Source organism: Drosophila kikkawai, chromosome 2R, assembly GCF_030179895.1.
Source record: "Drosophila kikkawai strain 14028-0561.14 chromosome 2R, DkikHiC1v2, whole genome shotgun sequence".
NCBI classification, from domain to species: domain Eukaryota; kingdom Metazoa; phylum Arthropoda; class Insecta; order Diptera; family Drosophilidae; genus Drosophila; species Drosophila kikkawai.
The window spans coordinates 22,047,111-22,183,891 of NC_091729.1; the positions used below are offsets into that span (position 1 = coordinate 22,047,111).

General features: G+C 44.0%; 18 protein-coding genes across 32 annotated transcripts in view; 8 read left to right on the top strand and 10 right to left on the bottom strand.

Annotated features, from left to right (window-relative positions):
- The first annotated feature begins 1,607 nt into the window (after positions 1–1,607).
- On the top strand, positions 1,608–9,103 carry Nox (NADPH oxidase). 6 transcript variants are annotated; one of them, XM_017169249.2, is made up of 14 exons: positions 1,611–2,708; positions 3,828–3,922; positions 4,748–4,862; positions 4,929–5,147; positions 5,208–5,358; positions 5,419–5,629; positions 5,691–5,920; positions 6,000–7,227; positions 7,281–7,620; positions 7,693–7,872; positions 7,965–8,281; positions 8,338–8,434; positions 8,499–8,679; positions 9,014–9,103. In XM_017169249.2, exons 1-14 carry the CDS (start codon positions 2,064–2,066, stop codon positions 9,034–9,036), a joined length of 4,032 nt encoding a protein of 1,343 aa, XP_017024738.1. In that variant the 5' UTR covers positions 1,611–2,063; the 3' UTR covers positions 9,037–9,103. The 6 variants fall into 6 exon arrangements, with proteins under 6 accessions (XP_070139987.1, XP_070139986.1, XP_070139988.1 ...); XM_070283885.1 differs by having other exon boundaries at positions 1,610–2,708; positions 5,208–5,629; XM_017169250.3 differs by lacking the exon at positions 9,014–9,103 and having other exon boundaries at positions 1,612–2,708; positions 8,499–8,696.
- On the bottom strand, positions 8,796–13,350 carry LOC108076410 (inhibitor of Bruton tyrosine kinase). Of its 2 annotated transcripts, XM_041776921.2 has the most exons (9): positions 12,970–13,350; positions 12,638–12,906; positions 11,998–12,571; positions 11,818–11,945; positions 11,618–11,761; positions 10,959–11,560; positions 10,088–10,896; positions 9,115–10,032; positions 8,796–9,056 (listed from the first exon to the last, which is right to left on the bottom strand). In XM_041776921.2, the coding sequence occupies exons 1-8, from the start codon at positions 13,135–13,137 to the stop codon at positions 9,157–9,159; spliced, it is 3,570 nt and encodes a 1,189-aa protein (XP_041632855.1). In that variant the 5' UTR covers positions 13,138–13,350; the 3' UTR covers positions 8,796–9,056; positions 9,115–9,156. The 2 variants fall into 2 exon arrangements, with proteins under 2 accessions (XP_041632855.1, XP_017024740.1); XM_017169251.3 differs by lacking the exon at positions 8,796–9,056 and having other exon boundaries at positions 9,069–10,032.
- Positions 13,351–13,548: 198 nt separating this feature from the next.
- On the bottom strand, positions 13,549–14,756 carry LOC108076233 (uncharacterized). Its single transcript, XM_017168977.3, has 3 exons — positions 14,598–14,756; positions 14,251–14,527; positions 13,549–14,190 (listed from the first exon to the last, which is right to left on the bottom strand). Exons 2-3 carry the CDS (start codon positions 14,479–14,481, stop codon positions 13,759–13,761), a joined length of 663 nt encoding a protein of 220 aa, XP_017024466.1. The 5' UTR covers positions 14,482–14,527; positions 14,598–14,756; the 3' UTR covers positions 13,549–13,758.
- Positions 14,757–14,814: 58 nt separating this feature from the next.
- LOC108076384 (transcription factor grauzone) lies at positions 14,815–17,357 on the top strand. The gene is made up of 4 exons (XM_017169207.2): positions 14,815–14,952; positions 15,052–16,420; positions 16,478–16,868; positions 16,930–17,357. The coding sequence occupies exons 1-4, from the start codon at positions 14,949–14,951 to the stop codon at positions 17,137–17,139; spliced, it is 1,974 nt and encodes a 657-aa protein (XP_017024696.1). The 5' UTR covers positions 14,815–14,948; the 3' UTR covers positions 17,140–17,357.
- A 493-nt stretch (positions 17,358–17,850) lies between these two features.
- On the bottom strand, positions 17,851–29,084 carry LOC108076385 (V-type proton ATPase subunit Vha44). Of its 2 annotated transcripts, none has more exons than XM_017169208.3 (9): positions 28,928–29,084; positions 25,649–25,791; positions 25,438–25,591; positions 19,352–19,538; positions 19,186–19,284; positions 18,866–19,121; positions 18,702–18,799; positions 18,498–18,636; positions 17,851–18,423 (listed from the first exon to the last, which is right to left on the bottom strand). In XM_017169208.3, the coding sequence occupies exons 2-9, from the start codon at positions 25,781–25,783 to the stop codon at positions 18,325–18,327; spliced, it is 1,167 nt and encodes a 388-aa protein (XP_017024697.1). In that variant the 5' UTR covers positions 25,784–25,791; positions 28,928–29,084; the 3' UTR covers positions 17,851–18,324. The 2 variants fall into 2 exon arrangements, with proteins under 2 accessions (XP_017024697.1, XP_070140081.1); XM_070283980.1 differs by lacking the exon at positions 28,928–29,084 and adding an exon at positions 26,141–26,280.
- Positions 19,545–23,087, bottom strand: LOC121502868 (V-type proton ATPase subunit C-like). 2 transcript variants are annotated; one of them, XM_070283981.1, is made up of 2 exons: positions 21,736–23,087; positions 19,545–20,978 (listed from the first exon to the last, which is right to left on the bottom strand). In XM_070283981.1, exons 1-2 carry the CDS (start codon positions 22,713–22,715, stop codon positions 20,876–20,878), a joined length of 1,083 nt encoding a protein of 360 aa, XP_070140082.1. In that variant the 5' UTR covers positions 22,716–23,087; the 3' UTR covers positions 19,545–20,875. The 2 variants fall into 2 exon arrangements, with proteins under 2 accessions (XP_070140082.1, XP_041632763.1); XM_041776829.2 differs by having other exon boundaries at positions 19,545–21,041.
- Positions 29,085–29,197: 113 nt separating the features above from the next.
- Positions 29,198–34,297, top strand: Hmgs (hydroxymethylglutaryl-CoA synthase). Of its 4 annotated transcripts, none has more exons than XM_017169262.2 (2): positions 29,198–29,351; positions 32,476–34,297. In XM_017169262.2, exon 2 carries the CDS (start codon positions 32,511–32,513, stop codon positions 33,903–33,905), a length of 1,395 nt encoding a protein of 464 aa, XP_017024751.1. In that variant the 5' UTR covers positions 29,198–29,351; positions 32,476–32,510; the 3' UTR covers positions 33,906–34,297. The 4 variants fall into 4 exon arrangements, with proteins under 4 accessions (XP_017024751.1, XP_017024754.1, XP_017024753.1 ...); XM_017169265.3 differs by lacking the exon at positions 29,198–29,351 and adding an exon at positions 29,499–29,651; XM_017169264.3 differs by lacking the exon at positions 29,198–29,351 and adding an exon at positions 30,985–31,161.
- LOC108076422 (alpha-N-acetylgalactosaminidase) lies at positions 34,289–36,248 on the bottom strand. The gene is made up of 7 exons (XM_017169268.3): positions 36,113–36,248; positions 36,014–36,043; positions 35,778–35,825; positions 35,544–35,721; positions 34,919–35,490; positions 34,559–34,857; positions 34,289–34,479 (listed from the first exon to the last, which is right to left on the bottom strand). The coding sequence occupies exons 1-7, from the start codon at positions 36,202–36,204 to the stop codon at positions 34,448–34,450; spliced, it is 1,251 nt and encodes a 416-aa protein (XP_017024757.1). The 5' UTR covers positions 36,205–36,248; the 3' UTR covers positions 34,289–34,447.
- Positions 36,249–37,608: 1,360 nt separating this feature from the next.
- Nup62 (Nucleoporin 62kD) lies at positions 37,609–38,957 on the top strand. The gene has a single exon (XM_017169362.3). It carries the CDS (start codon positions 37,712–37,714, stop codon positions 38,894–38,896), a length of 1,185 nt encoding a protein of 394 aa, XP_017024851.1. The 5' UTR covers positions 37,609–37,711; the 3' UTR covers positions 38,897–38,957.
- A 5-nt stretch (positions 38,958–38,962) lies between these two features.
- wcd (U3 small nucleolar RNA-associated protein 18 homolog wicked) lies at positions 38,963–40,651 on the bottom strand. Its single transcript, XM_017169363.2, has one exon. It carries the CDS (start codon positions 40,561–40,563, stop codon positions 39,046–39,048), a length of 1,518 nt encoding a protein of 505 aa, XP_017024852.1. The 5' UTR covers positions 40,564–40,651; the 3' UTR covers positions 38,963–39,045.
- Positions 40,652–40,793: 142 nt separating this feature from the next.
- On the bottom strand, positions 40,794–43,263 carry LOC108076252 (translation initiation factor IF-2). The gene is made up of 2 exons (XM_017169001.3): positions 43,234–43,263; positions 40,794–41,949 (listed from the first exon to the last, which is right to left on the bottom strand). The coding sequence occupies exon 2, from the start codon at positions 41,826–41,828 to the stop codon at positions 40,893–40,895; it is 936 nt and encodes a 311-aa protein (XP_017024490.1). The 5' UTR covers positions 41,829–41,949; positions 43,234–43,263; the 3' UTR covers positions 40,794–40,892.
- A 9,110-nt stretch (positions 43,264–52,373) lies between these two features.
- On the top strand, positions 52,374–56,978 carry LOC108076520 (uncharacterized). The gene is made up of 4 exons (XM_017169429.3): positions 52,374–52,533; positions 52,585–52,768; positions 52,964–54,247; positions 54,423–56,978. Exons 1-4 carry the CDS (start codon positions 52,478–52,480, stop codon positions 56,859–56,861), a joined length of 3,963 nt encoding a protein of 1,320 aa, XP_017024918.1. The 5' UTR covers positions 52,374–52,477; the 3' UTR covers positions 56,862–56,978.
- Positions 56,979–74,292: 17,314 nt separating this feature from the next.
- On the top strand, positions 74,293–78,845 carry LOC108076234 (uncharacterized). Of its 2 annotated transcripts, XR_011444546.1 has the most exons (5): positions 74,293–74,512; positions 74,572–74,710; positions 74,770–74,902; positions 77,980–78,269; positions 78,321–78,845. XR_011444546.1 is itself a non-coding variant. In XM_017168979.2 (4 exons), exons 1-3 carry the CDS (start codon positions 74,321–74,323, stop codon positions 74,853–74,855), a joined length of 417 nt encoding a protein of 138 aa, XP_017024468.1. In that variant the 5' UTR covers positions 74,293–74,320; the 3' UTR covers positions 74,856–74,902; positions 77,980–78,845. The 2 variants fall into 2 exon arrangements, 1 of the variants encoding a protein (XP_017024468.1); XM_017168979.2 differs by having other exon boundaries at positions 77,980–78,845.
- A 4,730-nt stretch (positions 78,846–83,575) lies between these two features.
- Positions 83,576–132,233, top strand: Sema2b (Semaphorin 2b). 3 transcript variants are annotated; one of them, XR_001770778.3, is made up of 16 exons: positions 83,576–83,856; positions 97,477–98,070; positions 120,902–120,989; positions 122,169–122,220; positions 123,190–123,258; positions 123,529–123,639; positions 124,124–124,261; positions 124,719–124,851; positions 124,978–125,334; positions 126,699–126,927; positions 127,428–127,931; positions 128,458–128,610; positions 128,948–129,056; positions 129,232–129,331; positions 129,759–129,896; positions 130,039–132,233. XR_001770778.3 is itself a non-coding variant. In XM_017169235.3 (15 exons), exons 2-14 carry the CDS (start codon positions 97,878–97,880, stop codon positions 129,322–129,324), a joined length of 2,229 nt encoding a protein of 742 aa, XP_017024724.1. In that variant the 5' UTR covers positions 83,577–83,856; positions 97,477–97,877; the 3' UTR covers positions 129,325–129,331; positions 130,039–132,232. The 3 variants fall into 3 exon arrangements, 2 of the variants coding, with proteins under 2 accessions (XP_017024724.1, XP_070140378.1); XM_017169235.3 differs by lacking the exon at positions 129,759–129,896 and having other exon boundaries at positions 83,577–83,856; positions 130,039–132,232; XM_070284277.1 differs by lacking the exon at positions 129,759–129,896 and having other exon boundaries at positions 83,577–83,856; positions 123,532–123,639; positions 130,039–132,232.
- Positions 115,341–117,705, bottom strand: Menl-2 (Malic enzyme like-2). Its single transcript, XM_017169238.3, has 4 exons — positions 117,541–117,705; positions 116,188–117,384; positions 115,836–116,130; positions 115,341–115,777 (listed from the first exon to the last, which is right to left on the bottom strand). The coding sequence occupies exons 1-4, from the start codon at positions 117,703–117,705 to the stop codon at positions 115,626–115,628; spliced, it is 1,809 nt and encodes a 602-aa protein (XP_017024727.1). The 3' UTR covers positions 115,341–115,625.
- Menl-1 (Malic enzyme like-1) lies at positions 117,703–119,938 on the bottom strand. The gene is made up of 4 exons (XM_017169237.3): positions 119,667–119,938; positions 118,415–119,614; positions 118,069–118,363; positions 117,703–118,014 (listed from the first exon to the last, which is right to left on the bottom strand). The coding sequence occupies exons 1-4, from the start codon at positions 119,835–119,837 to the stop codon at positions 117,845–117,847; spliced, it is 1,836 nt and encodes a 611-aa protein (XP_017024726.1). The 5' UTR covers positions 119,838–119,938; the 3' UTR covers positions 117,703–117,844.
- A 485-nt stretch (positions 132,234–132,718) lies between the features above and the next one.
- jtb (jetboil) overlaps positions 132,719–136,781 on the top strand; it is a 13,634-nt gene continuing 9,571 nt past the window's right edge. The window contains exons 1-6 of the mRNA XM_041776845.2: positions 132,719–133,430; positions 133,649–133,753; positions 135,265–135,388; positions 135,499–135,843; positions 135,926–136,074; positions 136,155–136,538. Of these exons, the coding sequence (XP_041632779.1) occupies positions 132,810–133,430; positions 133,649–133,753; positions 135,265–135,388; positions 135,499–135,843; positions 135,926–136,074; positions 136,155–136,538 (1,728 nt within the window). The 5' untranslated portion in view covers positions 132,719–132,809. The remainder of the gene's footprint in view (positions 133,431–133,648; positions 133,754–135,264; positions 135,389–135,498; positions 135,844–135,925; positions 136,075–136,154; positions 136,539–136,781) is intronic.
- Positions 134,982–136,781, bottom strand: part of LOC108076490 (NADP-dependent malic enzyme) — a 2,045-nt gene continuing 245 nt past the window's right edge. Inside the window, exon 1 of the mRNA XM_017169381.3 lies at positions 134,982–136,781. This exon is cut by the window's right edge and continues 245 nt beyond it. Coding sequence (XP_017024870.1) covers positions 135,027–136,781 — 1,755 coding nt within the window. The 3' untranslated portion in view covers positions 134,982–135,026.

Sequence of the window (136,781 nt, forward strand, 5' to 3'; positions counted from 1 at the left end):
CGATTCCGTGCGGGCCAGTGACCTGTAAACAAAAGCCAAAGGCCGCTGTCGAACATTAATCAGCAGATCACCCCGCTCTTTGCACAGAGAAAAAAAGAGGTGAGCATAATTAGTCATAACTTTTGGGTTGTTTTTCATATAAAAGAAAAGGATTTACTATTTACTCCTAATTGCATATCTAACATTTTATTAGAGTTCAGTTTTAAAGGTATCAAGTTTTTATTATCCTAAAACAGGGTTTATTTACATACACTGGATATAAAATTCTAAATAAAATTGATAACCAGATATTTTTCTTTAAAAAATTAATAATTTTTTTACTTTTTTGATTAGAAATAGATTAGAAAAGGCACAAAAGATACCCCTAAACAGAAGGTATCCGCAAATATACATATATTTAAGATATCAACCTAAAGCTTTGTAAGTTTTCTTTTTAACAAAGAGTAGAAGAAATAGTAAACCATTACAAAGTAATTTCTGAAAAATTCAACAGCTAGGCACTTTAGGAAGCCTATTTTCAAGCCAATTTCTTTTTGTGTATCATAAAAATAGCGGCATTTAGGAAAACAAGACACGAGTCACACTGCTCTGTTGATCTACAAAGTATCCGTCAGATTGCCCTTTGGCGGAGCGACTTCACAGCTTCAGCACCAACTTCAACTTCAACTTCAATTTCGATTTCAAGGCGCTGCAATCGCTTGACTTGGGGCCTGGGAGGATGGGAGGTGGCGGTGGTTCAACGACTCGATAACAATACATTGTTGAAAGTAACTAAAGTATCCGCAGATCCAGCAGAGTGTTGGGCTCGACCTTGAGCGGGATTGACCGCTTAGAGCTCTTGAACACTCATTGAATTGGCTACGCCGCTCCAATCACGCACTCACTCTACTCACTCACTTCCTGGCCAATCCGCCGGGGCTTGACCCATTACGCGATGATGAGTTGCTGCCAAAACTCGAAGCAGCAATTCCGATTGCAGTCCGAAACAAAAGCGGATCGGCTGGTATGTGCCGTGCACTGCGACTCCGGGAATTCGGAAATAGACACGTTCCACGGCAGCGGCACATAAACACAAGTTTGATTGGTTACGAAACACGGGCGTTGAAATTAAAAAATGAAGACGTCGCCACCGCGCCACCTGAATTATTTGCAGCCCTTATCGAATAAGTACACAGAAGCTCGAATGAGTCGCGAAAACCAAATTAGAATATCACGGAGCAGCGGCAGCAGCCATTTTATGAGTCGGATGCAGATACAGATACAAAGATACGCGACGCACTCGCACAAACACACAGGTATCTGTGTATCTGCTGGAACGTCGTCCAGTTGCACGTCCATTCTAAAACTCGCTCGCTTGGCAGAAGCCTGAAATAAATATATATTGAACCGATATATTGGGCAAACGCGTTTTTTTTTTTTTTTGTAAAGCGTCGAGCGCCATTTCGGTCTCGGTCTCGGTCTCCCGCTCACCCATACGCATGCACGCCACCTGCGCAGCTATAGCACTCCGATCCGATACGATCCGAGGCCCTCACCTCACCTGGCTCGTGCGTCCGCCTGGCTTTCGCTTTCAGTTGCTGCTCGCCGCTGCCGCCGATTGGTGTTGCTTCTTGCTTGGATCGCGTCGTGTTGCTCCCGTTACGCTGTCGTGTTGCTCTCGTAACGCCGTCGTTAAGCCTTAGCCCCCGACGCGAGGATAATTTAGCTCCTTGCAGAGCAGTTAAAGGAGATTTGAAGATTTTAAGTGAAGATTTATTATTACTTCTGGCAGAAATTGCCAAGTGTTGCTGCTGTGTGTTGCTCCTGTAATATCTGTAACTCAAGGATAACTCCTTGGGAAAATGTGGTGAACTTTAAAGTCGCTATTAAATATAGCTTCTTAAGTAAAGCTTTGCAAAGTGTTGCTCCAGTACATCCTTAGCCTTAGGTTCCTGCCGTCGCTATTTTGCTCTCGTAACCCCGTCGTGTATACGTCAAGGATAATCCGCTCTTCTCAAACCTCGGGCATGAGTCCCAGCCAAGTGTAGAGTGCCTCTTGTGATTCCTCCAACCCCTTAACGAACATGGACACCGAACAGGATTCGAGTAACCACCGCGGTTCGGTGTCCTCTAGCCGTTCCCTCGAGATACCCGCCACACCGTCGCGTTCCCCCAAAAAAGTGTCCTTCTCGGATGAGCTGCCGCAATCCCAGACACCAGCCCAGCAGCCCATCCAGCCGCCAGCGACCACTGGTGTGAGTCACGTGCTCCAGCAGGCTGCACAGTATCTGGAGCGATTGCATGGAGCACGCGATTCTCCCCCCGTGGAGGAGGAGGTAGTGCAACCAAATAGTGATAGCGAGGAGAGCGAAGCGGCCGTTCTCGACTTGAATGATGTAGTAGATGCTGCCAGTGCAGATGAACCGGCGGCATCTATGGCCAAATCGCCCAGCATTCTAGTTGCCAGCGTTGGCAAGCAGGAAGCGATTGCCAGAGCGACTGCATCTACGAATGGAAATGGCAGTGGAAATGGAAATCCGAATCAGCGGCAATCAAATTTGTACATGGAACGATACAACCTCAATTTAGATAAGAACTGCAGCTCCATGGAGCTGGAGGCGCGCCGGGAGAAGCAGCGCTGGCTGCTCATATCCGAGTGCAGTGCTCTGTTCGACGAGGGCGAGGGCAAGCATACCAGGGAAGCCTTCCGCAAGCTCTTCCTGGATGAGGTGAGTGTTAAGTGGGGAGTTCCTAAGGGAAGAATATGAATAATATTTAAATCTTTTTGAAATTGTTAAAGATGGAAAACAATAAAGTTAAATTTGTAATATTATTAAAAGTAAAGTGAGTTCCTCCAAAAGTGAAAGAATATCCCAAATTTAAAAATAAAATCAAAGCCTGTAACAGAAGGTGTAAATGTACCCCGTGAAATCCCCTATCTAGATCCCATAAAGTATCAATAAAAAATCATGTATTAATAAGAAAACGAAGGCACTTGGGGAACACGATACCCACTCAACTCCGATCCCTCGATACAGATTTAAAAGCGATATATTGAGTTCTGTGAGTTATTAATTACATCAGTGCCAATGCAAAATGAGAATGCGAATGGGGAATGGTAATGGATATGGGTCTCCAACTCCGATCAATCCAGACTACTAAGGTGACCTTGTGCCACTTATTCTGTGGTCCTTTACCCGGTCAGCGAGCTGGCCGACCGATCGATCGTAAAACCCGTTTTTTGATGGGCTCAGCTTGTATTTACTTTGTTGCGGCTTTGGTTTCGGCCGCAAGTATTTTGTTTTTATGGGCTCCCCGAAAGCTGCCTAACCAGTCAGGGCTCATCCGTTAAATATGCACATTTTTCATCATCGGGAGATCTCCATCGCCATCGGCATCGGCATCGGCTGGCCAACTGTGACCAAATGCAAAAGATGCTGCCTGCCGCCGATGCGCTTTGAGTTTGCAGACAATGTGATGGGCTCCCATGATCGTGAGATCGAATGTCATTAAAATATTAATAAGCGGGTAATTTATGCCAGGCATTTGTCTCAATCACTGCCGCATAGTTAAGATTTGAATTGGATTCGATGGGGGATCGTGGGACCAGAACACCTCTGCCCCTTAATTATGCTCATTACGTGGTGATCTCCGCGAACCGCGAGCAGTGTAAACACTCTTTCGTGTATATAAATCTCCAGAGTGTGGGGTATAAACAAATGCTTCTCCAAACAATGCAAACACAGATGAGAGATAAATTAATTAACACTTTCACAGAAACGGAGACGCATAAATTCAGATCTTTACAACTTGTTTTTTTTTTTTTTTACCAACTTGCTTACTTACAGGAATTCCAGCAGAAGCTCTTCCAGCTGTTCGATCTCGAGCGGAATGGCTATCTCCTGCAAGATCGCTGGATCGAGCACCTCAAGGGTCGTCTGACGTAAGTTTGGGTTTCACTACCATCAGCTCCTCTAGCTATATAAGCTCCTCTAGCCCTGTAAGCTCCTCCTCCTCCTCTGAGATCGCTGCTGCGACGGTGCCAAAACAATTAGCTCGCCTTGGAAAAAATAGCTATCCGATCCAGTCCGCTCCACTTGGATCCACACACGCACCTAGTTAAGAGCTGGAGAGCTGGCTGGCGTGCTCCAGGCATTCCAGCTGCGCCGACCAGAAGCCGCCGCGAATGCCTCTCGCCACCGATCCCAGATGCCAGCCTCGTTCCCAGACGCTGTCCGTTTGCCCATGGCGATGCTATCTGCGCCGTGTGTTAACATATACAACAGCTAACATAGTCCGCGTGCCTCGACAGCGGCTCTATGTTAGAGTTGGGTCTGGGACCGGGGACTTGGACTGGGATGGCGACTGCAGCCACAAACTGTCATTGCCTGCCTGTCGTAATGAAGTCATTCAAATACAAATATAGTGCGAGCAGCAGCAGCAGCAGCGACATCGGAGGCATCACAGGGTGCAGACGCAGATGCGGGGGAGAGCACGACCTGGTGTTGGGTGCACAGAAAAGAAAATGGTTGGTTAAATGAAGATGGAAATAAGTTACTTAACGGGAGTCAGTAAAAGATAATGAAGAAGTCTAAATAATAGCAATTTGATTCCTTCATAAAGTTGAGACTTCATTAAATTTGAATTTAACGAATTAAGGATAAAAAACCATCTCATTTCTTTCTGTACCTTAATAATTGAGGAAGTGGAAGAGTGCCTACACTTATTGGAGTACTTCAGTTTGAGTAAATCGTATGCATTCTTTTAGAGACGACCGCCAGATGGATTTTGCCGAACAGATCGAGTCGGTGGCCTATGTAATTTGCGGTGAAAATAGTCGCGTTAGCTTCAAAAACTTCCGCGACATCTGGCACACAAGAGGAGTGAGTGAATAACAATCCTTGTCAGATATTAGACTAACTCGAATCCTATCTAATCCCATGTATTAGATCTTGGATAAACTCTACCGGCTGATAGAGGTGGATGGCAGCAATCTAGTGTCCACCAACCAGGTGATGGAGTTCATCTCCCATTTGACCAACTCCCGTCCAAGGACGGGCTTTGACAAGAGTTCGCTGGCCAGGTTGGAGCAGCTCTTTCGCACCACAGTGGGTAACGAGCAGGAGATACGAAGGGAGGAGTTTCAGAAGATTGTGACCTCCAAGAATGTGAGTAACAATTTAAATATTTTTTTTTAAATCCTATATAATTCTCATAACTCTCTTTAGCCCTTCTTCACGGAGCGTGTCTTCCAAATCTTTGATAAGGACAACTCGGGCTCGATATCTCTGCAGGAGTTCATCGATGCCATACACCAATTCTCGGGACAGTCGGCGGATGACAAGATCCGGTTTCTGTTCAAGGTCTACGACATAGACGGTGAGTTTACATATGCGACTTTTGGGATCTATCAGTGTTTACCTTTTCTTAACTCACCAGGCGATGGTCTCATCCAGCACAAGGAGCTACACGACGTCATCAGGCATTGCATCAAGGAGAACGGCATGGAGTTCTCCGAGGACCAGATCGAGGACCTCACCAGCGCCATGTTCGAAGACGCTGATCCCCACAACAGCGGGGAGATCACCTACGAGGCGCTGAAGAACCAACTCAACAAGCATGGAGGCCTCTTGGAAAACCTTAGCATAACGTAGGATCTGGGGAAGAATTGAAATTTAAATTATTTTTAATAATTTAATTATGATTTGTAGGATCGACCGCTGGCTGGTGCCCATTGCCGAGGACCGGCAGGCAGGTGGAGCAGCCAGGAGCGGATTCTGGAGCTCACTGCCCCACCAATTGTCGCTGGCTTACATGAAGAACAACCAGGTCTTTGTCACATACTTGTTCTTCTACATAGCCGTCAATCTGTGCCTCTTCATTTCCCGCGCCATTCAGTACCGTGCCAGCAATGGGTTCGTCATCATAGCCAGAGCTTGTGGTGAGTCCTGCTTCACGCCGGAAGCCTCATAAAAACAGGAACTGAAAACCTAAACTAGGATCTTAATTCTCTGTTTCAGGACAATGCCTTAACTTCAACTGCGCCTGGGTCCTGGTGCTAATGCTGCGACACTCACTGACCTATCTGAGGGGTCGTGGTCTATCCTCATACCTCCCGTTGGACCATCATGTCTATCTGCACAAGCTAACGGGCATCACGATATCCGTGCTGAGCTTAGTCCACACAATAATGCATCTGTTCAACTTTTCGATCATCGTGATCAACGATCCGAACATCAATGCGGGACACTACACCATCGGAGAGTGGTTGCTCACGGATCGGCCGGGACTCTTTGGCCTCATTCCGGGCTGTGCGAATCCCACGGGAGTGGCTCTGCTCGCCATCCTGATGGTGATGTTCGTTTGCTCCCAGCCCTTTGTCCGGCGGAAGGGCAGCTTTGAGGTCTTCTACTGGACCCATCTGCTATACGTGCCCTTCTGGGTGCTGTGCCTCTTCCACGGACCGAACTTCTGGAAGTGGTTCATGCTGCCGGGATTGGTGTACATTGTGGAGCGGGCGCTGCGCTTTATTTGGATGAAGGGTGAGCACGGAAAGACCTACATCAGTTCTGGCCTGCTACTACCCTCTAAGGTTGTACACTTGGTCATCAAGCGGCCGCTGCACTTTAACTTCCGGCCCGGGGACTATGTCTTTGTGAACATCCCAGCCATTGCCAACTACGAATGGCATCCGTTTACTATTAGCTCCGCGCCGGAGCAGGAGGACTACATGTGGCTGCACATACGCACCGTGGGCGAGTGGACAAATCGCCTGTATCGTTACTTTGAGAGGGAGCAGCAGAAACTGCAGCAGGGCGGCTGCTCCCAAGAGGTGAACCAGCACATGCACGCCATTCCCACGCCCAGTTTCATGCTCCTGAACGAGGCCCGTAATCCGGCTATGGCTAGCGAAAGATCCTCTACTCCGCAAACGGATTTCCTGGCCAAGAATCTGGCTGTACAGGCGGTGCCGCCAGTGCGACCTCCTCGCCAGAACCGCAAGCCCGTGGCAGGAACTGCTCCTGATCCGCCAGCCACAGGGGTGAACCGCATTCGGAGCATCAAGAAGAGTCTGCAGCGTACTTTCTCCAGGAAGGAGACGGCTGAGCCCAAAAAGGGCACGCCCAACGGGGCTTTCCTAGCCGACAGCGAGCGCGAGGACTCCAGCCTAAAGCAAAGACCCCTGGAGAAGAGCATCTCCCTGCCGGACATCAGTGTGAAGAGCAAGAAGCGCAGTCGTCTCAAGGCGTAAGTATTTATTCAGGTAAAGCTTTCGCCAGATACTCACAATTAATCCATAGACTTCGTGCTCTGGGCCGTTCCGAATCCGAGTCCGCCTTCGATGAAAAGCGGGTACGACGGGCCCGGAACAACAGCGTGGGATTGGCCTACCTCAGCCCGCAAAACAAGTCGCTGGCGCAGAGTTTCCGCTACATGCGCACAAAGCCCACCATAATCGCCTTCAAGACGCCCAGCATGGAGGAGCGGGAGAACCAGCTGGCAACGGGAGAGGTCATCGGTGGAAGCCCAGCCAGCAGGGCAGAGCAGGGTATTCCTGTGGGTGCCAGGATGGACTCAGGTGATAAGTTGCAAATGGCCAGGCTCAGTCTGGCCGCCGAGGTGGCCTCCAAGCCACTGGAGGTAAGTGATTGGTAGCTGAGACCCTCTTGAAAACTAACCCATCTGAAACCACTAATGCATATTCAACAAAAGGATCAAGTACAGACGGCAGGATCGGGCAGCAGAAAGTCCATTCTGCGGCGTCCCACTTTCCTGCGCACCCTATCCACCTCCATAAATAACAGATCAGGCGGAGGCGGCGGTGGAGGATCGACTGGTAGCTCCACAAATAACAGCGGTGGCAAGGTCACACTCGATGCGGGCGTCATGGAGGTGCGGGTTTACACCAAACATACATACACTTGGCCACCTAGGGCTAACCCACTAACCCTTTGCTAATGTTCATTGCGTTAACCTCCTCGCAGATCTTCATCGATGGTCCGTATGGGGCACCCTCAAGTCACATCTTTGGGGCCCAGCACGCGGTGCTCATTGGCACGGGCATCGGAGTCACACCGTTCGCATCCATCCTTCAGTCCATCATGCATCGGTACTGGAAGGCGCGCCACAGCTGTCCGCGGTGCCAGTTCGAGTGGGCCAGCGAGATACCCAAGTCTGTGATGAACCTGCGCAAGGTGGACTTTTTCTGGATCAATCGGGACCAGCGCTCCTTTGAGTGGTTTGTCAACCTGCTGTCGCAGCTGGAGATCGAGCAGGCGGAGCTTGGAGGAGCCATGGAGCGGTGAGTACGCCGAGGAAGTATATCTTAAGCTTATTTGACTTGTGGACTATTTATAGCTTCCTGGACATGCACATGTATATCACGAGTGCCTTGCAGAGAACAGATATGAAGGCAGTGGGCCTGCAACTAGCTTTGGATCTGCTGCACGAGAAGGTAACCTCCGGGAAATCTACATGGACTGGCATTCTAAAAAGCTCTTGTTCTCTATCCCTTCCAGGGAAAGCGGGATCTAATTACGGGCTTGAAGACCCGCACCAACGCCGGCCGCCCCAACTGGGACAAGGTCTTCAAACAACTGCAGGCCCAGCAGAAGGGCAAGGTCACCGTCTTCTACTGCGGCCCACCTCAGTTGGCCAAAACGCTGAGATACAAGTGCGACCAGTACGGATTCGCCTTTCGTAAGGAGTGCTTCTGAACAAGCCACATTTCTCGTTCCAAGTCCACCTCTTCTTCCCTCATCTCTGTATCCCTCCTTCATTGTGTTCTCATTTGCATAAGCAACGGGTTTATTTTCGGGTTTCGGTTCGGTTTAGCTTAGCTTAGATGGCTATTTATTCGTCACTTGTCTCTTGTTGCCTCCTCATTGTCGAGCGTGTCCCCGTCCCCAACATGTAAATATCTATATCTATATGTATTATCTATGCAATAAAGTTTGTTACCCAATATGTGTGCCGTCCCAGCTCCCGATTGCATCAGGATCAGCAGGAGAGTACATTGTCAGCATCTTTGCAGGCGGCTCCGAGTTCTACATTTGATGTCCACCTCCCCCCGTTCGCTTGAAAAACCATTTTACAATTCGGAAAGTCTAATAAATAAAACAAGAACAAACATACATAGCTGAGCTACCTTGAGAGGTAGAGCGTTTACACGGCGATTCACTGCTTCAGCCAGGTGCTAAAGTTGATGTCACTGGGCCTGGAGACGCGAGCAATGGTAATGGTCTCGTCGTCAATGTTGTCCACGTTATAGAACTCCCTGAGCTCGGCTATGGCCGTCTCCTCAATCTGCGTATGAACTAGAGATTTGTTGCGCATCCGTTCGTATGATTCCCTTTGCTTTCGCTCCTCGGCCAGGATGCGCGAGAAACTCTGGCCCTTCTCTGTGGGCGTTGTGGCAGCAGCAGCTTGCTGACCCCTCATCATGTTGGCAAACGAGGTGGGATCCGTGCTGCTGCCAGTGGTCGGGGAAACGAAGGCATCGTTAAGCGAACTCGACGGCGTGGCAGTGACACCCCAGGCATTCGGAATGGCCACTGGAGTGGAGGACTGCTCAACTAGTGGTGGATTATTGGAACGCCAACTCTTTGATTCGGAGGAGAGACGCTTTCGCTGCTTCTGGGACAACTTCTGCGACTGGGGAGTGAAGTAACTTAAATCGAGATTGTAGCTCTTGCTAAGGGGTGTGCCGGGTTCCGTGCCAGGAGACAAGGGAGGTGGTGTTTGCTCCTTCACGGGCGTCCTCTCCATGGCCACTAGTGCAGGCGCCGGTGGCTCCTCCTGCTTGAGAGTGTTGTTAACTTTCAAAGCCGTCTCGGCCTGCTTGCGTTTCTGTTCTTTTTTGTCCACCACCCGTGACCAGTTTTTAGCCTCATTGTAAGCAGTTTCCTTGGGAGATGCAGGCACCTCTGCAGCCTCACTGATACTTATGGATCTCATCATGCTGGATATGGCCTGCTGTTCGTAATGATGGCGGGCATCCTGCTTGCGCAAGTCCTTCTGCTTATGCTTAGCAGCCTGCCTGAGTTTTGACTCCTGAAAAAAAAAAACATTAGAAAAACGAAAAGCCAAGCTCCGGTCAGCCACAAACCGCATCCATTCGATACTCCAGATCCACCTCGCAATCGTCCACGAAGCTGAGCAGCAGCTCATCTTCTATGGCCTCCGAGAAGGGCGTGATCTGCCGGTAGTCGAAGACCCTGCTGAACATCTTTCGGTAGTGCTCGTTCAGGCACTTCAAAGTCTCACCATCGCACTGCTCTATGCTGCGGTAGCAGAGCACCCTGGCCAGGTTCTGGCAGATGAAATCCATGCATCCCCTTTGCAGCAGCTTGCAGTTGTACATGGCTGCAAACTCCAGCATCTCGCCGCACTTGCGTATGCTAATCTTGTCCAGAATTAACAGCTCGCACACATTCTGCAGCGACTCGATAAAGTACTGATCGCAGATGGTGGTCATGTTGTAGAGGAACGTCTCCAGGTAGCCCTGCTTGCAAAAGGTCTCGGTTTCCAGGCTGTAGAGATAGTCCAGCACAGGCTCCATATACTCCGAGGGCACTCCCTCCATGGTCACCGAGGAGCGCTCCGCCCACATGTGCATGAACATCATCTCAAAGTACTCCAGCCGGGCCACCAGCATGCACTTGTGGGCTTCCAGTACCTTGCCGTCCTCGCACACAATCCGCACATCGTAGAGCTCTGGGAAGTCGGAGCGATGCAAGCGACTGAAACGCTGCCGGGCATTGGGCAGTGGGAATTGATGATCAAGCACATAGCTCTGCACATACTTGGCCAATTCCACCATTTGGAACTTTTCCAAATGTGGCAGGAACATCTCGCAGGCGCGTCTTCGGTCCTGGGGATTCGCCGGGCCCAAACTCTGCTGAATGCAGTCGATATCTAGACGGGGAAGATGTGAATACTAAATAGATTCTTTAGAGGACTTGTAAGCCTCAACTCACCATCCTCGGTGGGCCAGTAGCTAGAGTAGATATGCTTGAGGACCAGTTCAAACATCTTTCCCGTTAAATGCTCCAGGTTGAGGTAGATATCCTTGTCCAGATAGCAGCGTATTAGCTCCCTGAGCCCCGGAGCCCTGCTGTAAATGATGAACTTGTGGGCGGGAAACTTATCGCCGTCCACATGGAACACCACATCGTGGACGGCATCGCAGTCGCTGGTGTCGTGCAGCAGCTTTTTGAAGCTGTGCTCCCTGCGTGGCAGTTGGGGCTTTCGGAAGTACTTGCTGTGCGACTCCTGGAGTACAGCAAACGAGGAAAAGCCCTCGTCGCAGTATATATCCTTGGCTCGGTCTATGTTGGGCACACGCTGCAGTTCGATGCGGATAACATGCTCCCGGGAGATTTCCGTCTTATTCTGATCATTGTTTTGCCAGATGTCCAGGTTGGGCCTGGACCGCTCCTCCTGCAGCGCGGAGGCGGGCAGAGCGATCTGATTGCACTTGCCGCGATAAACACAGCCATTGTCGGAGAGAACCAACACCTGATTGCATTTGTAGAGGATTTTCTTAATCTCTGGGAGCCGGATGGGCGAGAAATCGCACCTGCAAAGGAAAGTAACGTAAAGACCCTAAGGATTTCAAGTTATTTCAGGGACTTGCCTATAAAATTGCTGTGTATTCTCGTACCAGAGATACACCACATTGGTTTCAGTGAGCATCAGGAGCTTCAGAGCTGCCGCCGAGCCCTTGGCGGAGTTTTTCAAATGGCCGCCCATCACCGATATGCTCTTGAGATCCTCGTAGCTGAAGTTGGAAATATATTTCCATTAAGTTTCTTGGAAACCGCTAGGGAAGCTTACTTGGGCGTCTTAATGTATCTAGTCTTATCGGCGTAGAAGAGCGTTATCATCTTCTCTTCGCTGTAAATTACCGTGGCTGCATTGTTAGCCTCTACAAAGCGAATGGTGGTCCTAGCTGGCAGCTTGATCTGCGCGAGAAAAAAGATTAGTTTTATCTACATAGAAGCGAGTACAACTCACCATTGTGGGAACCATAATGCTCGGCGTGTTAGCACTGATGCCAAACTGACCCTGATTGGCCCCCCAGACGTAGACACACCTGCTGCCGTAGGCTATGGAGTGCTGATCGCAGGCAATCACGCGCATGAGGTCGCTGGCACCCTTGTCACGCAAGGCGACCACTTCTTTGAACTGGGCGAGGTGCTCCGGTGCGTCACGCACGCCCAGCTGATGGTCGCTGTTGAGGCCGCAGGCGAAAACCAGCGAGCGGTGCGTGAGCACCAACGAGTGTTGGCGGGAGACACTGATGCAGCGTATGGAGTCATCGCCCAGCTTGGAGGAGACCTTCACGCGCTTGGGTGCTGGCAGGCTGTTCTCCACTCCGATGCCCAGGCGACCACCCTTGCCGTGCCCCACGGCGTACAGGTGCCCCTTCTTGTCGCAAAACAGACTGTGATAGGGGCCCAGGGCAACCTGTTCCAAGTAAATGCTGGACTTGCGGAAGAAATCCACGACTTGCGGCGCATTGGTGTTCTGCTCGCTGCCTACGCCGAGATTGTAGTTCTTGTTGGAGCCCCAGACCAAGACGTCGTTTCTGGGGAGAGATTAGATAGCTGGTTAGATTGAAACCCTATCAATCAATACATCTCCCCGAACTCACTGCGAATCTGTGGCCAAACCATCGTCGTCGTCGCACTTCCGGCAAATGGCCTGCAGGGGACACCTTGTGTCCTCGTCCAAAAGTTCCATGCTGGCGCCATACCGCAGCAGCAGCACGGCACAGTCCAGGGAGCCGTAGTACAGGGCTCGGTGAAGTGGACTACTGCCAGACTCGTAGTCCTGGCCGTTGATGTAGGCACCGTGGTTAAGCAGCCACTCCAGGATCTCGTACCGCCCCGTCGAGGCGGACATGTGTACCGCCGAGCGGCCCTGCGGCAAGGAGGAAGAGGAGGATTGGCGTTGGACAGCTGTCGCCCTATTTCACCACCTTACCAGGTCATCGAGAATATTGGCGAAATTGCCGCAAGTCTTGAAAATGAAAGCCGCCAGCTTCTGGTTGTCGATTGAACGCTTCGTTAGCGCCGCTGTGATGCTGTTGCCATGCTGGCGGTGTCTGCACTTTGTGGTGCAGTCATATTCCTGGCTCCTAGCTGCTGACATCCGGATAATTATAAATAATCGCCGTCGAATTGAACCTTTTTACGTGGATTGTTGTTTTGCTTGCGGGGCAAGTGTGACCAGGTGGGTTATACTTTTCCGGTTAGACACTGAAATTTTGTTTCCTCCTTCGGTACGAATTTTGTATACCCTTTTAGTCCACATTGGAACATTAAGAATCAATCCATTTTGATGAAAAGAAAATAAAAACCTAATAGAATAGTGAGAAAAGTCAGAAGACTACTTGCTAAGTTTCATTCATTCACTCCTTTGCAATCTCCTGACCTAAATTATAACACCCTGCAAGGGTATAATAAAGATTTCTCACCTTTAAAATGGATACACAATTTAAAAATGTATGAAATAATAAATATAGGCATATAAAATTAACATTTTTTTTAATAGTTATTGGCATATTCCGTAATATACAACCGTTTTCAAGGTATATATACTTTTTAAGGGTCAGTTTCCCAATATGGAAATACATGTTATAGAATCGAAATAAAAACTATACTAGATAGTAAGCCTTTTCGATAATTTAAGGTGACGAATAACCTTAACCGAATGTTCCTTTAGCCTAAAACTAATGATGGTTCAATGTTTGCTTAAATAAACTCATAATTTTCAGCTTTTCCTTAGCGCTGGAAGGCGCAAGGATCGCTTTTTGATTATGACGTTTTCCTTAGTTTCTTGTTTCTCCTTAATGACTAAACCGCCGGCGATTGAGATGGATTCATCCTTCCGAATTATGGAGTAAACACAGACTTCGTCCGATGCAGCTCTGGATGGCGTGTCGAAGTTGCGAACTCGCGGCACCGATTTGGGCTTAGGCTTACAAATGCCCGACAATTTAATATCTTCGAATTTCTGCTTGATGGGACTGGTAAAGTTGCGAACCCAAACTTTTTTCTGTGGCTGCAGGATCTTGTCTGGCCGGTTCTTTGGCGCGGGCGGGGGCAGAGCCGCAGGCGCTGGATCCGAAGCAGGCAGAGGGACTTGATCGGGTGACGGGGAGGCCTGCCTTCCTACACGAGGATCATAGGGAGGAATTTTACCCTATAATAGAAAATCGAAGTCTTTATACTGATACTGATTAATCGTTGAGACTTTATCTACCATGCAAATATGAAGTTTTTGGGCTTTTGATCCGTCATGAATGAGCAAACCGCATTGACATTCCTCGTAGCCGAAAATCCTGTAGACAGGACCCGGTCGCCTGATGCTGAAGCACTTTTTGGCATGGCTGAAGGGCTTTTTCAGCGAGGACATATCTATTCCACAGGCGGGACACTCGGATTGCTTGACAATGTCTTCAGGTGTGTAGCGAATGATCTCCCGGGGTTCCATTTCGATTTTACTTTACTTAGTTTCCAATTGAAAATAGTAGAAACGGCTAAAAGGAAGAAAATAAATATGTAAACAAATGTTCTCAAGTCGCTGGTCACCATATTATAGCAGCTTACCACTAGGAGAAGTGCTTTTCGGATAGCAGGATAATTTCTTATAGCTGATATAGCACGGGAACTGAATATTTATTTGATTAATGCTATATATTCATTGTAAATCGTTAATAATAATAAAATATCAACCGAATTATAGTCTAGAGAGACCAGATTCGATTGCTTTGGAAATACACACACTTAATCGGTATCATATTGTTATCGCCTATCGGTAATCGATGCTATTGTGACTGAAAACAGCTGGCGTCCTGAGTGCAACTGCGGCTTTAAACAAATTAGTAAATAAAAAAGTGCATTTTATACAAAAATTCTTAGATGGCTAGCAAGCCCACTTAACCCGGACCACGCTTCACAATGGGTAAGACCTTTGGGAGCCGAGAGGCAGCCCGCGAAGCCAAGAGGAGTGCTCCTCCCAGCCTATGATGCCACAATTTGACATTTAACTATTTAACAATAGATTCCTCTTCCTGCTGCTTACTCTGCATGTGCGAGTATCCGGCGATGATGGGCGACTACATAGACGTGCAGTCCGCCAGGGCGTTGCAACTGGATGTGGCCAGGATTGTCAACCAGCACTTCCCCTTCCAGATCTCCCAGGAGAGTCGCGAAAGGATCTGCGGACGCTGCTGGAAAACCGTGTCCGACTTTCACACACTGCACGAATTCGTGAGCCAGGCACAGAACTCTTTGCAAGAGACGAAGGTACTGCTAATGGAGGATGATCCGCTCACCCAAGGCACTTCCTCCTTTCTGGCTGAAGCCGCCAAAGTGGCCACCAGTGAAGAGCAGCCTTTGCAGGAGGCGTCGGAACTTGGCGGACGCAACTTCTTTTACCCGGAGGTGAAAATAGAAGAGCACGAACTGGATCACTTGCCGAGAATAGAAATTTTGGAGAGCACGGCCAACTCACAGACCACCCCAGACCAGCTGGAAGCCCCGCCCAGACGCCTGAGGAAGCGCTTGAAGGCCGAGGAGGACTCCTTACCAGATCCTGAGGTAATAGAGGAGCCTGTTGAGCCCACGCCGCCCAAAAAGCGTCGTGGACGTCCCCGCAAAGCAGATTCCGCCACAGCAATTCCCCAGAAACCAAAAGAAGACATTGAACTCAATCTAAAGTCCGAAGAAGTCGACGAGTTTGCCGACGAGGACCCGGACTTCTCCTGCAACCTGGACGACGGCCTGGTGCCCAGCGATAATTCATCTGAGGACGACAACTACGGAGGCAGTGGAGGAGGCTTCGACTCCGATTCGGACTTCGAGCTGGACAAAGAGGGGAAGCAGGAGTTCGCTGTGCTGCCCAAGCGAACGGTGGTGCGTCCGAAAAAGTACAAGAAGCGCACGAAACCGGCGGAGCCGAAGGTGCGCATGTCCCGCGAGCTGCTGGAGCAGCGCAAGAAGCAGCAGGAGGAGTACGACACCATCATTGCCAAGTTCTTTACCAGCGTGCTGCCGTGTCCGCTCTGCAACCTGATGGTGCACAACTTCACGGAGATGCAGCGCCACCACCGACTGACTCACCAGGTGGATCCCGGTTACATGATGTGCTGCGGCCGAAAGTTCACGCAGCGCAAAGTGCTGGCCGAGCACGTGCAAGTGCACTGGAATCCAGATCACTTCAAGTGCAGCGTATGCGAGAAGTCGTTCCAGAACTCGCGGCACCTGGAGTCGCACCAGCAGGTGCACCTGGATCCGGCCATCAAGCTAACCTTCAGCTGCGACCTGTGCTCGAAGACCTTCCTTAGCAAGACGGCCATTGACTATCACAAGCTGAACAAGCATGTGCCCAAGTCTGAGTTCAAGTTCACCTGTTCCGAGTGCAATAAAAAGTAGGTCTAATCTCGGCTCCTTAAGACTCTTGACTAACCTCAAGCCATTCCAAACAGATTCCTTACCGAACGCAAGCTGAAGAACCACATGAGCTCCATGCATGACCCGGAGAGCACCATTATCTGCGACAAGTGCGGCAAGCAGATGCGCACAAAGATCATCCTAAAGAAGCACCAGGAGCTGATGCACTCGGACAAGCCGCGCCCGGAGCCGGAGCTGAAGCAATGCCAGATCTGCGGAGCCTGGCTGAAGGGCATGACGGGACTGAAGCAGCACATGAAGAGCATCCATGTGGAGAGCGTGGGTGAGCATCGTTGTCACATCTGCGCCAAGGTGTCGCCGAATGCTAGGGCCCTGAGGCGTCACATCTATCACAACCACGAGTGCGAGCGAAAGTTCAAGTGCACCATGTGCGAGAAGGCCTTCAAGCGGCCGCAAGAACTGAAGGTAGTTACAGGAAACCCACTTTTTGTGTAATTTAAGATCGTAACCTCTTGTTTCCCTGCAGGAACACACTTCCACCCACACGGGCGAGGTACTCTACACCTGTCCCAACTGCCCGATGACCTTCTTCTGCAGCGCCAACATGTACAAGCATCGCCAGCGGCTGCATCGCGCCCAATACGAGGCGGACAAAAACCAGCCGAAGCCACCGAATATCCTAAAGATTTCCCGTAACGCCTCCGCGCACACGAAAATCTCCAAGCAGGAGATGTAGCCCCCCAACGACGGTTCTCCCTCGCACGGAATTTGATCTTATACAAACATTTGTAATTGTCCCCTTATACAGCCTAACTTATTACTTTAATTATTTTTGTTCTAATTATAGATTTAGTTTAATGTTTAAGACGATCAAAGTCCGTGCAAACCCACACATTTGGTAATTTAAATGTAAGATTAAGAGATAAATAAAAGCGACAACAAAACAACAAGTTGGGAATGTCTTTCTTTCTTTATAATTATTTACAAGGATGGCTTAATTGCACCTTATATAGAACGCAATGACATTTACATGGTTTCTTTCGTTTCATTCGTTTTTACACATAGTATGAATAACTTTAAAATATTTTTATATATATATAGGTAGATACTGTATCTCTCTCACAAACTGAAAAAACTTTACATACGAGTAGAATATTATTGTTCACTTCTCCATCGCCATCTCTCGCAAGCTAGCAGAACCATAAAACGCTCGATAGGTTCTCCTCAGCGCACATGGGATTATCAGCGGTTAGTATGCAAAGACAGCGAGAGCGGGTTTCAACATTTATAAATACAATACTTGCGTTAATTAATTGTGTTTGTCTTTACTCGAAACGTTTTGCGACACCATCTTAAGCTTATTTTGGACATGTTTCTTTTAGTATATCGCTGGTGGTTAGTCACGGATACGAATACAGGATTCCAAGCACGAAACGAGACGAAAGTGTTCATTTTAAAACGAAGTGTAACTCAAATGTTTATTTGTATAGCTACCAAAAAACAAACAAAAATGGAGAATCAAAGCCGAGGCGGCTTCAGCGACAAGACAATGTGTGTGTGTGTGTTTAAAATGTGTGTAAATTTGGCTACGGGTTAAACATTCTGTTCATCATTCATCGAAAGCCATTAAGAACAAACATAAAATACTGTTTAGCAAACTGAAGAGGGACAAAGCACAATCGGGGAATAATTGCAAACGTTTTTTCATGACTTGGTACGGTTGACAGAATTTAACGGCAACGCGCAACAAAAATAACAACAATAATTAGATAACAATGACTAAAATTATTTAAAGTATTCTATTAATTTTGTTTCATTTGATGTCTGCGAATGGTTCAGCTGATTTTAAGTTGGTTTCTCTGTAGAGTAAAGTATATTTTGTGTGGCTGGATGCTAGGATGCTTATGCAATGTTGGGGGCTTTAGATCTTGGCCTGCTCCACCATGTCGATATTGACCTTGTAGAACACATAGGGATAGTATTCGGACTGACCGAAGCCCAGGCCGGGGATATCCACGTTCTGTTTGAAATAAATTCAAGAAAATTTATTAATTTAAGAAGGATTTTGGGGTCAAATTCAAAAGGTAAACTTACATCAGCACTGCTGACTTGACCGCCGGCGGAGGCGCCATCCAAATGGCCGTAGAGCTGGTTGAGCACATCACGCAGACGCTTCACACTCTTCTTGTTGGGCTCGATCAAGATGGCCTGGAAGTTAACGGGCAGGCCGTATCTGTGTGTAAACACAAATTTATTAGTAACTATAAAATCTCTTGGAAATGGAAACCTAAAGCTTACCTTAGCACAGATTCCACGAAAACGCGCAGAGCCTTCACGTGGATCAAGGCGCAGAAGGCCTCACTGAAGTTCACCTTCAGCCAGCGCACCAGGGGACCCTGTATATTAAATATTAATTAGAATTTCTCCCTCTGAGAAGAACTCCTGCCGAGTGATCTACTCACAAACTGCTTCTTCTTGTCCGTCATCAGCTTGGTCATCTCGTTCTTGCCGGCGGCCAGCTCCTCCTCGTTGTAGACAAAGTCGCGTACAATGAACTTGCGCTCACGGGCATGGAGCTTGAATTCCTCAGCCACCTTCTTGAAGAGCGTCACATTGAACAGACAGTAGTCGCTGTCCTCCTGGATGAGCTGCGTGGAGCGGGGCACGATCATGTCCGTGATCTTCTCGTAGTTGGTCAGCCAGTCGTTGGCCATAACCCTTTTTGAGGGACAAGAAAGGCAATTAAATATTTAAGAAAATAAAAAATCAAACCGAAACTCACTTGGGCACGATGACCAGCAGAGTGGTCAGGTACTCAGAGTCCAGGATGAAGTGCTCCTTCTTGACCAAATCAGCCAGATTCCTGGTCAGCAAGCTGCCACTGTTGTGGGGGAAATAAATTAGGTAAATTAAGTAAATATTATGGTAAACCATTCCCTTCCACTTACGTCTTCTTCTTTTCCAGGTTCTGCAGATTTCCCTTTAGGTTATTGTAGGCCTGCGACTTGGTCTTCAGATCTCCATCGATCTGGCCAATCTGCTTGGAGATGATGTCGGCGATGTTGCGCAACGACTGCTTGATCGGGTACTTGGCCATGTCCCATTGGAAGCGGGTCAAGTACTGCGGCAGTTCGGCTATATTAAATCGAAGGAGATATTGTTAGTGAGGTCCGTAAGGCACAAGGCTTCGTTCGAGATAGTTGACTTAGTTGGCTAGCAGGAACACAAACAGGTTGTGGTTCCCATTAATGTTTAAGTAAGTACAAAACGAAATCAAAAAGAATACATAGTAATTGATCTAAAAGTTGTATAGAATTAGTTGGAAGAAAACTATAGGCTCGGAAGCTGATATAAATTAGAGTCGTACAAAAAAACTATAAAGGTAACTGAAAAAAATGCTGGTTAGTTGTTCACATAACATTACAAATATATATATATATATATAAGGGAATACTCAGACACACACACGCTTACACACAGGATATATAAATATTAGGTTTTTAAGATTAAAAAGTAACAAATTCGGGATGCAAATACATAGGCTACGGGGTTTAGGGGGATTGGGACTACGCATATTAGTCGCAATTGGAAATACCTTTCGTGTCACACGGCAAAACACTTTAGCTGGACTTTGAAAACATAATGCTGTGTGTGGTAATTATAGATACTCTATATAGACACTCAAAGGTAAAATAAAAATGCGAACAAAGCAAACACAGTAACTCATTTGGCGCTGGGCAAAGCGGCTTTTATTTTATTTTTATTGGTGATTGGTTGGGTGAGATATATAGCAGATATAGCTTAATGGAAATCGGCGTTAATCGTGGCTGTAATGATGTGGAGCGCAGAACAACATTTGGTTGGTGATTTTGGTGGTGAGCGTACACTGAAAGAACAACATAATCGCTTTTACACTTTTACACTGGTACAAATAATCAACGGATCCGTGGTGTGTGTCTTTTTTTTATACAAATATCATAGAATCATATCGAAATATCGCCAGAAAGCAAAACGAAGCGCAAACAAAAGGTGTTTGCAAATATATATATCGAATATACATATAGTATATATATGGTACAGAGAGAAAAAGGAGAGTGAAAGGCAAATCAAAAGTGGCGAAAGTAGGAGAACTTCAAAACGATCACTTGGCTAAATAGTTGCTTCAACAAAAAGATAGAACAGAAAGAGTCCTCTGCAATTCACTTCCGAGAGTGGACGACGTCAAAGAAAGTGAGTGGAGAGAGAGGCGGTGGTGGTTGGTGGGTGGTAACACATCAAGTTGCTCGGGAAAACAATAATTGGAAAATCAGAAAGAAAAACGAAATGAAACGAAACGAAACGGAAGGAACGGAGGAGAGCAACGGCAACATCAACATGTACATACACTTATAGTAGGTATATGTCAACGTCGATCACGATCCGTAGGATCGCGATCTGCAAAGAGTGTCGGGTCGTGGACCAACCCAGGCATGCTAACCTGGACTCAGCGGAAATTCGGGCGGCTCGGCGGGATCCGTGTCCGGACTGGATCGCCCCTGGCTACTACTGCCACAACAACTACTCACTGGAGACGATCTATGTGTTGGTGTTAAATTAAATCCATTGTTTATATTTAATTGACTCGGTGTAGAACGTTTGCTATAAATTTGATCGGCAAGAGAATTGAAGAAAGAGCGATAACTAGAGCGCGGTGTGGTCGATGCTTGATGCCAAAATGTCATTGCTTTGGATAGGTGTTGTTGTGGTGTCTGTTGGAATAGTGGTGTCTGTGTTGTCTGTTGGTGTATCGTCGTTGGCTGTTGCTGTGCTGTCTGTTGGTGTCCTTGTGGAGTCTCTTGTTGTTGTGACTGTGGTGTTTCTGTATTGCGTTGTGCACTGTCGTTGTGGATTGGTGAATTTGCGCATTGGTGTATTGGTGAGCGGGTGGCAAATGTGCGATTGTCGATGGAGTGGGAGTGATTTAAAAAAGAAATACATTATTATTGCATTTGACTCGGTTTTCGGTTCTTAATCAACTCAAACATTTATGGACTTTCAGGACTTTCGTTTTACTGGTATGTGTGTGAGTGTAATTTTGGATGAGAGCAGGCAAAGCGGGTGCACCATTGTTTTAGTGTTATTTGTGTGGTGTTGTTGTATCTTGTGTTTTTACAGCAGTGTTTAGTGTTGTGTTTTTTTTTTTGTTTGGTTTTGTTGGCTAGCTTAGCGGGATGACAGCGGGTGACTGGCTTTTATATATTTATTTTTTTCTGTTTTTCGTTTATTTTTGTTTATCTGGGGTGCTGGCGATTTGGCAACGTTCTACAAAGTAGGTAATGCGATGATAAGGTACCTGCTCTTTTTAGAGTTACGCTTGGGCTTATTGAACCACCAGTCGAAGGTGTCCGACAGATCGGACTGCACACTGTTCGGACTCTTGGGATCCTCGCCGTCCGTCTCCCCATCATCGGGAGCCGCCGCATCGCCCTCGTCCTCCGATACGGACTTTTGCGTGGGCGATTGCAACGGATTTGGCTGGGAGTGATGATGCCCTGGAGGCAGCGGATGATGCAGCTGATGATGCGACTGATGCTGCTGATGCGTGGGCAGGTGCAGCTGGCTCACGTGGCTGCCGCTGCGGAAGCTGAGCTTGTTATTGTTGATGCTGCAAGTGTTGTTATTCAGCCGCTTGCTGTTAGATCGCGACATGCTGCTGTGCACCGAACTGCTGGTCGTTGGCGCCGACGTGGAGAAGTAGGCCGAGGAGCAGGCGGAGGAGGAGGCCACGCCACCAGTTGAGGCTGCCGCTGCCGCGGCACTGGTACTGGGTCCGCTGCCCAAACCACTGCCCGTGGCTATCGCTGCCACCGTGGACAGGGCACAGCGGGTAGCACTCAGCATGGAGGAGGCGGTCTGTGAGTAGCACTCGTCCGCCAGGAGCGTGCTGGCCGTGGCGCTGGTGCTGGGCGGGGCGCAGGCGAAGCACTCATCGCACGGACAGGCATCAAACTCCGGCTCCGGGTCGTGGCTCGACGATAGGTTAGTCAGGCTGCCGCCAGATACGGATCCGTGTCCGTGTCCGGGAGCTAGGGCATCGGCGGAAATACAGGCACAGGCAGGCGTTGGCGGCGGAAGATTAGGGGGCGGAGGAGTGGCGGGGGAACAGGCAACGCCCTGTGACGCTGGCGCGGATTTACCCTTGAGATCCTGGGGCAGCTGGTGATGGTGGTGGTGATGGTAGTGTTGGGGTTTGTTTTGGTGGTGCGTGTGCTGGTGTTTTCGCTGGTGTCGCAGGCTGAGATGCTTGATGCGCTGGTGGTGGCGACACGGCATGCTGTCGTCGGGTGGCCCAGGACCTGCATCGGCACCAGGTTCGTTTCACGATTCATTTCAGTTGGAGGTTCAGGTTCAGGTTCAGGCGGGCACGGGGTTCGATTTAAGATGGAGTTGGAATTGGAGTTACGAGTTTCCGGTACAGACAATACAACACAAGGCATTTAGATTCGGTGGCAGGACTTAGTCTACGTTCGTTTTCAGTTCGATTTTCGCGGCTCCGGAGGTTCTCAGGGATTCAAAATAAATTAAAAGTAAAACTATATAGCATACATATAGGGGCTAATCCTGACCGCTTTACCTAGACAGAACTCTAAAACCGAACTGCTCATCATCATCCTGATCAATCATCGTTGTCAACAAAAGCGAAACCAAAAGTTACTCATCTTTTTTTTTATAAATATTTTAAAAACAAAAGAACGAAAATCATATGTGGGGAAAAATGTAAGAAATTTGATACTCATGTGTGCGGGTTTATATTGCTTTTCTGGATCTGGATCTGGTTTTGGTTTTGGCTTTTTGGAATGTGTGTGAGTGCGATTGGGAATATCTGAATCAAGGAGAACTGAATGGCATCCCATGAACAACAGTGGAACAAAATATATAGTATGCATAATCGAGAGGGAACTCTATGATTCCATGGCTGATATAGATAGATAGATGTTGCGTCTCATTTTGTGCTTTCATTTGGATATTTTCGGTAGTTTTTCTTAGTTGCAGTGTAAAAGCGTTTCGTTGTTGTTGCTGTTGTTGTTTATCCATACGTTTTTCCAATTAGCTCTAATTGCAATGTATCTCCCCATCTTACCCAATTAGCGAAATGCGATGGTTTTTTGTGTGAAAAGCGCATGAGAACAGGTGCACATACACAGACACACTCCCACTCATTTCCACCCAACCACAAGCCCACACTCACAGGCAGGCTTTTCCGGGGAAAACCAACTCCGGGAAAATGCATCTCCCAGCCTGGCGACCGTGTGGGTGTGCTTGTGAGTGAGTGAGTTTTGCTGGAGAAAAATGTAACAGAAATAAGCGTTTTTCCAAGCGGATCGATGCAGGTGAGAGTATAAAATGAGACAACACAGATACGCACGCACACACACAATCAGGCACACACACAATATGTAGTTACAACAGTCTATATATATAGAGAGAGAGAGGATACATATGTATGTACAGTACATATTGTTATATTTATACAAATAATAGTTACATGTAAACTCGAAATAAAAATTAAAAGATAAGTAAGTATGAGGGAAGAACGACGGCACTCGCGCAAAAAGTCATAGTCAAGAGTATATATATATATATATATGTTTATATAGTACGAGTATATGCAATTTATGGGTCTCTATATCTTTACACATTAGCTTTCCTCCGTTCGCAATTTCGTCTCATTTTTTTGATTTTTTTTTCGTTCTCGTTCTATTTTTTGCGGTGAATGATTTAAAAACTAATGGGCTTTCAAATGACGGAAAACCACAAATAACTTGTCCAACTCAATCGTATCCAACAAACCGAAAAGAAACGTACAACAATATATGTAAAATATACAAAGTGTTCACTGTACTCCTCCTCTCCAGCTTGTGTGTGTGTGTGTCTGTTAGAGTATCTCTTAGTTTCTTTTGTATCTTTTGTTTTGTTTGGGGCGACCTTAGACCGAACACGGAGTAATTGACCGGGGATTCGGGGGCGCCCTTGGCTGGGGCCAAAAATATATAGTGTGTGTGTGTATCTGTGTCTGTATTTCTGTAGATCTTTGAGATCTTTATAGCGTGTGAGAGGTCGGTGCGTATTAAAATGTACAACAAACGCAACACAAAATAAACAACGCAAATTGCCATTCCGGCTATTTCCATAATTTCTTTTTCCTTTTCATTGTTTTAATTGCAATTTCGTTCCCGCTGAATTTATAGCTTTATAGTTTGCCGTAAACTTTAATTCCATTGTTGTTGCAGTATACATATCTTTCAGACCATTTCGAACTACATAGATTCCCAAGGGGAATATCCTTCAATATCCCTCATTTCTGTGGTGATGATTGTGCGCATGAGTTCAGAACAGAAAATCAAAAAGGAACCTCAACTCAAGAGATAGTAAATAATAAAATGAAGAGAAAATAACTAAAAAGGTTTTCAAAATTCGAAAGGAATAAATAATGTAAAGCCTGAGAGGGTTTCGGCTGAAAATCGATTAGTTTTTAAATCTGTTTCTCGCTTCGCAAAGTACTTTTGGAACTACTGAAAACGTAATTATCGTAAATATATAGGGAATGTGACGGGATTCGTGTTAGTTGTAGGTCGGGCGCATCTCAGAGGGAGAGGACATAGATATAGTAGATCGAAAACATTCCACAGAGTAACTGAGTTCTGAGGAAAAAGGGAACCCGGTTCCAGGTAATCTCTCATTGGTTTCTTTTTCTTATTATTGGTTTTTTTTTTTTTTGTTAGTTAGTACAGAACAGTCGTGGGTAAACAATAGTAGATGTGGGCAATACACATGGTACGATTATATCAGAGCAGCATTCCGATTCAACAGTGTCTACGGTCAGAAGAACTGCTTAGAAATATGTATATATAGTAACTAAAGAACTGAAACGATATAGATTCGTGACTCGGAACAGGCATCACCTAACCAAACTAAACTAAACTAAACGGAACTAAGCTAAGCTAGACTATAAGCTAAACTAGTACAACTTATTAGTGGCAGGCAGACGACTTACTGTTGTTGGCCATCAGGTTCTCGTGGAGCTTATCCCGCTGATCCTCCAGCACCTCGCCCAAATAGTTGGCCACCTTGCGGGTGATCTGCTCCACATAAGTGTCCAGCTTGCCCAGATCATCGGACAGGCCCACCAGTTGGTCCAGGGTGCCGACCTAAGACAATAGTTTATGATTAGCCAGGGGGTTTAGGGGTTAAAGGCCACCACTCACCTTTAGGTCTGGTATATGGAACTTGTAGTTATTGCACAGATTGTGTTGCTTGCTGGTCAGGTTGTTCATGGTGTCGTACGTCTGCTGGCAGGTCTTGTCGCCCGGCGCCGAGATAATCCAGTATTCGGACATCATCTTGATGGCTATTATGTGGGCAAACAGATAGATAATGGGTGGGTGAGTGAAGCAGTTTGACTGTGACCTTGGCTAATCGATTTCCGGCCCCCCCTTGTAAATTATGTAAGTATCTTCCCCATTGCATGTCTTGAATGTTTCAGGCGATGAAAATTTAATTGCCACTGGCCTTCGGTCAATATTGAGCTTTTTTTTTGCGATCGACCACTGGAAATTTGCCATTTTCACGGACAAAGGAGAGTGTACCCAATGTCAGCCATTACAGCCCCGAACTCTGGCGCCAGACTGTCCAGCGCCAGAGTGTCTCTATGCTTCTATATACACTTGCACACACGTATTTATCCTTGGCGTGCTTACACAAACACTTGATCCTAGCACTCCTTGCGTCTCAACAGAATGGTCAGGAACTTTTCCACCGGGTTTTTTGGCATTTTTTCACCCCTTCACCGCCGTTACTGGGGTATTCCTCTACTCCGTTTGTGTTTTCTCTATTCGTACTCAGGGTGCCGCCACATTTCCGTGGTTCTCGGTCGGTGTTTCGAATTGAAATGAGTGCTGGCATAACGACCAGATGCCATGAAAGTCGGATACTCGGAAAGTCGGCAAGCCGAGGAGCCGAAGTGTCCGCGATCCGACCGTACCCGAAAAAAAAAACACTTGATGACGAAGCAACGAAAGGCGCCAGGGCCAAAACCAAAACGAGTGCTCAATTTGGGTAAGTGTCGCTGACTCCTGGGCTGCTTCGCCTCCTTCTGTCCCTGCTTTGTTTGCTCCTGCCACAGGGCGTATGAGTAATCACACAGCAAACGCCACGAGATATAAATCTAACTTTACCCAATTCGGGCCTATGTTAGGCTGTTATTACATAACCTCCACGACGATGGCCTTCAGAAAGAGACACGAAAACATAACACGAGCTCAAGGAGTGACAACAGGCCAGCTTTGGAGTTGTACCCTCCTCCCTTCAAAGCCGATCTCCGCCCCTTAAAAGTCAAGGCAGTGCATTGTCCTCGCCCAGGAAGCGTCAGGAGCAACAACGATTATCAGAAAGAAGGGGCAACAATCCTGGCAACAGCCAACGAGGCAATGGTAAATGGGAAACGGAAACACGCACAGAAAAAATGATATTAACAAAATTGGTTGGCGTAAACCTACATATAAATGATATCATATCATAGAGAAAGAGAGAGAGAGAGAGAGAAAGGAGGTTGCATAATTATGGCATATAATCATTATCAGTAATATTGGGAATATTTCAGTCTTGTTGAATCTGTTCCAATGACTGAGAACTTGACATTTACAAATATGCAAATCATCATTTATTATCTCATAAAGATATACCAGCCATACGTCACTTTTCATTATCTTTACATTACATTACATTATTTGATAAGGATATATGCATGACTTTTTTACAATCTATAGGACTATCTTTATTTGTGAGTTATGTAAATTCTTTAATCTATTACAAAGCAATTTCTTTGTATTATTATACAATTTGGGAGGTAGAGAAATTTATAACAGCAGAATTAGAAGATTATTTTCATATATCTTTAAAACTTTAGATTTTTTAAAGCCATTTATAAGCTGATGTTAAGAGTTTTGATTATAAAAACTAATAGATATTTTTATAGTTTTCAAATGATAATAAAAAAAGGCTTTTGGAACCTTATAATGTGGCACCTAACATTTCAAAAATAATCCAAAAAGAACGCATATTAAATGTCAACTAATACAATAGAGTTTTCTTTCAGTGCAAACACTACGTATGTTTATTTTTAGCAACGAAAGCTAAATTGCTTCGGGGGAATCGAAAGGGCGGTGAAAGTGAAACAGAGACAGGAGGAGGAGCACCACCAGGAGGAGGAGTAACTGTTATGCTGCCATGCTGGAATGGTGACGTGGATTGGCCCCGTCGAATCGAAAAAAAGGCAACGAAAGCCCGAGGACTGAGAGGCGCGGAGCGGAGGGCTCCAGCCAAGGCGTCGCCAAACAAGTGGAGACAGTCTGACTGGCCAACGGCTGTCGCTAATGGTATGGGCCCCGCCGTTGTCCTGATCCCGATTCCTAGTCCCGAGTTGGGGTAGTCCGGAGCCAATACAGGAAATTGCAATGAGGAAAACAGAGAGAAAGAAAAACAATAAAAGGGACACAAAGGAAAGCCAGGGGGGAAGCAGAAAGATGGCCACAGTGGGTGTGCGCCCAAATTAATTAATAATAATGTGCCTTCCGGGGGTCGGGGCAGCGGCAGCAGCAGCAGCAGCAGGAGCACGCCAGCAGGAGGAGACCCACAGATAAGCACGCGCTGGAATTCCAGCAGCTGTTCGGGGTTCTTGGCCATTTGAGTGAGCTCTCGCCGCATGTATTGGCCATGTTTGACTTTCGCCTCTAAATAAATATGTGGTCAGCTTTCACCAAGGTCCTTGTTGCACGCAATACAACTATTTATTACGAGTCCTTGTGCCGCCGCCGCTCTAAACAAATGTGGAAACGTTGTGTTTGCTTGTTTGCACAACATTAACCATTCATCATCGCTGCATGTCCGGGACGTGCTTTGTTTCCACTTGGCCGAAAATGTTTAAATTTTTAAGCAAGAATTTTTCACTTATTTATTTTGTTTACCCAGAGAGGAACACAGTAAGTGCGAGCGAGAGGGGTAGCTGTGGAGAGCCAGAGAGAGACGGCTCTCTGGCAGTGGAGAGTTTCGCTCGGCCTGTCAGCTGTTCGGTGACAGTCACATGACAGTTTTCGATCGATAATTTTCTGCTCACGGGTTTTCAGCACGAAAACCAAAACACTTTTCACATATTTTCCAAGCCCGTCGCTTCCCCCCCACTATCCCACCACCTGGATATTTCCAGATATATCCGCATCCTCACGGGATGCTTTCCACCGCCAGATGCAGCACTTGGGGCCCCGCAGGGGGGGCTCCGAGTCCGCAGAACTCAATTTTCAGGGTCACTAATATAACGTAGACACATTGCAGAACGCATTTTCTCACACTTTTGGGCTCATTATAAAACATTGATTGCACGGTCGCTGGGTCAGCAGACCTACTGCGATGCAGTTATGGGGGTTTTTTCCGACTTTTCACTTTTCCCGGGGCGACGTGGAAAGACTGCCGATTCCCTGGCGGACACTTACGTTTTAGCGGCTCTGGTTGGTTGGAACGACACAAGTGTGCTTTTTGTGCTATTTAAAAACAGCGAGCTGTCTTTTCTGTGCTAAAAATCAGCAAAACGACCGCCACCCACAGAATTCACGTGATAATAAGTGTGGCCAGGCGACACTAAGGCGGATAGCCTTAATGTGTCAAATGCAACGAATCGGTTATGTAAAACGGGGTCAAATTGCCACTTGGTACGTAAAATGGTGTAAAAATCCCAGAAAAGGTGTGTAAATATCCGCTTTCGCGGCGTCTGGGCAACTCGATTCCGCGAACAGCTGTTGGGGTGGCGGGCGCTTACCAACACTGCCCGGCTGAGGTGCCGCAGTTTCTTTGCCCAATTATTTTGGAATTAGTTTAGTTTAAAGCATATCGCCCGCCCTGGACCACTAATATTAGCAAGTGAGTGGAGTGTTCTGCATGCAAACGTGTCCCCGTGGAGTGCGACGGCTGGCGCAAGCGGCCAACAGATTGGCCGCTGATGTAACCAGAAGTCGGCTGATTGGGGAATAGAATTGCCGTGGCATTGGGATATGTCATGGCAATTAAGGAATAATTTACTTGTCCAGCTGTGACTATCTCCCCCTGAAAGATAACGGCTTTCAGTCACGGCATCTGCATCTGTGTCCAGTTTTTCCAGCCGGGTTTCGTAATCTATGCTCTTGAAATTCAGCTAATCGCACCGGTTCCCGTACTACACGTGTGAGTCTTTCGGGAGCCCCGACCTTTGGCCTCCCATCGCCTCCCCCTCCTCCGATTCCTCCTCTTCGGTTCGCCCATCGATTCCCCGAAAAAGGCAATGAGTCAAGAGCAAACAATTAGCCAAGTGCGCAACAGCTCCAGTACGCTGTGTGTTTACTCAAATATTTCCCAATTCCGAAGTGCTAAAAATAAGCGCCCAAAACCACAACCCCTCCTCCGGCTTCCCGATTCCCGCTTTTGTTCCCTTCCGCATAAACAGTGCATCCATTTCCATACCTTAACCCAGGGTCTAATTAGGAGCAGCGGGGTTAGGCTTAACTTTACATGAGGACACGTAGAGGAAATAGATTAAAATATCATAAAAGGTTCTGGATATGGTGAAATAGAAAAGATATTTCGAAAAGAGGCCAAGATATTGCAGTTATTTATTCCATATTACTCATAATTGCTTCAATATAAAGATCATACAATCGTGGTTTTATATTTTAGCTCTGGAATAGTTTCTAAAATTGTAATTTTCTGATTTCTTAGTTAGTATAAAAGCCAAAATATTGCAGTTATTCATTTCAAAATACTCATAATTTCTTTAATGTAAATGTTTACAATTCAATTTTAATGCAGTTGCTTAAAATGAACGCTAAATATTACGTGCTTTTATAAAACACCTTGTATACTTTAATTTTATTCATTTTTTATAATTATATTAGCATTTTTATAGCTTATTTAAAACGAATGTTACCCAGTTTTCTTTTATTTTGTTTCAAATTCCGTATAAATAATGGTATTGTATTTTTTAAAAACTAAATGGTTGTAATCACCGTATTAACAACTTCAATGACATTTCCTTTTTAATTTTTGTCTGTTACTCATTTAAATTTAAAATTTGTTATTAATAATTAATAAGCTTCCCATTTCTCCAAGTGCATTTTCAAGAAATCGGCCATATATCCTATCTTTTCGGTAGTATTTTCTGCAGTAAAAAACTCTTTGTTCCGTCGAAGCTTATCAGTTAGCAGCCTTTGATCTTTAGCCCATCGCAACAGCAGCTACAGCAACAGGGGCTATCTATAACTATATAGTGATATACGATCAGTTGAACCGACTTAGCCCCAAACGTAGACGTTCGTTGGCTCGTGCTCGGTGGCCGTATCTAAGCGATAAATATTTCCCGTAATTATGCACGATCGCTATTTGTTCGCAGCGCGCTTTCAGCAATTGGCATTGACTTACAGCGCCTCCATTGGCGCTTCTGTTTGCCGTTCGCGGCTTCTCCGCTGGCACTGCCAATTCCCCACCGTCATGGTCATATTCATATGCCAGTGCAGCGCCTTGATGGCCGTCAGTCCGCAGAGTGATTCGATCGTGTGAGCTTCGCGCTTGGCGCTTCGTAGAAACCCGCGATACCCGAAACCCAGTAACCAATACTCGCCGCGGCACAATAAGGCCAAAAAGTGAAAACCAAAAAGCTAATAGGCCTTCTTCGTGGTCGTCGCAGGTGCTAACAGTAACGGTAAACATGTCAATCGCTTTTTTGGGTTTGGATTTGGGTTTGGGTGCCGCCGCACTCTTATCAGAGTTATACAATATATAGACGACGCGTGTTCATTCCCCCTCGCTGGAGCGAGCAAAATATGCTCCCAGTAATACGGGGGCATTGGCGTAGCGAGAGTGGTTTGTGGGTATGACCTACATCTGGGTGAAGAAGAGACGCTCCCAACCTGTCCCACAATAATGCACAGAACGAAATTTAAAGGGGTTTTAATGGGAAATAAAATTGGATTATAAAAACACTGCTTTTTAAGCTTTAAAACTTCCGAAAACCTGCTTTATTTTATAGAAAACTAAAAGTGTTCTTAAGTTTTCAAGTTTTTATAGAACATTTTAACAATTTGTATTCTATATATTCAGAAATGCTTTTAGAATCGTTCTCGTTTCTTTTTTATTTCACAAATCAAATGATATATAAACCCAAAATCAGTGCAAAATATATAAAATTAACACTTTTCATTGGCTTAATTCATACAAAAACTTGAATAATTAGCATCTCTCATTAGTATTACGTTTTAATTTCTTGTTGTGTAGCTGTCTCAGCTTCCACGCCGCTGCCCGTTCCCCCAGTTTTCTGGGCTTGTCTCTGACTTGGCTTACATTTATTGTGATGATGCGTGTGTTTTGGTTTACTTTGCCCGGGCTCTCGCTTTGCTTTGGTTTGATTTTGGGTTCTCCTTTGTGAGCTTCGGCAGAGCGGTAAACTTTCTCCGCTATTACACCGATCTCTCTCTCTCTCTCTCGTTGGCCAGGGTCTCATCGCGGCGGGGAAATCACTTGGCCCCCTTCTTCTCAAGGCGGCGCCTCTGCCTGGCGCGACTTTGATGACTTCTTCAGACCAACTCAAAGTCACTGGCTTACCACACGTCCAACGCAGCTCGAGCGTGCAACAGGTTGTCTTCTGCCCTCGTCCAATTTGTAAGCAGACAAAATACGCAGTGATTGCGCGGGGAGAAAGTTAGCCCAATGCCAATCGTCAGTGGAATTCGGGCCACAATTTTGAGAACGCGATCGTACAAAGTGGATACTAACTTAGGACTGACTAAAGAACCATTACGAAAAGTGCTGCCACTTAGTTAGTAATCTTTACCGCATAAATCTCCATGAAATCTTGGTCATTACTTGGGGGGAAAAACTGAAAACATTTAGTGAAAAATTAGCTAGCACTTAACTTAAACTGTTTTTTTATGGTTTCCGTTTACTCGCGTGATAAATCAACCTAATATATAGCTAGAAAAATAGTTACTTATACTTAATTTTTATTTTGATTTTGCAGCGCTCAGGATTAATAGATTAAACCAATAAACAATCATGGCATCCCAGTGGCCCCAGAACGTTGGAATACGCGCCATAGAGGTGCTCTTCCCCTCCCAGTACGTGGACCAGACGGAGCTGGAGACCTTTGATGGCGCCTCCGCTGGCAAGTACACAATTGGTTTGGGCCAGGCCAAGATGGGATTCTGCTCGGACCGCGAGGATGTCAACTCGCTCTGCCTGACGGTTGTGAGCCGACTGCTGGAGCGGCACCACATAAAGCACTCGGAGATCGGGCGACTGGAGGTCGGTACCGAGACCATTGTGGACAAGTCCAAGTCGGTCAAGTCGGTGCTGATGCAGCTGTTCGCCGAAAGCGGAAACACGGACATTGAGGGCATCGATACCACAAATGCCTGCTATGGCGGCACGGCGTCTCTCTTCAACGCCGTCAATTGGGTGGAGTCCTCCAGCTGGGATGGCCGCCTGGCCCTGGCCGTGTGTGCTGATATTGCGGTGTACGCCAAGGGCGCGGCGCGTCCCACTGGCGGAGCGGGAGCCATTGCCATGCTGGTGGGCCCCGATGCGCCGCTGGTCTTCGATCGCGGCCTGCGCGCCACGCATATGGAGCACGCCTACGACTTTTACAAGCCGGACCTCAGCTCCGAGTATCCCACGGTGGACGGCAAGCTGTCCATTCAGTGTTATCTCTCCGCCTTGGACACCTGCTACCGACTGTACCGGAAGAAGTTCGGCCAGCAGAAGGAGAATGCCAATAAGAAGTGGAGTCTGGACAACTTTGATGCCATCCTGTTCCACACGCCCTTCTGCAAGCTGGTGCAGAAGTCCGTCGGCCGCCTGAGCTTCAACGACTACCTGCTGAGCAGCGAGGAGGAGCGGACCAAGCAATTCCCTGGTCTGGAGCGGTTTAATAGCTCCACGCTGGAGAGCACCTACTTCGACCGGGACGTGGAGAAGGCCTTCCTCACGCAGTCGTCGGAGATCTTTGCCAGCAAGACCAAGAAGTCGCTGCTTTTGGCCAACCAGGTGGGCAATATGTACACGCCATCGGTGTACTCCGGCCTGGTGTCCCTGTTGATTGGTGAGCCGGCCAAAGATTTGGTGGGCAAGCGCATTGGTGTGTTCTCCTACGGATCCGGACTGGCGGCCTCCATGTACTCGATAAGTGTCACTCAGGATGCGGCGGCCTTTGAGCAGTTCGTTTCGAAGCTGGACTACGTGCAGCCACTGCTCAACTCGCGCGAGAAGGTGGCTCCAGAGCAGTTCTCGTCGCTGATGGAGGTGCGGGAGAAGAACAACCATGCAGCACCGTACACTCCAACGGGCAGCATCTCCGCCTTGTTCCCCGGCACCTATTACCTGAAGGATGTGGATGCGCTGCACCGGCGCACCTACGAGCGAACGCCGACCATCAGCAATGGAGTGCACTAACCTTAGGTTAAATGGGGTCCTTGGTTCGGTTCTGGTTTCGCCTTCCAACTTGACAATAACTTTAATTTCCCCTTTCTCTCTCTCGACCAAACCCATGTAGACGGTATTTATAGCTGGTATGATGATCACGACCCCAGGGGTCGCTTTCCCTTCTCTTTCTTCTTATTCTACGGGTCCTAATCGCATATATAGTAGACTAAACCCATTGTTATTATTTATACAAGCTTGCGAATCAATATTTTCATCCAGTCAGACCTTATTTATACCATGGAACAAGTCTTAACTAGTGTAGTAGGTACACTGCAATTTATGCCTATAAATGTACAATACTTATACCTGTGCGTCAATCAATTGATTTACGAACAATAAAAATCAACAAAAAGTCAAAGTAAGACCGAGCTCTTCAGTCATTTATTTACCTGTCTTTATCAGTAGTTACTTAGCTCATCCCAAAGAGGGGGGAGGAGATAATCCATGGTGGAATGACGTATAAAAGAGGCTTATTCGATTTGATGGCAAAGACTGATTTGCATTTTCACAGATCAGAGCGCTGTAAACTTGTAGAAAGTTACGCCTAGGGCAGATGGTGAAAAGAGGAAAATAAAATAGATTAAAACGTTGGGCTTGGGCATCATCTCACAAGCGACATTTACCATTTGGATTGACGCGTGTGAAGAATTGGGCGTCCGTTTGGTAGACACCCAGCTTGCGGTTGGCGTACAGATCCTGCACCTGATAGCCATTGGGATTGTTCAGGCCCAGATCCTTGACGGTGAATGGGATCCTGTAGGGAGCACCATCGTCCCGACGACTCACAAAGGCCACGGCATACGAGTGTTGGCCACTCTTGGTGACTGGGGTAATAGGACGCTGCCAGACCTCTATTAAGTTGCGGGTCAAAATTCGACGTCCCTGGATGCCCAGTTCATCCTGATCCACAGCAATTACAGCTCTGAGCACAATATTACAAATATTAAATAAAGTCATTGTTGATTTTCAATATCTCTACGCACCGATTCTGCAAAATAGCCTTGATCTCTGGACGCACTGCAGCCAAGTCATTGGACATAATAAGAGGTGCGGCCATAATGGCCCAAATCGCCATCTGCAACTTGCTTTGATCGTAGCTGAGACCGTAGTTGCCCAGCAGCAGCATATCCGGATCATTCCAGTGTCCTGGTCCGCCATGCGGCTGAATTCTGTCCTGATTCTTTCCAAAATAATCTATGATCTGCATCAGAGACTCCAGGGAGTCTTCGATATCGTCCCAGTTGCGCCACAGATTGCAGTGTTTCTTAAGAGACTCATAGTCGGGTATTTCGCCCGCATCCTCTTGGTAGGCAGGCCAGCTGCAGGAATAGACCATGGGACGACCAGTTTCATTTAGGAGGCGTCCAAACTCGGGATAACCTTCCACCATGTCGGTTAGATTGGCATAGCACCCATCTAGCTTTACATAGTCCACATCCCAGTCGGCAAAGGTCTGAGCATCCAGCTGCATGTGTTTAATGACGCCAGGATAGCCGGCGCAGGTATTGGTGCCGAAATCCTGGTACAAACCAAACTTGAGCCCTTTGTCATGGATCTGTTAAAAAGGGTATTATAGGAGGTTTACAAAGTTGGAAAAAGATAAGTTACATGATCAGCTAGGGTATTTAGGCCATTGGGAAAGCGTTTCCTGTCTGGCACTAGTTTCTGGGTCCTGTTATCTCGATCCTTCTCTAGCCAACAGTCATCGATGATGACGTATTCGTAGCCAACATCAGCATAGCCCTCGGATACTAAAAGATCAGCATGCCGGCGGAAGAGGTTTTCACTGAGAAATTAACTAGTGAGTAAATGTTTGGGTTGATTATAAGTGTAAAGCTTTACCTGATGCATTCGTCGGGATATAATTTGCAGTCTGTTATGCAGCGGAAGCTAATAGAATATAATAAAAATAATACATAAGAAAATAGAGCTTGAACTTGTATGAGATTGTCAAGAAGACACCTTGGAAATTCCTTATTTGTTTGAAAATATTATTTCCTTTAAGATATTTATGACAAAAAACTATAAAAGTACATAAACTGTTTAATAAATCCAAACTTTAAACTATAAACACTCACCGCTCCCAAGACATCCAGCCCATAGGTGGTCTGTAATCGAGAGGAGGAGTTTCAATTAGAAAAAACAATCTGTTAATAATTAAAAAAATCTCTACTCACTTCAGCGCCAGACCATTGTCGAGGCCCACGGCCACCTGCAGCAGCAGGAGGAGGCAAAGGCCGCCCAGAAAGATTCTCCTCGTTCCGTACATCGCGAGCCACAAGCACAGACTGAATCCTGGCCTGTGAGAAGCCAGGGAATTTATATGCTCTTGAAGCGGCACTCCAGATAAGTTTGTTTGCCACGAGGAGGTGGAACCTGAAGAACGCCAAGAGTGGGAGGAGCTGTAGACCCGGCAGAAGGTTAGTGGCTAATTGCTATTGCAGTGGAGCACACCCATCGACTGATTTGGTGTTTGCCGGGTGGAACAAACAGCAGGCTTTCGATTACAGGAGGAGAGCCCCAGTCCCTCTTATCACGCCAAGTTCACCGCGATCACAGGGAGCAAGTAGCTCAGAGCGGCGGGCGTCGAGTGGAGCAAAGAACAGCGGCTTTCTGATATGCTTTTGTTGTTCAATTGCGGCGCAGGTTGCCGGTTAAACTAGCCTACAAAATGGGGGAACGAGAAAATGTACATATTCAGTGGATGAATCCTAAAACAGCTGTATTTACTGTTATAAGCAAGCTGTCTGTTCAAGTTCTAAAAATAGGTTTTAAATTATAATTATGTTTAATTAATGTATTAATCGATATGCAAGGCAAAATAGCAGCGAAAATACACTCAAATTTAAAATAATAAACTTATTTTATTTATTTAAATATTGACTTGAGAGTTTTTTAAGCAATTCGTTATGACAGGCGTACCTTTAACCCAATTCTGCAACACTTGGGCCGCCTTTTTACCTTACCTAAATTAAGACAAATGTTACTTTTTCCATTACTGCACTCAAATTGTACACTTGTCTGTATGTTTAACGTAATACTACCCGTAATGTATGTATGAACTATTTTGCTGAGTTAGCAAATGCAATTAGTGAACCCAAGTGTCGTTGCACTTCTGGCTGGGTAATTAAATTCTTGACCCAAATGTAGTCTTATCACAGTTTTCACTTACAGATAGCGAAAGGTGACAAATTAACACTGGGGTTGGGTTTGTTATTGATTTTAATCGGACACCTTTAATTAAGTGTTTTTGTTTTGATTGAATTGATTTCAAGCTCCGCGGATTCTAACTGTGAAATCCAATCTGAGGCTAAAAAATACCAGGAACCCAGTGTTGATGGTCGCATAGCCAAAATAAATAATTGATTACCATAATTTTAAAATTACATAAATTTGTATTAAATTAAATTTTAAATTCATGATATTTTGACTTAGTTATGTTGCCTTAGTCACCTGTATATTTAGTTTATATGCCCAGTGTGTGCTCTGTAAGCCACACTACCCATTACGAACTTGCAGTCACATATAAAGCAATCAGAAAATACAAATTAAAATATGGAAATATAAAAAGTTCCTAATAAACTAAGAAATCGACCCTCTTGTATAGATTCAAATTAACGCGCCCCCAATTCATATTTCAGCTAGAAAGTGGCTAACGTAGCAAGGCCGCTTTCCAACACTGACAGCTGACGAATAATAAGCGAACGGGGTCACACTGACAGATTTGGCGTGTGCTTCGTTTAATTTTTAATTTAATTTTCTGCAAAACCCGAGCCATGGCATTCCAGTTGCCCACCACCACATCTGCTCCAGCGGCAGGTGCGCCCTCGTTCTCCTTCGGCCTCAACACCGGATCGGCCGCACCAGCGCCAGCGCCTGCAGCAGCCGGCGCCGTTCCCGCCACAACCGCATCGTTCTCGTTCGGAGCGCCAGCAGCGGCTGCCAACATTGGTGGAGGGGATGCCGACACCGCCAAGGCACAGGCGCCGCCACCATTCAGCGGCTTTGGACTGGCGGGAGCCACTTCCACGCCCCTGAGCCTGGGGGGCAGCCAGCCAGCAGCCAATCCAGTTTCCACAGCTGCGGCAACGATTGGGACCACAGCAGCAGCGGCTCCACCTGCCTTTGGCGGCTTCATGGCTCAGCCGGCGGCGGCAGCGGTACCATCTGTTGCTACCAGCACGGCCAGTGCTGCTCCCGTAACAGGAATACTGGGCGGCATTGGATTGGGAGCCGCCAAGAGCACAGCCGCTGCTCCAACCACTCTGACAGCAGCTCCAGCAGCCAAAGCGCCGCTGGCGGGAACCGGAGCTCCCCTATCTTTAGGCACCGGTGGAGCCTTCGCTAACCTGACCACCGAAACCAAGACTACTGATTCGGCGGCCGTCTCCACAGCTTCCCAGCTGTCGTACAATCAGCTGGAGGAGCACATCAACAAGTGGACGCTGGAGTTTGAGGAGCAGGAGAAGGTCTTCACCGAGCAGGCCACGCAGATCAACGCCTGGGACAAGCTGCTCATCAGTAACAATCAGAAAATCGTCGAGCTGAACGATGCCGTGAAGAAGGTGAAGACCGACCAGCAGGTGCTGGACCAGGAGCTCGAGTTCATAGCCACGCAGCACAAAGAGCTCGAAGAGAGCCTGGCACCGCTGGAGAAGGAGTTCATAAATCTTCCAAGAGTTGATATGGAGCGCAGTCAGACCTATTTGATGGTGGAGAACCTGGACACGCAGCTGAAGCAGATGTCAGAGGACCTGAAGGAGATCATCGACAACCTAAACGAGACCAACAAGGGACAGGACACCACCGATCCTATCATCCAGATCGGAAAGATTGTCAACGCCCACATGAGCTCGCTGCAGTGGATCGAGTCGCAGTCGTCGAACATCACCAAGAAGCTCGACGAGATTGGCAAGATCCACGACTCCCAGAAGCGGGATGTCTACCGCCCTCAGTTCTAGCGATAAGTTTCCAAAAACCTTGTTAATTTGCAATTAAAATAAAATATCTTTGTAAACCTTCGTCTGTTCTGTTTCTTTATGTTTATATAACAGTTGCATGTTTTTATTATCGGAAATGCGTATAAAAATCGAACAATCTTCGATTAAAGCTAATAATTCTTGTAGTACTTAAGCCTATAGAGCGGCACCCGCTTGCCCTTGGTGGCGAAGGCCACGAAGCTGCTGTGCGGCGAGAAGGCCATCGAGGTCACAAAGCCCACATTATCCGTTTGCATGGGGAAGTTGGAGTAGATGGTGGCGCTGGGAAAATGTGCCAGCTTCATGGCATTTGGCGCTTCCTTCGAGCTCATGGCCAGCAGCTCCGAAGAGTGATTGAATTGCAGATCCGAAATGGCCGTCCTCAGGTTCATGAAGCGCTTCTCCGGCTGCGGCATGGCCGAGGCAAACACTGTGTCGTAGTCGTAGATATTCACCACACCCTCGTTGCTGCCGGTGGCCAAAAGGCGTTGATTGGGGGCCAGCTGAATGCACTGCCCGTTGATGCAGCCATCGTCCAGGAAGGAGTGCTCGATTAGGTTTTGCCGCAGACTCAGCACACTGACATTAGAACTCGAGCCGCAGACGAGAACCTTGCGGGAGTCGCCGGACCAGCACAGGCCTCGCACCTCGCCCTCCTGCTTGAAGCTGTGCAGCAGCTCGTTGGTGTTGGCCGTCAGAAGGTGGATGGCTCCATACTTCCCGGCTGTGACGATGAATTTCCCACAAGGCGACACTTCGAAGCGGTGCATCGAGTGTATGTTGCTGGGCAGCACCAGCTTGGTTTCCGTGGCCTCCAGGAGGTCATAGGCATAGTAGTGTTTCTTCATCGAACCAAAGAACGCCTTGGTGCCGCAGGGAGCAATCCGGGCGCAGAGTAGGGGAAACTTCTTGAAGCGCATGCTGTGCAGCTTTTCGTTCTTCTGTCCGTCCACCGTGTAGATGGTGGCCACGGAGTTCTCGCCGGCCACCAGAGCTGCCGTGCTCGAGGGATGGAACTGCACGCTGGAGACGCGGCCCTCAGCGTAGGAGGCTCTGTTCAAATCCTTGACACGCTTAAAGTTCAACGTTTTTTCCGGCAGATCAATGCGCCTAGCCTTGCGATCAATGAAGCCCACTGTCCGTAGCAGCTCTTCGTCGGATGACAGGTCATCGTCATCCTCCTTGACCCTCTTTTCCGCCCATTTCGGTTGGTTTTGGGTGCGCTGGAATCGTGCCGTCAGGTACTCCTTGTAGGATTTATCCTTGCGCAGGTGGTTCAGGGGTCCCGTGTGCTTGGTGGGCTTCTTCACATCGCCCACTTGGAGGTCCTCGTCATCGGAATCCGACCAGGCAGCTTTCCTCTTCTTCCCCGGGCCATCATCATCGGATTTTTGTTCCCTCTCTTCATCGTCTTCGTCCAGTACGGGACGACCTTTTACGGAGGCGGCAAGGTTCTTGAGGAATCGCTCCCTGTCCCCAAAGAGTACCTTTTCCATGGGCACCTCCACATAGTTCAAATTTTTCGCCTTGGAAGCCTTAGGGACGTAGGGTTTTCTTTGATTCGTGGCCGGTGGCTTTTCCTCCTGCTTGTAAAGGGCCATCAGGTCCTTTAGGTCCTCTATCCCATCGCTGTGCTCGTCGGAACTCATGGCTGCGTGTTAAAACTGCACAAATTATTGTTTATTTCGGGGCACAAAATTTACACGTGCATAGTGTGACCGCAGCTTGGCCGTTAAAATATACTGCCCTAATTTCAAAAATATACCAACTTCTAGTGGTTTTTAGTATACAATTGTATTTTTTATATAAAATATACCAAAAATATACAATGTATCGAGAATCGAAGGCTTATCGATTTCAGATATATAGGAATTGGCGCGTTTATTTAAATTTTATTGAAACCATAATATAATAATTTTATAGGAATTGAACATAAATAAATGTTCCTAACAAAGTGAATTTTATAATCAACTAACGGCTAGCTGTCTTCGCGGCACTCGTTCTCGGACTTTATCTTGGTGACTTCGCGTTTTTCGCCCTCTAGATAAGCCTCAGTGCATTTGTAGATTTCGTCCTCCGTCTTAACCTCGGTGGCCTTGGGAATTTCGTCCTCTTGCTTAACTTCAAGGACCTTTTGGGCTTCGTCCTCTGCCTTAACCTCGGCGACCTTTTGGATTTCGTCCTCTTCCTTAACCGCGAGGACGTTTTGGATTTCGTCCTTCAGCTGAACCTCGGTGACTTCGCTCTTTTCCCCGCACTTCTTCTTTGGGACTTCGTGGATCGTGTAGGAGTACTCGCGCTTCCTTTTCAGGCAGAAGCCCTGGCAGACCACCTGGTGGCGCATGAGAAAGCCCTCCAGCTTGTACTGCTTCCCACAGCGATCGCAGGTCAGCGTCTTTTTCTTGACCTTGGGATTTTTCTGGCGTTCCGCCTCCTCGGCCCTGGCCCTCTGGCCGCAATCGTCGCAGGCATACCGACGCCGTTCTTGTCCGTGCTCGAACTGTACCTTGAACTCCTTGCGGCAGAAGATGCATTGGAATGGGACAGGAAATGACTTGCTCCAGTGCTTAAAGTCCGGAACTGATTTCTCCAACTTCAAATGCTGGCGAGTAGCTGGTTGCGGGATTAACTTAGCTGGAAGAAACTTCTTGTGGTCCACACCGCCCAGGCGTCGTTGACAGGCCCGAAGATGCATGCTGAAGGCTCCGGACGAACCGATGCCATTGCCACAATGAGGGCAAAAAAACGGCATTGGGTAATTCTTGGGTAAAGCTAAGGTATCAGAATTTTCCACCTTCTTCGGTTCCGTCAAGGGTGCTATATACGTTCTGGTAACGATGCCGTTCTCTTCCGTCTCCGACAGCAGGATACCCTTATCCTCCTCCCACGAAATCCAGATTTCAGCGCTTGCCATGATTTGTGGCGTCAAGAAGGAAAAATTAAATATTGTTGAGTCATTCAACCTGATAGAAAGTAGGACCGTATATGAGGCTTTCCAATTTAGAGAAGGAGAAAGTAGTACCCTGAAAAGTAGACTATAGAAAATAGATCTTTAAAATTTCGGTTTTTCCGCCAAATTTTAAACATAATTTACTTTTAAAACTAAAATTCTTTGATAAATAGGTAAGGAATACGACTGAGAAATGTATCAAATAGAACAAGGAACTAGTCTCTTATGAAAAAGGGAGTCTAAATGTTTTAAAAACAATATTTATTACAAAGCTTTCAAAGGGTTTCAATGTTAACGGATTAATCGCTCATTTTATCAATAGGACTTCGATTATTTTTAGTTTACATGGTAATGGCAACATTTTACAGAAACAAAGTGTTGTAAAGAAATAATTAATTATTTGATTTGTGTTCTGGAAACATTTTATCTAAGATTTAGTTCATTGCTTAGGCCTGTCTCTTGTTGCCTTCTAAAATTCCGGAACATGTTTTCCGGATGTACCACCTCCTGTTCCACCTCCCCCACCTTTATGCTGTGGTAAGCTACGGATCCCTGCTTTATGACACGCGTAATGCGAGTCAAAATATGCAATTAAACAAAAACTTCTTGACTGGAAAAATATTTGCATAACTTGGGCAAACAAATGTCGGAGCACGTCGTCCTCGTCACCAGTCGCCGACCGACAATGCCGGAGTTGTTGTTAAACTTGTCATTACACACGCACAACCAGCTAAAAGCCACCACCCACTATTCATCCAGCCAGCCACCAGCTACTCTCCATTCACCGGGGGGGTGTGGTGCTCTTACTAAAGTGTAGATTAATAGCTGGGGTGGCCCTGGCTGCCAGAAATCAGAATCAGCGCTCGTAAAATTTACGTAAAATTCATTAAGCGCAACAAAAGACGCTGCCTGCGAGAGAAAGGGAGGTGGGAGGAAGGTTGGGACGGCCAAGGGGGCGGCTGCAATCGCTTAGAGACAAAGCCCTGCATAGTTGATAAGGCGCGTCCTCCAAAGGATACGGGGAGGTGGGTCGGAGGTGGATGGGGAGCCGGGTAACTGAGTGGGTGACTAGGTGATGGCATCTGGCATCTTGTGGTGCCCGCCAGTGTCTCCTGGCGTCAGTCAGGCGTCAAGGCCCCGCTGAAAGCAACAAATTTTTGTCGTTTCAAAAGGATGCGGCATTATTGTTGCACCCATCAAGGCAGAGCTACACATTAAGAAATAATGATCTATAAATATTTATAACACTGTTCCGTAAAATTAAAATTGACCAAAATTGTATTCATTTTTGGCTATAATTAGCTTGTAATTAGATAGAAAATGGGAAAATAAGCCTATATATTTGCTAATAAGGTTAATCTGAGTTTACCAAAGGCTAATTTGAGTAATTTTTTAAATTTTAGCTGACATTTGTTGAAATGCTTTCTAAAAGTATGTTTGAAATATCTAAAAGTTTGGAAAAGCTATTAGAAAAAATAAATTTGTAATTATTTTGGAACCTTGAAATAAGATTTTTAATAAACTGAATAATTCGTGATCATTAATTTAAATTTTACTTATTTTAAAAGTACCTCTGAGGCTTTGTTTTCATTAATAATGTAATTAAATTAAAATTCAGTTTACTTTACCAATATATTAAATATTCAACTTATTTCTTAACATATAATATTACCTACCAAACTTTTCGAATATCCATCTTAAGCATTTCACAATTTTGTGTGGTGTTTCCTTACCCCTATAACCAACCCGTCTCCGTTATCCTTGAGCTTCTGTGCAGCGAGGCAAGGCGGCAGAGCGCTCCTTAAGTAGCCCGACATTGCGGCAGATCCTTTCCCAATCCCAATCTCTGCTTAGAGCTCCCAGTCCCAGTCCCATCTCGTCGACTTCCACTGACTGACAGATTAGCGTGTTGACATTAAGTTTGTCCTTTGGCATTGCAACTCTACCGGCTGGCTTTAAGTATCGGGAGAAACCAGGCTCCAGCTCCGCATGCAAATGCTGATGGGCCACGCATTACGACATGTTGCGGTGGCCTTTTGTGGACGCGGGCTGTTGGGATGTGGGAGCTACTGCCGCCTCCTGTCGTCTGTTTGCTGTCTCCTGTCGCCTGTATTCTGTCTCCTGGATGATGGTTCCTGTGGCATGTAATGAGTTTTCCATTGGCCTGCACACGGTGCATCGGGTTGGGCATATGCCGACATCACCGCTGATTTGTGCGGCTGATAATCGGGCCGCGGTAATGCTGGTAATTAACGTCTTTCAGGCCACCGATATCGGGATACAATTGACAATCATTGTCAAGAGCGGTCCGTGCTTTATGCAGAAGCCCTCTAAAAACGCTGGCGAATAAATAGCATTAAGCCAAATGGAAAATCTGGCAACACAAAGCATAATACTACTATACTTTGTTGGGAAAAAATGATTAGCGAACAATGGGATTTGGGGGGACAGTTGGAGTGAAAGGAATAGTAACGATATATAAAGTAGTAATTTTTTGTTTATTAGCTTTAATATAATAGATTTATTAATTGGTAAAAGTTACAAACAAACGAAGAATACATTGATAATATCAAAGCAAAAATAAACAATAAGAGTGTTGATTTCGATCTTAACGATTGAGTACCTTTTCTTGTACAAAAAAATATATTTTTCCTATAAATATAACATAAAATAAAAACATTCTTAATCATTCAATATACTATAAACTATTCCCACATACACTTCAACTATCTTATTTACAAAGCTATTACTCCGATCGCTGATGTTACTGGCACTACCATAATTTCGCCTAGAGCAAATGAAAATGTTCGTGAAAAAAGCTATTGAAAGCTAGCTGAAAATGGCCACAAAAATTCGAGTAAAACGCTTTCGGCCAACGCTTTCATGTCATCCATAAAAATAGCAGACGCATAAAAAATTAATAAGCGGTCGCCGGTCAGCTAGTGAGCGACGCATTGCCGTCGTTCCTGTCTCCTGTTCCTGATAAAAGAAACATAAAGAAAAAACAACAAAAAATAAAGGAAAACCCTTCTGTCCCTTAACCCTCCTCCATTGTCCTGTCCACTGTGGCAGACATCATTAATGCATAATTCAAGCGTTTGCCAGTTTTGTGCTCGATGCTTTCAATATTCAATTTGAATGCCGCCCAAAGCGATTCGAAGCGGTTTTGTGTCTGCAGCATTGTTATATCCACCTTTTTTTGCTGTTGTCCTTTTTTGCTTTGCCGTTGTTTTCGTCTTCGCTTTCATGCTCGCTTATTTATTTGACCGCCCCCACTGCTGCTTTTCCACTCCCACATTTCCATCACCGAACACTACCTGCTGCATTATTCAGACGCCTCGACTCGGAATCGAACAAAATGCATGATAAACAATTTCCATGGTGGGCAAACGCGTTGAGGGAGGAGACAAGGCAGCAGGCGGAGACAATGGCCGCTTAGTCTCGTCATCTTACTGTTGTTTTTCCGAGCTTTCCCCCTTTTCTCTGCCTTCTAATCGATGGGCATACAGTGGCGATTGGAGAATTAGAACTTAGTTTATACTATGTATTTTCCAGCACAACAATTTACAAAATTCAACCTAATGCTAAAATTACACAAAGATATTTTCACAAAAAAGGCAGAAGTTTTTCGGAAGAGAGTCATCTGAGTCTTTTTTCATCAGGATCAATAACGAACAGTTTTCAGTGATTACTTTTATTTATTTTGAAATGAAAATTAATCAAGCAATTATTATTTATTAAATTGTTTGTTTGTTCCCACTGCTTGCTATTCTTGTGAATCCTGCTGTATGTCCTGCATGCGTTAGTTGTTTATTAAATATAAATGATTGTCACTTGCGGCATGTTCCTGCCGTGTCCTGTTTGAAGTAAAACAAAATGTCGATGGGTGATGATTGCTCGAATTTCCGAGAGGCAGCAGGACATTGGAAGCTCTTATTGCGATTCCTTGTTTGTGCTGCAATTGCTTGCAATTTTGACCCCCGTAAAGTACCCCCTTACAAGCCAAAAGGACATGTGCCCGGCACTTTTCTTCCTTATAGGCGGGCGTCGCTTTGACAAGTCATGCAATTGATATCGATACCGGCCATTTGGTCGTCATAAATGTGGATTGTCATGACGGCATCCCGTCATCAAAGTTCAGTTGAGTCCCTTTCATTCCGCCAAGCCACCGCTGTGCAATCATCGCCAATCGCTCTGATATTGACCACAAAATGCCATTAAAAAATAATTACGAATTTTAATTGGCATTTAGTTGGGGGCGAATAAGGAAAAAATTAAGTGCATTTAACATAAAATGTGATTACACCCGTTGCACATATAACAAAAAAAAAAGATAGAGGATGAGATCAGCAATTAACTTTCAATCGGTTTCTCATACCTGATAAGCAGTTTTGGAATTTACATAAAATTTGTGGGAATTATAGAGGTATTTATAGAGCTATTCTTTAAATATTGATGATGTAAAAAAAATAAAAAAATTATTTGCAGAATTTATAATATACTCCCTTATTATAATTAGCGAGAAAAATATTTATATAGAAGCATTTGACTGAAATAGTTATCTTTTAAATATTTATAAAGGTTATTCATGATAATAAACACATTTTAAATATTGCATATATTGCTTTTTACTTAAAACTTTTATTAAACATTCTTCTTGCTGACTTTCTACATCCATTTAAAGAGCATTTCCAAGTCTACAAGCTCTCCCATCGACCATATTTTTTATCACTGATTACATTAAGGTTTTTATTTGATGCTGAATGGCTGTAATATGAGCCTGCATGTGTCACCTGATGCGTAACCGAGAGTATGTGCCTGATTGTAGTTGGCACTTAAAAATCAATTAACACTGGCTGCACCATCGCAAATCATTTCAAAAAGGCCAGACGACTGAAGAGCTCTTCAAGCGGCGGACAGTGATCAATAAAGGATTCCCCTATGTTAAAACTGGGTGCATTCCGTGTGATATTTATGTAAGTGCCGGCGGGTAAAAGGCATCACCTCTGCGGCAACTTTGGTGCACCTCAAATGGTGTGTTGGCAACAAGGGGAATAGCATGCTTCGTCCTCCGCAGGATTGCGTGCCACCGAGGGACGACCACTCCACCCCAGAAAACAACACTAATTGCGGTATTAAAATAAACTACAATTGCAAATGGCGCATTTTATTTTCCAGCCAGCGAAAGGGACAACACACACAAGGGGGGAAGTCCCTGCTGGCCGCAGTTTGGTATTATTATTTGATGTTGTTGCCGCTGCCGGCTGCAGCTGCAGCTGCCATTGTTGTTTGCCATTTGCATTGTTGCCATTTCCGCTTTCTGCCGCATTTTTCTATGTAATTGTGGTTCCGTAATGTGTGACAATTAAATCAAGTTCGTGGAAATTTGTGGGCCCAAAAAGCCAGTGCCAGAGTCAGAGAGATTCCAGCAAAGATGGCCGAAAAATCAGCACCCCCCCCACCATTTTTTTTGGCATCCACTGGGTCGCTTTTCCCCATTCTAGGTCGTCGCATATGCCATAATCATATTTAAGGGCTTCCTGGTTTCCGGGAATATTCGTGCGACTGCAACCTCAATTGCAATTGCAATTGCTGTTGACCAGTTGGTTAGCTTGGCTTCCCTTTCTCCTCCCGCCTTGCATTTCCACCGCTTTTCCGCCATCTGCCAGCCATCGTCCATCGCTGCTCGTTGTTCTGTTTGGTTGAAAACCACAAATTAAGCAGAGAAATCCTTGCCGTGCATGCGAACGATGGCGCCGAGGCCAACAAAATAAAAATTGTAAAAAAATTGGTTATAGTCGAACATTCTAGCGACTAAGGGATGACTAAGGTATACTTGGGAGTTATTTAATTTTTAAAGTAATAAAAGATATAGGATAGGAGTGGGGGACTTAATATTTGTGAAAGATAAAAAGAGATCGGATAAAATTAAGTGTTAATTATATTTATTTTTCTATATCGTCTTAGTTTTAATGTTGAAAAACTTGTTTTAAATTAAAACAGATTGTGAATATAGAATAGTTTTTGTTTATATATTGCTTATATTTTTTTAAATGTCTTTATAATTTTTAATATCTTATAAATATAAATCCTACATCCTTTACTAATACACAACCGACTTCCAGGATACCCTGTTGACCTGTACGAATAAGAGGTATTGGTAAAAAAAATTCCAAACGCAGGCGAGCGCCCACAAACATGCAACATCCCGACCGCAATGTATTACGAGGGGGCGTGGCAGGTCTGGGGCAGCCAGATAAATGCCCGTTGCTGCTGCTGCAGTTGCTGTTGCTGCCATTGTCGTTGCCATGTTGCCACGTTGCATGCAAACAAGTGCCGCACACACACGGCACACGCACAACACAAAGACAAGAACGCTGACACGCTGGTGCCCGCACGTCAGCGCTCGTGCGTTTATTTGCCGTTTCCGTTTCCGTCTGTCGTCGTCGTTGTCGTTGTCGTCAACGCGTTTGCTTCAGCTCCGGCTCCAGATTCAGATCCTGATTTCCATTCGGTTTTGGGTTCGGAATCTGCAGGATTGCGGTCAATTGCAGAGCTCTGGTTGCGCGTTAATAAGTTGCAGTTTGCCGTTGCTGTTGCTGTCACTGCCCCAAGGACTTTGCATGTAATGCACTTGAAAGTATCACGGCCGTTGTAATTCCCACAGGACCCCATCGTTTCAAGTATTCCGGGAATGGCAACATAGTCAACTAGTCAACGACAGCATTATCAGCATCAGCAACATGTTGCTGCTACAGAGTGGCAACAGCGAGCAGCAAGCAGGAAACAGCAACAGCCGAAGATAGCATCAGCAAAGTGCCAACATAATGTTGGCAACAGTGTAGCAGGCAGGGGCGGGCAGGGGCTTCTTTACAGGGGGTTTTGATATCTGGAAATTCTATTTATTAATTCACTAAAATTATACAATTGCACACAAGTGTTTAAATTTAATATGAAATGAAGGTGGTGAAAGGTTTGCATTATAGATATGATTGCATACTTTTATACTCCCCTTGCGTAAGCCCCTGGCTACGAGTCTCGACTCGAGTTGAAGTTTTTATGTGCCCTTCCAGAAACTAATAACCGTAATGCTTAACGTTTATTGAAAGAAGGTGGCCAGATGGCCAGGTGGGGTGTGTGACAGTGTGACTTGGCAAATACTAGACTCGTATTTATATAGAGAGAGAGACGGCATTTGGACAGTTCATAAATATTTCTAGCAGCTGCACGGATGCAACTTTTTTGGCGTCGCATTTAATGAAGCAGCAACTTGCTTGACCAATTCCCAGACCCCACGGAAATCAAGAGTTTTCCGAAGGAAAAACTTTTGCCCCGGCAGTCTGGCACTTTTCCTTTTTAGCACTAAAAAAAAAGTTGAAGGAAACCAATTTTTAAGACTATAAATTAATAAGTACAATAAATATAGCTTTATTTACATAAAATTTAAACTTTATAATTTATTATATTTTAAAAAAGAGAATAACTCTTTTATTACACCTTTATTTCTTTCAGTGAAACTGAAAATGTATCCTTGAGAACGACCCGTGTGGTCAGCTACAAATTTAGGCGATACATTATGCATGGGGCTGGAAGAAAAATGATCAACAAATGATTGACATCGGGACAGCCCCCTTAACTCCCGGCCCCTCGCGAAAGGAGAATTCTTCTGCCTCCCCTCAGGAAGCGACGTTTTCCGGCAGGGGGGAGGCCGAAAACTTCGGGAAAGTGAAAAACTTGCTGTCAGCATTAGATAAGCGCCACAAGTTAATAGACTTGTAAAACACACACACTTCTCCAGCTACGTTGACCCCTCGGCAGGAAAAAAAAAGCGGGGTGGTATCTCCAGACTGAAAGAGGAATTTTATTTATTTGTTTGTCGTTGGCATGTGGCGCGTGTTCCACCCTCCCATCCGCTGCCCCCTTCCCCGCCCATAAAAAATAGTGAAATAAATAAAAATGTTATATATACGCCCACTCTCATCCACTCTGACAGTTGGTAGGTTGCAGGCTTGCCGGCTTATCGGGCAACTAACAATTTAAGTTGTCAACTTTGGGGGCCAGGAAGGCAGGCTGGCAGGCAGGCAGGCAAAGATGTCTATCAGCGGGGGCGGGTAGGTCCAAAAGTTTTCTGTTTAACTAGACTCTTGGTTAATTTGAGCGTCTGCGGCTTGCCCTCTGGTATTTAGCCCCTTTTGTTTGATCTGACCCGGTCAAAGTTGGCTCATCAAGGAATGATCCATGGCCGTGGCCCCGGGGCGGCGTGATTGACAGCCTCTTCCTTCCTCGGTGCGTGTGTGCTTATCATCTTACTTTCCAAGTCGATTTCAATTAATCAATTGTCAAGTCCTTTGACAGCTGAATTTATAACTCATTTGGCGTTGAAGGAACACCCGAGCGACAGCAGGATGTGGCTGCGGTGTGGAGGCACCACTTCAGGGAGTGCAAACTTCAGACACTAGACGACAAAGTGAGGGGACAAACAGAGAATGGTGGAGATGGTTCAAATCCACTGACAAGTGTAAAAATGCAATCACAGAGGCGTGGCATCTTCATGCCACACATTGTTGCTGAAGCTGTTCTGCTGCCAAAGTTGCCTGTGTTGACATTGCCGTGTCATCACTCTCCCTCAGACAGTCAGTCAACTAGGAAGTCGGTGGCCTGTCGCCTCACCCACGGGGGTTTATGTTCTGTTATTTACAATAGCGCATTTTTACACATATTTTTTCAAAGTCAACAACATGATTTTCGCAGTCTACGCTGCGCGACGTGTGCATAAAACCCAAACACAGCAGAACCATCAGCAGCAGCGGCAGCAACACTACACCAGCAGCAACAGGGAAACAACATTTACATTTTAAGTAGTTTTTAAATCGCTGCAGACAAACGTCAGCGTGTTGACAATTTATCATGCTCCCGGCCCAGCTGGAAATGGGTGGCTTTTGGGTGGATTCCCTCTGGGTGGTGCGACGTGATACATCCGTCACCGCCCGCCCTCGCCGTCGCCGCCGCGCTAAGGCAAGTGCAATTTTTGATTGATTGCTGTCAGCTGGCGGAGTGTTTAAGCACAGACATCATGGCCATAAAGACTGCAATGTTGTTGGAAAACAAAAAATAAACGAACCTCTGCTCTTTGCGAATTTTCTTTTTAATTAATTTAAGGCCGAAATGCAACTTATTGATTTATGTGCGGGCCTGCAAATGAGGCAGAAAGGCGCCGGAGGCGGCTGTGTCCACTTAAGAGCAGAATACTCAATTAGCTGGTACAGCGAGTGACGGTGATGAGCCTGCAGTGAGCTGTGGAAGCAGGATGCACTTGGAAAATGAACATACCTTTATGGTTTTATTTAATAAAATGTTAAAGACAAATATATTCATTTGAAATAGAAAAAGAAACGTACAGCGTCACTCGTTAGTTGTCTGATATCACATGATCTCTTCTCGTCGTGTCTATTCGTTGGCTTTGGCTTTAGTCAGCATCATCCTTTTTCCTCGTCATCCTATAGCTGTATCAGACTCATTTCATGTCATTTTAAAGGTTGTCTTCTATGTTATTATATGATTTGATAGATTTGTTTTTCCATCCATTTTTCCCAAGTGTACATTCTTCATCACCCTCGACTTGCTGCCCGCGGGTCAAGTGTCAGGACAAGTGTCGGGACTCCCTTTTGCATCCTTTGGCTGCATTTTCACATATGCAAAATTAATTATTTGGCGGATCTCTTTCCGAAACGTAGCTGCAAGCTTAAGTCGCTGCATTTTCCGTAATGCCGGACGAAAATTCAATTGAAACTTTGCAGACGACAGAGAATGTGAATGCGACATGACTAATTTCCGTGCTTCCTCGATTTCCCTTTCCCCCACTTGAGAAGTTTTCATAAAGATGCCGATGTCGATGTCGATGCTAAAAACTTGCATTGAAGTGGAGCCAAGGCAAAGGAATTTATGAAGTGCCGCGCCCGCGGCTGATTGCCCTCCCCCTACTTTCCTCTCAATTGATTGTCCAGGAATCGGAGAATTTTTACTTTATTTGAATCCCGAATCCCGCTCCGCTGCTATGTAATGGTCATGGCCATGGCCACTTGAAGCGCATTTTCTGCGCCATTTCCATTCCGACTTCTGGCCTTCTCCCTTTCCTTGCCAGCCACCCCCTTGTCTTCATTTTGCTTTTGGTTTGATAAATTGTCTGGAAATTACAAATGGACACAGAGGCCAATAGCTTTTAGGCAAAAGTTCGCTCTACCCCGCCGCGGCACTGCTCTTGTTTCGGTTTTGGTTTCGCTTTCTCGGTCAGGGGCATTTATGGTAATTTAAAATAAATGTGTGGCCCTGGAAGAAGGAGTCCGGAGAAGATTCGCAGGCGCTTCCTGTCTATTTGCGCTGATTTATGGCCGAGCATTGTTGACTCTTAATGGCAAATGTCGACAAATTTGCTTTAATGGTCAATATAACAGAGGTTGCCGTTCGGATTTTGATTTATGTATGTCTCGAAACTCAGTCGCCTGGGACTTGGTGCTCGGATGTGATCTCCGAACTTAGTCTAGAAATCACTCCTCAGTTTGGCCTTTCCGTTAGACGTAGAAAGTTAGAGACCGGATTCAAAATCGTGCTTAAAAATGGCCCTAAATTGCGGCTGCAGTCCACCGATGCCATCGGCCAACGCGGATAACAAGTAAGTCCTGCGAGCTGCTGGATCCATTTCACTCACTGAAACCACTCTCAGGGACGTATTCTGCTCGGGTCCTTTGCTGGATCGTGTTCAGCAATCGTGCATGTTTCCCGATAGCAAGTACTTTGTGGACATGAGCTGTATTTATACAACCGGACAGACGTTGTCCGATTACCAGTTGTTCAGCAATTGTGCCAGGAACGATGGCTCCTTGGAGTTCCTGCAGATGTTTGTTGAGGTAAGATGTGGGATATTTTCGACTTTAAGAGTATGTTTTAGATGTCAGACTAGCAATAGAGTTAACTAGAGGTCTCCTTAACTACCATTTGTTAAAGGACTTACTTTAACTTTTCTTAACTTCAAAACTAACCAGAGGTTAAGGAATCTCATGCTTTCTTTGTTATTCAATCCTTATGTACTCATTTTACTCCAGAAACACTTTAATCCGCCCGGCTCGGAGCTGGAGCATTGGGTCCCGACAGACTGGAAGCCTCTGCCGTCGTTTCTCAACAAGGTCTGTGATCCTGCTCTCAAGCAATTCGCAGCCGAAATCAACGAACTCTGGAAGCAGTTGGGTCGACGCATTAAAGACGATGTCAAGATGAGTCCGGATCTTTATTCCATTATCTACGTACCCAACCCCTTCATTGTTCCCGACACAAATTCCCGCGAGTATAGCTACTGGGGCTCGTTCTGGATCATCCGAGGCCTGCTCCAGTGTGGGATGCATCAAACGGCCCGCGGAATGATTGAGAACTTTCTGGCGCTGGTTCAGGAATATGGTTATGTGCCGGCCTGTGGCAGGATTTACTGCACCGGACGAACACACCCGCCGCTTCTGATTATGATGATGAAGTCCTATGTTGACGTGACCAAGGATGAGCAGTTTGCCATTAAATCGCTGCCGCTTCTGGAAAAGGAGTATGAGTCCTTCACAAGCCAGCGCTCAATTGATGTGAAGGGCAGGACAATGTATCAATACCGGGCTGTATCCTCTTGTCCCGGACCGCGACCCGAGGCCTATAGAGAGGATTTGGCGGCGGCGAATAAAATGGATGATGCGGCACGTGAAAAGTATTACACCGAACTGAAGTCGGCCAGTGAATCGGGACAGGATTTTAGCTCTCGTTGGTTTGTGGCCAAGGGTGGCAGCTCCGAAGCCTCCCTCCAGGATACCAAGCCCTCGGCCATTGTGCCCGTGGAGCTTAATGCCATAATTTTCCGGAGCGGCAAGATCCTGGCCGAGTTCAATCGCAAGGCGGGCAACGCCAAGAAGGCCGAAGAGTACCAAGATCGCTGCTGTGTCCTGGTGAAGGCCATTCGCGATGTCCTGTGGAGCAACCAGGCCGGCATTTGGCTAGACTACGACGTGGAGAACAATCGGTCTCGCAACTACTTCTGCTGCACTAACTTTGCACCGCTGTGGGCTCGGGCTTTTCCCCTGATCGACACTGACAAGGTGTCCAAGGCGATAATGGAGCACATCAAGACCAACAATCTGGACAACCTGTACGGCGGAGTGCCGCACACGTTGAATAAGACAGCGGGTCAGAAGTGGGATTATCCAAACGTGTTTCCGCCCATGATGTTTATGGTCCTGGAGGGGCTGGACAATCTGGGCACTCGGGCCTCCAAGGCGATGTCCAGGCGATGGGCTCATCGCTGGGTCAAGTCAAATTATGAAGCCTTTAGATCGGAGGGCTTTATGTCCGAGAAGGTAAGTTCTGCCTGAGCTTTAGGGTATTATTTTTATTTAAGGAATAAAAACTTTCCATAATTTTGTTGATTGTCAAATTGTACATTCAATCACGCAGTCACAGAAAATTCCTTCCTTCAAAAACCTTAAGCCTAACATGGTAATAAACTAGTTCCTACTCTTTTCTCCGTCACAGTATTTCTGCGAGGAATTTGGCACCACCGGGGAAGCCTCTCCAAATCAAGCGGCTGTGGGTTACGGCTGGACCAACGCAGTGATAATCGAGTTCCTGTGCAAGTACGGCAGGGAGATCACCATGTCCGACGAAGAGGACAAGGCCTGCAAGTGCACGGCGGACAGGACTAAGGCCTCGTTTGTAATCACCAGCCGGGCGAGTATGGAGAAAGCTTTCCCCCCGAACACAAGCACCAAGAGTATAGACAAGAGGTCCTGTTTATGCGACCAGATACTCAGCAAGACCACAACAATAGCGGGTTCGGCCTTTCGTCCGGCCACAAGTAGCAAGTGCATGGACAAGAAGAAGTCCTGTAATTGTGTGCAGATGGTTGACAGATCCACAGCGGCAATGGGGACTCAGAGTACGGCCAATTGTTATTCGCAGGAGCAGCAGCAGAGTAATGGCTGTTGCTGTGCCATGTCCAAAACTCAAATGGTGCCGGTGCAAGATAGAGGCAAATCCGGAAATGACGGGGGCTGTGCTTGTGGTGCTCCTCAGCAAAATGCTTGTAGTTCTCCGCAGCAAAATTCTTGCGCCTGTGATATTTCACGAACTCAAATGGTGCCGGTGCAGGATAAAAATCAATCGGGCAAGCAAGGAAACTGTTCTCCCGGTAGCGGGGGAACAAGAACCCCGTCATCGGCGAGATCAAAGAAGCAGGAAGCAGGTGGTGGGTGCAACTCATCATCGGGGCAACAAAAGCAGCATGATCCTGATTGCCCCTGCAGCCAAAATCAGAATACCCGAAGTCAGTCGCCGTCAAAGTCAGGTTCCCAATCTCCCAGTAAAGCTAAGCAGCAGAAGCAGCAGGCTTCCCAACAGTGTTGCTCTTGCCCATCCGAGAAGCAACAGCAGGATCCCGATTGCACATCGGAAGCGCAGGAAAACGTTTGTGAACAGGAACCCGGGGAAGGGGATCAGGATTCCCCTGCGAAACGTGAGTGCGCTGAGGAGGAGGAGCAGCGACGTCAGGAGGAGCAGGCCAAGCTAGTTGGTCACTATTCGCCTTTGGCCGATGACATGCCAGATGAATGCCCGAAGCCACCCAAGAAGAAAAAGTGTTGTTATTGTTGCGACAAGGACAAGGACAAGGACGAGGAGACCGACGAAGATGCTACCAGTGAGACCAAGTCGGCCGATCATAACAGCGCTACTGATAGTTGTCATTCTATTGCAACTCCAAGAACACAGGGCAATTGCTCTCCGCAACAGAACAAAGCTCCCAATTGCTGTTATTGTACGGCCGGTACAGGAGCACAGTCTTCAGGAGCACAGAGCAAAGGATCAAAGTCGCCACAACAAAACAGGGCTGCGGATGGTTGCCGTTGTGGGGAAGGTTCAGGAGCACAGGGCAAAGGAGCACAGGGAAAAGGAGCACAGGAAAAAGGAGCCAAGTCCAAGTCAGGTGATTGTTCGCCACAACAAAACAAAGCTGCCGATAGTTGCCAATGTACTGGAGGTTCAGGAGCACAGTCTCCAGGAGCACAGAGCAAAGGAGCAAAGTCCAAGTCGGGCGATTGTTCGCCACAACAAAACAAAGCTGCCGATAGTTGCCAGTGTACGGCAGCTTCGGGAGCACAGTCTCCAGGAGCACAGAGCAAAGGAGCAAATTCCAAGTCGGGCAATTGTTCGCCGCAACAGAACACAGCTGCGAATAGTTGCTGTTGTACGGGAGGTTCGGGAGCTCAATCTTCAGGAGCACAGGGAAAAGCAGCAAAGTCCAAGTCCCAACAGTCAAGAGCTCCCGAAAGTTGTTCGTGTTTCGGAGGTCCAGGAATACAGGCGGCCGATGATTGTTGGTGTCAGGCACAGACTTCAATAGAAGAGTGCAGGGAAGCACAGGGCAAACAGGCACAGAACAAAGTGGCTCCCTCTAAATGTGCCATCTGCCCGCACTGCGGTGGTGTCTATACTTGCTCCACAGAAAACGTACATTCGTCCGAGGCGACGAAGGCGAACAGTGAATGCTGCAAAGATACCCAGATGAGGGGCATGTCTAACATAGGACTGCAGAAGAGCTGCCACAGAGCAGAAGCAGCAGAAACCAAGGAGAACTGCAAGGAATACAGCCAGGTGGACAATACAGGATGTGATCAGCAGGCGGAGGAAGACTGCTGCGACTGCTGCGAAGAATCTAGTGGCCAATCTGGCCAAGGATGCGAACAGAATGCAGGATCAAGTGGAGGAGCAGCTGGCTGCGGAGGGCAATCCGAGCCCGGTGACTGCGATACTCGCATGGCAGAGGATTTCCCGCCAGAATATGGACCCACACCCATATACAATAAGCAGTTTTCACTGAAGGACCCCGGTGCAGACGATGACGGTTGTCCGAAAAAAGAAGTTAAGAAACCCGAATGTTGCTGCTGTAAGGAGAAGGAGAATGAGGAGGAGGAGTAGGCTAAGGATGGATTCCACAACACCTCAGGATACAAAAAAAAAATAAGACCACACAAGGCCAAACTGAAGCAAAATTTATATGTGAAAAATTTGTAGTACTCTTTTTAAAATCTTCCAGCATGAAGGCTATTGTACTCTTTGAAGTGAGGAAGTGTTTCTTTATCTTTAAGACCTCACTTTGCTTTGCCTATAAAATCTTTCACATTGGCTAAACACAACATTTTTTCCTCTTTAAGTTTGTGAATATATTCTTCAAACACATTACCAAAGGGTTTTTCTGGGGGAAAATAGTTCAAATCTGTATTTATATTATTTGTTTTTGCAAGATTCAGAACCGTGACCTATATGCAGACCTTAATTCCCATACATTTTGGTTTCGGCAAGTGTTATTTCCCTGGAGAGAGTATTCAAAGAAAGAGAAAGTGGGAGTGAGAACATCGCCTAATTTCTTCCTTGACATGCCATTCACAATCCACTACGGTTATCTTTATGGGGCTGTCAATATCTTTATGACGCACCCGCGCACACCCACAGACAAGGACACATTTTGCTGGAAAGCGAAAGTCTCCTTTGACACAATTTCCGCAAGCCCATCTGTCCATCTCCCTCTAGCTGCAGTGTGGCCATTTCTCTCTCTGCTGCGTGCCCAAGCTTGTAATATTTGTGAACGAATCATTGATGTGATTCGCACACTCACACACATCCTGTGTTCACTGACTCATAAGCCCACCTCCCCCCCCCACACACACACACTCACACACAAATCCAGAATCGAAATATGCGCGCTCCATTACAACCGAGCAGAGAAGAGAAGGACTCCAGGATCCCCTTCCATTCTACCCAACGGAACCCCTGCTGATGCGATTGTATGGCTCTGATATTATTGAAATGCCATTTTGATTGGCTTTGATGTGTGCGGATGGGCGGGTAACGATTTGATGTTGCTAAATGTTTTATGCAGATGCCCCGATACCGTGCCGCCCGTGATGTGATTAAGCGATAAGTAGTCAGCCATGAAGCATTTTGGCCAGGAATATTAGTTTGCTCGCCCAACGAATGCACTCTACGCTAATTTGATTGAACGGCCTCCGCCGAGTGCGTTTCCCACAAAAGAGTTGCGGAAAATCATGCGGAAAAATAGGGAGACAGTCAGCCAGGTCTGGGAACCAAGTTCTTATCCAATTATACACTTACTACATGTGGCCATTTGTCTGGGGAATGTGTCAACAGTGCCATGAGAGCCGGAATGCTGCTGCGAAATAAGACCCCGAAACCCATACCCGTCTGGAAAAACCAAGACTGACAGACAGACTGCCGAGACAAACAGAGGGAAAACCCACCAGAAGTCGACGGAGGGACCCTGTAACCGCAACTGAATAACCAACCGAGTCATATCACAGACGTGCAACTGAGCAGCACTTGATGATGAAGAATGTGAGCATCCTTGGCAGCGCCTGCAGATGGCACTTGGCACACAGCGAGAAATTTTGGGGGCAATTCAGGCTATCCGGAATTTATTAAATTTATGATATGGTTTTGTAATATTCTCTAGACCCTAGCAGTATTTACTGAAAATGTTTTCTGGAAGATATCATATTATTTTGAAGACTTAATTTTTCTCAATGTATTTCCATTGCGGGCTCACCTTCTCAATGGCCAAGTCGCCGCTGGATGAAAGGCAGAAAAGCCGTAGCTCATCAGTCTTGAAGTTCTTAGCTCCCTTCGGCGCAGGGAAATCCCCTCTTGATTATAAGTTTGACGCACCGCAGGTTTTAGTGCGGATTCCGGCGGATAGAAGGCAGGACACGAGACAGCTATAGACTGAGGGGGAAAAGTTGCAGTCTGCCTTGGCAGACTTTGCAGACAAATGCTGAGTTGCGCTTCCAATTAGACTCCTGGCGGAATCATTTGCATGTTATTGACTAAATTAAGTGCCGAGCTCAAGTCGTAAAAATATGCGAAATTGGCCGGCAGACGAAACACAAAGCAAACTATGCGAAATGAAATGAAATGTGATGAGGAATGGGATTCGGGATTCGGGCTTCCGGGGAAAATTAAATGGAGAGGGATTCGCTTTTCAAGCTCTGGGCTCGAAAAGAGTTCCGTTCGAATGACAACAGCTCAAATAATTCCACTTTGGCCATTCACCTGCACTGTCCTGCTGAGAATATACATAACATATATCCGCATTGGTTGAGTCCTTGTTTGGCTGCAAATTGAAATGGAAATGTGCATGTTTGCCACCAGAAATGTTTCAATTATTCGCATGCACAAATGAATATAAAATCGAAATAGAGCGGCCAGAGCAGCTGCAGCAACAACGAGAAATCTGTCACATGTCAAACTTTGCCATATTTAATTTCCTCTTTGTGAAATTAGTTTTTCCTCATCCGAAAATTTGTGTTCAAGCACATATTCGTGTTTGCCTTGACTTTGTTTTCATTCCTCCCCCACTCGAAGTCCTTTTTTTTGGGTTCAATTCGGCTCGCCCCTCTCGCAGCTGCAATAATTCATGTTCAAAACTACAAATTGAGTCATAAACAACTTTTGATTTCGCATATGGCAGAGCCATGTCCTCGGGTTTCGGGGGGTTGTGTCTGCCACTGTCCCGTTCTTACTTTTTATTTATTTTATTTTACGTTTTTCTTTTGCATTGCATACTTTTATGGGGTGCATTCAGGGCTTGGATTTCGAGGGGCGTGCGTGAGTCGTGAGTAAGGATATGCAAGTCTGTAAAACCATGACAACTTCATTTAGGTTTCTTTTTATTTTTTATATTTTATTGGTGATTGTGTCTCTGTTTAATGAAAAATAATTTTTAACTAAACTTTTATATTTGAGATTAGATCTTTAATTGTTTTGCATTTTCTTTTAGTAGGGACGGTCACAAAATTTTATCAAAACCTGTATAAATAAGAAGCCTTCAACCAAGTCGTGGCTAGTCTGTCCACTGACTTCAAAGGCTGTCGACTAAATATTTTATTCATTCGATTTATTTTGATTTTGCCAGGTGTACTTTTTCTACCCATCTCTAACTGAATTACCCCAGGAAGCTCCCATTGTGTTCTAGTTGACCCTTTTAAAAATTCAAGCCACTGCAATCGCACTCATTAAAAACAAAAGGCCAAATCCTGAAAGCGAGCGTGTGTACATGCATATATATAGTCCGCATAAAACCGCTTAATTTATAATTTAACGGGGCGCACTTTTAGTTGTGGTTAACGAAAAAGCAACGACTGAAACTTGAACAAAGAAAAAAAAAAAACCATTTAAAAAGGTATGCAAACGGTGTCCGTATGTCTGAATGCCTGGTTTACTTACGTATTTCACTCGTTATGATTTATTTCGAAATGCTATGGCCACACTCAGACACCAGAGCCGAAAGCCCGACATCCCGAAAATCCAAAAAGCTTTGCCGCTTAATTTCATTAAAAATTTATGAAATAAAGGCACGGCCAGGATGGCGTATTAAAATTTGATAGTCTGGCTCTCGGCCCTGCCTGCATCCTGCCTGTGTTGTGTCTCGCTGATTGTGTGGGTGCCATGCGTCATTGTTAATATTGTCCTGCGGTTTTTACGCCGAAAGTCAAAATCAAAAAACAAAAAATTACAAAAAAAAAAAAAAACCTGGGACAACACAAATTGTCTTTATTTTTATTTTTTTTTGGGCCGTCTGCGTGTGCACTTTATTTGATGGAGTTGTTTATGAGCAATTTCCATTCCATTTCCCATCTGATGCACCTTTATTCTTATTTTTATTAATGTTTATTATTTTGTATTTCTTATTAATTTGATGAGACCTTAAATGAAATTGCAACTCTCCAGTCCTTTTGCGAATATTTCCTCGTAACCCGGCAAGGCGATTCGCAGGATGCAAACGAATTGCGGTGGGCGACGCACTTTCTGTTTTCCTTTTTTTTTTGGGCCAGAAATTGCATTTTTAATATCCCCGTCAAGGATCGCAAACGGAGAGAGCTGTCATGGGTAATGAATGCGCTGGCAAACAATTATTTTTATATGACGGCTGGATGGGACAGGCGAGCTGCTGCTGCTGCTGGTCCTTCTCCTGCCTCCTTTGTTGCTAACGGTAACTGCACATAAAGGCACCGTTACATACTTGAGAAGTTACAAGGATGTCATTTTGGCATCCTGCAATATTCATAGCTGTCACAGAGCGAGGACACTGAGGAAAACTATAGCTCGAGAGAAGTTTTACTTACATGAAATAAGAAGCTATATAATTATGTTGTACACCCATGATAATGGCCTACTAAGCCTTAAGGTTTAAAACTACTTTATTCCACTCGCAGAAACAGAATGCTTCTCCTAGAGATGCGCTACATTTCCATAGATTCGATTTCCATTTCCATAGATATCATGCCTAATTTTTCCCGCAGTGTAAAAGCGTGGGGAAAACGCACTTTGTCATTTCATTTGGGATCTGCCAAACACCTGCTGAACAATGGCGAACAGCTACACTTGTACGCTTGCCACATGCAACACTGGCACTCATTAGATTAGCGCTGATTGCGCTGCTGCCCCCACCTCTCCTCCATTTCTTCTCTTTTTTTTTTTTGGCAAATGTTGACAGCTGTGTGACAGCGCTTGGGGAACGCCTCAAAAAGGCCTTGGGCGTGGCAGTGGGTGGTGTCTGGGTTTGCCGGCATTGATTGTTTTTGCCACTGCTGGTAATTTGAAACTTTAAAATATTTATGATTTATGTTTAGTTTCCACTTGTTGTTGCCCTTCTTGGGGTGGTGAGAAACGGGCGTCTAGGAAAATCAGAACATCCCCGAAAGTCTGGCGGAATATTTTTCATTACACAGTTATGCCGGGCAAGAACCAGCGAGAGGAGTGACATCTAATGGAGTCCACAATATTTTGCATGGAGGGAAAAAAGTGGAAAAGTCGGAGTTGGAGATATCTCTGGGAGATTGGCCAAAATATTTGGCACGTGCACAAGGATGGGGCATATAAAATGGAGTGCTCCGAGGAGGAGGAGGAGGTCTTGCGCTTCGAGTAATGCTGAATTGAGTTGTCAGTTGTGCGAAAAGTTGCGTTTTATGAGGGTTGATGTGCGGGGGGATTAGGGGAAAGTTTGCAAAACTCGCATTAAATATTAATAAAAATGTTACCTCGGGGACTTGCAGGTGAATGCACGGCCGAGGTGGATTTAGAGGTGTCTCCTTATTCGGGAACGTGCCTCATAAAAGGCCCCAGCTCCACGAATTGTGGATTGTGATTTGTCGGCTTTGGGTACCATCTAATCCCCACAAATGACGCCGAAACGCGAATCCGCACGCATTTCCTGAAACACCACTTTTTTCACCATTCCCCCCGCAGCCCGGAAAATGTTCACATTTTTCACTAACAATTTATTATCAACCACTTAGGATCGGAATAAGCGATAGTCCATCGAGGCTTATTACATTCCAAGCAGCGAAAATGAAACGACCAAACCCCATTTGTCCAACCCCCTCGAATACATATGTATATATATATATCCCTATCCCTGGCTATATCTATGACAAGTGCAACAGTGCGATGACAGAGCTGGAATCAACCCTTGGATACCCGGGTTTCCCCCGGCGGGGTGTAGAAATTTTTATAGACCGTCAGAATGATATATGCATGCCAATATTATGACAGCAGCTACATAACTGGCAACTGTTGAAATATGCCCCCGGCTACTACTGGGTCTCTCCAGAAGCAGGGAAATCGAAAATATTTCAATGGGGAAATAAGTTTTGGAATAGCTCAGTCTGGCAATACTCTATAATAGTTTTGTGGTGTTATGGAAACTGGTGAAAAATAATACAAGAAATTTAAAATAAACTAAATTTAGGATAACTATTAAAAATAGTAGTTAAAAATTTCAATTAAATAGTTCTTCATAATGTATATTAAAAGTTAAGGAATTTGGAAAGGTTCATATTTTTTGAGAATTTATTTTATTGCCCAACTACATATAATAAAATATTAAATATATTTTTTAGATGTTTAAATAAATAAAATACCTATAAGGTGATATTAAAAATATTTTAAAAAATATTTCTTAGATGTTTTAATTAAATGGGAGTGCAAGCAATGAATTTTCGTATTTTGAAGCATACTTCTGGGCACTTAAATTTATGTTTTAAAATCACTAAACATTTGTAGTAGCTCCATTTTACTTTAAAACCGTTTTAAAATCATAAAAATATCTTGTAAATGGAATAGCTTGGAGACTTTGCAAATAAAACCATCAGGCCGGTCAGATAATTTCTATTACCCTTTTCAGCTCTAGGGTATACCGCATGAAAGAGAAACGAGAAATGGCAAATCAGCGGCAACAACTCATCGACGACGACGACGACGATGGGCGTAAAGTTACGCGCGCATATGTAAGTGTCTGACTTCCGTTTCCGCTTGACAAGCTACGATGCTGCTGCCAGCCCCCGCTGAGGGTGGCCCTGGCCGACGGCATCCCCTCCCCCCCGGAAAGTTGAAGCTGAAGTTGTTGTCATGTTTGTCAGAGGTTGGGGCTATTACATTTTACTTTTCATATTTGCCAGGAATAACCGTGAAATTGTTTTTTCTGTCTAGCCCTTCACCCCCTGTAATCAAGTGTGTGTGTGTGTGAGTGTGCTTGCGACAACTACCCCTTTTGTCAAAAGTATGTGCAAAAAGTGCGGGTGGATTTACAAGGGGGGGGGGGGGGGGGAAGAATAACGTAAGGCGAAAACAGTTGGAAAACTTTCATCTATGCCGCCTTGGGCCGCAACAAATTGCAAGGGATTCGAGGATTGGATAACAGGGCCCCCAGAGTGTGGGGGACTCTCGGCAGTAAATGCTATTTAAATATATAAATTTTAATAAGCTCTTTTCGGCGGCCAGCGCGGAAAGTAAGCCTGTTATTTGATATCGATCCTGGGGCCCAGAAAATTAGAGGGAAGCGGGCTAAAAAATGTTTGTGAAATATTTCCGCCCACTTAACGCACACACAATTAAACTCAATTAAGTGGGCATATTTAAACAGCAAATTGCTGCATCGCAATTGGCAAATATGTACACGGATCGACGCCACCAAAAACGAAAAAAAAAACAAAAAAACCCGAAAGAGATGCCAGCCCGAGGAGCACACAATTCCCCAGAGTGGCTGCATCACCGAGGGATAACAAGGGTAACGAGAGGATTCGGCGCAGCCAACGAACTTGAACCGCAATTTTTATTTGGCAATACATGCGAAGACATTTCCTTTTTAGCTTTTCCCTCCGGCCCGCTGCACCCGCTTTCCTTTTACTTTTTCCTTTATCTTATTTTTTTTCTGGCCACGTTTTTTGGCTACTTTGTTGCCGCAACCCTCATGAATATGTAAGCACCCGGTGTGACGGCGTCCCAAGAAGGAAGATCCAGCCAGGTAGCAAGGATACCTATCTTTGCTGGCCTTGGTGTAGCGGCAACTTGCTGGGTTGCTAAGCCCGTTAGCAAGGGGTGGGCTTTGCCCAGCCAAGCAAGACCAACCTGGGCCGGAGTAGTGGTGGCCACAGAGAGTCACTGTTACAGTCAGAGCCGGAGCAGGAGTTGGAGTCGGAGGATGGAGTCCGAAGTCAGACCCACCGACCGAGACAGACAAACATCAATAAACAAGAACCGTCGCGTAAATAATGCAGCACCCGGAGACGCTGCACAGGGCGGCGGACTAGCCCACCGGGCGGGAGTCACCAGTCACCAGTCACCGAGCACGCATGGCTCGTCTCCAAGAACCTAGAAGTCTTTTGTGTACTTGGAAAAATATTTTGGCTAAAATTTGGAAATTATGGGAAACAAATATTAGAAATTTTGAATTTTTTGGAATTTTAAAAACATTAATTTGGGGGGGAAAAATAATAAGAGATTTTTGAGAATTGGTTTTCTTTTAGATTCTATAATTTGTTTAATTTGTATATCCAAATATTTTATATTTATATATTCAATGATTTCCATTTATGTATTATTTTTTCCAGTGCACCCCCTCCCCACTAAAGTCTAGTATTCCGCCCTGCTTAGTGGCTACGTGCGGTGCGCCAGACATTCAGACATTTCCCTGGTGCAAAGACGTTTGCCTTTGCCGCTTGCCACTGCAATTGTCTCGAGCTTCATGCATTTTACATTTTTAATAGATTGCCTGGGATTAATAACACACGCACTCGTCCATATATAGACGCGCCAAATCGGGGGTTAATGGTGTTCGGGGAGGGCATGACCGCAGGTATTGGTTTTAGTTTTGGTTTCCCCGCTCGGCCCAAGGGATGCATAACACATTGCGCGGTTTACGCATCGACGCGTGCCCCCAGCACCATCCTGGACAGGATTGGAAGGATGCGGGGGCCCCAAAATCACTGACCAACTTGGTTTCGGTGGCGGTAGCAATGCGTGCAATTAGCCAGGAGTGCTGGAAGGGAATCTGGCTAATGGAGGATGAGTTTGGGATACTCTAACAAATGAAACCGAGGGCGTGTGGGGTTAGTCAGCTCAAAGGTGGTGGGTTAATATAAATGGGAGTAAAGTATTACATTTCATGATTGCTTAGGTACATTTGCAATTTGTATTTAATGAGGTATTTTTAATATTTTATTTAAGCATTTGTTTTAATTGATTTAAGATGGGTTTTAGTTTAATTTCTTGATTTCTTCTTTGATTGATTTTAATGCTTAGGTGATATGACTTTTAGTCATTGAATTGTAGTATTAAAGACCTCAGAATGCACTTCTCATCTTCTTACAAAAAAGGTTTCTTTCTAATTAATATAAAAAATCAATGAAATTTATAAAAGCAACACAAATTTGCGAATTTCCCTCTTCCAAGATCCTCCATAAATGCAAAGTATCCTCTCATCGTTAGAGTGTGCAAAGCTCTATGGAAATATTTCAATTTGAGGCGCATAAAACTTTCCGGGAAGAAGCAACCAGCAGCCAGGAGGCAGGAGGAGCAAGGAACTTCAACTTGCAGCTCGTCCCAAAAAAAAAAAAAAAACTTTGGAATAACGCAAAATGTGCGGACAGCAGGAAAAGCTGGAAAAGCGGCAACAGAAGAAGAAGAAAAACAACGAAAAAAAAGCGCAAAGGAAAAAAGTGGAAAACTTCTCGGGCGAGTAGCCGCCGATTCCTTGTGGTCCTTGGATCCGTGAGCTCGTGGTCCAAGTGCCAAAGTTTTTGGCTGTTGAAGACATTAATTTGAGCCTTGATGATATTCAATTTAGGCACTCCGCCGAGACTTGTGCCACTAACCGCCGCCCAGTCCACACAAAAAAGAGAACCAAAAGCACCACAAAACACATTCGCATACACACAATGGAGGCAGCCATTGTAAAATATGACCTGGCCTATGTATACAGTGGTACATAAAAAACAAGAACAGATCAGGTTAAAACAATAGTATTTTAATGGTTATATTTTTATATCTATAAAAAGGGATTGTAAGGATCTTTGATAAAAAATATTTCCAGGACAACTACTTCACTTCTTTTAAGTTATGAGACTGTAAAGCATCAATTTAATTATAAAAAGGAACTAGATATATAAAATACAAGCATAATTTACATTATAAATTCTTGATATTATTTTGAGGAATAATAGTACAACATTTTGTAAGCCTTAATTATGAAAAATGTTCTACTTTAAATATCTAAAAATATGCAAAATTAAAACTCAATTACAATGCATAAATTATAAGCCTTTTCTTAATTAATTTCCCCAAACATAATATATTTTCAACGCTTTTAAACTAATTTCTATATTATGCTGACCACATCTGTTGACCAAAGAGAGTGCTTCCTCGGGAAAGGGAAAACTTAGTGACAGCGGGAAAAATCAGAAGAAGAAAAAATAAAGTAGAGGGAAATGTATTTTTGGCACAACTTTTTACATGCACTTGCCGCCTCTGTTAGCTGGTTGTTGTTGCTGCCAGGCCGCGTACTCTTGGCCTGGTCAACTTTTCATGTTTGAGCTTCATTTTATTAAGTTGGCAACACTTGCGCAACAGCCAACTGGCAGCCGGAAAATGAAAACTGCCGCCTGTGCCTACAATTTGGGGTCAGCACCAACGAGCTGTGGAACTTTTCCTTGGACCACTCTCTTTCTGCACTGCTCTGCTCCGTTATTATTTTTTTTTTGTTTTTGTATAGTTATTTTAAAGTTTTTCGTTTAATTTTCAATTTGCCGCCGGGCGACATTATTTTTAAAATATTCACCGAATGAAATTTTCTCTTAGGCCTTTCAGCCAGCTGTGGCCGCTTGTGTTTTAACTTGATTCGCTTGTCGCATAAGCTGCGTTGGCCTTTTGTTATTATTGCTGGCATTATTGTTATTCCGTCGGTTGGCTGACCATTTATGCTTATTTATTTTCGCCCGCTGCTCGTCCACTTTTCCGCTTTTCCTCTGCCCCCCCGCCGTAGCATACTTTTGCGGGCCAAGCGAAATGAGGAAACTTTGTACGTGCCATTGTTTGCGCATATTTATACTATGCATGCTATACGTGCGGGTTAGTGGCTATCACCAATAATTTGTGCACAAAGAGCCCGGGCACAGAAATACCATTATTATTATTTGCTCGGAGGTGTTTATTGATCTTGTCCAAACACAGCGACTGTTGACACTGTCCAGCGGCCAGTCGCTGGCTTGTTGATTGTTTGTCTTGGCTTTGTCTGCGGTGGAAGCCTAAGGAAAGTACCAAAATACAACTACCATTTGCATCGGGTCAGGGACAATCTATAGACAATCTTATATAGCAGCCAGGGTACAGACCATAAATTGTCGGCTTTAGTGGGAGTCTGGAATTCAAGAGCACTGCGAAAAAAAAAGGTTCAAGGAATGGAAAAACTTTGATTTACTTAGGAAGTATTTAAAATTAATATTGTTAATGTATTGAAAGATAAAGTATGTTTTCTTTAAGAAAATATAAAATAAGTAAGTTGGGAATAAAAAAAAAGGACATCTCTCTCGTCGTGCTTACTCGTCTTTTCCCTTTCAAGAGCTCTTGTTTGCTTTGATTGCCTTTCACTCGCTGGTCTTAATAGTTATTGTAAAACCTTAATTTTTACTTGGTTTTTTTAATTATTTCATTTCCCATTTTATTTCCAGTGTAGCCGTGGTCGCAGCTGCTGCATTGTGAACTACTCGCTGCGATAAAGTAATGAATTACCTGTTTCTGTACAACAATAAATTGTATTTGGATTTTTATTACAACTCTGCTGATTACGCTGTCAATAGCTGGGGGGAAATATGATTTCTTTATTTGTGAGTGTTTTTTTTTGCGACCTGGGCCGCTGTGTCCACTGCCATTGGCCATTTGGTGGTCCTGCTTTTGGCCCTTTTGTTGGGCCCTGGCAACGGCTGCTGCTGCGTTGGCCTTGTTAAATTATGCTCGTCATGGCGGCACTTCCGGGCCCAGAGGCGCTGCCATCGTCCTGCGCGCATCCATTGTTGTAGGAACTGAGGCCAGAACTGAATCCTGAACTGAATCCAGAGGAGCCAGGAGCCTGGAGCTGGGCGCGTAGAGCTGTCAGGCTGTCTTCGTGTTTTTTAAGTTATTGCATTGGGAATCGGACGCCAGCTAAGCACAGGAGCTGGAGCACAATAACAAATGAATCTAGCCGAGGAGCTTTGTGGCTCCTGTTCCTTTTGGCATGCGACAAGGCCGTGCCATCGAAAAATCCCCTGATCCCTTATGTAATTTTTAGATTTCCTTCCCCAGCTCATTGGCTGAAGTGGCAGCCTCGGTGGCCATTATACTTGTACAGCTACAAAGGAAAAAAAAAATCCAACAGCAACGAATTAAACCTGTTGCCTTTTCATCCGACAATCTGGCTAACCGAAACTGAAACTGAGACATTGCCAAAATATGCAGAATCTTAATGAAAGTCAAGATGTCAGAAGCTTGGCCAACTGGCGGTTGGCTACCTATCAGTTGTTGGCAAATTGCAACTTAAATAAAGCCAAACGAATTGGTCAGGATTGCGGAAGGCGAGCGGTAAAGGATTTCCGTCAAAACCTGCCACAGAACTGGCTGCCCCAAAAAGGAGGGTTCACAACGAACTTCGGTTATCCTTTCGCCCGAGTTTCGGATTTATTTTAAGTCAGAGCCTGGGCGGCTTCTCCTGTAAACGGATGTGAAATATATAAATGCAGGGGAGCCGAGCACTGGAGCACTTTAACCAGGTCCCCGAAGTGTGTTCACTGCAAGGGCTTCCCAAGGATTTCGCGCAGGGAATCCCCCGGGCGGCGAGGCAAGCGAACGGGAACTGGGATGCGGATTGGATAGCTACCGCTGTCAGAAGTCAAAAGCTGCCAAGGAGCAGCAGCCAGCATCCAGGAGCCGCCACAAGTTGCCTGTGGACGGACAAACTTATGGCTAAGACCGCAAACAAATTTCGGGCTGCAGCAATGTAGCTGCATTTTGTACAGGGCAACTTGGCTAGGTTGAATTGTGTTTTGGTTAAAGTTTATAGGACAAAATAGTAAGGTTCCCTTATTGAAATGTACTTAAAATAGATTAGATAAGAAATTATTTATCTGAAATGTGTTTCTATGTAGTTAAACCTTTCAAGATCATATATATTTATTTAAAAAAGGTAAATTATATAGTGACTTTAAAAAGGCGATCTTGAAATTATGTCCTCATGAATTTTTGTAAGCAAAGCACAAGATCTCCCAACTAAATGATGACAAAATCGTCTAATAAACCGTTTAGGGTCCAAAATAAATAATTAAATGAAATTACAACATCAAATATAATTTCATTTTGAGAAAATTGACTGTAGTTGGAAGTAAAAGCTGCTGCAACCGAATTAGATGTGGAAGAAAATTGTCTTCCTGTATGAATTTCATAATTTCCCCAAGTTTTAGTTAGGAAAGGCAAGCAATTTCCTCCTCGTCTAGGATAGGTGTGTGTGTGTGTGTATATATATATACATATAGATATCGAAAGACCCCCTCCACATCGAAATTTTCTTAGCAGCTTAAAGTTTAAAGTCCTAACTTTGCTGGCGAATTCGTTGGCTGGTTTCGGCGCTGTCTTTTGGTTTTGGCCATGTCAGTGGTTTTCGGTACACATGGTCATGTGTGGCGGACTTGGATTGGTTTTTCAATTTCTTCAACTGTTTGCTGATGTCATCGGCAGAAGTTCGGGGCAAAATATCAGGCTTTGTTATTTATATTCCTCGGGCTGCTGACCCACTCAACGCGGAGAGGGGTTAAGGGACAACCCTTTGTCACATTTTGCAATTTATGTTATTGTGTACACACACAGAGATCTGTATTTGTATCTGTATCTGTATCTTCCCTTGTTGGCATCTTCTCAGTGTTTATGTTCTGTGATTTCTATCAACAACTTTTACTTTTGCAAACAAATGCGGGGCGGCGCATCTCAACCAGAAAGCAATAAAAATTGTTTACAAACATTATTTGCGTATATCCTTGATCCGGAAGCACCTTCCAACTTTTCACTATTTAAATGCACAGAAAGAAATGTAGCTTTAGTTGTAATTAACGCAGTATTTGATAGGTAAAAGAGGTCAAAGGCTCCCCTGGATTTTAAACTAATTTTTAGTTACAAATAATAACCCATCATTAACCCATTATTAAAATGTTAATAAGTAGTGTTGTTTTGTGTGGATTTCTCTCTCTCTTCTTTTTATTTTTAAGCACCCACAATAACAGGCATTCGCCTTGTCACGCCCCTGTGTCCTTCTGGCAAGGATTCACTCCTATCTCTTGTTTGGGTTTCGGGCATTAAAGCTTCTCACACTCACTCTAATAAACTAATGTCTCTCCTTTGGGGCACTACCTTCTCCTGCTTCCCTTTTGCCTCTGGGACGGACGTCCCAAATCCATTGTTGGCCCCATAGTTTGCTTTGCGAAACATTTTATTTGTCGTTTCTTCTCTCGCTTGCTTTTCTCGGATTACTCGAAAATGTTTGCGTCAGATTTTGGGTCCTTTTGCCACACTGATAGGGGTCCCGGGGTTGTTAGAGGTATCCGGGCGGAGTAAAAAGGGCTAAAAAGGGTGCCCAGGTGTTGGATTCCCCTAACTTTTCCTAACATTTTTCTTGGCACTCGTTTTTTTTTTCTTCTTTTTGGCCAGAAATTACTTGATTGAACTGGGAATATAGTAATGGGGCCAATGGTGCCAATAACTTAGGCTAGGCGGTTTAGGATTGTCAACTGGGGTACTGATTGAATATTTAATTAATAGTTTTCTGAGGTGAGATTAGGAGGATTAAGGAGTTGTTTTTGTATATTTATTGAAGAACTATTTACACATGAGTATACTAAATAAATTGGAATAGTTTAAAGCTTTTGAAAATTCCTAAAAGAATTTAATTAAAATTATAAAGGGCATGTACTTTTATTATAATTTATATAAAAGGGTTCGACTTTTAGTCCCCAGTTCCCATTTTAATCCAATTCCAGTTCGGGCTAATGAAGACCTTCTCCCTGTAGAGCAGTACTTCACTGTACCCATTTCCCCCTGCATTTCCATCTCGACGGCTGGAAAACAACTCCATTTAAGACGCATAAAGCTGGGGCAACATGTGTGGCTGGCAAACCGGGGGAAAATTCCTTATGCCAGGCAAAGTGAAACTGTCACTGCCAAGGTTTTCCTCCTCACTGCCGCTGCTGTTCTTTTTTTTCCGTTCCGCCGCTTTTCTTTTACTTTTTTTTGGCAGAGATGTGAAGGGAAACCCTGGGTTGCATATTTAAATTTATGATTATGTCGTTATGCTGTCTGCCCGCATTGCTTAGAGGCGGCCGAAGAAAAAGTGACAGCGGGCCAAACTTAATACAAATTTATGTGCAACATATTTTTGCACTTTTTTTTCCAGCATTCCGTACTATAAAGAGGGCCACCACCACCGCCTCATAAAGAAGGCTAACTGAGTGGTCAACATATGCTGCTCCTGTCCCCGGGGCGATGGATCCTACCAAGACATCAAGTTTGTTTTACTTGCCGGGCAACGCTTTAATGTTTCCCCATTAAAAAAGGAGAACATTAAAATTCCTTTTCGCTGCCGAGCCAGCGTTTAAATTGCATTTCAGCTCAGGGAAATGACAAATTCTTACATAATAAGAAAAGTCGGTAAGGGCCGCGAAGAGAAATGGGATCCATTTGGCATTTGTCAGGTGGGAGAAGCTGAGATGGTGTGAAATTGAGCCAAAGCTCCGCGTCTAACTCATTTTTAAATACAAATTTTATGTACATGGAAATAAAAGCAAGAAAGAATGGCGGCTAAAGTGTTTGATCACGACTATGGGATACCTGGTGGTTAGAGGAGAATACTTTGTGGCGAATTTCAAATATATTTTTTGGAGAAAAAAGGAAACATTTGAGGGAAATACAAAAATTTTAATTAAGTTTGGTTCGAAATATTGAATTTAAAATAGAATTTTTTTGATACTTATGATACTTATATATAATTGTAGGTCTTATAGCTCTTTTCTTGGTTGTGTTATATGTTTTTTAGCATCCGTTATATACCCCTGAATACTCTTTGTACTCCTCATAAAAATGAAGCAAAGAATTCTCAAATTTAGCTGCCGCTTTTGATTAATTTGTCTTGCCTAATGGCTGGCCATAAATTTCGAGTTAATAAAACGAGGCGAAATTCGCCTGGTTTGCCTTGTTCTAATAACAAAAATTTGTCACACGCCATTCTGACAGTTGTGTGTCACAACCACTTTTCTCCCTCCCTTCCGCTTCCGGCTCCTGACTGCTCCTGGCTGGCTTCTTTTGGTGCTGCCGCCACCGCAGAACTGTCAACTGGCAAGTGCCGCTGATGACATTGTGGCCAACTTTTCTCAGAGAAATTATGCTGGCAGTTTTCCCCCTCCCAACCCGAGGAGGGTTGATTGATACGACTCCTGGAGAGGACTGGTTGGTTCACTGGTAGGGTTAATCAATGGCCAGGCCGCACGCACCGAACAGCTAGAAATTCGATTAGAGGCGATGTCAGCCAGGCACTCGCCTCAAGTGTCACTTGCAATTACCCCGGGGTTTGAGGCATGGGGCAGCTCTTCTACAGCCGGGGCAAAGTGCATTCAAATTGGCTTAAACTAAGAACGTTAAGCGTGCAGCTGTCTAATTGTATTTCCCACCCTTTTAACCCCTGCCCCCCGGGTAAACCCTTTCTCCTTTGCAAGTAATGTAAAAGTGCCAGGGAACTTCAAGATTTATTAGCATCAAGATTAAAGCATTAAAAATTTCGCAGACTGTTTTTGCCTTACGCAGGCATTAAGGGGAGTAGGAGAGGGGATTCGGGGGCAACAACTGCCCCTTTTGGGGGCTGAGAGGTGTGTTTAGGGGATGCTGGGGCTACCGGAGGAAAGTGAGTGCAATTTTCGCTCGCTGGTCTACATCATCAATTTCGAGTGCCTATTCCTTCGCTTCCCCTTTGGTGGATACCCTTGACGAAAGTGTAGGTGTTTTTTTTAAATAGGTTAACATTTTTTATAACTATTCTAGAAAGTAGATTCATCTTCTAATAAAAAAAAAGCATTAGAACAAAAAAGAACTTTAAAACAGAATAGAAACGCTTTGAGTAAAGCAAAATATTCTAGTTTTCTTTATTGTCGTTCCAGAACTGGTTGGGAATTATAGGAATACAAGGGAATTATCTTTATTTATTTATTAATATGAGCCTTCTTAATTTTAACCTTATTAGCTCGTATTATTAAGTCTAAAAACAAAGTAAAATATACTACAAAATCCATCATAAGAGTAAGAGTACCCAAAAATTGGTTATACCAAGTTAACCTTAATTTCTGGTGTTGCTGTTGCTTCGCTTCCGCTGTTGTTATTGTTTTTGTTGTGGTTTCCACCGACAAGGATGAGGATAAAGCGGCTCCTTCTGCTGCTTTTCCTATTGCCGCTAGCTGTTTCCGCCGCAAGTGGAGTGTTGCGCAAAAATATCAGGCACAACAACAGTTTCGGATAGCGGCAACTACAGCAAGTACAACATTTCATTGCGCACTTTGTCGGTCAAAACTTTCGACATTAGCACTTAATTTACTGGCCCAACTTAATGAAGTCTACACTTGGCTAATTTACGCGAAATGCTTTAGCTACTTAAGGCGAACATCCATCGTCGCCCATGTTTCATGGCTCCATAGTCTCTAGTTACGTTAAAGTTCTCTTTCCAAGGTACTTTAATGACCTCAAAAAAGGTGATTATTCTATAAAGTAAACGGAATATATACCAATAAGTTGAGAATTATATTATATATGTGGGGCAAGCCTATATCAAATACACGTTTCAAGGAATAAATATTAATCCGCAGGGGTTGCCTTATCGAAAATTCATGTACTGACTTATGTATAATAATTTTTTATAACTCATATTTGTAGATAAGGGTTTCCAGTTCACAGAGGTCTGCAGCCAAAGCTTTGCTCAGTTGTGACAAATTCTTCACAGAGTAAAGTGAGTTTTTTTTTTAAGGAAATAAATGCTTCGATCCATGAAAGCCAAACACGTTCGCATGGTCATTGCTGGCCTCTCCCTAATTGTTTCCATCATCATCTTGGGAACAATACCCACCTGGGTGGAAAGTCAAAAATGTTGGGAAATCTGTGTGTGGAATCATGTTTGCCTGCTGCAAATTCTAGGCGGAGTATTCCTATTTGTGGGCTCTTTAAAGGTGAGAAATAATATTATATTTATTTAAAGAAATATTTAATTGTATTATATATTATTTAGAATAACTACTGGCTCTTCCTGCCCTGGCTAGTATCGTCCTGTATTTTTATTTACACATTGCTCTACAAGTCGGTATTATATTGGTATCACCTGGAGGGTAGAATATTAATGGTGGTTCCCCTTTTGCAAACCATAGCTGGTGAGCCTGAGGTTCTTCATTTCGTCTCTATATTTTAAAGAAATCTATTTTAAACACAGGTTTCTGGTGCTATTTTGTGGACGATGTCTTCCAGGACTTTCTCCTTTGGCACGGTCAGGGACATCACATAAATCTCAGTAATTGATCGCATTTTTTCCCTGTGAAATGCAATTGAGCTGAGTGTAAAGGCAAGTAAGTGTGAACATTGCGGTGGGTGGTGAGTGTGTGTGCTTGTGTGCTTTAGCCAAAAGTAAAATAAGCGTTAAAATGTCTGCTAACCCAGTGGAAACGACAGACAGGGTTTGAGTCTGCCATTGTGGGTCTCTTCTGGGGCTCCGTGTGGTATCGTTGCATGCGTATTGCATTACCCCACTCGCACCACCCACTTTCACCCCGCCCAACTTGTGTGTGGCACAAAGTGGCATATGAATAGATACATGTTTTGTTGCCTGTTTTGTTTGCTCCCCGCTCAGTCTGTCTGTGGGCTGGTTGTCGTAATCCAACAAGCAGACAGGTTAAATACACCGCAAGGACAGACTCAGACTCTCTCTCATACACACACATACACACAAGGGGCGGCTGCTGGAAAAAAGTGTGACAACGATGGGGAAAATTCAGGGTTTTTCCAGGGGGTTTGAGAATGGAGATAGAAGAGACTGCGACTCGAGTCGCGATTCAGCTGGGAAGCAGACGCAGCCAAACAAACAATAATCATGCAACAATAGTGAGAGCCGCAAACAAATTGCTTTTCTATGTCTACACGGTCATGTATGGGTATCTGTGTGCACTGCGATATTAAGGAGTAACTATAAATATAAATAAATTAACCAAGTCGATATAAGTAACTATATGAATTAGAAAAGGTACAATTAAATACTGGATGCCAAAGATAACAAAAGCTACTATATGTTTCGTAATCTTACTAATTTCTTTTAGATTTTAAGATAAATTAAGCTGTAATAACGTTCTTCAACTTATAAATAGAGACTCCATTCTTTCTAAAATATAATAATAATATAATTTCCCAAGTAACCATAATCTCGTGACATATTTTTCTTCTCAGTGAGTGTGTCATGTTCGGGTTCACTTGCAGATTAGTTTCGTTGCGAGTGTGTCTGTGTTTTTCTTTTTTTTGTATTATTTAGTTGTCTTTTTTTGTAGACGCACAACCACAGAGAATCAAAAGCCGCATGGGCGTAGCCCGTGACACCTACCGAAGGGGTGCTGTGCCAAGAGCACTGGCAATTAGAATGGAGAGCGTAAAGTTTGAACCTGGTCCCTGCTCCGCCTCAATTCAGATCCTGCGTCTTCCTTCTCAGTCTGTGACGGGCTTTTGTTGTCTGCAAAGTTTGCCTTTGACACAGGGTGCCTGTCCCGCCCCCCTTTTGGCACTCCCGCCCCTTTCCACCTGCGATGCCTGGAAAATGGAATCCATTCATTCAAATCTATGTGAGCCCAGTGAGTGTTAGTGTCTGTGCAGCTTGTTGAACAAAATTGAAAATTAACTATAAATTCTGTATGGCAAAACATGCAAACATGTTTGCGGAAATACCTGACAGACTCAGGACCCAGGGGGGGCAGGGAATGGTTACTGGGGGATGGGGATGACCAGACGAGGTGTCAAGCGTGGCAAACACCTTGGTGACACCGAACCCCTCACGGCACAAAGCGATTCATTGTTGCGAAATTTAATGCGAAAAATTCATTAAAAATAAAACACCTCAAGGGGAGAGGCGTCGAAAAAAAACAAAATACAAACAAAGTTTGAATCCACCGGGAGCCCAAATTGAATTGCCTGAAATTTGTGTGTTTTTTTCTTGTATATATATTTTATTTTGGGGGATACAGTGAAGCCTTTCAAAGGTGCTAAGTACACGAGGGAGGTGACAAGAAAAAAAAAACTGTCAAAAAACAAGAAGCGTGTTAACCCTCGTGACAAGTTATGGCTCAAGGGGTTTTTTGGAACACTCGAAATAAAATGTGCAACATATTCTCTTACAAATAATAAATTAATAATTTTAGGGGGATTTACTGATGAAAGCCCATAGTAAATACACTTTTTAAAGTGTAATAATAATAAAAATTACTTTGAAAGGGTTTTTTTTCTAGATATTGAAATGGTTTTTATTAAAAAGAAAAGGTAAATGCTTTTTTTCAGCTGTAAAAACACATTTAAATATAAAAATAAATGAATAAAAAAAGTGTTTACAGATGGTAAAACATATATTTATAATATAAATAAATTTAATAAAACACGCACAATAAAACTACAATATTTACAAAATTGTTTAAATACATTTTAAAAATGTAAAAAGCTTGATTTCTTTTTTGTCTGCATATAGCACAACATTTTCCTGATTATAAATGCTTTAGTTATACATTAAAAAAAATAACATGCTCAAAAAAATAAAGAGTATGACTTGCCCCAAAAATAATAAAAAGAAATTAAACCCAGACGGGAAATCAGGAAAAGGCGGAGTTATTCCAACGGCCAGGACCACCAGGAACAATCAGCTAGACTTAACTAATAAATTTCCTTGAATTCCACACGCAGTCAAGTCGAAGCGGAAATCATTTAAGCTGCCAAATCAGCCAGCCAGATGGTTCAAACAAAAGCTGTTTCTGGCCGAGAAGGTGCGGCCCTGGTACTGGCAACCGAATGGCCATCTGGATGGGAAACGGGACCTGGAACAGGATCTGGAGTTGGTTGCAAAAAGAAAGCGATTAATATTCATTCAGTGTCGCGCGTATATCACTTTTTATTTGCACAGGGTCGCCGCTCCGAGAGGGGATGGATGGGGCGGGGTTGAGGCGAGAAAGAAGAGGAATGCTGGGGCAGGCGCCGCCAAGTATGCAATGGAATTCGGCGCACGCAGCAGCAGGTGAGCTCGTGTGGCTGCTCCAGTTGCTCTGCGTTGGTGTCCGCGTTAATGTGTGTGTGTGAGCGTAGGTGTAAGCCAACGCACAATTACATACAACAATTTGTGCTTTGTTTCGTCCTGTGTGTAAATGTGTGTGAGTGTAAGTGGGAATCCAAATCACCAAAGAGCAATCGTGCAACAGCAACAGCAAAGGTAACATGGCCAGCAGCCCCAAGACTGAGGTGGATAACATAAATGCACTCCGAGAAAATTTAGAACTCTGCAAAATACTTGTCTTATTTCTCTAACAAAGATTATTAATAATTATTTAAATCTATAGTTTTAAAAGTTAACTACAATCATAGACAGGGACTACCTTAATCTTAACCTCCCCTCTTTTTCTCTCAGTGCCCGGGATACCGAGCTGGCCTGCGGAAATCCAGTTGGCTTTGTGCCGCTGACACCTCCCCATCGGTCCCCCCCCAAATTGGATGCCCAAAACATCAAGGCAAAGGAAGTAGAAGGAAGCCGGGAGAACCCCCAAAGGGGTGGACCTAACGTATGAGACGATTGTGGGGGTCGTACCAGCTCTTTTCGGAGCTCCGGCGTTTAGTTTTCAATGTGAAAATTGAGAAAAATTGCCAAACGAGTTGGTAAGCGATATTCTCGGCTCCGCCTGCCGTTTGGTCCGCTGCCAGGTGATGCTCCACTCCACCTCTATTGCTTTCACTCCACTCACTTATTGTTAGTTTCGCTCGCTTTGTTTTGACAACTTCTCGAGGAATGCTCTGGGATCGGAGGAGACGCAGCAGCAGCAGCAGCAGCAGTCACAAAGGCGACCTCCGTTTCGTCAAATAAAAGCTAGCATTTTTGGCTTCAGTTTACTTCCGTTTGCTTTGACTGCCACTGCCTTTGCCCCACCTCCGGACCGGCAATTGGAGACCCTAGAAGAAGCTGCTGGCAGCCATAAAATTACGATCCAGCAGAGAGCAAATGACGCGAAACAGTCGCACGGACATGGCCAAGAGCCTCTGAGCCAAAAAGAGCCTGGCGCAAGGGCAACGGAGCTCCAACAACACGTTCTCTGCATAAAAATCGTGCAGGCCATGCTAAAAACGTTTATCCCTTTTAGCCCCAGTGCGGCTCGGCAAGAATCCTACTCCCAACTCCCCCAATAACAATGGCCGAGCAACAAGAGCCTGAGACACAGTCAGAAAAACGTTGCAATCAAGTAAGATAAGTATTAATCCTGAGATGAAGAAATTGAATTGAGTTTAGGAATAGATTAGATATTAATATATATTTGTACTCCACGAAATACCTTTTTTACTTTATAATTCCCAAATAGTTCTAGCTAATAATTAAAGATATTATTATTTTAAAAGTTTAAGTATTACATTTTACATTGTAATTGTTGACTTTCTTAGACTTTGGATAGTTTATTCCTTCTTAAAAGTTTTTTTATCATTACCCCAATTTTAACCCCTTACCTCTGCAATACAAAACATTTTCTCTCAGTGCCTGGTAAGAACAATTTCTTCGTCTTTAGTTTCAATGGCCCCCACGGCGGCCCAAAACCATTTTAAATGGAACGTAAGCTGAGACTGATGGCCGGCTGTGGGAAAATCGGAGTTTGAGGCGGCAAAAGATAAAAAAAATAACATAAAGAAGTGGTGAGCAGGGGGGGTTGGCTAAATCGGTAGGTAGTCAGATAAATGCCGCATCATTGGTTATTTATATGCGTGCGGATCTCAGGTGGATGGCCCCGGACCCTCGGGCGATATATTTATTTGATTTTATTGATATACAAGCGGTCGTAAGTAGTGCATATCATCTATCTCGGCTAACGAGTGGCTCAAGTCCTGTCATTACGAAGGAGCCCGGCTCCAGGTGGAGTTCGACATGGGAAATTAATTAAATCGCATTCAAATGATTGGCTACGTGCCATTATTAATTCGAGCATAAATTATTCCACATGTCCTAATTCCAGGCGATTTTACTTGTATCTCGCTCCGTTCCCGCACCGCATATACTGTGGTCAATCACTTGATTGGCTCGGCTTACAGGAATTGATCTGAAATTTTAATGCAACACGTATTCGCACTTCTAATTTATGGCAATTAAGTGAAAGTTCTATAAAGGCCGAGGCAGCAGTTTAAGCCATGTGTCTCTCTAGGCTAACCACACATATTAATAAAATGGATTAATTAAAACTGTGTGGCTGGTGGTAAGTGAACTGCCTTTTAGGCAGGGTTTTAATCGGATTGCACTTTGGGACATTAGAAAAGAGGAATAATTACCCCGAAAGACAAAGAAAATGTGGCTGGAAGTGTTGTGAAGATGTTTGATATAAACAAGAGATGAATAGGATTTAATTATAGCAATAAATCAATTTGCATGGTTAAAGTTAATGACGATGTATTAGGACAATCTTGAAATCATTTTAGTATTTATATGTTTTTAATAACAGTAAATATTTAAAAAGAAGATAGGTAGGAACTAGTAGTAAGGCTCCTTTCTAGAGCCTCCAATTAAACCCAAAGAAGACTTTAAATATTTCAAGATTTTTCACATTAATTAGAAACCATTTAGAGTAAAAAAACTATAAAAATTGATCATATCAATAATAGTTACTTATACTTTAAGTAATTCAGATGCAGTATATGCAATCTAAATATTTTTAAAAATATTTTCTTTTTCAATTTCTAAAGTTGAAATTTTTTTATACAATTTGTATAATAAAGTAGTGTTTATACTTTGAAATATTTATTTATTTATTTATTTATTATTAAAGATAGAGAAGTTTACAAAACTAAACTAACTTAGTTGGTAAAGCGCTGGCAACAGGGCCTTCGGCTTTTAAGATTCATGATATTATATATATTGTTTTAATTACATATTTGACATTGTAGTTTGGCTACTTAGTTGGTAATTTTTATTTATATACATTTTGGGTATGTTTTTATATTTTGTGGTAAAGATTGGAAGATCTTAAGAAAATTAAGATTTTTTCTAGATTATCTGGGTTGAGTTCGCTGAGGAGATTTGTTGGGTCTGTGTTTTTGAAAATGGATAGTTTGGTGGGGAGGAGTGATGGGCAGGAGTTTAAAAGGTGGGATATGGTATTGTCGCCTTGGCAAAAAGGGCAGGGTTGAGGTTGGTTTTGGTTGAAGTAGTGCTCGTGTGTAAGTTTTGTGTGGCCTAGTCTAAGGCGTATTATTTTAGTTTGATCTAGTCTGCTTGATTTGGGATGGAAGGATCTGTAGTAGTTGTCGATGTTTGAATTGTTTTTGTTTATGGTTTTGTACCATTGATTACAGTGCTCTAAGCTAAGTTTATTTCTTGTGAGAAATTCTAGTTTTAAGTGTCTGTTAATGTCTGTTAAGTTAATGTTTGGGGTGTAAATAAGGGGCATGTTGCTTGTTGATTTTGCGGTGTGGTCGGCTAGCTCGTTGCCTGCTATGCCTACATGACCAGGGATCCACAATATTTTGATTTTCGGGGCTAGTTTTGTTATAAGTGATCTGATTTTGTTTGAGTAAAAGTTGTTGTTGTTAGTGTTTTTTATGGCGTCAATTGCTGAGAGAGAGTCAGAGCAGATCATGAACTTCCCCCTTGTGCTTTTGACTTGGTCGATCGCTACTAGGATGGCTATTATTTCAGCGGAAAGAACTGATGAGTATGGGGGTAGGATACCATATTTAACAATATTGGTATCTGTTGTGACTGCATATGATATAGTGGAGTTTATTTTTGATCCGTCTGTAAATATGAATTTGTGTGTTTTATGGTTGTCTTTGGTATGTTGGTATAGTTTTCTGTAAGTATCTGGTGGTGTAGTTTGTTTCTTGTGTGTTCTGAATGTTGTATCTATGAGATTTGGGAGATCCCAAGGTGGCTTGCATTTGTGTAGTTTTACTGGTTCGTAGGGTAGATTAAGTGCTTGGCAAAGATTTATTGTGCGGTCTATGGTTGATGGGTTTTTTTTTTGATTTTCTTTGTTTGACGAGTTTGTGTATTGGGGTATCTTTTGAAAATATTAGGTTTTTCGTGAGTTTTGCTGTTTGGAGGTCTCGTTTTTGCTCTAATGGCAGGATGTTGGCTTCGTATAGCAAGTTATTAATGGGCGTGGTTCGGAAGGCGCCAAGGGCTAGCCGAATTGCAGTGTTAAACGGTGTTTTTATTTTGTTTAATACACTTTTGGGAGCGTGTCCGTATAGGAACAAGCCGTACTCAATTTTTGCTATTATTGTTGCTTTCGCAACGTGAAGTAGTGTTTGTGTATTGCAGTTGAATTTTTGGTTGGAGAGGCATTTAATTATATTTAGCTTTTGGTGTAGAGATGGAAGTAGTGATTTTATGTGTGTGTCCCATTTGTATTTAGTGTTTATGGTTATCCCTAAGATTTTGAGTGCAGATACTTGTTGTATTTGTGTATTGCTACAGCTTATGGTGCTAGTACAATTGTGTTTTCGACAAATATGGAGGTGTTTGCATTTAGCTAAGGATAGGGATGCTCCTGAGTATGAGCACCAACTGTTTATATTATGTAATACGTTGTCCATATTGAAATTAAGGCTTTTGTTTTTGTTGAAATTTATGATGAGGAAGAAATCATCAGCGTATGCGTTAAATTTAATTTCTTTGTGTATAGATATTATGTTTGAGAGCTTGTTGTATGCAATGAGAAATAGGATAACTGATATAGGTGATCCTTGTGGGATACCATTGGATAATGGAAGTGAATTGGAGATGTGCGGGCCTACTCTGACAATTATTTTCCTTTTGAGCATGAAGTTTTTGACGTAGTTTATTATTTTTGGGCCTGTTTTCCATTCCTGGAGTTGATCGATTATGGTGTGCACACCTACTCGATCAAAAGCTCTTGAAAAGTCAAGAGTGACGAGGGAGGTGTGCATTTTTGACTTCGTTATAAGATGGTCTACGTATTGTAGACTATCCGAAGTCGATTTGCCTTTTTTAAAGCCGAATTGGTTTTCATTAAGTAGTTTATTGTGGGTCACGAACCACCATAGTCTTTTTGCTATTATTTTGTCTAGTGTTTTTGCTAGACAGCAGTTGAGGGAAATGGGTCTGTATGAAGAGATGTTTGTTTTGTCGGACTTTGGCTTGAGGATCGGTATAACTAAACTTATTTTGTAGGCTTGAGGTATGTGGCTGTCGAAAATTTGGTTGAAAAGGTTTTTTATTCTGTTTTTTGTGGTATGTGAGCTTTTACTAATCATTTCGTAAGAGATTCTATTTAATCCTGGGGTGGATCCTTTAAGAGTTTGTAGTGCTGCAATCAGTTCAAGGTAGGTTATATTTTCCTCGATAGTTTGGGCTGTTGAGGTGGGTCTGTAATTGGCTGTTGTAATTTTATATTTGTTATTTCGGAATTCGTCTGAGAAGGTTGAATCGTTTGACAGTTCTGAGAAGTGTTTTCTTTTTTTTTTTATAAAAATGTTTCCACTTGACATTTTTAGAATTAACAAATTTTAAAATATTTATATTATTATTATTATTTTTCTTAACATATTTCCCTCGCTTAACATTTCCCGGCAGTGCGTATCTTAACAGCTGCTAAATTAACTGAAACGCCTGCGCTTGGCGACGTAAACAAACTGTTAAAAAGCCGGCTCGAGCCGGAAAAGTGTTCCCAGTAACAGTTAGAATGGCTTTGCCAGCTCGAATCATTGAAACCAAACTCGTTTTTCAACGAATGACAAACGAATAGAGCCGAGCTGAACTTAAAAGCCGAAGTTATAACCGAAAGTTTAAGTCACGATTCAGTTTCGCTCTTTGGAGAGACTTTTGAGAGAACATGTTTATTTCGAATATATTCAAGCCCATTCGTTAGTCTTCGGTTCAGTTCGGCTTTTGGGAGAAACCTATAAATACAAGTGCAAGCTAGTCATTCGGAAAAAAAATTTTCTTTTAACAAAAGTAACGTCACGTACCGCCGCGGCCGGAAAACGGAAAATAAACGTAAAGACTGAACGCGGATTCGAGGCAAAATAAACGGAAAATAAATGAAGCCAGATTTCCCGCTTCCAGCTGTTTTTAATTTTCATAAAAGTAACCAGATTTGACTGGAAATAAACCTGCGAGATCCTTGTTCAGGGTACTTTTAGTGAATTCGAAAGTGAAAAAGCGGAAAATCGCTGACTAAAACCTAAATGAATACTAGTGAATATATGTGTGAAAAGTGCAAGAAAATCAAAGCGAAGATCCATCGGTGATTAAGCCAAGAAGCCATTCGCTGACTAAACAGTTTCCAGTGAGGTGAATATACAAATCCGAGATCCCTCTGTCCTCCAATCAGAATCCCACCTGAGCGTTACCTGCCAAGCTTGTTTCACTTTGCATTACTCGCTGCCTGGCTGCTTGCTGACCAGTTGTTGATTCAAACCCGTTCTCTGCCAGGCTTAAAGGCGAACAAAAAAAATACAAAAAAAAAAAAAGAGACCTAGCAGCAGAAGGAGAAGTTATTTTTGGTCATCAGTTGTTGCCATTTGCATTGCTGCAGTGCAGCCAAGTTGGCCCATTCAGCGCATAAATTGCGAATGCAAACGGCCAAATTGTTATTGCCACTTAGAAGAGCTCTAAGCGCAATTCTCTCGCCTTTTTTTTTCCATCGAGCAGCGTCAGTATCTTGGCCAAACTGCAGTAACAGTAGCCACCTGGTCGCGACTAGCGCGAAAAAAAACGCTACCAAGACACAAAAGCTGGTCGCCAGCGATTGCATCGCATGTCGAGGTTGTTTCGCATGCCCTTGCCCCCCTCGTGGCCCCCTTTCAGCCCGCCTCTGCATAACCCCCTCTCCGGCCGGGCAAGAACAACAACAGAACAGAAAGAACTTCAAAAGCACTCCGACCCGCCGTCTGTTTTTTGGTGATTATGAGCGGAGAACCGCTGCAGAGGGTTAGACTCTGAGAAGAGAGTCGCGGGTTAAATGCCCTTTCAGTAGCTTGAAGAGTTAAAAAGAATAAAACATTTAGCTTCAATAGTGATAGAGGTATATATTATACAAAATTACAGTAGTTTATTTAGTAAATAAACCAGAGGGCGTGTAATTAACATTAATTAAATAGTCGCTTATCTTTATAATTTAACAAAAATATATTTTATTATTTATCTTCTACAATTCAAGAAGTAAATGTTCGGGACCAATTAATAACCACTAGAAGCTTGTAATATAAAATGATAAAATTATTGATGATGCCTGCAATTAATTAAAAAATTTTAAAGTAGTTTAATTGTATATTTCGACAGCATTAATTATTGATTATTTATTTCGGAAGTTATTATTTCCATTTAAATCATCAACATATTAAGTAGAGAAAAAGATTTATAATAAAAAATTAATAAGCTTTGATGGCAATCAATGCCGATAATGATATTAATTGACACAATAAATTATTTATTGCATTTTTCATTAAACATAGTTGCATTTAAGCTTATAAACTTTCAGTTTTTTAAAGATAAACAGCACAATATTTCAACAAATACTTGCAAGAACTCTCTAAATATTTATTTATATATTTAACTTTTGACTTTTAAGATCTAGATCAAGTTTTATATAATTTCCAAACATACAAAAATCAATAAATAATAATAATAATAAATTATAGTTACTTAAATGTGCCTCTAACTTGTCCAAAAAATATGCAAACTCAGCAAATATGCTTAATAATTAAAACAGGAAATAAGGTTTATCATTTGGGTAGAAAAACTAGGAATGATGAGGAAAAAGTGAACAATGAAAGGTTTTTGCTGCACTTTATGAGGTTTATTAAACTTCCTGGAAAATTAACAGGACAGTAAAACCATTCCCGTTAAGCGTGGAAAAACCACCAATTGTATTTACCCCTTTTTGGCCAGTTAGAGTATTAAATGCAAAAGGGCGCAAAAAGCGTTTCAGCCCTGTTCACTCCGGCACAAAAGAACCTGAGAAGATTGGCCAGAGCCGAAAAAAAAGGCCAAGGGAACCTGGCCGAAAAACGAAGGAGTGCAGAAGTGGGGAGAAGAGTGGCAGTGGCATGGGCGGCATGCTCAAAGCGTTTAAGCGCCTTTGACACTCAGCTGGTGGCATAAAGGAAGGGCCTGCCTTGGATTAGGGGTAGCGGGTGCCATGTGAGACAGCTGCCAATCAATGGCAGCCTAGGCCCATCACTTTGCGGCCATTCTGCTCGGTGGCATGTTGCATGTGTGTTACAGCAAAAAGAGAAGTATGTAGAAAACCAAATAGAAAACGGGGAAAAAAGCTGACGAAAAAGACGAAGAATTCAAAGAAAAAAGTGGAAAAACGTTTTCTAAAATTTTTCTGAACTTTCCTCTTTGGTCTTTTCGTCGACTTTTCGTGGACTGAGGAAATTATGCGATAATGGGAGCCAAAGTTCATTTTCATAAATAGTTAAGTTCAAAGTTGGTAACATTCTTCGGACGGAAGGCCAGTAAATTACCCACCTTGTGTACACAATCAATTGCAGGAGCGAGGGAGACATTTTCAGCTTATTAAATGGAATTAAGCAATTTCTGCGTTATTACCATGAATATTTGAAATCGAGGGTAAATACCTAAGCCAGGGGATTAGTTATTCTCGGTTATACGTATTACTCGCCGCACTTTTTCCCTTATTGATTCTTAGGCGGCAAATTAATGTTTTCATTGCGTTTTCCGGCGCCTTCCCAGCGGAAGTGTCGTGTGGCTCAATCAAACAAATACTCCAGCGCACAACACACAACCTGGCCGAGAAAAAGGAGCTACAGAAAAGTAACCAAATTACGCCTAATGGTTTTTTAATTGTAACAATAATTGCTGTCGCCATTGCATGAGAAGTCTCTGCTGGTGGGAGGAAAATCCAGTGAAAGAGCAGCAATCAAAGCTGTTAAGAAGGGTAAAAGGGTAGAATGGCTCCTAACCCTCCTATTAATGAGAGCTCTTGGAAAGCATTTAGATGCCAGCAAATTACCAAGCAGGCATACATGGCAAAAAAAGTCAAGGGAGAGTCCTTGAAACACTGAAAGCTGTGAAGGTTAGCTTAATGAGAGGGAAAATCAGGAAAAGCCATCAGAAATATATTCTAGAAAAATCTTTGGTAATTGGAAGTACACATAAGAGAGTTTTTATTATAATTATTTTCTTTAAGGACTAAATCTAGTTTAATATTTGTAAGTAAATCAAGAGGAAATCCCTGAAATCCTTTAATTCATTTTTTAAAAAATATGCTTACCATATAATCTAGAATTATAATTGCTAGAAAAGTGTAAATTTCATCACCTGCTTTAAGCTAAATCTATTTCTTTCCGTGCCTGAAAACCGAATCTGAGGTTCATGTTGCCGCTGCGCTTGTATGTTGCTGCTGTGCCCCCACATAATTGTGCCCCTTCATGTTTGTGACTCTTCGGTGTGTGTGTGCGTGCCTATAATTAAGGCCAAAAAAAGTGCTGGCCTATGCTTTTCCAATGGATGAAACAAAAGCCAGCAATGAGACGACTGCGAACCTTGAACTTGCTGGGCTCTTGTTGATGTTGCTGCTGTTGCTTGTGCTTCTATTTGGGTTTTGTTTGATTCCATTCATTGTTCAGTCGGCGGCAGTTGATTATGAGTGTTATGGTTTTTTCCTCCAGCTTTTCTCCTACTTGCCATTATTTTTTTGTTTTCTGCGTTATTTGGAAGAGCTGGCTGGCTTGTTGCTTTTTTGGTCTTTGGTCGTTTTTCGGTTAGCCAAAATAGCCTTTACGTACGTAGCATACTTTTCTGCGGTGAGGGTCGGGTCCGGGACTCTAATGTGCGCCATTTTGGTTTTATGCGGGCCAGTACTGTGTGTGTGTGTATGTCTGTGTGTGTGTGTGAGTGTTGGCCCATTTGCCCAGAGGTCATTATAGACGCTTGGCCCCGCTTGGCACGTTGTGGCCGCCAACTTCCGCTCTTGTTGCTCTTGATGTGGCTCCTGTTCCCGGAGCAAGTGTGGCTGATGTTGTTACTGTTGCCGCTGCTGCTGCTGCTGTTGCCACTTTGAGCCTTTTGGCTTTTGGCCGGGTCCAGCAGAGTTCTCTCTAAAGTGGCAATTTGTCTAGTTCTGTAAGCGCCTCTTTTAACGATAATGATGATTGCGCATTGTTGCGTTTTTATTTCACTGCACACGCACACTTACAGCCACTCGGAGTTATGTCCCAGGTTTTGTTCCTATATTCTTTTTTATCCTCCTTTTTTTCCCCAGACCGTTTTTGCCGTGTGTTTGCTTAGCATTTTCCGATTTTCATTCATTTCCCAGTCCCGCTCTGTCGCTCTCTCTCGGCCCCTTTCTTTTTGGTTCATTCATTCGTGGATTTTTATTACTTTCATTGCCATTTCTTATTCCATTTTGGCAGTCGTCTGTCAGTTGTCTGTCTTTTGGTTTATGCCCTTCGCTTTCTCTTACTTTTCCCTTTTTTTCCCCGCATTTTCCTCCCATTTTTGGTGGCTTTATTTGGTTCGTTTTGGCCGAAACGTGTCGTCGCCGTTGTTAATTTTTAGTGTACGAGTGTTGGACCAGTGTTTTTCGCATTTGCTTTATTGGCCATGGCCGAAATGCAATCCTGTCTAGACGCTCGGCTGTCCAGAGAGGCCTTTCGAGGACACACAGACACCCCAAAAAAGTCCCCTCATTTTATGTCCCTATTTGTTTTGGCCGAACTATTTTGATTTGATGGTACAAGCCAGGCTCTCGTACTCGTCGAATTTTGTTTTGATTTGGCCAATTCGGCATGACTGGTCTCGGTTTCGATTTATTTTACACATTTTTTTCTTCTCCACGCTATTTGTTTGGTAAATAAATTCGACAAAGTTTACATATAATTCTTGTCAATATTTAACCACACAAAATGCATTTCATATCAATTTTATTACGACGCTGCCTTCGTGTGTGTGTGTTGGTTGTGTAAAATCAATAAACATTTTGCGGTTACCGATGGTCAGTGTCGTGGCCCCAGTTGACATCCATCGATGGCAATCTCTCTCCGGACTTTGTCCGACGGCATCAGCTGATTACTTTATCACAAAAGCGTAAAATGAGCCACGCCGAGCCGGGGGGCAGGCTGGCTGGCTGGCACACACACATCGCACACACTCTACACACGCTCGCTCACAGGCATAACTTAGCCGGCATTCACGTGCTGCACTGAATGACTTTATCGACTGCTAAACGTCGCTTGGCCATTTGATGCGGATGTCGATGTGCACACGTTTAACCCACTGGCAAATATTCACACACACAGTTCACTGAAAGAAAAATTTAAGAGTAAATATAATGAGCGTGAAAAGTTTGGAGAGAATATTTAATTGAAAGGCAATTTTAAATGTAGTTTTAGTACATTTATTGCAATAATCTCTTAAAACCAAGTATACAATTTGTGTAATATAACTATGTATAACTTATTCACTCAAAAATGAGTTGGAAATTATAAGCCAAATTTACAAAAATAAGACTAGAAACCATGTACTCCCACCTCCTCTACTAAGTATTAAAATTAAGTAAAGTACATGTATTAGTTTCATGATTAATTTTAATGTATTAGAAGCTTACAAATGCTTAGTTTTTTTTCCAAGTGGACACCACATCGTGTAACACACACACTGCGATAATTTTTCTGCTTTTGTCGTGTGCTCTGGGCTTTGGTCCTGGTCCTTGACTTCGCTTCGTCCGGGGTCCTGAGCCCTCTAAATGTTTATTGCTTCATTCTGTTGCGCAATTTAATCGATGTCTGGCTGTTGGCCTCCGCTCCCCGGGATCACGGGCAGCCCGGATACCCCCCATCCCATGGCCGTAATTCGCTGATTTTAAAGAGCGGCTAATGTAAATCGTTGAATTATGGCAATTTACGATTTAATGAAACTTTACTCCGCCGGCAATCAGAAATCCCCCGCTTACATACGCTACGTGTCCGTCACAATGGGGCAGGGTTCTTCTCTATACAGTGTTCCCCCCCAGGACCCTCTGCCCCCCACTTAGATTTTATCCTTTTAAGCAATTATCTTATAACACAATCCTGTGGGGGTCAATCCGTGCCTCATTTTGCGCTCGAATGCGCCGCACAAAGTATTTAAGTAACTCAAGCCGTTACCAACAAAACAGATTTGGCTAAAGGAGGAAGAGAGCGGATAGTGGCTCTGGGATTTCGATGGGGGTACTGCCGGGGGTTAACCCTTTTTGTGTGCCTGCCCTCCTGGATTATGTATTTGTGTTTATCTTCAGTTTTTGTCTGCTCCGCTCTGCTCTGCTCTGGGACGAGAGCTTACCACAAAAAAACACTGAAAAGGGAAGCCGTAATGAAATGCAAAATCGCTTAAGTTCGCCGGCAAGGGAAAACACAGCTTGCCCCGCCTCTTAAACATTTTCCCGCCCCCCGTTTGTTGACAGCGTGTTAGTGCAAACTAAATGAAATTTTCTTCATGCCTTCAGCCAGGCTGTGGGTTTTTGTTTCTCGCTCTTGTGGCTCTGTGTTAATGTGTGCTGGGGGTGTCTATTAAGGGTGCCCTTCATGTACATCACCGAGAGAGCATCATCCTCATCATCCTGCTCATCATTATCGTCATTATCATCGGGACCGCTCATCAGTGTCATCCGAGTTGTAGTGGAAACTGCCGTCATAAGCCCGTTTGTTACCTTGGCCCCATTGCGCCATTGTCCTGTGCATAATTGAATGCTCAGACGCTTTTCGAATTCCACTTCATGCATGTGGGATGGTTACACGGTGGGAAAATGAGCCCACGTTCTTAAAATTTAAACGTAGTTAGATCGATGTTTATTAAAATTAAATTCTCGGAGATCTTAATTTGTTTGTGTTATTAGGATATAGTCTTTTGGAATAACCATAGTGTTTAACCATGATTTTGTTTCAAGTTAAAGTTAAGTAGACAAAGTTAGGGAGCTCCAAAAAGGATGTACTAAAACCTTGTCCTGCTATTTTATACATATTTTAAAAGAACACTTAATACTCTACTAGATTTTCTCTCCGTGCACCATGTGAGGGAGTTGCCTTTTCAATGACTTCCGCATAAGTGTTTAATTTCCTGTGTATTAACATGCTTAGCAAAACAGTGAAAAGTGTCCGGGGGAAAGGCAACAAAACGCAGTCCTGATGAAAAGGGGTTGCAAGCAACAGCAACAGTGAATAAAAAAAAAGGAAAATGGAATGTAAACCAGAAAAGGTGCGTTTTCGAGGCCCCCCTCGGTGTGTGGCTGGCATAACGATTTGTGCCAACAAATTTATTTAAAAAGGATTATCAGCAGCTAAGCGCCATGCTGGCACACTTCAAAGGACGCCACGCTTTGCCCCCCACCAAGACACCAACCATCTAACCAACAACCAACCCCATTGACATTTTTGGGGGGGTTGGGGACTACAAAATGAAATAAAAACAGAAACAAAGAGCAAACAAAACACGTAAACGCCGCTATGGCATATGCAAATTTCAATGTCAGACTCATGCCGCACAGTCTGAATTTGAATTTGAATTTCGAGTATGAATTTGACATTCAATTTTGTTTTATTTTCCGGGGGGGCTGGGGCTGGGGCACAGGCTAAGTGGCTTTATTTTTGACGATTATGGCTAAGGACAGAGTTTAAATAATCAAAATTCCTGGCCCTTTCAATATTAAACACAAAGAGTCATGGTAATTCGATGCGCTCTATGGATATCTCCTCTTATTTTATGACATTCCACCGATAACCGTTGCTTAAAATGAACTTGATGACATTTATATGCCTTCGAGGGGGGTTGGGTTGGACTGGGTCGGGTTCCTAGAGAGTTTTAAAAATACCGACAAAAATATTGTAGCAACCGAATCTGAAGGCGTGAGAAATTCAATTTGTTGTCACGTCCATCAGGTTAAAATAGAAGCAAACGGCGGGGGTTTATTGTGGAGCCGGGTTGGCATTTTCGTGTTATTGAATACTTTAAAAGGTTTTTCGACTACCCCATGGCATTCCGCCTCCACCTCCTGCTCAATTTTCACTCCCGTTTCTGTGAACTCGCTTCCTGGGGGTTGCTAAAATTTTAGTTGAAACATTTTATTTGCTAATTGCTGGGTATTTGCAGTACATTTCGATATACATATACGTATATATAAAGGTTTTTGGAAAATTTGTTTCTTCTCGAATGAGTGGGAATCTGCCGCCTGATTTTCCTCAATTTTGGGCAGGCGAGTGTGTGTGTGTTGTGTGTGTGTGTGCATGTGCGGAAGTTCACACACGCCTGAACACTCACAGCTTGTCAAACGCACTCCTGGAAGCGCTTTTCCCGCTCCTCTCCCACTTTGCCGTGCAGTTTTCCCTTTCACATAGCTTGTGCTTGAAAATTTTCAAATTTCCGGATTGCCTCCTCCGTCGACTCGCCGCCAAGGAAATTGTCTACGCATGTTTCTGGCACTTTTAAGAGGATATATTATGGAAGAGGAAGCAAGGGATGTGTGGGAAACTATTCAAGACGGCTGCTTATCCATTATTAATGCACGTTGCCAAAAGTGTTCGACACAAATTTGCAATTTGCTCAAGACTTTGGCGGGGGGGCGTGAATTAACTGCCGAGCGATAAGCATTTTCCGTTGCTGCCGCCGTTGATTTTCCAACCCCCCCGTCGGCCATGTCGACTAAATGGCATATGGATTTCCGTTGTCCATTCGTGCCTTATCTCGTTGCCATGGGCAATGTCTGTCTGATGTGATAATCCGCAGGAATTAATAAATAAACCATTAACAAATAAACTAGAGTTAAGCCCATGCACACAGCATTGCATTGTGAGCCCGGAGGGGGTTTTCCTGGTGACGGGGTGGTGACCCGTGGGGTGGGGGTATGTGCGTGCCGCTGGGAAACCCTTATCAAGGACTCACCAACAGTCAGGCAGGTTCAACCCCGGACTTGACTTTCTGCAAACATCAGCAAACAAAGGCCAATGATGGCCTCAAACCAGAGACTCGCTCTTAATGTTTTCTGGACGATGGACAGTGGGGCAAAAATGAAGAAAAATTATATTATAGTTTTAACAACAAAGATCTTGAGAAAATTAAGTATACTTAATAATGAAATATGTGTGAAAAATATCCCTAGTTACCTGTCATTTAAAGTTTAATAAGCCCCTTAATGTGTTGAACTTTAATATGTGATTACCTTCAAAGTTCAGCTATAAAATTCGCATCTATTTTTAGATTTAAGCTCTGTATTTTTCCTCCTAGAGGTCAATGCTTGGCAATAAATTTCCTTCGAAGGCGTGTCCAAAAAAAAAAGGAGAACAAAATGCAAATGGCATTTGTGCGTGGATACTCTGCGTGTGTCGCCTGAAATTTCAGTCAATTAAATGAAAATAAATGAATAATTGATAGTTTTCATGGCTCTCTCTCTGCCTGTTTCCACCTTGAACTAAACCTTGGCCAAATGTAATTAGGGAAAGAGGCAGCAAAACCAATGGAAGAATGTCATTTGAATAATTTAAATTGTTAGACGCGTTCGTCGTTCGTCGTTCGATTGCCAGACACACACACAAACCTGCCGGGGACAGGGACCCTGGGCCAGATCCTGTTCCTGCTCCTCCTGACCGGAGCCACAATGACGTTAATGACAGTGACGAGCGGTTGTTTGCCTCAGTTCTCGACCAAACATTTGGCGCAAACAAACAAACAAACAAACAAACAAATGCACGCACGTACTCCAGGCGACACACACTCATACTCACTCGTAAAAAACAATCAAAATGCAAAACGGAACCTGGCAGACGACACTCTAGGGGGAGTGTGGCAGTGTGTGCAAGAGCACTGTTAGAAAAAATGATTAAAAATTTAAAAGAAAAATAGATATATTAAAGATTCAGCAGCTGCAAACTTTTCTCTTAATATTTTATTCCATGTACGTGAGAAACTATAGCTTAGGGTAAATTATGTCTCAAAATTCAAGGATTTCTGTTGGCATTAAGCACACTTTGCAAAGCCTTGCCAAGTTAATTTCTTAAATTAAATTATGCAAGTAAAAAAGGCAAGAAAACAAAACCTATAAAAGCTCAAGAAATATTTCAACTCTTCAACATTATATTCATTACTCAAATCGAAAATTTCCCTTCTTACTTTATTCACATAGTTTTAAAAATTAAAATATCTTATATTGAAAGTCCCCATTTTCTTTTTCCTGAGTGCACGTGCGTGAGCCTTGCACCAGGAGGATCAACGACAAACACAAATGGCTCCTGATTGCAGGCAGGAAGCAACAGCTAAGGGGATACGGGACCGAACCAACGTTGGTCCTCCGTCTGTGTCTGGCTATGCGACTAGAATTCAACATTTTGCCGCCATTAAAATCAAATTGCACTTTCGTGCAGCGCAGAACCAGGACCAGGCACAGGCCTGGGCAGGATACTAAGCCAGTCCAGAGGCGGGGTGGGAAACCGGCGGCAGACGGAGGTCACGAGCCGCGTCAACGTTTTTGGCAATTTCAGCAAAATATTCCTCTTGGTCTTCGCTCTCTTTTTTTTATGATTAATAAAAGCAAATGTAAATAGTCGCAAATAAAAGGCAGCTAAACGAAATGAAAGCAAGCGTTGCAGGGGCGACCTTCAGCGGGGTTCAGGTAGTAGTGGGTGGTGCAGTGGGTGGAAAAGCATTCGGCATCACCGCTTCCTGCCCTCCAATCCGATTTCACCCTCTGACTAACTTTCGCTTAATTTCTATTAGCATTGCTGTCGCTTCGTTTTCATTGCTGCGGCACGCTCCGCAGGTTGCTGAGGTTACCCCTGCATAGGGTGGGGGGTTGGGGTGGAAAATCAAATGGAAGGGGTGGAAAATCGTGGGGGAGGGGGGTGACCGAAGGGTGGCTGGTGGCTCAGGGAATGCAACTGTCTGCCTCGGCCTGATTGTTTGTATTTCTCATGGCACTCGATGTTAGTCAAAATCGCTTCCTTTTCATCCAATTCCCAAAAATGAATACAGTCAAGCTTCCCTAACTGGGAATCGTAAAAAAGACACATAAAAAAGTAACTTAAAGTTGGTAATAATTTTTGACACATTCTTTTACAGTAATTTAAAAGGAATTTCCAGAAGTCTTGAGCTAAATTTATAAATGAATGTATTTTTGGAAGCCTTGATTCCTCTTTAATTCTTATTATTTGACTTATTTTAATCAAAGAAACTGAAATAACTATATATTAATACGCCATAGTAAGTTTTTACTGTATTTCCCTTTCCCTTCGGTAACCCCCGAAAAAGTATGCGGCAGTAAAACCCACAGACACAACCATCGAACCCACCCACTCTGTACTGTTGTTTGTTTTACAACGTTTTTAACTTGTTTGCAGGGATTAGGTAAGCAACTCAAACAGGATCGGGAGGAGTGCAGGACATTGCCAGGATGCAATGAGAACTCATAACAAAAAAAAAAGGAAAACAAGAAAAATAGACAACGACAGCGCCTGCCAATTTCCACTGGATACTTGGGGGAAAAGGCATAGACTGATTTCCATTGAGCAGCGCCGGCAACCGTTGCCAACATTAAATGCATCGAATTACATTTTCTATTAACCAAGTTTAAGGGGGGGTCGCAAAGGCGGCTCCTGTGTTTGGGATCGTGTGGCTACTTTGTGTGTGGAAATGCGGGAAAGGCGGAAAATGCGGGGGTGTTGTACCAACCAGCCAGCCCCCAGAGCAAATGTTGCTCGTTTGTTTGCTGGTTGTTTTACAATTCGCTTTTTTAACGCTTTCGCGCTGTGATTCCTTCGTCCTGCCAGCGGGTCCCTGACATTGTTGTGCGGCGCCTTGAACCTTTTGCCGTTGAGCCCGCCGTCCTTGCCCCTGTGCGCCAGCCATTCTGCTAACCCGTCTTGATTGCACAAGTTTTTGTACTGCGCTTTGGCTAAGAAGCCGCTGGCTGCACGCCGTTTAGGCCACCTTCTCCTTGTCCTTTTTGGCTTTAAGTTATGAAAAGTTTTGTCCTTGTTTTTCCTGCCTTCCTGCCTGCCTGCCTTCGTTTCTTGTCCTGCTGTCGCTTCAGCTGCTTCTTTAGCTGTTTTTTTTCTTCTTTTTCCCTGTTGAGGTTTTTCCACGTATTTGGTTCCTCTTTAAGCGCACATTAATCAAAGTTTTTCGTTTGGCTTAGTCAAAGTTTGAGGGCATTTATAAGGCAATTGTGGAGCTCGTTTCGTTGGCCACGACAGGTGTGTGTGGGTGCCGGCTTCTTCGTGGTCCTGTTTCCTTGACGGCTGCAGGGGACATTGAAGCCATATGGCATTAAGGCTGAGAATCGAGAATCAAGCTCAAAAAAATTATTTTGAATAGAATAGGGAAAAGTTTTTTAATGGAAAAGAAGTCTTTAATCAGTTTTAAATTTTAGATTTTACGAATTAAATAATAAACAAAGATAGCAAAAAATATATTTTAAATTTTTTAAGTATAAATGGATAACTTTAACTCGTTGGATTAACATTTTTCACCCAGTGCAGTTGACCTGCCTGCCGCACAATAGCCTCCCAGAAATCCTGGAAAACTTTGCCTCTGTCCTGAACTGTCCAGAGTCCCCTGTCAATCCCTGACCGCCGCCTTGCAACTCCAATTTTTGTGCTTGGCCAGAGAATAACTCTCGAGTCAAACGGGTAAAAGTAAGCTGAAAGACATTCGAAGGACCCGGCTGTCTGAAGGTTACCGCATACCCTCTGCCCCCCCACACACAATGCCTAATTGTCTTTGGGCTCGACTGTGTCTGGCCGACAGTCCCATCCCCTACTGCTATCCCTACTTTTCACCGCCGCCGCCCCCGCAGGGCCTGTCTGAGTGACTTATGTCTGGCTTTAGAGAACTTTTTGCAGCATACAATGTTGCATTGCAAATTGAAACACGCGACGCTGCGCTGCGCGATGCGGAGCGTTGGAAAAAAGCAGAGGAAAAGCAGAGAATTTCCCAGACACATACAACAACTACCAGCATATGCATAAATAATAATGCACGAGCATACTTTAAGTGCAGCGTCTGCTACGCTCAATGCTGCGATTTTCTGTCATGGGGCACTCGAAAAAAATATTAATAGCCTTCATAAATTTAGAAATTTCAAGGTTAAAGGAATGCAGCGATAGGGAGATCTTAAGCTAAACCTCTTTAAGCTGTGGTAATATATTTTAAAGGTTTGGTTTCTAAATCTGTAATATATTTTAGAAGGAATAAAAAGGTTGAACATAATTTTAAGTAAAATTAAGTAAATATCATTGGAAATGTTGCTAATTCTAGAAATCTCTGAAGATTTTAAAACAATTGCTGTGGCATTCAAAACTTAGCTGCATAGTTAGTATTTTTCATTGCCAAAATAAAATAAGATGAACATATAACTTCAAAAATCATCATCAAAAAGTATGTAAGAATATATTTTAGGAACTAAATTCATTGTTATACATTTTTTAAAATACAAAATTTTCTATCAAATATTTCCCACAAACCAGAACAGATTTAAAACCTAAAACCCAATACATTTAGAACGATTTCCTTGGCTTTTCGAAAGGGCGAGTGTGCTGAGTGTAGCCAGGGGCTTACCCTTTCCTTCGGAAAACCCTTCACTCGTCTAGCCGTCTGCTCTCGCTTTGGGTTGTCCGGTTCTGGCAGGAGAACGGGTGTGCCCCCGGTGGGTGTTGGGCGGCTTGTATGCACTTCAGCTTGAATGTGTCTGCTGCATTTACCCTTGAAAATGCGGCCGTTGCAGACTCCGTTGCACGCTGCAAACGCTGCACACGTTGCACGTTGCACATTGCCCGTTGCAAATGAGTTCAATACACTTGGCATAAACACAAACATTACTGGGAAATCCACTCAGCGCAAGGGAATTTTCGTCCTGCGCCTGCGCCGCTTTTCCCACGAAGCTAACACACAATAATGCTCTCCAAATTTTCCACGCTCTTGCAGGTCCGAGCAGCCGAAGTTTTCCGAAGTCGTGGCAAAGCGAACGCCTGCGAGTCTGTTTATTTAACACACTTCCTCGTGGCGAAAGCCTTCAGTTCGTGTCTGCTGCTCGCGAAGTGCGCGTGAACAGGGGAAACGGATACGGAAACGGTAACGAAAGCGGAAACGAGAACCTGAACGAAAATTCGAAGCTCGAAACGAGACAGTGAGTGCGTGTCTGTGTGATGGAAAGATCGCTGCATCCGGAAGATCGCCATGCCCAGCTCAAGTTTGCTCAACTAGTGAATTAACGAAAACAACTCAATCAGCCTTTGAAAAAAGAAAAGAAGCGACAACCTGTGTGTGACTCAGACTGCTCTTTAAGAAACAGAATTAAGCCAAGACTTTACCTTGGATTAGGCAGCATGTGTGCCACGGGGAGGAACCACCGGCTCCTCAATCGCCTCAGCAGCCTGAGCGCCCTGCTCCTCGTCCTTGGTGCGCAATTCATTCGCGTGGAGTTTGCCCGGGCGGATTACGAGAACACCTGGAATTTGTATTACGAGCCGCCCTGCTGCACGGGCTCCGCCGCCGGCCATCACCTGCGCCACCACAAAGGTAAGTCGCTCTGCCCAGCTGTTGCCAGCTTCCCTGCATATTTCATTTCGCCATTTCAGTCAAGGTAAGTGAGTGAGTGAGTGACGGAGTGACTGAATGCTTGGCCTTGGCTAGGGTATCCGAGGAGTCTCGCCTAATTTGTGGTCGGATTAGGTGCGACTTAATCAGTCCCTAAATTCAGTTACACGCAGAAAAAAGACTACATTCGTTTTTAGGGAAAATTCTTAGACAAAAATTCTTAAAAACGGTTTAGCTTTTGAATTTTCAAATTTTTAAATTGAAATTTTAAAATCGCAGATATTTTCTGAACTTAATTGTATTTAAAATGTATATATTCTCAGTATGTTTTGGTTTTTTAAAGGTTTATTTAGTATAGGAATTGAAATTTAAATAGCTTTAAAATGTTTCTTAAAAGATAGTAATTTACCAAGATTTTACCAAGTTGTTGAAGTTTTTGCTTACATTTTTCGAAAGACTTTAATGTAGATTGCACTTTTATAATGTAAATATATTACCCTTTTAAGAAAAATATTTTCCCCCTTAAAGCCTTCAAATTAATAACCCCAAAATCTCTCTTAAAACATTTTCCTTGGTTTCTTGGTCAAGTCTACATATTTTTCTATTTAAGAAATATTTTTCCTAGTGCTCAGACACATGGCCAAAGGCGGAATACAAATAATATAGCCTAAACGGCCTCGCATTCCCGGCCGGCTAAGCTCCGGCATACAAAACTATTCGCAACAATGGCAGCCGAGGGTCGGGATCGAACTTTGGGAAATAAGTCAACAGCTTACATAGCCGCGAATGCCAAGAAGCCGAAACGAATGTGTCTGTGTATATGTGTGAGTTAGAGAGTGGGGGGCGTCCCTTTTTTTTTTTGGGCAAAAGGAATAATTTTCACTTTAAGCGGATTTGCCCGCCCACGTCTCCTTCTACATTTCTTGATTTGCCATTTCGCTCCACTTCCGACGGCGACGTCTGTTATCCTTTTTCTCCTCTTGATTTCCCAGGACCTCGTCCCGCTTTCTGCTCGCCAGCTTGGTGGCCAATTGGCACCCAGGACTCGTTCGCATTGCTATTGTTTTGCCATTGTTTTATTTCATCGGCAAGACATTTCTCTTCCGCATTGTGTGAAGCTGATAGGGTTTCAGGAGCAAGAGCGGGAACAGGAGCAGTAGCAGTAGCAGGAGCCAGAGCAGGAGCGGGTGTTGCCAACTTATAGACTCATTCGCGCGCAGCAGCCTGTGCTTCCTTGTACTTTACTTTTCCGCCAGTGCTGTGCTCGGAGTGAAATTAAAAACTTTTCGCCTTTCTGCACGGTCTTCGTTTTGTGTTTGTTCAATTGCAGGACCTCTCTCCCCCTTTACCACCCTTAACCCCTGAAAGCCGCTTGGCGAAACCCCCATCTTGACCGTCACTTCCGCCACTTAAGATGTGTTTTATTTTGCTTTTCTTCTTGTTGGTATTTCTATTTTTTTCATGTTTTTCTTCTTTCATCCAACTATTAGTGTTTAATTAGTTTTCAAGTGGAGTTTTTATGGACTGAAAGCCGAGCTTAGCCCGACACAGATTCGCTCTTTCCTCGGCTCTGTCCCTGAATAATTAAAACCCATTTCGCATATCGGATGAGTGTGTACAAAGTAATCCGCTTTAACCAGCAGAGTGCGGCGGCAACAAATACTATTTGGGGGCTATAATGCAAAACTTTTTTTTTTAATGCTCATGAGGAATTATGAGGGAGCCCCGGCTATTATGTGTGAAAATGCGCCTTTGTTTAGCATTTTTATTTACATAAACAATTTCGGTTTACGCAGAAGATTTCCGCACCAATCTGGGTCTGGTCCGGGAAAGGGATTTTCCTCCAGCCGCAGAAATGTAAACAGAAACGAGTTTTAAGCGCTCAAACTTTCCGGCGACCCGCAAAAAGCAAAAGTAAAAAAAGGGCGAAAGAAAGAAATTTTCAACTTCATAAAGGTTTTGCGAGACGCCAAAGTAAGCAACAAAAAATCGGGTGGAAAAAAAAAAAGAAAATGAGAAGGAAAGTGCCAGGCGAAAAGCGACGGGATAGCATATCAGATGTTTGCGTTGTTAATTAAAGAAAAACAAGCAAAAGTTTAATGGCGAATATTAGCGAGAGCTGTGGGGGGCAGCCCGGTGAAATGACCCCCCGCTAGGCCCCAACCCCCTCCCTCAAAAAACCGAAATCCACCTGGCTTTGGTCCAAAGTTGCGGACATTGCGTAAATAGAAACAGCAGCAGCAGAAGCAGGAGCTGTGGAAAAGCGGAAAAACAGAAAAGGGGTGCAAAAGTACACACAAAAAACTTGGCTCCTTATTTCCCCCACGCACGCGAAGCCCAAAAAAAAAAAAAAAAAAATACAACACGGCAAAGCGGGAAAATGGCTGGGGAAGCAGCAGTAAAGTAGGAAAATGAAAACTGCTCACAAATGTTCATTCCTCTCGTAAACTTAAAGAATTTCGAGCATTTAGCGCTGGCAGCCAACAAAAGTTGCTTGTTTCTCAGTATTTCTTTTTTTCGGGGGCAGAAAACGAGTAAACTTTTACGTTCGACCAGCAGGTGGAAGTCGGCTAAATTAGCCAACCCCAGCTCAGCAGCAATTAAGCAGCAATTTTCAGGAAAGAGAAAAATAAAAGGGAGCAGCGGGTGGCTGCTAGAAGTTCTGCCTGGATTTCATAAGTCCATCAGCAGATTCACACAATTCAAGTGTTGCCTCGGAGTCAAGTTGAGGAGGCGGCAATTGCCCAAAACCGAACGAAAGGCACACACGCAAGCACAATCAATGGGTCGGCAGACGGGGCGTATACGCAACGTGCTGGTGTGTGCCTTGCGGCGGAATTTAAGAAAATCAATAGAAGCTCCCGGAAATGCTCCCGTAAATGTCTGCTCGTGTGTGTGTTTCTGCTATAAATACCTGTTCTACGTGTGTGTGTTTAGTGTCCTTTTGGGCCAAATCCAAATCCGGAATCAGCCTGGCTAAGCCATAATTTACAATCGCATTGACCTGGTTTCGTACGGCCTACGGATTCGGAAACGGATTCATTAGCCCCGTGTAACTGCAACTCCAGGCGACATAATTCAGCGCAAGTACAAATGCTTGTTTGACACACTCACACACCCTCGGAGTGGGCGATATATCTTAATGCAAAAAGACGTCCTTACCACGGATCACATGCGGTGCACCGCTGTAATATACATCCTCCTGCCCCTAGAAGGCACAAGGACACTCGTGCAAAGATACAGCCATAGATACAGATACAGGCACACACGAGTTGCGGTTTCTCGTTGCCTCAAACAAAAGCCCGGGGATGTGTGAGTGTGTGTATATATATTCGACACCTTCGACGGAATGAAGAGAGGCAGCGTCAAGGACGGAGAGGCAACCGCAAGAGATAGGAGCCGCCTTTTTGGAGGACTTTTCCGGCCAGCTCCCGCTCGGCATTCCCATCGCATCACGTTTCAAAAGCCACTCACATTTCGGCTCAAGTTAATGACGACAAATTAATTAAACCAGAAATGTCTGCGCCACTAAATTTGATTATAAAACTTTACGTTTTCCATTCCAATTTCCCAGTAGCAGGCGCAGTCTGTGTGTGGTGTTTGCCATAAATTCGTTAACATAATGATGCCACACTTGTACGCATTAACCCCAAAAAAACAGGAGGCATTAAAACTTTGGTCTTTCAACTTTTCTTTGGGGTCCCCGGTCCCGGTCTCGGGCGACACAATGGAAACTTGTTTATAGTTTTGGCTTAACAACTTACGGCAAGGCAAGCCTATTAAAATTAATTTAATTTTATGTTAATGCCAGAGTTTATTCAATTTATTTAAAACACATGTCGCTTGATTTAATTAACTTTACATGACCGTTGCGGCTTTTGTTGCCAGGAAGCAGCAGCAGCAGCAGCACGCATGTTGCTTCTGCCACCAATGTTGCTCCCGTGGCAGTTGCTGCAACTGACACATGATGGGGAAAAACCCGATGGCCATAACACCAGAGACCTGACAATATTGCAACGCCCTTGTGGGCAGCTGTATGTTTTTAATTAAACACTTTAAACAATGAAATAAGCGAGGGCCAGGCTTAAATAGTACATAATTATAATTATTATGGCTTTAAAAGATGTACTATTAACACAAGATTTAAAAAGTTAAAAAAGTAAAATAAATATAAAATCAGAAGCCACATAAACATCATCTGCAATATTTACTAATAATAACCAGCTAAAGCTTTCTTCCTGATGCTTAATTATTACCCCAAACAAACACACTTCATTCACTCATTATTCATGGCCTTTACAGACCTTGGTTTCCAGCCAGAACAAAATAAATATAAATAATCATTAAGGCAAGTAATAAACTGCAAACTTTGATCTCCAGGAATAGCACTTAACGTCCAACTTCAGCTCCAGACAGACACCTCATGGCAGTGCACTTATTTACACTCGATTTCAATTATCCGCTCGCAGTTAGACACACCAACCGCAAGGATAACAACAGACCAGGAACAATATGAACAGGCCAAATATGTTCATTCATTAGGCTGAAAGGGGATGTTTGGTGAATGTGTGTATGTGTGCCAGTCAGAAATAATTCGTAGTGAAATATATTAAAGTTATTGCTTGGGCCTAACCCCACACATGTGACTAGGCGGTGGTGGTGTTTCGTCTTCTTGCCCTTTTTTCCGGGGAATTTATATATATATGTATATTTGGAATATGGAACAGCGTGAAATTAGGGGGAGAGCCCCCGTTCTGTGCTGGATTTTTAGAGTGGACACCAAACTATTTTGACCGAAAGCATAAGGCAGCAGCAGCAGCAGCAGGGAAAGTTGCCCAGTGAAAGGGGGCGGAATTCGGTTTCGGTTCGCCTTTTGGGGTTGCCAAGTGTTTTCAGGGGTTGCTAGCCAGCAGCAGCAGCAGCATATTGCAAAAGTTAAATTGGTTTATTGTCCATTTTTATGACATACAAAAAACTTTGTGCCATGCCAAAATAATTGCATTAAGTGCAGTCATTCCATCGGGCCATCGTTCTCGACTCGTAATGCATAGGAATGGACTGATTTAAGGCTCTTCCGCATGATATCCAAATATATATATGTACATTCCAGAGAGGGTGCAGAATTAACACATCATTTAATCGATGCACAATGAAAGGCGATAACAAAGCAATCAGACGGACAGAGTTCGTGGCCAAGGGGAGTGGGGAAAAAAACAGCCCATTTCTAATTAATGCCCAGATAGAGCGCAGCCTGTGTTTGAAAATTGTGCAGACAATGGAAACGCCTACAGAAGCGACAGAAAAGAGGGAGGGGAAAAAGGCAGAAGAAAAGAATCGATTGACCCGTTTCCTACGTCCGACAGCTCAGAGAGACGGAGTCGGAATCGGAATCGAAATCGGAATCGGAGTCGGTTCCGGCGCACTCAATAACAGTATTTAAGCGGGATTCTCTTCTCCGTCCGTGTGTGCAGTCATTTATAATAAATAATAAACCAGAAACAAAGGACTCACCCACTCACACGCACATACGGGAACATAAAGACAAAGGAAAGTTATGGCCAAACAACTTCTTCATATGGATATTCAATATTTATTACGCATACGCCGTGTGTGTGGCGGTGTGGCCTCCTGCAGTCACGCCAACCGAAATCAATGCGAGAAAATATTCACTTCATTTGTACTCCCAAATATGTATATTTAAATATACATATATAAATATATATATTACTCACGACAGAAAGTGTACAAGATGGAGCCGGGGGGTAGGGAAAGACAAAGTATTTATGATAAACAAATACCTTTCACTTTTCCTTTGACTCGGCTGGAAATGTAAATGGTAACCGCAATGACAGTAGCTGATATCCATACTTATGTATATCGTAGGAGTATATATATTTATATATACAGTGCGTTGCATAAGAGCATTGCTTTTAAGGCATTTCTCGAAAGGTATTTAATAAGAAAATGAAAGAAATAACAAGTAGTAGTTATACATTTTAATCTCACAAAAAGCTGGCAAAAGTATCATATAAAAACTAATTATGCCATTCCTTAAGGCACATTTTAAACTTATTTCAAACCTCGCATTAATTTTTAATAATTTTCTGCCAAAGGTATTATAATCCCAAGTGAGAACCCATCGACCGCTGACATTCAAGCCGCCTTAATGTACCGTCACGCACCGTTCGTTTGCTTATAAGGGCCAACACGAATAATCATATAAAGTCATTTCCATGAAAAATGAACTTTCCCTTTGCGGTGAGCAGAGGTAGAGGTGTGTGTGTGTGTGGAGAAAGGGGACTTGAGCACCTTGTTTGCCTTTGCCGGGCAAATGTGGCTTAATAGCAAAATATAAATCTCAACTCAAACCGTTGAAAATTTTGCATTCGCATTGCGCGAGTGTTTCAATTGTTACGCAAAAATTATGCGTAAAGCATAAAACCGCACACGGAGCGCAGATGGCAGCCAGGAGCAGGAGCAGGACCCAAAAAGGAGAGCGGAAAGGGGCCACATTAAATTGCAATAGCGCACAAAAGTGTGCAATAAAATTTGGCTAATGCGTACAACAAGCAGACTGTCTGTGGCTGTGTGAGTGTGTTTTTCTGGGTGTGTGTGTGTGCAAATATTAGTCATGCAGGAGTACACACACACACACCTCCCCCTCACACACACATGTACATTGCCATTTCGAATTGCACATAAAACCGCCAATTTAAAATTGAAAACTGCCGGCCAGGCTGTCATGAGATGAGGTAGCTAGCACATCGGGGGGTGGTTGGTTTTCCCGCGGGGGCGAGCGGGCAAACTTCAGTCTGCCGCATAATTCACTTTTTTCCCCCTTGCTGCTATTGTTGCTGTTGTAACCGCTCAATTGCTGCCGGCTGGCAGTCCACCTTCCTTCAAAAGCCCGAGCAAAAGTGAAATTTAGCGGCTACAATTACCGTGCAATTTTTGGGCCAAATTTCCTCCGGCAGAGCGGCGGTGCTTGGCTAGGTTTTTGTGCCGTGCAATTTGCCACACTTTCGAATTAGAGGCTACTAGAAAGAGAGGGCCAGAGCGAGAGCGAGAGCTCGTATGCAGCGAAGGTGGCTTGGCTTGAATTTTAAAATCTCCACCATAAATAAGTGCTGAGGTGTTGCCCGCAATTCCACCCAGCGGGGGTGGCTATTCCACTGGCTGGCGTCTTCTCTGTCTCTGCCCGCCAGCTGTCTACGGTCAACTGCAACCTTGCCACTCTCATCCAGCCCGTAAAGCACCCACCCACCCATCCCCACCCTCTTCTAACTCTCTAATTTATGCACCCTTCTGAAGGCACAACCTGCTGCTGCTGCTGCTGCGCTGCATGTGGCTCTCCCCTCGGAGTTGCCTTTATGCGATTTTTTAGTGCTACACGAGTTTTATAGAAGAAGCTTTTATTTTTTCTGGTTTACCCAATTGAGGTGAAACGGAAATGAGCTGCCGGAAATGGCAAACACACATACCGGCCTAGGAAGATACATACATACATACAAACTGACATACAGACCCAGGCATAGTTGCGGATTAGGGCGGCCAGGTGCGGTGTCCTGTAATTTGAAACAATTTAGGCCACGCGTCATCGTCGTCGTCAAAGCAATGCGTCCGAATTTTCCACCATCCATCCTCCCTTTTATACCGGGAATTACAGGGAAGAGAGCTCAAGGAAACTGTGTGCGTTGAATTAAAGCGAATCCTTAAAGCTGAATCCACAGGGAGAAAACAGTAAGGACATATGCTGGATGTGAAATCTTAATCTTAATTCTGGGAAACGTTAGGAACTGCAGGAAAAATTAGATATAGCTGAGTTTGATTTGTAAACAGGACTCTAAAAAATTAATACGCAAAGTATTTGCCTTTATGGACTTCCCTTTACTTACATTTCCTGCTTTATTATTTAATTATTACCCCTTGTGCGTCACTAAAGCCATAAAAATCGAATTGCCTACCCATTTTATTGGTATTTGTTTTGCGCAGTGCAGAAATGTGTGTCGCACGCACTTTGGCGGCGTCTGGTCGAGGTGCAAAGTTATGCGCATACGAAACGCAAAAAGGCTCAAAGGATACACTCCTCTCTCGCTCCCTGACACTCCAGCAGAGTCCAGGACATGTGCGTGCCACAAGGCGTTAGCATACTTTTCCGCCAGGTGTAGGCAGCAGCAGTCTTTTGGCCCAAAGAAAACTTATAGTTGGGGCAAAGTTAAAGTTGCCTTTTGTCACGAAATAGATACTCCTTTGTCGACCTGCCCACGAAGGCGTGCCTGGGCAGAAGAAAATGCTACAGAGCAGAAGCAAACGTGTTGAAAATTAAGAAAATAGCAGGCAACCAGCCGAAAAAAAAGAGCCCCAAAAACCGAAAGCCACTGCCAATCAACGTCGAGGCCAGTTGCTGTTGCTTCCATTTCCTATTTTTTCCGGAGAATTCTGCTGACGCAGGAGCTGGGGAAAATGAGAGGAAAACGAAGCTATAGCTCTGGCACTGTTGACACAAAAGGTGTATTCTCGAAATAAGCATATTATTATGTCCTTTGTGTTATGAAAGCGACAAAAACCCAAGCATAAACAGAGACACTGGCCCAAATCGAATGAGTAAATGAAGAGGAAAGCGGGGCGCTGAGCTGGGCAGGGCAAACAAGTCAAATGATTTATGTGTAGCCAAGGCAAAGGACACGACACCCAGAGAGCCGAAGAAAGGACATAAAAACTTAAATAATACCTGGGATATACATATATACAGGGGACGCAGCTCGCCCACCTTGCGTGCCGCATGGCTTCTTGTTTGTCTTTTATGATGATTATTTTTCAACATTTTTACGATTTATATGATGGCAGTGGCAGTAGTTTCCCCAGGAGCAGGAGGTGACCCAAGAGGTGAGTGGTGAGAGGTGAGGCGAATGCAATTATAGTGCACGCACGGACACCGAACACAATAAAACGATCGTAAAGGGGAATCAAGCTCCTATATATTAAGCCGGCGGACCAACTGTTCCAGTTGCCATTTACCAGTTGCCAGTTGCAGACGACAGACCATGTCTGTCTAATTAGATGAGAGCTCCTGAGGAGGTCCTTTGCCATCCCCTTTTTCATGTCTCTGTTATGTGGGTAATTAAACTTACAACTTAGTGCCATTGTATGTATATTCTCCACTTTGTATTTGAGTTGCCAGCAGCTCCTAAAGAGGAGGAGGAGCTCACTCCTTTCGGCTACCCAAGCTACCCAAGTATCATTATGCCAAACTGGTAGCGCACACTCACACACTGAAGTTTCGGGTAAGGCTTCCTGGATTTATGGCCGTTACCCACTGTAGTAACAGTGTGCCTCAGTAACTGCCACCCCACCTGCCCCCATACACCAGCACCTGCTCCACCTGGAACATTATTCTTGCCGCATAATTGCAGCATTAACAGGGTTAATGGCGCTGCCACTGTCTTGGCATGTTTTTACGAAAATGTTGCTTATTATGATGAGCAAATGTGTTATAAACAATAACATGAAGTGGGCCAAGAGCTACGGCACCAGCGGAAGGTGGCAGAGTGCCAGCTGCAGGTGGAAACAAGTCGGGATTTTGTTGGCAAAAGTTTCAACTGCAATTGCATTCTTTCAACTAATTAGCAAAACTTTCACGTGCACTGTGGCGGGCATATAGATTCCAAAAGGAATATATGAAAAGTTTTACGGAAGAAACTATATCTATTAAGGAGTTAAATGCGAGTAATTGGCTATGGCCTTTTCGTTGGGTTTCTTCTAATAACTATTAAGGATTGTTTTAAGTGGGAAAATCAGGTTTAAAAGCTTGAGTATACGAAAATATGTTGCAATTTCTTAAAAACTTAAGTTGGCCACATTGCAAGTTTATAACAATTTTTGTATAAAATGTAGCTTAGTTTCCAGTTAACCCTTTTTCACACTTGACACTCTCACTCCTCCGTCAATCACCTTCCATCTCTCCATCGACATACAACCCTAAAAAAATCGTTCAGTTCCGTGTATTCTTTGTTTAGTTTGCCTTTTTCGCCACATAATTAACATGCAGACAGGCACACACCCTCTCAACCTGCACATAACACGTCGCTCGCCCTCTTGGCACGCCAGGGGTTAAGGCAACAATGTTGCAGTTATTAAACCAAGATGGGAAATAGTTCAGCGAGAGGGCCAACAACCACCAACCACCGGCGATGAGGGGAGCAAGGACTGCAGGACGTCTCAATACGGACGCATAATGGCCAATAAAATGCATGCAATTTCCTACGTTTCGGGCAAACTTTTGACGCTGCATTAACATTTAAATGAGTTTATCTGTGCGTGCGGATCGCGGTGAGTGGGGAAAGTAGTACAAATATTTATGTACGGTCCCGCAAGGGCACTAAAAAGCCATCTGGGGAGAGACAACCCCAATGATTCAGACTGATTTATGTGTTTTTGAACTTTTTCCTCTGCGTAATTTAATTAATGGCCAAGGGCAAGGGGTAGTTGGACCGGCGGCCTCGCTACCTCACTGCCTCACTGCCTCGAGGGTGTGAGCCGTGAGCAGTCACTTCATATCGCCGAGGCATATACATACTATACCTGGCCTAAGATTAATTAGCACTTGCAACGCACCGAAGGCGCCGAGGGAACTCCCCGACTTGTTTAGCAGCTGAAAACAAATTGCGGCCAATTGCGCTGTGAGTGGGTGAGTAAGTGACTGATGGGTGGGGCCGCTGGGCGGTTCACTGAGCATTGGGGAAATCAAGGTAAAGTGCCGCCGCTCTGGTTGCTTTCAGTTTTCCTTTTTTATTTTTCTTTTTTTTTTTTTTCACTCACACCACACACACGCTGCTCTCGGGTATGCAAAAGGGAGAGCTTTCCATTCCATTCCAATGTCACGTGGCCGCAGGGATTCGTCGGCGGGCAGCGGGGAAAGTGTTCTGGGCCACAGATATTCCGGGGCCAGGAAGTCTCCTTAACTCGGTGACACACAGCCCGGGGGGATAAGCTGGAACAAAAATTTAGTGCTCTCTTAAAAATTCAAATCACCTAAAAAATATGCAAGAGATTTGAACCCCGCACTCCTGTGTGCACTAGTGGCTTATCCACTGCACCAGCCAGATACATGTAAATGTAGTTAAACACTGGAAAAAAAAGTTCTTTAAAGAAGAAAAAAGAAAAAATGGGGACCGACTGGACCTCACCTAAATTTAGTACTTGCGAATTATAAGATGAAAGGAAAAAACCACATTGATCGATCTCTGCTCTCTCGGGTGAGAGCATCAAGCTCTTTATTGAGAGCCTTTTAAAGAGGGAAGAAAGATAGCAATCGAAACGATATACTAAAAAAAGCTTAATTTTTCTTTCCCCAAAAATTAAATTATATAAAAATGCTTTACTTTCAGTGTATCAATATGTGTGTCTAGTAATATGTACCCTGCCATTGCCACCCACCAACGCTTGGCTCTCACGTTTAGTTTTCATAAATTTTCGCCATAAATATTTATGCTGGGTTCTGGAATATGTAAAATTGGTAATTGGAAAATTTTTATCATACTGTTTGGTGCACACACACATACACACTCGAACCACAAGCGACGGGGAGTGGGTGGAAATTTTGTTTTAATTTCAGGTGGTGACCTCCGACCGAACGCGGTTAGATATCGAATTCCAATTATGCGCTGTAATTAAAAACGCTTCAAAGCGCAGAGATCGTTTGATGAATTCCTGGGGAAATGTAAAACTTCCCACCTCTTTGGGGTTTTCCCATTCTCCCTCTCTCTGTGTACCTTTTTCCTCCTAAGCTTTTACCACAAGTACATGTGTCGTTACATTGAAATGGAAATGTAAAACTCGGAAATGCATTCCAAGTGAGAGCTGAGGAAAACGGGGCAGGAAAATTCGGGGCAGCAGTAAGTCGAGACGCGTATTTTTCAGCATATTAAACAAGCCAAGAGGTTCAAATGTTCCTGTTGGTCCTGGATCTCCTGCTCCTGCTATTGCTCCTCCGCTGACTCCTTTGCTCCTCTCTTCCAGCTGCTGATTCTGTTCCTTTCAAGAGTTCCCTGGCTGGCTGTCTGGCTGTCAGACCACGTCGACTTCATCGTCTGCTTGACGTCTCATTTTTTCCCAGTTTTCGCCAGTCTTCTTCGTATACTTTGGGCTCCTTTCGTTCGAGTATATATCCTTTTGGACCTGCACGTTTTTTCGGCTTTTCCTGCTGCTGCTGCTGCTGCTGCTACTTCTACTGTTGCTGACGCATGACGTAGGTGTCTAGACTTGCTAATGTTTCCTCTCGCCATTGCAGCAAGCAAACTCAGCTCCAGCTTCAGCTTCCGATGAAGTCGTAAAACCCATCCGCTGAATTATGCTGCCTCAATTTTTGACCAGTCTCAAGGATCAAGCTGGATCTCCCTGGGATTTCGCTTTAAAAAAAGTTGTGCAGCTCGTTGAGTGCTTTAAGTTGGATTCTTTTCTGTTTCTTACTAGTTCCTGGGACAGCCACTGACATACTTCCCTTGTAAACCAACTTGTAATATATTCCCACGCCATTTCGTGTCAAGAGTGTGTGTGTGTGTGTGGGCAAACATACAGGGACTCGGTATGTGTGTCGCCGAGCGGGGAACCACATTTACAGTGAGCAGAGAATTGCACGTTTGTGTTTCTAGATTACAGCATTGTCTAGCTTCTACGACCTCCTGGGTGTGCCGCCGGCCTGCTGCAGCAGCAGCAGCAGCAGGGACTCAAGTGCCGGTGCCAGCCATGTCTATGGCTTTATTTTTTCTATACATTTCTGTGTCGTCGCCGCGTACTCCGTATTCTCGGTATTCTACCCAATTTCTTTCTCGCTTTTTTACGGCACAGCCAGGCCATCATAAACTGGCATAAAGAGGAGCACAGCAGAGCAGGGAAAAGTGGGGGAAAAGCTGGGAAGGGCGAGGAAAATGGGCAGTGTGAGACAGGCGGAATGAAACCAAAAGCGCAGCGCAGTAAAATGAAGTCTAAACTAAATCCCACATAAGGTACGAACGTGCTCAACACAAATGCCAGGTGCTTACATGCACGACACACTCACACCGCCCATCCCAGGGCCTGTTTGCCGTTTACCTTATTGGATTTTTACAGTGCACGCGGAAAAACGTCATTACAATATCGAATTCATATAGCAAGAGTTGCATTTTAAAAGGAACTTTGTTTGTTTTCTTAGAGTTAACAAGAAAGCGATACACTGAACTTGAAATATGTTAATTTGGAATTTTATTTTTAAAGGATTTAGAGAAGAAAGTTCTTTTAAAGTGTCCTTAGAAGATTTTATTTCGCTTAAGGACCACACAATATTTATTGTTGCATACTTTTGGGTACCCAAATTAATTGTTTTTAAATCTCAAAATGTTTTAAATCTTCACCACTTAATTTAACCCTAGACGGTCATGCTTCGTCGATTCGACGACGCAAAATCACAAAAGATCGAAAAATGGAAAAAAGGTCGTTTTTTATTTTTAGTTTTTAAGTATATTCTTAATATGAGAATGAATTAATATTTCTAATTTTGAACAGTTAAAATGTTGAATTAAACGATGTAAAATTTTTTTTTACAATATTTGTTTGTTTTTTAACAATTATACTTATTTTAAAATTGGCGTCGTCGATTCGACGAAGCATAACCTTAACGTAGGAAAAATAAGCATGACCGTCTAGGGTTAACAATGTTTTTATATCTGTGAGCATCTAGTTTGAATAACAAGAAAATTCTAAACAACATTTACCTACTTCTTAAATACTCAACAGTTTCTCTCCCTGTAACTCTTATTTGTACTTGGCCCACAGACGAGCCTCCCTGAGCAAACTTGCCCCAAAGCCAGAGCCAAATTTAAGCTTGGCCAACATCCGCCGCAGTTCACTTTGCATACATATGTCTCGTCTGCAGCGCCAACTCGTCCCGTCGCAACTTCTCATCCATTGCCGTCATCCTTTTTGTCCCTTTTGCCAGGCGCATTCGACTGGAAGCTGTTAAATATCGAACACATATTTATATGTAACGGGCATGCAGGTGGCCCAGGACATTGGCAAATGGCTTCGAGATTTGTGCGACAGTAACGGCTGCAGGGAGCGAGATAAGCTTGATGCATGGCCCCAAACCCGGGCTTTACATTCCGCAATCCGGAAAACTAGCCATTGCACCAAAAGAAAAATTTGCTTAGAAAATAAAGTGAACTCAGGATTCTTTAATATATATTTTTTAATCCACAACAAGAGCTCGAAAATCGATAAACAAATCTCCTTTTCTCTTCGGCTTGGACATCTTGGAGTTGAACTGCCAGCCGAGGAATGTTTCTCATTTCATTTGTCTTAATAAAAACTGACATTGCAGGTTCTCTTGCCTTTGGCTGTGTTGAAAAGCCAATCATTGTTAAATTAACGCCATAAAAAATTACGCACTCTCTGCCACTCGGCTTCAATCTACGGTGAAGTGAAGTGGAGTGGAGTGGAGTGAAGTCGAGTCAAGCAACCGCAACGCAACTGAGACAGAATCAAATAAAAATTAAGTGCTGACTCAGTTCGTCTGGAAAAAAAAAGTGAAAGAAAAACCAAAGGAAAGCCCCTGCGGAAGGAGGGAAAAACAGTGTGCGGCATGCAAAGTGGAGATAAGGAGAAATGCTTCACAATAACAACAACAGCAACAGCCACGGCTGTGGGTAGATGGGGCGTGGCAAGGCATTTACATGGCCGCAAAGCACAACAATGGCAGCAGACGCAGGAAAACAAAACTGTTGACTATGGGGAAAAAGGCCACCATTCTCACATGTACTACTTACTATGTGTATGCTCCCTGGCAGAGGAGAGTGTGAAACAAAAGTCGGACCGAAAACTGTGACCATATGCGAAGGAGACGCAGAAGACGAAGGCAGGTGTTTTGCGCCAGATAGGGTACGGGGAGGGATGTATAGTACATACGCAGAGAGCAAGATCCTTGGCCCGGCTAAGACAAATGATGCAAAATACATTTGGATCCCGGGCCACGAAAAAAAGCTGGCAAATTTTTCATTTACCTGCTGCCAGCCTCAGAGTTTTTCTCCAGCTCCTGCTGTTGCCTTGCCCGCCTCATTTTCCTCTCAACTTCCCGCCATCCGCAGCTGCCGTTGCCATTGGAAGTTAAGTATACGTAACGTAAACGCAAATTTAATGCTTGAAAAATTCGCTTAAATGGATTTAAGTGCCGCTTTCTTTTTGGCTTGCTTTCTGCCTTATTTTTTCGTTGGCCCTGCCTGCTAGCCAGCCTTGTAGCCTGCCTGCCTGCCTGTTTTATCTTGGCCAGCAGATAAATGAAAATCTTCAAAAAGATGAAGTAGCGGTCGGCGAAGAGCAACAGAGGCTAGGCCGAGAGTAGACTTTTGTGTTTATTGGGGCTACTTATCGACTGAGCACAGTCAAGTGAGCTTTGGCCCCCAACTTTGACCCATTTGAGGCTTAGACTTTGGCCACATTGATAACACTGGGGATTAGGGGGAACCGAAAGCCAATGCAAATATCCGCCAAGTAAACGAAATTAACAATTAAGTTTCAAGGGAAAAAAAAACTAAAGCAAATTTAATTTCAATTATAAATCTAAATCACCTTACAAGTCTTACTATATTTGTGTAATGCCTCGTCGAATGCCTTTTAGGCTACAAACATAGTGCACGCTGAGACGAAGCTGAAAATTAAGACGAAGCTGAAGACGAATTGCTTGCGATGCGAGTAAGCTAATAGGTTGCATAGTGGAAGACGAATTTGTTGAGATTTTGTGATGTTAGTCGCTATGGATTTCTCATCAACATCCAATTCCTTTGAAATATCATTCCAATTCTGGTCCACAATATGCCTATTGTAGTATAGTTTATTCTGCTGGTCCCATAAACATTGTTTTTTAAAAACGGCTGCAATTAATTCATCATTTATTATAGACATTTATACAAAACATGTGCTTCAGGAAAATCGCAAGTCACAAGTAAATTGCAGTGTTGCCAAATGAAAATTTGGCTCTTCCCCTATCTCAAAAAGTTAAATTTTCCCCTAAAAATTCCAGTTTTTCCCCTAAAATGTAAAAAAAAGAAGAAGAACAACTCAAAATAGCAAGCGATTGGTCTTTAAAAACAGTACTGCTCCGTTTGAAGCTGATCGCTTGCGTTTCGTCTTCATCTTCGTCTTCGTCTAAGCGCGCACTATGTTTGCGGGCGAGCGAATTCATATGAATTGTTCTGCACTGTTTTTCGTCTTCAGCTTCGTCTTCATTTTTAGCTTCGTCTCAGCGCGCACTATGTTTGTAGCCTTAAAACCTAATTATTTGCAAACAAAATAATTCAATGTTTACTCCAAGAGTCATCTGTCTTTTCTGCAACTTTTATGGGCGGGTATAAACGTAAAATGAAAGAACAACTCAAGTTCACCCCACTTTGCTGCGCGGACTGACTTTGTTTAGCTGCCTTTTATCTGGTTTATCTGGCCTATAATTTATATGCTGACGCATCATATAATCTTTATCCCAGAACAGACAAAACAAAAAAAGCGAAAAAAAGAAACCCTTAACCTTTGCCGCTGGCATTTAAATTTAGAGCCCTATCGTGGGGCGTAAATCGATGCGGAAACTGCCCCCACCTTATGCCAAGAGGGAAATTTACGATTTACGGGCACAGCTTGCCACGTTCAACAAGCCGCATACATTTTTATGGCCAATTAAATTCCATAAGCCAGGCTAACCGTAACGAAAGCGAGCGGCCTCAGGATCTTTAGCCGCTGGCACTTTAAGTTCTTCCCTATTTCGGGGAAATCGATGCGATTCGATGCGATTCGAGGACCGATTGTGGTCACCAATGAATTTTTGTGTGTGTGTCTGTGTTAAGTGTGAAGTAATGAATATTAAAATGAAATTTCCAGGGGACAAGGACAAGCGCAGCGGCAGAAGCCACGCAGCCATCGACAGAGAGCAAATATTTTGACAGCTGTCAGTCGAGGGAAATGATTTCGCATTTCTGTTGCTTCCATTTTTGCCCGCTTTCCTTGGCGGCAAGGCAAGTTTCCCGCTTTCCTCTCGTAGGGAAAACCGAGGAGCAGGAGCACATGCCAATGCCAAACTGATAGACAGGCAGACAACGTGCGACTGCCGCCTGACTGCTCTTTTAACACCAATTGCTTTTTAATGTATGCACGTCCTCGTCTCTCTCGTCGCTTCTCTTCGCTTAAAAAAGGAAAATTGTAAAAAAAAAGGAGAGGAAAGAAGGCAAAGCAATTGATTGACATTTTTGGTGAGCAGACATTTCGTCCTATTTTATATGCAAATCAGCAAGATACACACACACACACACACGGACATGGCACACAATGTCCTGGCACACGAGCATGTCAACTGGCTTTGCGTTGACAGGACAATAATAACGTTAAAATGTCGGGCATTTATCGTGCCTTCGCTGCTCCTGTGGCATGGTTTTGTTGTGTGTGTGTGTGCATGCTGTGTTTGCAACTAATTACACAAGGTCCTTTCTGGTCACTAGAAAAGCAGGTCAGGAGTCCGGCCAAGTTTATGCCTCCTTCTTGGTTTCTTTCTTTGGCATGGGCAACGTTTCTGGATAGTCATATGTACTAATCAACGAGCTTCGGTACTCCATTTTGTACAAATTTCTCTGTACAAACTCACTAACATCCTCGGGCTTGGGGTTAATATTCGAAAGATCTGGAAAAATTGGTCAACAAAAGAGTTAACAGGATGGTTAAAAATGATCAATTCTTACCATTATCAAATACAAATTGTGCCACCGCCGCTCCCACTTTCAGAGCCACCTCATGGGCATCCTTGATGGGTGGATACAGTGCACCAGCATCCAGTCGCTCCTGGGAGACGCAGTCGGCCAGTGTGCGTGCCACCACAGGATATATGGAATTGGGCAAAGTCTGGGCCGACGAACTAATGGCGCCCAGCGCAATGCCGGGAAATGTTAAGCAATTATTAGCCTGGGAAGGCGAATATCGTTTTCCGTTTATCACCACCGGCGGAAACGGTGATCCGGAACAAAACAGAACACGGCCCTAAAAATAGTTGTATAAATATAAGATGAAGCTTAGCTTTTACATCCCAAAACGAACCTCTGTATGGCAATAGGCCTGCTCCGCTGTACACTCCGAGTAGGCAGTTGGATTCGAGAGGGCAAATACCGCCGGAAGCTTGTGGTTCTTGGCCATCGTCTTGAGGATTTCCTCGGTAAATAAGGAAGCATGACCTGTCGCTCCCACAAGTATCGATGGCTTCAGTCTCTGGATTGTGGCTAGTAGATCCTCGGAGCCCTCTATGGGCTTGAGGAAACGTTTGACCGGCTCGCCCCCATCGGTTCTATCGCAGGTGAACAGGCCAATATGATCCTGCAGGAATATATTCTTTGCCACCTCATCGGCCGGCACACCTCGCTCCTCCAACTCAGTCGCTAGCATGTTGGCAATGCCCAAAGAGGCGCTCCCAGCGCCCGCAAATAGAAATGTGGTATCCTCCAGTTTGCGGCCAGTGATCCGTTCAACGTTTAGGAATCCCGCCACTCCGGTGGCACCCGTTCCCTGGACATCGTCGTTGAAGTAGCAATAGCTGTCTTGATACTTTTCTAGGAACTTGAGAGCATCGGGCGTGGAAAAGTCCTCAAAGTGGATGAAGGTATCGTGACCAAAGCACTCCACCGCCGCCTCCATGAACTCCTGGACAAGTTCGTCATATTCGGGACCTCGTACCCGGGGAATGCGCATGCCCACATAGAGTGGATCCTGGAGCAGGGCCTGATTATCCGTGCCCACGTCCAGGCAAACGGGCATCAGTAGGGAGGGCGGAACTCCGGCCAGGGCTGTGTAAAGGACCATTTTCCCGACGGTAATACCCATGCCATTGGCACCCATGTCGCCGAGTCCCAAGACCCTTCCGCCATCCGTTACACAAATGGCTCGCACATTTCGTTCTGTCCAGTTGTGCAACAGCTCCACGATATGTCCCTTGTCAAAGATGCTTACATACAGGCTGGTGGCGATCTGGAAATTCAATCCAAAGGTGGTCACCACATCGCCCATCGTGGGTGTATAAACAATGGGCAGGACCTGCTCGATGTTCTCCCGGATAAAGCGATAGTAGATTCGCCGGTGCCTATATTGCAGGGAACTCAGATATGTGTACCTATTGAGGTTGGCTGGCCGTGCATAAAAGTTCGTCTCGATGGCCAGCATCTGGTCTTCCATGGAACGCACTGTGCAGGGTAATAGTCCTTGGATTCCCAGACGCTGTCGCTCCTCAATGGTGAAAGCTAGGCCCTGAAATATGGATTTGAAGCAGCTATAATATAATGTTTTAGATAATTACTAAGCATGCAATGCATTATGTTTTAGAATTTTAAATAATTTATTCAGGGAAAGCCTATGGCTTTCCTCATAACTTTACTTTTTGGAGCTTAGTGAAGAGTACCGCACCTTATTTCGTCTGCCATCCGTTATAATTCGCCAGTCGGGCCGCGTTATGTGATCCAGGTCATCATAATAGCTGATTCCCCGGCGGAAAAGGAGCAGCGGCCTTGAGGAAGGACGCCGAAAAGTTCTCAACAGAGAACCCATACATGTCAAGCCCTTGATGACCATTGTAATTATGACAACGTAAACAATTTCGAAAGTTCGATAAAAGTAATAATTTTGTTGGATTTTTTTTTAATTAGAAATTTGTACGTACGAATTTTAAAAAATAGAAAACCAAAAAACAATTTCACATTCTGAGAGTGGCCTACTTTTTCTTCTCTGGAAGCTTCTTCTTTTGCTCGTCAGGACTGGGATTTGGCTTTACATTAGGATATGACCAAGTCTCGGCCAGAGAGCTGCCATGCTCCAGTTCATAAGTGTTACTTAGCAATAATTCGCAGAGATCCTTGGGCGGCGGAGATGTTTGCGATAGACCTTTAGGATAAAGGATGTAGATTTAAACTCTCAAGTGTAGTATTTTGTTTTTACCTTTATCAAATATATACTTGGCCACCTCATAGGCAATTTTGCAGGCCACATCCTTGGCCTGCTCCACCATCGGGTAGATATTTCCATTCTCCAGGTCCTTGTCCGAGGGGAACTTGGATAGCTCGTGGGCGGCAACCAAATAGATCTCGTCGGGAATTGTACGGGGCAAGGCTGTGAGGACTCCCAAGACCACACCGGGAAAAGCAAGGCAGTTGTTGGCCTGACCGGGAGTAAGGCGTTTGCCATTGAACTCCACCGGCGGAAAAGGTGAACCCGCTGAATAAATGGCGCGACCCTAAGATATATATAGAAATAATTAATTAATTTTTAACCATAATGTAAATACCTCCGAGAATTTGTAGGCCTGTTCGGCAGTGCACTCCGACTTGTTGGTGGGATTGGAAAAGGCAAAGATGCCCGGACGCTCGTGGTTCGCGGCCATACTTCTTATGATTTTTTCGGTGAAAATTCCGGCCGCCGAGGTGGCACCCATTATTATCGAGGGCTTGAACTTGTCCACCACCTCCTCCAGGGACTTTATTGGCTGCATATCCTTGGCGAACGGCTTAATATCATCCGTCACGTTCTTTCTCTCCTTGGTTATCAGGCCTTCTTGGTCGCAGATGTATATATTCTTTGTGATCTCCTGTTCGCTAAGCCCCCGGGACATCAGCTCCTTCTTGAGCAAACCACATATACCCATGGCGGCGCTGCCTGCTCCCACGAATAAGATGACGTGCTCCTCCAGTGGCTTCTTTGTTATTCGCTGGATGCCAAGCAGTCCGGCCACGCCCACAGCTGCCGTGCCCTGGATGTCGTCATTGAAGGCGCAATAGCTATTCCGATACTTTTTCAAGAACTTAAAGGCATTGGGTGTGGAAAAATCCTCGAAGTGGATGAGGGTCCGTTGGCCGAAGGTCTCTACCACCGACTGCATGAACTCGTCGATGAAGTCATCGTACTCCTGCCCCTTTAGCCGCTTTTCACGCAGTCCAATATAGAGGGGATCCTCGTGGAGTACGGGATTCTCGGTGCCCACATCCAAGCAAATGGGCATTAGTTTACACGGTGGAATGCAGGCCAAGGCTGTGTACAGGTCCATTTTCCCAATGGCTATGCCCATTCCATTGGCACCAAGATCGCCCAGGCCCAGGATACGTTCGCCATCGGTCACGCAGATGGCCCAAATTTCCTTACATTTCGGCCAATTTGAAAGGACTTGCTTCATATGGCCACGATCGTGCTTGGTTATATACAAGCCAGTTATTTCCCGGTACAGCATGCCGTAGAGAGTGCAGGCCACGCCCACTGTGGGTGTGTATATAATGGGCAGGACCATGGCTATGTGATCGCACACAAACTGGAAGTACATCCGCTCGTTGCTTTGTCGCATGGTCCTCAAGTAGCGATATTTCTCCACGTTTGTCTTAAACGAATGGAAGTTGGTCTCGATGGCGTACATCTGATCCCGACACGAGCGGACGGAGGCGGGCAGAAGGCCATGGATGTTCAACCGCTGACGTTCTTCCAAAGTAAAGGCCAGGGCCTTTAAGGAAAAGGATTAGGATTTCTCCAAGGATATATAGAATTTTGTCTACCTTATTGTGCTTGGCTGAGAAAACAATATCCAGCGGCATTCGAATTGTGTCATGTGTAGAGCTTTGGCGTTGTTGGTGCTGCTCCAGACTGGGCTCGCTCTTCCTTTGAGGTGTCTTGGCCATGGTTGTCAGTCGGTTAAATCCCCAGTTGAGGGTCCTAAAGAAACTCATTTTGCTGGTGTTAAGAGTACAAGGACACTAACATAAATTTGGTTCATCTGCAACTTTTAAATGTTTCTGTATGTGTTTTTTTTTGAAATTATTTAAAGATAAAAACAATTTTGACAATACCCCTTTCAAAGCCTCTTTATAATATCTATGTTGGAGATAAACAATTACTAATACAATTTAAGTAATAAAATAATAGAAAGTAACCCCCATAAAAACAATTCCCAACTCCTGCCATATTTCGGGGTCAATATCGTTAAAAGAGTCTTAGTCAGAAGGAGAGGCTAATTTGCATGAGGCCAGGAAAACAGTTTCGTATCTATCACTCATTATGCATTATTATGGAAATCTCTTCTGTAACAGCTATTCTTGTTGTCTTCCCGGCCATTAGGGGTTGCCACTGTCGAATGTCCATTGGCCGGGACAAAAGGAGCTGGCCAAGTCAACACAAAAATGACTCTTAGCGCGGTCATCAAAGGATTTGCTCAGGCTTTGGCACAAAAAATAAAAAGTTGTCCAGCCACTGTCCTTTGTCCTCTCTGTGTGTGTGTTTGTGTGTGTGTTTTTGGGCTTGTTTGTGTTCCTGCTCCTGTTTTTGTTGTTGTTGTCTTACTAATTGTGCCAAATTAGTTGACAACTTAATGTCGTAAAAATTTCAGCTAAATGCCTCAATCTTTTGTTAATGACATTGACAGCGGTGCAACTTTTTGCGACTTGACTTTGGGTTCCCGGACTCGGGCCTTGAGCACGTGACATTGCTGGCAGGAGTACGTGACACTGTCAGTGTCAAATGTGCAAGGACATGGCCCTGGAGCTGGTCGGTCCTTTGGCTGTATTGTATTCACTTTTCGGCCCTTGGATTCTGGCCCCCCATAAATTAACTTTCTCCTTGTTGTTGCCCAGAAATTATAATAGTTTAATTAGTTCATTTGGTTTTTTGTTGTTGTTTTCTGTTGACTAACTGCTGCTGACAGTTTCATTAGGCTTTAATTAACTGCCAGAGCCTTGGCTAATCAATGTACAATGCGGCGTATACTCAATCTTGTGCCTGTTTTGTCTACTTGCAGATCATGTCAAGGACTTCAGCTGTGGCCCGCTGCACTACAAGACCTTCTACATGGATGAGCGCAATAATGCACTCTATGTGGGCGCTATGTAAGTATTAGAGAACGGGTCACGGGTCGTATAAGTATTTAGAAATAGGGTAAGGGGTAGCCTCTCCCACAAATACATTTAACTTTCAAATAAACCTTTGAATTATTGATACAATCAACTATTAACAGACTTAAATATGTATTTAAAGGCACACTGCACCCCCCCTTTTAATGTAGAAAAATTCCTATAATTTTCGGTAAACTTCCTTTTCCGGCTGCCGGCAATTAGAAAGTTCCGTTTTGGGACACCGGAAAGTCTGGGGTCGTCCCAACTTGGCAAACCCGAACGCATTTGGGACTGCATATTTCATTTTTCCAAGGGTCCTAGCCACACTGTCGGCATACATAATTATGAATTAATGCCACCACCGGCAGAGCATGCCGCTGCTCATTTGTCTGTGGCAAGTTGAACACGGCCACATTTTCACAGTTTGCGGTTTTTAGGAGGGGCGAAGGAAGGCAGGCCCAGGAGCACACTGACGAGGAGATTGGTCGCCTAAGAGCGGGCAAACACAGTAACCAAAATTACCACTTGACTCGTGGAGGAGACCCACGGAACCACCGAAAGCCGGGCAACCCGGGCGATCCACCAACCACAGCTGGCGACTCTCGTCAGCGATTGCCGTGGGGGCTGCTCCTAGAGAGCGCCCCGGCAGGGAAATGAAGATTAATGGTCTTCGGGTTGACGGGGGAGAGCCCCTAAAAAACTCGGCAGTGTCAGGAACTACATAAAACACACTGCCAGTGCCACTGCCCCTTTGCATTTTCCTTTTGTTTTCCGCGGCGCCGCAAAAGTTTCGAGTGTTCGGATGGCGGCGCTTAAAGCCGCCTGCGTTTGCCTGGCAATATTGCCACATTCGACATATCAATCAATCAGGGCGCACACTGACTGCAATAAGTACGCTGGCAGGCCTGACAGTTCCGCACAGCAGGTGTGTGTTTGTGTGCGCGACAACAATTTTTCAACCCGAAAACATATAAAAGAAAAGCAGGAGGAAAATGTCAATGAGCTTGAGCTTACCGGGGGCCCAGACAGCTGGCAACTGGCAACTGGTGCGGCATTAACTTATCGCATGAGGTGGCACGAGTTCGGGATTAACTCGAGTGTCGGGGGCTGACAAAGTTTTCCTCTTTACCATGCTAATTCATTTCTTTGTCTCCTTTGCCTTTTCTCCCCCAGGGATCGCATCTTTCGGCTCAATCTGCGCAACATCAGCCAATCGATTTGCGAGGTAAGATATAGTGGTATTATCTTAACAGAATTATTCGCACTTTAAGAGATTTAAATAATAAATACAGTTTATAGGTTGAGAGACTCTGATTTGCGGTCTCTTGACCTAATTTTGATGCCTTTTTGATTACAGCTTTTGCCTGATTAAGTTCCATTTTCCTTGAATATTATTCATGGCTTAGGAAAATAGGAATAGGAAAATCCTTAAGCCTCTGCTGCATTTGTGAGTGACCAACTTGTCACTGACAGCCACCAATTGCACTTAAATGATTCCATCTTCAACTATCAATATCCGCCCCTGTCCGTTCAACCGTTTTCCGCCACTTTTTTTTTTTTTGTCGTCCTTGCGTCCTTGCAAGGCGGCAGCCCAGTGCACTATCGCCACCTCCTGAGACGTAGCAAATGCTTTTAACAGCAATTATTTGTGCTGACTGCTGGGCGGGCGGAGGACGGCAAACGGCCAAAAGGAATTCCATTTGAAGGCAGCAGCACTTAGAGTTGCCCGGTGCCTTTGGACTGACACTTTAGGCAAGTGGAAATAAAAGTGGAAAGTGCATCCTCGCAGCCACCGGATATTGTGTCTATATGTCAGGCATAAAAATTGTCAGTCGATGGCTTTTTCGCCCCCTCATTGATTTGTGGTTTTCACTTAGGCAAAAGTATTTGCAGCAAGACAAGCTCCAAAAGGAGATTCATTGTCGATTCAAGTGCCGCCAAAAAGAAAAAGGAAGTGGCAGAAAAACGAATCAAATTAAATAAACAAATGTCCAACGTGAGCAACATACCAAATAACAATAATAAAAAACATAAAAGAAAACCAACGAAAATACTGCCAGGACATGCGAGTCTACCGAAAAATTCTTTTTGGCGCGTGCCTTCGGTTGAGCATCCGCAGCATCGAATTCCAGCACGGTTTCAATAAACTTGGCCAACATAAATTTCAACTCGATGCCATTTTTCATTCTTCCAGCGCGATGTACTCATCCTGGAGCCCACCGGCTCGGATATCCTTAACTGTGTGTCCAAGGGCAAGCGGGAGGTGAGTTGCCCATACATAATTGCCATTAACCTTTGTAACCATTCCAAAGCATGTGCAAAATTTTGTCTATCGATAAAACCAATGAATTTGTGAACCAAACTCATGCCTCGCCCTTTTCCATTTCCATTTTGCAATTTCGGAACTACACACACAAAAAAAACCAACCCACTCTTTGATTTCCTTAAACCTTTGATTTTCTAACATTTACTACAATTACACAAAATAAAAACCAAATGAAATGCAATGCTGTGATTCGGGGCACTTGACAAGAAGGTGGAGTGCCGCAATCACATAAGGGTTATCCAACCGATGAACTTCAATGGCCAGAAGCTATATGTTTGCGGGACCAACGCCCACAATCCCAAGGATTATGTTATAAATGTAAGTGAAAGGGAAAAAACTAATTAAAAGGAAAATATTCATTCATTTTTATTGAATTTAAGAGTGCCTTTCTTGATTTGAAAGTGAATATTTTCCATTTTGTTTTAAGAAATTTGAGTTTAAGCAACTTGACTGACTTTCTAAGAGCTTAAAGTTTTATATAATTTTTAATATAAAGTTAAACTCAGACTCCGTAGACGTAATGATCAAGTCCCTATAAAAATCCTTTTCCTGTAAACCAAACTCTTCCCTTTTTTACCAATTTAAAAGGCAAAATAGGGGATTTTCCAAAGGGACTTCATCAATGTGCCTAATTGTGAATGTCAGTCAAGTTTTGAAGTTCATTTCAGCCAGCGGGCGGCCAAAATTAAAGTCAACTAATGCGCTTTTCGTTTTGCTTCCACATCATTCCCCTTAACCCCCAACATCCAAAAACATCCAAAACACCCAATACACCCACCCGAAACCCCATTTCAACCCTTAGGCAAACTTAACACATTTACCCAGATCCCAGTACGTGCCCGGCATCGGCCTGGGCATTGGCAAGTGTCCCTACGATCCCGCTGACAACTCAACCGCCGTCTATGTGGAGAACGGAAATCCCTTCGGTTTGCCCGCCCTGGTAAGTTCAGACCCGAAAGCGGAAGTGGAATAAAAGTAAGGATAAAGGAAGGCACAAATAAAAAGAAAAATGTCAATTGTAATAAAATTACAAAAGTAAAGGCACGGGAGAAAGACGGTTGGGAAGGAAGTTGGCAAAGTTGTGTTTGGGACGCGCAGGCAGGAAAATTTTAAAGACAGAAAAGATGGGAGAAAAGGCAGCAATAAAGCAGCTGAAATTAAATTAGAGCAGGGCATACACACACACACACATATACATAGCCAGGGGAGGCGCACTGAGAGGGAGGCACGTGCGTACACTTTGTGCGTAATTGTGTGCGTGCGTGCCTTGGCTTACTGGGCGTATGCGTGATGTTCGGGCCTTATCATCAGTCGCCGCTTGCTAACCACGATTGTGTCTCTCGTTCTTGTTTCCGTTCCCCGTTACCCGTTGCCCGCCTTCCCCTAACAAACTGCAGTACGCCGGCACGAATGCAGAGTTCACCAAAGCGGATTCCGTCATATTTCGCTCGGACCTCTACAATCTGACAAATGGACGCAAGGAGGCCAACTTCAAGAGAACCGTCAAATATGACTCCAAGCTGCTGGACAGTAAGTTAAAGCCATGTGTAACAAATGTTTAAAATAAGAAAAACTTATAGAAAATAATTGTTAAAGTCTTTCAAGATACTTTTACAAGCTGATTAGCTGACTCACCTTCTTCCCTTACCCTTTCAGAACCCAACTTTGTTGGCTCTTTCGAGATCGGCGAGTTTGTCTACTTCTTTTTCCGGGAACATGCCGTGGAGTATATAAACTGCGGCAAGGCTGTTTATTCTCGTGTGGCCAGAGTCTGCAAAAACGATCGTGGCGGCAAATATATGATCAGCCAGAATTGGGCCACGTATCTTAAGGCTCGCATGAACTGCAGCATTTCCAGCGAGTTTCCCTTCTACTTCAACGAGATACAATCGGTGTACAAGATGCCCACGGATGATACCAAGTTCTATGCCACGTTTACAACGAATACGAATGGACTGATTGGATCGGCAGTGTGTAGCTACGATATAGGGGATATAAATGCGGCCTTTGATGGTAAGTTTTTACTTAGGAAAACTTTATAAAAATAAGAAATGAAAAGCTAAAGAAACCTATAATGTGCCAAGTTAATAGAAATATATTAATTGTTTTATAATATATTTTAAAAATTAACTTAAGAAAGAAATCTTTCAGTATAAAAAGAATTATACTTCACCAAAGTATCTATACCAAGTTAATTCCTAGAATCCCAAGCAGTAACAAGACCCTTTTCCTTCGAGTGTATATATGTAGGTAGTATGTCGGCTTGTGTGATTTATTGCACTGTCCATAATTCTTGAGGGGGATTCCCATTTCGCCAGTGACTGCGGATGAAATTACGCGCACAGGTGGAGACCTTGTCCCTGGAATTTGAGCGTTAAATGGTGCGCATTGAATTGATGGTGGCACCACCCACAGGACCTCAGCCGGCTTCCTGGCACACATATCCCTCCTCCTTTTATTGAAACAGTCTCACATTCGCCTTGAATTTCTTGTGCGCTAGCTGCCACTTTAACTTCAGGGGGACTTGGGGCTTTTCAGTACAAGTAATGAGTACCATGGCCAACACTTTTTTAACCCAAGTTGGCCTGGAAAGTTCATTAACACCGTAAAGTTTGTCTGTGTGTGTGGAGCGGTGCCAAGACTGACAGGCAGACAATCAGGCAGACAACACACAGACGCAGTCACACAGACGGAGCCACAGGGCAAAGAGCTGCAAAAAAATCTGGCATACACTTAAAATTCATTACGAAAAGTTTGCGGGCATGTTGCACAGACAGCAGCGAGTGTGATAAAAAAGAAAAATACAAAATAAAAATAAATGTGGAAAGCCACAGCAATTAATTATGGCAACAAACGATTATGCAGCCGCACTCGAAGGCCAGGCTATGATTCTTAAATTGTATTTTATCCTTGACAGGCATGGAATCTGTTTATGAACAGGACTGTGAATATAATAACCAGAAGCTTTAAAATTTAATTAAGTTAGTGTCAGAGCCTTTAGCCTTTTAAAATTACAATAAACGTAATAAAATTTGATACAAAGATTTAAATTAGAAATATTTAAGACAAGTCTAAGATCATATTTAATTTCAGAAATATAGAAACAGATTTAACTGCTAGTTATAATTCATTAACCTCGGCTATTCATGAAATGTTAATGCAGAAACCACTTGGCATAAACATGGAAGCAGTGGCAATGATTCTTAAATTGTATATTTTATATTTACCGAGTGCGAGTGTGCGAGTGCCACAAATCAGCACTTCGCACCGTACTGACACACATAAATTAAGTGCAGCACACTACTGCCCTGGCACTCAACTCCGCACTGACGCCTCCCCTCTCCCCTTTTCTTTTACTCCTCCCTTTCCGCATCCAGGCAAATTCAAGGAGCAGGCCACCTCAAACAGCGCTTGGCTGCCCGTGCTGAACTCCAAAGTGCCGGAGCCACGTCCGGGAACTTGCCACAACGACACCGCCACGCTGCCGGACTCCGTGTTGAATTTCATCCGCAAACATCCGCTAATGGACAAGGCGGTCGATCATGAATTTGGCAATCCGGTCTTCTTCAAGCGGGACGTCATCCTCACCAAGCTGGTGGTGGACAAGTAAGTGAGAGCCGTATTCATTAGCGCTGCCAGCCAGTTGTCTGCCGGCCTGGCACGGAGCCAGTCGCATGGGAGTATCCTTGTTGACATTTGTCGGGTTTAGACTACTATATATGGGGTTTACACAGAGAAAATGGATGTATTATTTAGTAAAAGGAGTTTTATAATTTTTTTTATCCCATGCTATTTTTGTTTGATTAATTTCCAAGAGCATTTTAAGGCTCATATCTTAAATCATGATGTCTTGGGCTTATTATCCTCTTAAATGATTTCTAAATACACTTAAACATAATTATCTCTGTTATTTTTTGTGTAGTGCCCAGACTCCTGGGCTGGCTCTGTGTCCTGACAGTTGTTCTGGCAGCGAAAAATGTTTTGTCTTGGCCGGAACTTGTGAACAAAGTGCCGCAGGATGTGTTTTCAGTTAAGCGCTTGCCACTGACGCTGCTTTTTTTCTCTTCCCTTTTTTTCTCTCCCCTCCCGTGACGCTTTTCCCGCAGGATACGGATCGACAAGCTGAACCAGGAGTTCCTCGTGTACTTTGTGGCCACAACCTCGGGCCACATCTACAAGATAGTGCAGTTTATGCACTATGGCCAGCGGCACTCCAACCTGGTGGACATCTTCGAGGCCTCGCCACACAACGAGCCAATTCGGGAGCTGACCTTGAGCCACAAGACGGGCTCCCTATACCTGGCCACCGATCACCAGGTTAAGCAGATCGACATGGCCATGTGTGCCCGTCGCTATGACAGCTGCTTCCGCTGCGTCGCGGATCCGTACTGCGGCTGGGACAAGGAGGTGAAGGCCTGTCGACCATACCAGCTGGGTCTGCTCCAGGATGTGGCCAACGAGACGTCGGGCATCTGCGACACGAGTGTGCTGAAGAAGAAGGTAACCTCCTCCTACGGCCAGACCCTGCATCTGTCGTGCTTCGTCAAGATGCCGGAAGTGCTGAGGAAGAAGCAGACCCGCTGGTACCATCACTCTACGGAAAAGGGACGGTGAGTGTTGCGGGGTTTTTGGCATTAAAAATATCCTGGAATATCTATTACTTGGACTCCTTTAATAAGTAAATTTAAAATTAAATATCTTTAAAACCGCGTGACTATTGTTGGGTAAACCCCACACCCTCCCCTCATCTATCTGAATCGAAAATCTCTGGGGAAAATTGAAAGCGAATAATATTGGGGTAAATGGGAAAGCGTAGGGCGCTTCATCTCACTTAGCCGTGCCAATGCTGCGGTAAATTGACACTTTAAAATGTGCTCCGAGACTGCTTTTTGGCGTTTACGCTGCCGCTGGTGCCCAAGTAATGGAAAAACTTTCAACTTTCCACCAATAAGAGTCGCAGTCTGTGTGCCTCGCGAGCACACAGTTTATATTGATTTTTATTGTGCGTTTCCAATGCGAATGCGAATAGAAAATGGAAAATCCCCTGCGCCATATCGCAGCAGCCATCTCCATAGCCATCTCTATGGCCATCTCTTGCCAATCTCTATCTCACTGTCTCCCATCTCTGTCTGGCAGCTACGAGGTACGCTACACGCCCACCAAGTACATCGAGACGAACGAGGGCGGACTGGTGCTCCTGGCGGTGAACGAGGGCGACGGCGGCCGGTATGACAGCTACTTGGATGGCACCCTGCTCTGCAGCTACGGCGTCACCGTGGATGCCCACAGGTGAGTCAGCCACAAAAGTAACAAGGACTCCGTAGTGTTGCCAACTTTTGACTCCTTGAGGGAGCTTCTAGCTATTTTTAAAATTTCTTATTATTTACTGTGAATATTAAACAATTTGTATTTGTATTTGTTTAACCAGTTTTAAATTTTTAATCAATTATTTTATATAATCAATATTCACATCGGTTTTACATGTTTTTTGGATAAATATATTATTTCAATTGAACTTCCTGGAAAATAGCTAACTTGGCAACCCTCTGAACCCATCAACTCCAGCCTTGGCTGCCTAATTTCCGTGAAAATGTCAATAACTTATTGTTCACTTTTCCCCACCTAGATGCTCGCCGCCGTCGCAGAAGCAGGACTACCAGAAAATCTACTCGCACTGGTGCAATGAGTTCGAGAAATACAAATCGGCCATGAAGCAGTGGCAGGCCAAACAGGAGGTGTGTATCCCTGGGAATAATATATATAATTTTGGGTTGGGCGCCAGCTGCCGTTAATTGTTTTAATTAATTTTTCAGGCGTCAGGTGTGGGGGTGCTTTTTGAGTTTTAATTATTTTGTAATTTGCTGGCAGAGATCTAAGTGCTTCCCTCCCTCTTGAATTTCCTTTTATTAGCAATGCGGCCTCAAGGATAAGGCAGGACCAATCAGCAGCAGCAACGACGGCAAGCACGTGAACGATGTGTTCAGCAACGATGCCTTGGTCTGACCCAGAAGTGAGTATCCTTGAAAGTGGCCCAAAAAAATAACCAACACATGCTATCTCTGCCCCTGCATAATCAGTGTGCCGACAAAACATCGTTCTGCAATCAAGAATATAAAAGTTGAAAGTGAGGAGAAAGTAAAACGAAAATCAGAAAAGTAGGGCAATGTTTTATGTTCACATAAATAATTTGTAAAGTCACAACATTTAGTCTTGAATTAAGGCAGGACTCCAAGAGTCTCGTTAAGCATATAAAAGATAAATATAAAGTAATACTTCAAACTACATATTCCTGAGTGCCAGAATGATTTTTCGGTGCAGCAAACCATCATCACCAGTCCCAACATAACCAGTAGACCCTCACGAAATCTAACCAAAAATGTCCTTTGTCCAATCCCCCCCGGCTGCCGCTGATGCCCTTCCGAAATCGAAATGTCCAGCGTACTTGTACAGCTTTGAGTTTCTGTCGTCGTCGTCGTCGTCGGAGGGCGTGGCCACCGCCCACCGCAAATTGTACATTTTCGTGTTCGTGCTTACCATATTTGCTCGCTTCTAAAGTTTCTAGTTAAAATGTAAATGTAAGTTGAGTGCCCATGTAAGACAACCCACACTAGCCTGCCACTATGTCCTCCCTGCCTTCCCTCCAACAACCAAGACTCACTTTCCATATCCGTATATATCTAAACATATCTGCTTTATTCGGTTGTATTTTGTTTGCAGGCGCAGAGGAGCAAAACCAAACAGAGTGAGCACCCAAGAAATCTGTGTGGAAAATGTGACAAGTACCGACGAAAAAAACTTAAAGGAAAAGGAAAAAACAAAAAAAAAAGAAGGAAAAACCACTACAAAGACTGAAATTTTTAAGCTTTTAAAATCGACAATATTTCCAATAATTTCGATGCGTTTTTTTTTTGTCATTGTTTCGTTTCGTTTTTGAGATGTTGTCAGCGTCTAACTGAATGATTTTCGACATATTAACTAAACTGATATACAAAGATGGAGTAAACGAGAAAAGTTACTAGCAAAAGGATCCTGCCATAAGTCAAATGGAAATTACGGTTTTACACTCACACAGAAAACACTCACGACACTATTTCTACTTCGAGCTAAGGTTAAGGATAATCTAATCTAACAGATACAGATACAGAAACAGAAACAGATACAGAAACAGATACAGATACAGACACAGATGGAACTGCAACCACCTAAGCGAGAATCTGACCCAAGGCAAAAAGTATTAACGAACATGTACGAGAGTAGCTCACAGCTGATGAGGCGCAACGATTTGATTTTGATTTCGATTTAGTTCGGTTTCCGAGAACTCGTTCGGGCTCTTGGGGTTGGGAAGATCTTAAACGAATTTGTATATTACTTAGCAATATTTGTTCGACTAAACTAGCGTAAGACACACCCAAACACCCAAACACACACACACACACAACTAGCTGCCCCTGTTTAGGTCATAGACAAGTACGGATACGGAACCAACTTAAAACGATAGCCAAAACAAACCGGAAATAGGGAGAAACATTGGACGCACAGTACATATACATAGATGTATGTATAATCTGAACGCTATGAACTATAGCTTAAGACGATTTGTAAATAGGAGGGCTTTAGTCGATAAGTGAATCAGCATTCATTTAGTTTTTTACTCGGCTCCGATTTTGATTTGGAATTCTCGATTCGGCATTAACTCGCTCTTGTATAGACGGTGCGTTGGCCTAATGTTTACGATAAGCAATACATAGTTACATATATATATATATGATATGCGTATGCGTAATATAAAGACATATAGTTATAGATACATGAAGTTACTGCATTGAGACCAACATGCTCATGATTACACTTACCCGAACGTAGCCTAGGTAAGTTGGTGTGGCAAATAGATACGTGTTTTATTAAATACTGCCGAAACTCCATTCACGCACATACCCGGAAAATCCATTGAAACTGCCGTAAGATATAGAAACAAATAAATCTTGGAAAAACTAAGCGCTTCACCGAACACGAAACCAAAATAGGTATTTTGCAGCCGAAATGTTTAAATAAAAGAAAATCCCCAAATCGTAAGCATTACTCTCTCACCTCACGCACACACCACACACTCGAAATATTTTTCTACAAGTTTTCTCGGCGAAATTTTTAATGTTTTCATCTTAGGATTTACCCAACAAAACGAAAAACAAAAAAATAAGAAAGCAAACATTTTAGCATTGCATACGGGCATTGCCATTGTACATGAACTAAACCAAAACCACAGGAGAAAAACTATTCGAAAGTATATTTAAAAGCTACTAATGCTCTGAGCTTCTAACTTTAATGAATGAAAAATGTTTTTGCGTTGCCTTCAGTAGAGTTTTTTTCGTTCGAATATTTATTGTAAATAATTTAAAGATTATGTGAAATGTTTTGTATGACAATCACATGATGTTGAGTAAAAGAAAAAATAAACAAATAGACGCAAAACCAGAGAGGAAAAACAAATGAAAACTCGGAAAAAACACGCAGAAAAAATGAATCGAATTGCCATTGCGGCAATTAGAGATGAAAATTAATATTAATTGAGTACTTAACGAACAATTCATTGTAAAAATATTAATACAAGGTAAATAAATATTCGCGGTAAATATAAATATATATATATACATAAATAGATAAACGACTTTTACAAAGTATTCATACAATAAAAGAAAATTTGCGCTTACAAATAATTCGAATTCGCCCAATTAAAGGTTCCATTCGAACAATTTCAAACGCAGATTGGTCTACGAGCTATCGAAATATTTCCGGAAAACAACAAAATCAGAAAAAAAAAAACAGAAAGAAAGTAAGAAAACAAATTAGGTGTAAACACATAAAAGTAAAATGCAGTAAATAAATGTGATAAGATTCTTTAATAAGCAAAAAATTCGAGCGTGGTCTTTTATTTGGGGAGGCGACTGTAGAAAGGGGAAGCCAAGAAAACGATTTCGAGTCCAACTGTACTGGCTCAGAGTCGAATTCGAGTTCGAATGCAATGAGCTCGAAAAAAGAAGGAGAGCGAAAAGAGAGCGATAATCAGAAATTCTGAAAATTTGATATATGTAAGTCGTCTTTTGAGTACTCTTTTCAAACTAGAAATAATTTATGAAAAGGTAAGTAGTAATATCTTGAAAGTAAATTATAATGTTTTATTTTATTAAATATAAATAATATTATTTAAGAATTAATTTAAGGTGACCTAACCTAAATGTAAACAAATTTTAATATTTTTCTGTTTCATATTCAACTTTTCTTTTAACTCCCCCAACAAACCCCATTTAAAACCGTGTATACCTCCTCTTTATTTAAGGGTATTCAGGCAATACATACTTGTATCAGTAGACATACATAATTTAATCTCAACCCAGAAAAATCAAGTAGGCAGTAATAAACAAACCGCTGAACGAAAAAGACCTTGCATAACCGTATTAATAAAAAATGTTATAAACCGAAAATCAGAAATAATGTCTACCTTAGAGCTTGTCTTACAAATTCTCCTGCTGGGCGTTGTGCTAGTTTCTGGACATTTTCGCTATCACAGGGCAGTGAAATATTCCCCGGAACTGATAAGCGAGTTACGAGACTTTGAGAAACTGATACCAAGTGTCACCATCGATGAAATCGTTGCCGAGCACATGATTACGGATTCCGGCTTTCGCAAAGCAGTAAAATTTTTGCGCAGCTCCGATTTCAAGAGGTTTCAACAGCACATAGAGTCTTTGCCCGAAGTTGTGGATCTGATTAATTTTGTGCACCTCAATGACACGAATTTGGGAAAGAGGCGAAGTCATTGGTATCATCACAAACATCATCATTATTATAAAAGTCACGACTACAGCAACCGACATCGTCGATCGGTTGGTAATTCAATCAACGAGGAACTTGTCTTTGTCTTGCTTCAGCCAGCCTCAGACTCAAGGAAATTGAGGTCTTTTACTAGCTTCGTCCAGGAATTACTCACTCATTTGCCCCGAGATCGGTTTGTGGCTTTGATTAATGAGAAACGCCAGAAAAGTGCCATATTTGCCAAGTTCTATGAGGCCCTGAGGAGTCCAGAATTCAAAACAAAATGCGAAGCAGCTTGGGTAAGATTTCTAATCTTTGAAGACACGGAATCACTTATCCTGCCAGCAATAATTTCATGATGAACTATAATTATTTATATAAAAGCTAATTAAATGTTTGTTTTAATTGCTTTTCTCTAGCAATTCTCATTTTCAAGACCTTAACAGTTATTAACTTGTAATTTCAAATATTTATTTTATTTTCTTAGTGATTAACCCCAAACCCCCTTTGATTTCAGACCACAGCAAACGTACAGGGCGTGATTCGTGAACTCTCAGGACATCAAATCAATGCACAGGATCTCAAAACAATTGGCTACGATGTCATCTCCTGGGGTCCAGCCTAGCCTGACAATTCCTTTGTAATTGAATCTCAAATAAAATCTGAGTCTCAGACAATGTTTCCAGTGATTGAGTGTAGGAAGGACAGACAGAGTCAAATGCACCTGATGCGCTATCAAAATATGTGGCTAATGAAAATTCCAGCCACGCTCTATTCAATGCCAAAAAGCTAGCCGATAAACGATCCCCGGGAAATGCAGTAAAAAACCTAAGCAAATAATTCAATGTGACAAAGGGGAAACCGACACACACACACTCGGGGCCGGGTTGCATTTCATTTGCCGTATTGATAAATGGAATGGAATATCATGCTTTCGCTCAGACGCACACCTGTCAAAGCCAGACGTCACACACACACACACACACACACTCGTTCGGGCAATTTAATTTGTCTGCATTTTTGTTGTGGCTGTGTTTTCTACCATTTTATGGTGGTTGTTTCAATTATTTTATTGTTGTATGGCGATAGTTTGGACTGCAGTCACAGGAGAATTTCGAGCCACCTGAAAACACCCGCTCACACACACTCAGAAAAATGGGAAGAGTTAATTTTAAGAATTTTAAATGAGAATTTCAAATTTGAGACCTTAACTAACAGGAGGTATTCATTAATAAGAGGTTAACTAGAAGGACATTAACTATCAGGATGCTCGTCAGGAGACGAACTAACAGAAGGGTAACTAACAGGAAGTTAACCAGCAGGAGGTTATTTATCTGGAAGCTATATTATGGTAATATAACAGGTGTTTACCTAGCAATAGGTTATCTAGCAGTAGGTTATATCTAAAAAGAGGTTAAGAAACAAAAAGTTTAACAGGAGGTGGTTAACTAGAATGAGGTTAACTAACAGGAGGTTAACCAGCACTAGGTTAATTAACAGAAAGCTATGTAACAGAAGGAAATACTTTCAAAAATACCTTCTAAATTACATTATATTACTAAAAGAAATAATTTCAAAATACAAATTATATTATAAATTTTTCCAAATACACTTTAAAATTTCCCTTAAGTCAAACCTTTTCTTTAAGTACATATGTTATATACGTACGGCCACACAGCATGAGTTGACACATGAAAATTGCATGCAATTAATTGCCCGCTGGCGTACTTGCACTCCGACTTGGGTTCGAATCGAAATCAATATGCCACGGACTGGGCCAACAACTGTTATTAGACATGATATGCCATGCAATTTGCGCCCCAACCTCCCCCAGTTAGAACCCCTTTCAATGTCCTTTGCTGCCTTTAATAATGCTCTAGACACAATTACAGGTTCTAAATGTTAAGCTGGTAGAAATTTTGGGACTCCGTGGTAGCAATCTTCCGGTCCTGCATGCAGTAGATTTCCCTGGTGTGCAGATTATAGTTGGATTCGTACATCTTCGACTTGATGTACTCTAAAGGATTCTCCGGTCGCGGCCACAGCGTTGCCAGGCCCCGGCGGAAGGCGTAGGTGAAGACAGCCTCAGCCATATGCAGGCTGATGCACTGAATCTTTCTCATCGGCGGGAAGACGTTCCGCATGGCCAAGTCTTTCGGCCAAACCATATGGGCCAATCGCTCCGCGGCCACGCAGAAGGTCTCGTCCGGAACGGTGGTGAAGCCGGCCAGCATTACGCCCATAGTTAGGCCAGGCAGTAAGATGTGGCTGCTGCAGTAACCCGGCTGATACATCTTGTTGGCGTACTTGATGGGAGGCAACTTCGACCCGGAGATGAAGACACAGCGCCCCTTTGTGTACGCAAAGGCTGCATCGGCGGTGCATTCAGCCAGACTGGCGGGTCTCGACAGGGCGAAGATTATGGGCTGCTCGGCACTCTGCTCCATAGCCCGGAGGACGTCGGGTGTAAAGACATTTGCCTGGGAGCATCCACCGACCAGGACATTCGGCTTCAACTGCTGAATGGCCTCCACCAAAGTCAAAATGGGTTCGTGGTAATTGGCGAATTCCAGCAGCTCCTCGGGTATGCCTTCTCTGCCGATCACAATCAGTCCTTGGGCATCGCAGAACCATATCCTCTGCCTGGCGCTGACCTCGTTGAGGCCCTCCCTCTTCAGATAGGCAATGCACAATCGGGCCATGCCCACATTCGTGGGATCAGCCCCGTAAAACAGAATCATATTCGTCGAGAAGAGCACCCTCTTCACGGCATTATTGCACGCGATTACCCCAGAGAGAGCGCACGCGGCTATACACTGGAAGTCCACATCCACGATGCACTGGCGCTCCCGATACATCTCCAGCTGCCTCTTGGCTTTCTGGGCCTCGAAGTCCTGGCATAGGATCAAGGCATGTGTGCCGTACTTCCGGATAACAGCCAGGGTGAACTCCTCAAAGAACTTCTCGTACAGTTCGTTCGACGGCCGGCGCTCCTTAAGACCCATATAGAACCGATCGTTTAGGAGTTCTTCATTGTTTGTGCCCACATCCAGCACCACACAGAGACAGAATTTCGGATGAATGCCGCTGTAGACAACATTCTGATGCATTACGGAGGTCAGGGCGGGCATCTGATTGACACCCAAGTCCCCGAGACTCTGGACAGAAGCTCCATTGCTCACCACCAGGTAGCGGACGTACTTTACTGGCCAATTGCTCAGCACCTGGTGCATATGTCCCATATCCTTAATGGTGATGTACAAGACCTTGCCAAACGAAAACAGCATCTTGTGGTACTCGAGCAAATGCGGATAGCTGGAGGCATCTATCATGGGCATGTAGAGTTCGATATTGCTCAGCAGAAAACGGTAGAAGAGCCAGCTGTTCGTTTGCGACAAGGTTATCAGGTATGTATATCTCTGCAAGGGGCTGGACATGGCGGCCACGACCATCTGGCAGCAGGTCACCTGAGTGTCAATGGTTCTAACTGACGCCGGAAGCAATCCGTGGATGGAGAGCACCCGCCTTTCGTCGAACGTAAAGCCGAGTCCCTTGTTGGCCTTGTCGGTGCGTAGCATCACTTGACCTTTGAGCATGCAATTGGATGCATCGGTATCGGTGACCCAGAAGGAGTCCATTTCGCGCGGCAT

Coding starts and splice junctions, on each gene's coding strand:
- LOC108076520 (XM_017169429.3), top strand. CDS start 52,478: ATGGCCCTAAATTGCGGCTGCAGTCCACCGATGCCATCGGCCAACGCG. Junction 52,769..52,963: donor TCCTGCAGATGTTTGTTGAG/GTAAGATGTGGG, acceptor ATTTTACTCCAG/AAACACTTTAATCCGCCCGG. Junction 54,248..54,422: donor AGGGCTTTATGTCCGAGAAG/GTAAGTTCTGCC, acceptor TCTCCGTCACAG/TATTTCTGCGAGGAATTTGG.
- LOC108076234 (XM_017168979.2), top strand. CDS start 74,321: ATGCTTCGATCCATGAAAGCCAAACACGTTCGCATGGTCATTGCTGGC. Junction 74,513..74,571: donor TATTTGTGGGCTCTTTAAAG/GTGAGAAATAAT, acceptor TATATTATTTAG/AATAACTACTGGCTCTTCCT. Junction 74,711..74,769: donor CCTTTTGCAAACCATAGCTG/GTGAGCCTGAGG, acceptor TTTTAAACACAG/GTTTCTGGTGCTATTTTGTG.
- LOC108076252 (XM_017169001.3), bottom strand. CDS start 41,828: ATGGCAAGCGCTGAAATCTGGATTTCGTGGGAGGAGGATAAGGGTATC.
- LOC121502868 (XM_041776829.2), bottom strand. CDS start 22,715: ATGCCGTGTCGCCACCACCAGCGCATCAAGCATCTCAGCCTGCGACAC. Junction 21,042..21,735: donor CGTAACTCTAAAAAGAGCAG/GTACCTTATCAT, acceptor TCAAATTTATAG/CAAACGTTCTACACCGAGTC.
- Sema2b (XM_017169235.3), top strand. CDS start 97,878: ATGTGTGCCACGGGGAGGAACCACCGGCTCCTCAATCGCCTCAGCAGC. Junction 127,932..128,457: donor CACTCTACGGAAAAGGGACG/GTGAGTGTTGCG, acceptor TCTGTCTGGCAG/CTACGAGGTACGCTACACGC. Junction 129,057..129,231: donor AGTGGCAGGCCAAACAGGAG/GTGTGTATCCCT, acceptor TCCTTTTATTAG/CAATGCGGCCTCAAGGATAA.
- LOC108076422 (XM_017169268.3), bottom strand. CDS start 36,204: ATGTACGGAACGAGGAGAATCTTTCTGGGCGGCCTTTGCCTCCTCCTG. Junction 36,044..36,112: donor GACAATGGTCTGGCGCTGAA/GTGAGTAGAGAT, acceptor TCTCGATTACAG/ACCACCTATGGGCTGGATGT. Junction 35,826..36,013: donor GGCTGGATGTCTTGGGAGCG/GTGAGTGTTTAT, acceptor ATATTCTATTAG/CTTCCGCTGCATAACAGACT.
- Nox (XM_070283885.1), top strand. CDS start 2,064: ATGGACACCGAACAGGATTCGAGTAACCACCGCGGTTCGGTGTCCTCT. Junction 4,863..4,928: donor ACATCTGGCACACAAGAGGA/GTGAGTGAATAA, acceptor CCCATGTATTAG/ATCTTGGATAAACTCTACCG. Junction 5,921..5,999: donor CATCATAGCCAGAGCTTGTG/GTGAGTCCTGCT, acceptor TCTCTGTTTCAG/GACAATGCCTTAACTTCAAC.
- Hmgs (XM_017169262.2), top strand. CDS start 32,511: ATGGCATCCCAGTGGCCCCAGAACGTTGGAATACGCGCCATAGAGGTG.
- Nup62 (XM_017169362.3), top strand. CDS start 37,712: ATGGCATTCCAGTTGCCCACCACCACATCTGCTCCAGCGGCAGGTGCG.
- LOC108076384 (XM_017169207.2), top strand. Junction 16,421..16,477: donor TGTTCCGAGTGCAATAAAAA/GTAGGTCTAATC, acceptor CATTCCAAACAG/ATTCCTTACCGAACGCAAGC. Junction 16,869..16,929: donor AGCGGCCGCAAGAACTGAAG/GTAGTTACAGGA, acceptor GTTTCCCTGCAG/GAACACACTTCCACCCACAC.
- LOC108076233 (XM_017168977.3), bottom strand. CDS start 14,481: ATGGAACCCCGGGAGATCATTCGCTACACACCTGAAGACATTGTCAAG. Junction 14,191..14,250: donor AAAAACTTCATATTTGCATG/GTAGATAAAGTC, acceptor TTTCTATTATAG/GGTAAAATTCCTCCCTATGA.
- LOC108076385 (XM_017169208.3), bottom strand. CDS start 25,783: ATGATGTCCGAATACTGGATTATCTCGGCGCCGGGCGACAAGACCTGC. Junction 25,592..25,648: donor TCCATATACCAGACCTAAAG/GTGAGTGGTGGC, acceptor CTATTGTCTTAG/GTCGGCACCCTGGACCAACT. Junction 19,122..19,185: donor CTGCTGGTCATCGTGCCCAA/GTGAGTTTCGGT, acceptor TCCCTCAAAAAG/GGTTATGGCCAACGACTGGC.
- wcd (XM_017169363.2), bottom strand. CDS start 40,563: ATGAGTTCCGACGAGCACAGCGATGGGATAGAGGACCTAAAGGACCTG.
- Menl-2 (XM_017169238.3), bottom strand. CDS start 117,705: ATGGTCATCAAGGGCTTGACATGTATGGGTTCTCTGTTGAGAACTTTT. Junction 116,131..116,187: donor AGGCCTATTGCCATACAGAG/GTTCGTTTTGGG, acceptor AACTATTTTTAG/GGCCGTGTTCTGTTTTGTTC. Junction 115,778..115,835: donor ACAATTTGTATTTGATAATG/GTAAGAATTGAT, acceptor CAATTTTTCCAG/ATCTTTCGAATATTAACCCC.
- LOC108076410 (XM_041776921.2), bottom strand. CDS start 13,137: ATGTCAGCAGCTAGGAGCCAGGAATATGACTGCACCACAAAGTGCAGA. Junction 12,907..12,969: donor CCAATATTCTCGATGACCTG/GTAAGGTGGTGA, acceptor TCCTTGCCGCAG/GGCCGCTCGGCGGTACACAT. Junction 11,762..11,817: donor AGATACATTAAGACGCCCAA/GTAAGCTTCCCT, acceptor TTCCAACTTCAG/CTACGAGGATCTCAAGAGCA.
- Menl-1 (XM_017169237.3), bottom strand. CDS start 119,837: ATGAGTTTCTTTAGGACCCTCAACTGGGGATTTAACCGACTGACAACC. Junction 118,364..118,414: donor AGGCCTACAAATTCTCGGAG/GTATTTACATTA, acceptor TATATATCTTAG/GGTCGCGCCATTTATTCAGC. Junction 118,015..118,068: donor CAAGTATATATTTGATAAAG/GTAAAAACAAAA, acceptor TTTATCCTAAAG/GTCTATCGCAAACATCTCCG.